General features: G+C 38.6%; 1 long non-coding RNA gene across 1 annotated transcript; it reads right to left on the bottom strand.

Moving 5' to 3' along the window:
* Positions 1 to 37,305: 37,305 nt before the first annotated feature.
* On the bottom strand, positions 37,306 to 108,756 carry LOC311602888. The gene is made up of 3 exons (XR_014780886.1): positions 108,616 to 108,756; positions 42,773 to 42,837; positions 37,306 to 37,374 (listed from the first exon to the last, which is right to left on the bottom strand). It is a non-coding gene; the product is annotated as an uncharacterized lncRNA (long non-coding RNA).
* Positions 108,757 to 144,179: the final 35,423 nt, after the last annotated feature.

The following is a 144,179-nucleotide window of genomic DNA, read 5'->3' as shown; positions in this document are numbered from 1 at the left end:
TACCTGCTTTCGATCACTTTGCCCTAACTGGGCTGCCTTGTCTGGCCTCAGTGGGTGAGGATGAGCTCAGTTCTGATGCAACTTAATGAGCTGTGGGTGAGTAGGTGGGATGCTCCTCTTTTATGAGGACAAGGAGAGGGGGGATAGAGGGACGAGCGTAGAAGGGAGTGACCAGAAGGAGAGGGGGATAGAATTGGGATGTAAAATGAACAAATAAAAGAAAAATAAATGTTAAAAAAAATGACTGTTGTTACAGTAGAAGACACTCAAAGTCTTAGAGTTGTAACACTGTCTTAGTCCAGCTGTTATCAATTACAGGCCCTTCTACGAGGCATTGGTCTTGGGTATGGGGACATTAAGAGTCACAGCCCAAAGCAAGATGCCTCTGTTTTTTAAGTTAATATTTTTTATTTTTATATATACATTTGTATTATTACACACATATAAAATAAGGTACATAAGCAAGAAGAAGCACAAAACAATCAGGAATTATATTAATGTTACATTCACAGTGCTTTGGCTATTTGTATTTGGCAATCTTGAAGAAAACATCTTTCCTATCATGGTGAGTCTGAAATTCTGAATATAAATAAATATCTATCATATCTCATCTCTGTTAACTTAAAACATATATCCAGACCTAAAAACATCTTAACCCTTAAACAACTAATCTTTTTGTTTGTTTGTTTGTTTGTTTCGTTTTTCCAGACAGGGTTTCTCTGTGTAGCCTTGGCTGTCCTGGACTCACTTTGTAGACCATGCTGGCCTCGAACTCACAGTGATCCTCCTGCCTCTACCTCCCGAGTGCTGGGATTAAAGGCGTGGACCACCGCCACCACTACCCGGCTTAAACAACTAATCTTAATTGTAGAACTAAACTATCTCATCTTCAGCTCCATCAGAGACTTAAGGAGGAATAAAAACTAATTACCTAGTAAAAAGAAAATACAGGTTAGGAGCTTCCAAAGTGAAAAAATGACAGAGACAGTTTGCTGCTGGACCAGTCATCCAAATCTCTCAGTAACATTGGAGCATCATCTTCAGCTCAGTATATCTGACAGACATATTTGTGAGGCAGGAACTGAACAGACAATGATATGTATCTGGCCTCTAATGCTTGAAGAAATAAGCCTCCAATTCTCACAACCTAGAGTTGCAGGTACAAACGTTAGTTCATCTTGTAGGTTCTTGACAATCAAGGGCCCAGGAGTACCAACAGTGAGGCAGGCACCCTTTGTGTGACAAATGAAGCAACTGAACTCCGAATGAATTCCCAAAGGTTCCTAGTTTTCAGGAGTTATGTTACTATGTTGGCAGGTAGGGTGGGATTTTAAATGGCGTGAGACTTTGTTGGAGGTCTTTAGGTAGTAGAGGGTGCTGTCCTTGGAAATTGGGGAGGAGACTGGTTTTTACCACCCTACTGTTGTCTCCCTTACGTGAAGTTTGGTCCTTAGACCTCATGAACTCCTTTAATGATGTCATTCTGCCTTGGTGCCTTCACTAGAACTCAGCTAGGGTCTGTGTCATGCCCTTGAAAGTTTGTAACTGGGAGATAAATAAATCTCTTTTTCCCCCAAAGTTAATCTGAATTGGATGTTTTGTTACAGTGACCGAATACAGAATAATCCAGAATTCAAAACTGAGAAAAGTTTTAGCAAAAGATCTCAGGAGTCCATGGAGGACGGCTGCTGAGTTAGAGTCCCTGATGAGAGCCCACAGTGTGGGCTGAGTCCTGGAGGGCCTGTGGGACAGGAGCCTCAGCAAGAGCATCAGAAATGGACTCACATTTGACCATCAGATGACACTTTGGAACCTGGGCTTTTGACTTAGTTATGTCTGGTAGACTATTGGGAACAGTGAAAAAGATAGGGATCATAAGGTTCCAAAGCAGAGTGTGACTGTTTGGATTTGGCTAGTTCCCCCAAGGGTTATGTGTTGATACTTAATTCCCATTGTGAGATTTTAGGGAGATGGAAGCTTAAATCTGACTGACTATCTTGTTTAGAAGTGAGATCTTTAGAAGGGATTAATATTAAAACAGGTCTTCAGTATGGAAGCCCTTGACTTAATGCTAGGGCCTTTGTAAGAAAAGGAACAGAGCAGAGGGTACGTGCACTTGTGTTGTCTCTTGCCATTCCATGTCCCGTGTCATCTCAGGACTCTGGCAACAAGTGAGATATCAGTGACGTAGACCCTTTGACCTCTAAAAAGATGAACTAGACAGCCTCTTGCTTCTATAAGGCTACACAGTCTTGAGTATTTTGATATGGTAACACAAAAAGAGATTCATCCAATAACCAAACCAAAATTGTTGTTGTTGTTTTTACTTTTTCTAGTTTTTGAGTTAATGTTTAAAATAAACAGCAAGTGCTCAATACTTGCTGCCTCACAAATGTGTCTATCAGATATATTGGACCAGAGGCTGAAGATGATGTGTCAATATTATTGAGAGTTTTGGGTGACTATTCAGGTAGCAAACTGTCTCTGTCATCTTCGCAGCTTTGGAAAGCTACTAACCTTGAACTCCCAGCATACTCAGGTAATCCAGTTTATTCCCTCTGAAGTCTCTGATTGGGTTGAAGACCAGGCAGTTTAGTTTTACACTAAAGTTTAGATATTTAATGGGTAAGATGTTTTTAGGTCTAGATGGATGTTTCACATTGATAATGACAAGATGTAATGGAGATTGATTTACATTCAGAATTTTAGATGCACCAAAATAAGAAAGAGGTTTTCTTCAAGGGTGTCAAATACAAATAGCAAAAACACTAAGAATGTAACATTTATATAGTTCCTGATTGTGTCATGGCTCTTATTTCTATAGGTAGTCTATTGTATATATGTGTAATAATATAAATATATATGTAAAATATAAAAAAATATTTAAGAAAAAATTGTAAATAAAATAAAATAAACTTTTTAGAGTGTCCCAAATTAATAATTTCATGTTTTTCTGTTTATCAACCTTGCTCTTTATCTTAATCAAGCAGGCTTCACAAGCACACTTCTGCTTAGTATAGATTCTATATAAGCAGTAATTCTTGATGCTGGGAGTCCCTATAGTTCTAGTATTGAGCCAACTAATCATTATTTTTTGTTCATAGAGAAAATTGCCAGATTTGAAGCAATGTAATTAAAATTAGCATACACTTTGGGAGTTGGGTACCTAAACCTAAATTTATTGCTGGTGCAATACAAATATTAATAAGTCTTAGAACTTATTTTCAATGTATTGATTGTGGATGTGTAGAAACAGGTGTATAATTGATACAGACAGAATAACATTTGCTCTTTAGGAGAGGGATACATGATAGATTGGGGTAACTTCCAATTGGAAACTCTTTGGTGGGCCAGGGTTGTCTGAAGATCTTCATGAAGCCTCTCTGTGTCTTATAAAAATTTAGGATTAGGCAAATATTTTGGTTAAAGAATTGCAACATTGTAAGACATGGGAATAATAAAGGAAGAACCTGTTCATATGAAAGGACATAGGGAAAACACAAAGCACTAGTCAAGTATCTAACACTGTTTGTAGAGTCTACACACTTGTGTCACACAAACGTGACAGGTACATTTATATCTCCTGCATAAGCTTATCATTTTTGTAAATTGCCACAAATACACTATTGGTGGTCAGATGAAGACAAACTTTTTGTGTAATGAGCAATTATCATCCAAATTGAGAATGTGCTCATCTTGCTTTCAGTATAATAGCTTGTTCTTTGCCCCAGTGTGACACAGTTATATCCTGGGGCTGCAATTCAGTGGTAGCTAATGGAAAAGAGGCTTATATTACCTCAGCAACATGTCCTCAGGTAGCCATGTTATCTTTATTATTTTAAATGGATGGATAAATATAGCAAGGACCTATAATTTAAGTGACTGGCAATTTGCTAACTGTTTAAGTGTATTTGGCAGAAAGCATATTTGTTTTCTGGCTGCAGACTGCAATAGAGCCTTTGTAATTCACACCAAATTTGGAACCTATTCAGAAACACTTAGTTAAATTAATGAGATATTACCTACATCTGTTTTTAAGTAGCTTCATTCGTGTTAACCAGTGGATGTTGATTTCCTCAGACTTTGTTAACTCAGAACCAAGTTCAGGGACACATTTTTTAATCAGTAAAGTTGGCACAATATTACTCTGGGGCATTTCTTTTGACATCTCTGTAAAATGCATTCCGGTTATTTTTATATTTTGTTGGAGTCTTGTGCTTAACTATGGTACCAAATTTTCTCATAGTCATTGGCATTTTCTTATATTCATTCCTGGCTTGCTTGCCGTCCTCCTCTTTTACATTTGGAAGCTCAGTGATATCTGTTGTCACATTAAACAAAGAAGAACAGTTATGTAATCACTGCCCAGGAGTTCAGATTCTTTGTTGTTTGGGGAAAGGTTTATATGTTTCTTCTAAAAAACAAAATGCATCTTCCAAACAGTTAGTAACCATATAACTTACTTAGTTATGTCTACGAATGGCAGGTGATGAAAGCTTTCCCATTCAGTTCAGTCCTCCTCCATATGAATCACAACTTCTGCAATATTTCACTTAAAGTTATCATATCATATGTAAATATCATCTTCAAAAGACTCAAAAGCATGAATAAGATGTTGTTATAGTGGAGAAGTAATAGTACTTAATGGTCATCTTCATTTACCATTAAGATATTGGTCATGAAATCTGGAACAAGTGATTGCTCTGAAGAGAGCATTTTATATTAAGCTTTTTCTTATAAAAGAGCTTGTGAAGAAGAATGCCGTACCCCAGGGTTTGAGACAGCACTGGAAGGAATGAGAAGCATCATGGAATTGTCATCAGTACCTGTGTTAGTATAGGATCTTCCTTGGGATACCTTGGCTGACAACAACTCGTGACTACATCTTACATCCAGGGAAAATAACGTCATTAAATTGAGTGATAGAAAAGTGGGAACAGAGACAATAAAGCTTTGAGAGGTAGGTAAAACAGTCATACATGAAAAGTGATATTCTGGTCTCACCATTTTCTGCCTCAAAGTGTATATCAAGTCTTTGGCCCTCTTAGGTACTAATGGAAAATTTCATGGTTCATGAAGAGATCAATAGCTGGTCTCTTCTGTTTTTTAGCCTTGAGCTGCTGGCTAGTCAAGTATAGGGATGGAAGACAGTTAGATCATATGGTCCAGTGCAGGTTTTCTGAGTATAACAGAAAAGAAGAACACGGCTTCTGGCATCTGTTTAATGAGGGAGTGGTTTCTAACAGCTCCCACGGGAGTAGTAAAAAAGCCAATGCACACTTCTGATTCAAGACTGGATGGAAGACTGTCATTTTCCCTGTAAGTCTCTTCCCACCCACACTCTCCCAGCTCTGCAGCAGACATCTCTACTTTAAATGGAATGCAAGAAGGCAAGCATTATGTAATCATTATGAGGGAAATCTGAATTGAGCTTTTATTCTGTTGTCTTTTCCTCTCAAAACCAAAATTCAACTCAACTTGTCAATTCCAAAGAAAAAGACAACTAATCCTTCTAACTGAAATCATCAGGATTTCTTAAGCATAAAGACAGAATAAAAGAGGAAGAAAAGGGATTTCTGCCTGAAAGTTAATTTTATGATATTGCCGCATAAATTGTGACCTGGCAGTTCCCTCTGCAGTTTAATAGAACTGGCAGCAGGCGTCACGACTTAAGCAGACTCTGTATAATGAGAAGCAAAGACAAATCGGTGTGAGGGACAGGGGAAGGACAGTACACTTCCCAAGTGGAAGATTAAAAATAGTAAAATGTTGCAACTAGAATTTATATAACAGGAGATGACATCTAAGAGAGGGATAATGACTTCAAGGGAAGACTGTAGCCTGGTGTCTGATGAGCAGAGCCAGAAAGTCTAGGGCTGGTATTGGAAGGAAAGCAAGTGGCCTACAAGGTTGACCAGTTCTCTCACTAAAGACCTTGTGGCAGATAATTTTGGACATTATAATTTTTAAGTGGGCTAGTTTTCTCAAGTATAATTAGAAAAAAGCTAACATATTATACTCCTTTTTTTCATTGTTAAACATAGGCAAGAGACACAAATTCACTGCATATATGAGAGAATTTATTATGAAAGATGAGAGCCAGCCTAGGCTGACAACCAGGCAGATGCCTCTCCCAAAGAGTACCATCCTGAGGAGAACAGCCTTTATGTGACTGCACATGTGACAGGCCCACTCTGAGCTCTGTATCCACAGGAGCAATATCAGAGCAATTTCCAAAATTACACAGGGCACACAGCTTCTAAATCTCCTAGGAGAACAGCCATATTATCCTGAGGACCTGCAATAACAGGAATTATATGCAATTTTCTGATAATGACTCCATTAATGTGAGTCACTGCTGACAATACAATTTGTTAAACATTGCTGGATTCTAAATCTTGCAGTCTATCACTGTGACATCCATCATTACCACCATCACCATCAGGAGAGTGGTCACCATTGCCACTGTCCTTGTCATCATCATCATCATCATCAATGAAGATTACCTTTTCTGTACTTCCAGTAACACATCAGGGAGGGGGTGAGTTGGCATGCTTTCATATGCTTAAGTATTAGTTTTGCTCTCATTGCATTTGATTCCTTCTTTTGGGAATCTGGGACCCCAAAATAATTAAATTTGGGCCAAGTCTAGCTTAACCTGAAATTGTCTTCTATAAAAAAAAGAAAAGAAAAGAAAAGAAAAGAAACTGCTTTGGTAATTAGATACTTCAAAGTGAGTGGCTGCGTGTGTCCAATATTGTGCATTCTAATACACCTGGACATAGAATGGAACCCACAGCTCCTGGTCTTGCTGATCTACTAATTAGGAGCAACAACTACACCTTGTGGTTTGAACCTGGATTAATGAACCACAACAGATTAAATTGTCTTTGAGCTATTCAAAAGAGTGACACTAAAGGCAAACTTGAATTGGGAATGTACTATTTAACATGAAGGTTAGCTTTTTAATTTTTGTCTTTCATGGAAGATCATTAGAAAGTCTTCAGAAGTGAAAAGTAAAGGGGAAACAGTCTCAGCTTCCTGCATAAACATTTCTTTGGGTGATAATAGAGTCTTCTAAAGCACCCGACTCTGCTTAAACATTTACTTATCACATTTTCCTACTCAACAGAGTATTTTGTTATGGACAAAAGATTAGTATTGCTCAGGAATCTATGCAAAATTCTGGTCCTTGTCAGGGTTCTGGTTTGCTCTTTTTGACTGTGTAGTCACATGACTTCTACACCCTCTTTTCTAGCTCAAAGGAATTTACCCAAAGCGTTTTTACCCCATTGTCCTTCTCCTTATTGCTAAGGGAATGGAGTCACAACCTTTCTCCATCCTGTAGGATTTGCTGGGGTTATGAGCCTAGGTATCTTTATAGTGATATTTCTCATACATGGTGGTGGGAACACACTGATTGTGCTCACTGTAGAGTAGGCTCTTTGTTTCTATCCTCTCATTCTTTTACATCTCAGACTTCCCTTCCCATGTATTATCATCTCTCCAAAATAAAATACAATGAGAAATTAAATATTCCTACGCTATATTATCTGTATGGAAGAGCTACGTTTTTAAAGAAGAGAGGGTCTTAGAAATTCTGTATCATTTCTTCCTTAGGAATTAGTCCCTCTTTCTTGATTCAAATCATTGGACTGCATCTCTGACAGATAACTGTAGGAGATAGAACACAGAAGTGTATTCAGAAGTGTAAGTTAAAAGTCTGTCTTCAATTTTTATCTGAAATTAGCTTTGAGAAATAGCCATGTAAGGATTACATCAGTATTTCATAAGACTTTGTGAAAGATACTGTCTACTCTGTTCTTCAATATCATTTGTAGATCTAAAACCATGTTATAATTAATGATGACATTAATTTCAAGAATCTCTTTAAAGACATTGCCCTTTATTGTATTAAATTTTCCTTGTGCTTTGAAGTCTAGGAGTTTAGCTCAAAATTTTCTCGGTTTTTAGTAGCTTCTGAGAGGCTACCTTCATGGAAAAAAATTATCTCCAACCATCCCCTCACCTCAGGTGACCAGACTGTTCTACTGTGGCCTGGGTTAAGAATTGTACATGTTGTCTGTGTCCTTGTAAACAATGATAAAGCCTTCCCAGAAGTCTTTATGAAGAATCTGAAAGATAAACAAATCCTCCTGCCAATGTTATTATATTTTTTTCTTCTCTTTTTTGAGAGAAGGTCAATTTTCTCTTGTTTTTATGATTTCATCTGAAAAGCCATTATAGGCTCACTGAAAAACATTGTAAACAATAGGTGTTTGTATATTCTATACAGAATTATGCTCTCCAAGTCCCCCAACTTCTAAAGAGTTGGCTTTGTGGGTCGGCCTTCCTTTCTCCTGACAAATGTCTCTTTTAGCTTCTGCAGAACCTTGATGTATAATTCTTCTGACTGTCCCTTGCTATCCCTTCATTCTCTGTCCCTTCATCTTCATATTTTTCATGCTGCTTTTGCTCATTTAAATAGAAGTCTTGTATGTATCCGCCGTTTAAGGTGAGACATTTCAAATTTGTTTCTCCATCCCAGACCGCAACCCTGTGCTACTGAGATATGCATTTCACTATTTTGGATCTCTTCTTCTTCAAAGTCGGGTAGGTATTTAAAAATCTGTATATCCAAAATAAACTCACGGATTGCAGAGCACCTCACAAGGATTTCTCTGAAGATTTAATTCATTTCAACAATTTCAGATTTCCATGATATGTTCAAGACGTAAGAGTGGGAATTTGGCTTGATCTCTCTTCCTTTCTTCAGCATCACTTATATTCAGTCCATGACTGATCCCTAACAATTCTCTTTATTTGTATCTTGGATGTGCTTACAGTCTGTGTTTTCACTTCCCCCTGCTGAACATCAGCATGCCATTCAGATGATGTATATTTCTTTCTTTTATGTATCTACCGGAATTGCATGTAATCTCTTAGATGACACAGACCATAGTCTACATTTTCACATCAATCATTGCACTCACTCTTAACCCATTATTGTTTTGAAACCTGTGTTTCCCCATCAAAATATAAACCATACCATTTTATACCTTTGCCTGGAATTCTGCAGTGGTTTTATAGTGTAGATAAGGTAAAACAAAATACACTTTGGCATTCTGCAAGAATATTACATGAACTTTGCTTATGCTATGAGCCTAATTAGTGCCAGTCTTTCCTCTGCCCCCTTTTGTCTCTCTCATCAATCAGGGAGTCATTAGTTCAGTATTAAAAAGATCTCCCTTTTCTTTTATTTTTGTATTTAGCATGTGTTCAGTGTGTATGGGAGTTGAGGGTGTGTGAGTGTGTGCACATGTGTGTGTGTGCGAATGTGTGTGTGTGTTGTGGTGCATACATGTAAGTATGGAATGAATTCACCTGTGATTCCCAAAGCAGAGGTTGGAGAAAAATATCAGGCGTCTTCTTCTAGTGTTGTCCATTCCCTACTTTATTTTCCTGAGACAAAGTCTCCCATGGGACTAAAAGCTAGCCCCACCCCCTTTTTTTTTGCCAGGCTAGCCAGACACAGAGATCTCAGTGTCTGTCTGTCTTCTTTCCCACTAGTGGTATTAAAAGCTTGCACAGCCATGACCAGCTTTTCACATGCATGAAAGTTTTTTAGGCTCAATCATCATGCTTGTGGAGATAATGTCCTTGTCCACTGAGACAACTCTCCAGTGCCCGGAATTTTACCTAATCATGAAAACCAGATATGGTGAGAAACCAAATGGAGTCTCACTCTGATGCAAATTCCCTTCATAGCTTTGACTCTGAAATAGAAAAGTTTATATGTTTCTGTAATGCAGCAATGGGCCCAGCATGGGCTAGACACTTTCATTCATGGGTATAAATAAGCAAGAAGAAAGGAAGAAATAGTTCATGCTTAATATTATTAACTTGGCTATATCCAGTATCACAAAAGAGACAAACCATGAGATTATTTGTGAGAGTTACCTATATTAATTAGTGTCTGTGTACCTCAATGAGAGATTAATTTGACTAGTTTAATTGAGTTGGAAAAAACCCTACCTATTAGTGAGTGGTTCCATTCTCTGTACTTCGGTCCTAGACTGCATCAAAAGCAGAAAGTTACCTGGACCATGTATCTTTCTTGACTTCCTAACTGGGAATGAAAGGTGACCAGTTCCTTCAAGCTCCTGCTGAGACTCTCCTGCCATGATGATCCTTACTGGGAAATTGTGAGCCAAAATCAACTCTCTCTTAAGAAGATTTGTTTCAAGATAGTTTATCATAAAACAGGAAAATTAGCTAATTAAAAGGGTCTAAGCAGGTATAAAACATAACAAGTAACATTAAATTTCAAGGCAAAAGAATAGTAACCTTGGTGCCTGGCTTCTGGACACACAGGGATGGAAGCTGAGTAGCTAAGGTATATGTGGCTCTACACCAAAAATATTGCTATGTATAGCCAGGGCTATGGCTCTTATGGATTCAAATACCATGCCCGTAATTTCTTGGACTTGAGTTGTATGCTGGTGGATGTACTAGTCTGGAGTCTTGGGACTTTATTACCCAGTAACTTTATTTATGGGTGAGAATAATGTACTAAACTCAAAAAACCTAATACTACCTGGGAATAAAAAGGAAATAAATACTAATTCATATAATAACATTAGTAAAATCCCCAAATCATATTCATCAGAAGTCTGCTGTTTAATACTATTTAAAAGAATTCCAGAATATGTTTTATAGAGATACTCTGACAGGCAGTAATCTATAGTTAATGAAAGCAGATTAGTGGTTTCATGAAGCCAATGTTGGAACAAAAGATTGATTGAAAAAGAACACAAGGAAATTGGGCTAGACCGATGATGATATTCTATATATGGATTTTGACATTGGCTTTATTGGATGTGTATTTCACTGGTTGAATAGATATACAGATCTGTCAAAATTCATCAAATATTACACCTGTAATGAATAAAGCCTGTGATACATAAATCATTTGTCAATAAAGTTGTTTAAAAGAAACCTTGAAGCTCTGAAAGTCTGTGTAAGCAGATTAAGCTTTCATGGCTTCATAACAAAACCTCCAAACTCATACTCTTAGCTCCTTTGGGGTACTTCCTTGAAGTCATATATGTCATAATTTTTCTTTAAGTTTTGTTGACTGGTTGACATGAGGGAAACAAAAAATTGAATTACAACTTTTATCAAGGACTGTGTACATGAATCATATTCAGGAACAACCCACATTAAGTTAACTATGCAGTAAAAGTGTTTGTTTACATATATACATGGGTCCTATGAGTAAACTAATTGCTCATCTGTAAACTACACCAAGCTACTGAAGAGTGCTTGCTTATGCTTCTAAATAAATCACAATAGCATCTTCCAGTCTACTTGCCAGCTTAATATTTGTGTCCTTCCCAGCATTCATAGATTAAAACTTAACTTTTAGCATAGGAGACTGTAAAGTCCAGAGGACTTAATGATAATGTTGCTTTTTATTGGTTTACGGGAGGCCCAAGCACTTGCTTCCTCTCTCTCCATGTCATCATATGAGCATGCAGTGAGAAGATTGCTGTAAACTAGGAATCCTGGTCTTTCTAGATATGCCAGTGGGGTGAACTTGGTTTTTCCAGGTTCCAGAATTATATGTAAAATATTTCTTTTGTTCAGCCCCATTCATTGTATTTTGTGTTATTGCCTCAAGGCACTGTCCTGCAAAATCTGTGATCATAATAGAACAATTATTTTCAGTTAAGAAGTTACTGAAAAAATAACGAGAAAATGACTTAAGGACAGCAGAGGTGAGGTCCTCATTTATAAAAACCCTAAAGCAACTATTTGGGAACTTGCATAAGCTTGAGATCCTTAAGGCTTACTTCTACAAGTTTTTTGTGGGTTAAATCAAGAAGTAATTTGATGGGGTTGTTTGTGATATCTCAAAGGCTCCCAGCAAGACTTCTGGCCAAGACTATCGGAATATGTAGTAACTTGTTAGAGTGGCAAATAGGTGACCTTTTTATGTACTGGCAGGAAGTATAGCAGCACTGTCATTTGTGCTGAAGTGAAAAATATAATATTTGCCTAATTAACATATGAATTTAATGAAGGTAAATTTCACAGACTTGTGGTTTAGTTTGTCTCTGTGTTAGAAGATATGAAAAAAGTAGGTGAGCAAGAATTGAAACTCTATTGTTTTTAAACGAAGTTTTACAGTAACCTAGGAGCCAGGGGTTGTTGGGTTAACAAAACAAACAAATGAACAAACAAAGATGTTTTTCACTACATCTCTATCAGTAAAAGATAATTTTCCATAAGAAAAGACTTTTTGGTAAAACAAAATATAACATCAAACTTTTTAGAATAGGAATGAAGCAAATGACATAACTATAAAACCCTGAATTAAAACTAGAGAAAGTTAAAAGACGTATGTCACAACCCTTTTGCTAAAAAATGACCATTGTAGGGCATTCTTGCTTAATATTTCCAGTAAGGAGTAGGCTTTCAAAGCACTTTGAATATATTTTATCATAGCTACCTCCAAAAAAGAAAAGAACTTATCTGAAAGGGTGTGAAGAAATGACTTATTTGATGATATAGATTGATACCCAGAAAGTCCACAAATGTTGAAGTTTGGTATGTATGTATGTATGTATGTATGTATGTATGTATGGTATTGTAATCACAATCACTTTGGAGGAAAAGAGGCAAAGACAGTATAAAGGAAAAGAACACCTTCTACTCCAACTGTTTTCAGGAAATAAGAAGGCAGATAATTTTTCATAGGCAGGTATAAGCAGGTGTCTGTCTGTCTATGTGTACCTGTACATGTACATCCATACTTATGTATTTGCCTTTGTGTATGCAACTTATGGCTCAAGTTAAAACAGGGAAATTGTCAGTATATGGGATAGAGAGATGGCTCAGAAGACCTGAGTTTTGAGTTTTGTTTCTAGGCCCCACATAATGGCTCACAACCATCCATAAATTCCAGTTCCAGGGGATTTGATGCAGTATCTTTTTTTTTTTTGAATGCAATGATTCTTTGTTTATTTTCTTTTTAAAAATTTTTTTATTAATTTATTCTTGTTACATCTCAATGGTTATCCCATCCCTTGTATCCTCCCATTCTTCCCTCCCTCCCATTTTTCCCTTATTCTCCTCCCCTACTGCAGACACTAGGCTTTCATGTGGTGTACATGAGGCAAAAAACTCATGCACATAACAACAATCTATCTATCTATTTATCTATCTATCATCTATCTAATATATATATATATATATATATATATATATATATATATGAAATTGAACTTATAGATGTCTGATATATGATATGCTTGGAGTTTGAGATCTCATCTTTCCAATGAAACCTCTTTCTGATGTTTAAATTTTAATGAATGACTTTCCAGTCCTTGAGGAAGGTACTCTAGTGTAAGATATAAATATATATTTAAAAGTGATTGAGGAAGGATTTGAATAATTTTCCAAAGATGGGAAGCCATGATCCCCCCAAAAGAAACTCTTTTTTTTTTTTGAGACAAGGTTTCTCTCTTAATTTGAGTTTTTCTTTTAAGTCAGACATTTTAAATGTGACCTGAGACATTCTAGGAGAAAGGAACTTCATATTGCTCCTGCAAGTCAGTGATCACTTAGGCCAGAGATTATTATCTGTTGAGATTTCTACAGATTTCAGAGGGCTGATCATATACAATGTGTGTGCGAGAAATAGACATGCTTTATGGCCAGAGGTCATGTGACACCGATTTTAAAACATACCCTACAAATCATCTGGTATTTCAACCATCAAGAGAATAACTGTCCTTTTCTTGAATCTCATCAAACATGTGATATTCAACAACAGGGTATGACAGAAAGTGATGTCTTGGATTTAGTGGTAGTTAGCATTAATAGTCTATTTGATAAAACCTATAATCACCAAAAGAAAGTCTCAGTGAAGAATTATCTCAATTAAGTTACCCCCCAATGGGTACGTCTGTGGAGAATTTTCCTAATTGAGTTAATTTAGGTGAGAAGACCTACCCTAGATGTGGGCAGCACCATCCCGTATGCAGTGCTCTGGACGGAATGAAAGGCAGAGAAGGAATTAAGCATTCTTGATCCATTCCTCTGTCAGTGTCTTGACTACACACGCAATGTGACAAGCAATTTCATTGGTGGCAATGTGCTTTTGCCCAATAATGACCTGTAATCTGAATTGTGAGCTCAAACAATCAATTTATCCACTAGTTTGCTTTGATCTGGATATTTAGTTATTCTACCACCAAAGCAATCACTTTTAGTATCAGCCTTCCACATAAGAACAACATACATGACCACTTCCAAAGGAAAAGTAGACGGCATAGGTGAGACTGTAGGTATCAGCAAGTCATCTTAGATATAGGTCCTTGGATACAGTATTAATAGGATGAATAAAAACCAACTGAATATATGAAATAATGTAATGAAATATTTAACTGAACCTACACTGCATAATGGATAATAGTTTACTTGAATTAGAACAGAAGATGTGAAAATGAAAGGGAATTTAAATAATCAAAAACTCCTAAATAACACATATTAAAATGGCAAGAAAGACATTGTAGGTTGCATAAAAGTTATGCTAGGAATCTGGCAATTTGAAGTTGTTTAAATGATTTTTATTATTACTTTGAATTTTTTTTACATTGTGTTTTGATAATATCTCTCTCCTCCTAAAGTCACCAACCTCCCTCATGTAAACTATGTGTCTGTAAAAGAAAAGAAAACATATATTCTAGCATGTGTGGCCTTTTACTAAAAATTGGTCAACTTAGCAGGGACAATGTTCCTTATAATACTGATTCTCCCTCCTCCAGAGGCTATCAGTTATCAACAGCTCCTGGATAGACATGGGACTTCAAATTGCCTCACTTACTCATGGTGGAATTTGGTCAGGATTGAGCTTCTCTGGGGTTTGTGCCTGTTGTCATAATCCCTGCAGTAGTTTGTATGTCTAGAGGACAATGTTTCTTACTTATTTACTACCTCTGGCTGTTGCAGTTTTTCCACTCTTTTCCCCCAAGCTTTGGAGGAGTGGGTACGATGTAGATGTCCCTTTTAGGACTGAGCATTCAGAAATCTCTTGTTCTCTCACCTTGGGCAGTTGTGTGTCTCTGCTAGCCACCAAATACTGCAAATTGGAGGTTCTCTGATAGGGATTTAAAGAGACATTATTTATGGATAGAAAGATATTTCATTAGAAGGTAGTTTAACATTGTGTTTGTATACCAGAATAATCACAGTAGACTGTCCCCCCGGGCCTTAGGATCTGTCCAAACATAAGTTCATGACCCAACAATGGTGCTAGGCATAGGTTCCATCTCGTCCTTTGATAGTAGTTGGTTCCTCACATGTTGTTAGTGCCAGGTCATGCTTGCCAGGTCAGGCATTATTGTAGCTTGTGGGTTTACACCTGGTAAAACTGTTGATTCTTTTTCTCTTCCAATAGGATATAAGATAACATCAAGCTCCATAATAGCTATCCAATAGGGATAAAGCTTCCAGGTGAGTTGCAGCATAAAGTCTCTATGTTATATTAATCAAGAAAATCTTAATTTTAGGTGCTAAAGAGTAAATGATAGCATTGGCAATATCCTGTATTAATTTATTTTTAAAGAGTAATTTGCCATAAATATGAGAGATGGTTTGATTCAGAATCATTATTCTACAAATATTTTTCCGTAAGTGAATAACTCACTTTAAAAATATTTTATTTTGGTTAAAATATAATTACATAATTTGTACTCTCCCCTTCTCCTCCCTACAACTTTTCCCATGCAACCTAATCCCTACTCTCTCTAAAATCAATGGCCTCTTTTTCTTTAATTATTATTCTATATATCTATATTTTCATTATAATTATATGTTTCATATGTAGCTATAGATGTACAAATACATAATTCAATTTGTTTTTCTGCCTAGTGGCACTCATTACTTTCATGTGTATATTTCCAGGGCTGACCACTTGGTATTCGATAACCAATTAGGGAGCTGATCCCTGGGGAAAACTAATTCTCCCTCTCTCAGAAGTCCTTAATTGCCTGCAGCTCTTCAGCTATCTGTGCAAGTCCTCTGAGATTTCCTAATCCACATGACATGTCAACCAGTGTTGTCATCATTTAGGACTTGTTTAGGCAGCCATATTGCTGGGACTTCATGTGCACAGCTTGCCTGCCACATCTAGAAAACAATCCCATATCAGATGTGCTGGTTCTCTGGCTTTTACAATCTTTTACTGCCCCCTTCTTCTGAGCTGTTATCATAGTCACGGTTGCAGAGGATGTGTTGTAGATATAAGGACTGCATGGAGTGCCCCATATCAGTTACCCTACGCAGCTTATCCAGTTGTGACTTTCTATAATGGTCTCTCTTTGTTCTAAAAAGAAGGTTCTCTAGTGAAGAGTGGGAGGTAGAGCTTTTTGTGTGTATTAGGATATTTAGAATGCAGGTAAGAAGAAAACTGGTTTAGGACAGTGATAAAAGTCTCTTCTAAGATCCAAACCCTCACTATCCCTAGACACTTGTCTAGGTTTCTAGTACTAGGGGTGATCTCTCTCCTGTTGGGTGGACCTTAAGTCTTATTACACAGCTCTTGGTTACCACCAAGGTACAAGTGCCAAGACTGTGCCCTCAGAGATATCTTACTATTCTGGTCATTGTTTTGGTTCTTAGGCACTACATTTGGGTAAGACAATTAATTGTGTTCCTCCTTTGGCAGCTTGCATAGCACATCCTATTACTATGAAAGGTAGTTCTTGGGTTTCAAGTAAAATCTGGCTTGATTTCTCCCAGTCTTCTGTCTGAAGTGTATAGTGTCTTTATAAATAGAGATTTGCCTATAACGTCTTCAACAATGGCCTATATAATTTTTGTGAGTCTCTTGAATTCTCCTGGTCAGTCATTGAAAATTACATTTCTTGTAACTGGTACTGAGGTTTTAGTTAGATAGTCTATGACTCTTTAGGGAAGCATTATCACCCCAAGTGTTTTAGCTTCACTTAAACTACATATGCATCTATATACACATATACTTATATGTATTATATGTAGTTTGTGGTAAGTCTACAATATAATTCCCTATGGCTTTTAAAATATCTGTCATGTTATTTTCCCTCTTTCTCCCCTCTCCTTCCTTCTTGCACTTCATTCTGTCTCCCCAACTAAACGCTAATCCCTCCTCCTATCACCTGTCTCTTACTGACCCATTCCACAGATCTCCCTTACCCACCCGGTGGGCTTTTTTTCTTTCTTGGTTTCTGTGATTTCTCCCTGTTGTCTACAACATCTGAGGATTTGAACCTAGGAGCCGTGGGTGAGAGGCAACGTGCAGTTAGTGTCTCTCTGAGTCTAGGTTCCTGCAGTATAATTTATTGAATATGTGCTCCAAGCCATGCTTAATGAAAAGAGTATTTTTCCTTACTCTTCTAGCTTATGAAAGATATTATTTAAAAGCCTCTTACGCAGATAAGAAAATTAGAGTTAAAGCATCATATTTGTTTTTCTAGAGGAAAAAAATGGCTCAACTTTAAGAAAGTGTTGGTATGCTTTTGTAAGATTTTAAAATTGTGATATCTTTTTAAGTCACTCTGTATTCTGGTTCTTAAGTATAGCAGTTATTTTAAAAATCAATAAGCTTAACTTTGAAAAATACATCCTAAAAAGGCAGTCTTTTATTTATAATTCCCTTTCCTCAGATCAAGGCTTTGTGATAATTCTACATTCCCAACAGTTTTCCCTGAGTCTCTCTCTTACCTTCACTCCTAATTCTTGACTTGATCATCTCCTTTAAGCTGATAATATTTTTTCATATTAACGATCACCATTTCACTTGCTTTATAATTTCCTTATGTTTATCATGTGCCTTTTGGTTCTAGAATTGATTGGTAAACATTAGGTTTGCCCCGTCAAACATCCATGGCTATTCTACTCATTAAAGTGAAAGAATTAGAATCATGCCTAGGATATGGCTGGCATTCAGCTCCAATCCTAGGGTGGTGAAACGCACTTAGAAGTCTTGTGTGCTGTGACCGTATCGTAGAACAGCAAGGCAAGAGTCTAGATCCTGGGTAATTTCCTCTTCAGCAAATCATAAGCAAGGGAAGCTTTGCCCTAATTTTTAGTAGGTCAGTCCTTTACTCCTCTAATACCTCAAATGTTTCTCTTTCTGTGGTTATTCTTTATTCTGCAATCCTCTATGGTATCCTTTCGAAAGAATTATTTTGCTTACTTGTACGCATATGTGTGTTTCGGTGTGTCTGTGTGCACGCATGTGTTCAGGTACACGCTGAGGCCAGAAGAGGGCACCAGATCCTCAGTAGTTAGTTATAATTAGTTGTGAGCCACCTGATGTGGGTGCTGGGAATCAAACACGGGCCTTCTGGAAGAGCAGCAAGCACTCTTAACCACTGAACAACTGGAGAGATTCCAGTCCCTTCTATATTATCTATTAAAATATAAAACAATTATAATTGAAAAGAAAAAAAAACCACACTGTCTCAGTGAAAGTTGTATGTGTACTAAGGAGACTTTTGAGGTCTTTTTGTCTGTTTTGTCAATACTTCATTTACTTTGTGCCTGCTAGTGTGGTTTACAGCCACATTTACTGGACCCATCATTACTCTTTCAGCACATTCATGACTGATGGTTATTCATGGGACATTTGTCTGTCTGATGCTCCTTTCTACACTATAGCAACTTTTAGTGGTTGGGAATACTTTAGATCTTTAATCTCTTGATCTTGTTACAAACAATGTAAGTAGTATCTAAAAATAAAATGGTGCCTTACTCTAAGTTATAAATGATAGTTTTCTTTCAGAAGAAGCTGCTAATATGGACATTTCAAAGTGTGTAAAGTCAGTAGAAAAGTGTGCTTGGGAAGTGAAATGGTTAGTTTGAGGTGCCAACTTGCTACAACATAAGAGTCAGTTAAGGAATTATCTAGATCGGGTTAGCTTGAGGGATAGGAGGTGTGTGTAGGAGGGTGTTTTGACTGTTAATTGACTCATCCTACTGTAAACAGCACCGCTCCCTTGCCTGGGACCTGAACTGTTTAGAGTAAAGAAAGGCAGCACACAGGCCAGTAAGTGGACAGCCAATGGGGGTCATTAGTTTTTCTATCTTCTTGACTTCAATACATCATGAGGGCTACCTGAGTCCCTGCCTTAACTTCCTATCTACGACCCAAAATGACCTGAAATTGTAAGCCAAATAAGCCCCTCCTCTCTAAAGTTGCATTTGGAATGGCGTTTAATCTGAGTAACAGAAACAGAACTAGGGCATGAAGATGAAAGTAGGACAGGAGAGAAAGATAAATTGCAGTAAGAGGACAATGAAAGAACAAATAGGATTTTAGTATAAATTATGACCTTTGTTTTCACTGTCATTCAGAAACACCAAAGCTGAGTAAGAAGTGCTGCTGGTTAAGCACAGTTCCATGTGTGTTCTGAACCCTGAACTCTCTCTTTCTCTCCTAACCACTCACACCAGTCCAGATATACATCTTGAAGAAAAATCAAATGCACATACAATATTGCACCCTTGAGCATTTTATTTATATTTTAGATTCTTTTATGGTACTCTTAATAAGGACATCATATACTGTCAGAGAAAGAAAGAGTTCTCAGACACTGGGGTATTCCTTTGATGATAGTTAATCAGTGATATATTTTATTCTGTAGAAATTATATCAGATCTTATTAATATACTTTGCTTTGTTTTGTGTTATTCTGCATATTTTGTTTTCAATTTCCTTGCCTTTACTAATTTAGGTTTATGTAATTTATTTTTTCTTTTACTTTCATTTTTATTAAAATATAATTACATAATTTCTCCTATTCCCTTTGCTTCCTCAATTCCTTCTGCATCCTTATCCCATTCCCTCCTAAACTCCATGGCTCCGCTTGCTGATTTGGTACTGTTACACACACACATATATTTATGCATAAATATGTAGACACAACCTGCTATGTCTATTTACATGGTGTTGCATTAGCAGTGTTGCATTCACATGATGTCAGACCTCATTGCTTGATATAACCAATTAAGGCTCTCCTCCTAGGGAGATACTGCCCTCAGCATCCCTAAGTTGCCTGTGGTTCTTTGTCTGGGGATGGGGCTCTGTGAGTTTTGCCCCTTCCATGTTAGCATGTCTATTTATTTTATGTATGTCTAGGTCTTTTTTATGTGACCATATTGCTGAGATATAATGGGTGAAGTTGGCCTCTTCTTCAGTGTTCCTTGAGTCTTAGATGTAGGAGTTGTGCTCAAGATGTGTTTGCGGGGAGGGTGGGTACCCTATGGTCAATTGTTCTGCACATTTTGACCAGTTGTGGTTGTCTGTAGCTGTCTCTATTGAAAAGAGAAACCTGCTTTGGTTAGAGTTCAGATCTACACTTTTCTGTCACTATAAGGGTGTGTATTAAAGATCTAATTAGAAATTATGCTGGTTTAACAAAGTGGAAGCAGTAGACTTATCCACTAAGACGTGATCTCTCTAGCCCTGGGTACTTAGCTGGGTTTCAGTACCAGGCATGATTTCCCGTTTGCTTAGCTGAACCTTAAATCCAACCAGAAAGGTGTTCGTTACTGCTAAGATGTCAGTGACGACGTTACTGCACTTCAGGGATATCTTTCCCTGCTGGTCCTTGTTGTGATTCCTAAGCACCTCAGCTAGGTAAAACTCTTGGTTACTTTTTTCTCTTAGTTGCTTGCATAGCATGTTTTAGGTGTAGAATAGTTAAATAAAAATTGCTAACTTTCTAATACTAATAATTAATACAACTAAAGAAAAAACATGTTTTATTGTTAAAAACTGATAAAATTGAATGTTACTGACAATAAAATACATCTTTAAAGTTAAAATATAAGTTAACTATGTACAAAGAGACAAGGATAATCTATGTTTACTCACATATACAATTTTTATATGTTGAAGAAAATGTTATACACACCTGAACTAGATGCAGAAATATCATTTCTGGACTTCTTATTCTTATTTATTTAAAAAATCTCATAATTTGACAAGACATGTAAAAAGCACTATAGTGAAATATTAAAATGTGGATTCAAATAGTATAATATATCCCAAGTAAAAAAAGAATAATTTACAATGTGTTGAATTATTGTACTAAGATGTTTATAAGAAGCATGCTTCGTAGAAATCTGATAGGAAAACAAGTAAGATACCTAATATTTCATTCAGGTTAGTAGTAAAATACATGAAATTCAGCTTAAAAAGAGAGATGAGAACTGCATTCATGCAAACTATCCAAGACTTAAAAATTAGAGCAATGTTGTTTTTAATGTAAAAATGGAATATACAATACCACCTTGTTTTGGCTGAAATCCTCAATGTGTATATATAATAGAGAACACTTTAAAATGCTTGCAGTTATGATGACCAACTTCACAGCCTTTGTTCTGTTTACTTTAAGAATCGGTGTTATGTACAATGTAGACACCCACAGTCTTTTTTCTCTGACCTGTTTGCCATTATCCTTTCTTTAGTCTTTCCATTGTTTTTCTGAATTTCTTTTTTTTCCATTTTTTAAATTAATTTATTCTTGTTACATCTCAATGGTTATCCCATCCCTTGTATTCTCCCATTCTTCCCTCCCTCCCATTTTCCCCTTATTCCCCTCCCCTATGACTGTTCCTGAGGGGGATTACCTCCCCCTGTATATGTTCATAGGGTATCAAGTCTCTTCTTGGTAACCTACTGTCCTTCCTCTGAGTGCCACCAGGTCTCCCCCTCCAGGGGACATGGTCAGAGCTTAATTTCTTATTGTACTTTAAGAGTTTACAGTAATTACTCTAATTGTTCCGTTGCATGTTTCTCATGTGTTAAAATGCATTACTATCTCTTGTTTAATAATGCCAATATCATTCCTTACTTATTTAAAATAGATTTCTGGGGAATTCCAAGCCTTTTAATATATAATGTAGAAAATATTTGCAAGTCTTTTATTTTCAACTATTCTTAAATTGTTAGTCTTATGCTATAGAATGTTTTCTTGTTTCTAAATTGACATCTGCTTTAAACTTGAATTTGAGCAAACGTCTGGGTAAATTCTATTTACTTTCAGTGTCTTCATTTCTTTAGGTGATGCTGTCTCTAATGTTGTTTAATAACAGTAAGATATTGATATTTAAAACATCCTTTATAATCTTTTCCAATTTGTATTCAGCATTGTTTTAACCGATGTTTCAGACTAGTTAGTGAGGCACTCAAACTCACTGCTAAAAATTTCAAACCTACTAGAGCAATTCTACCTACAAAATGATAAATCCACCACTGGGTTGATCAAGAAATATGTGGACAGTACAGGGAAAAATGCAGCTTTCAGCAAAGAAATAGGCAATAAATAATTCATTCACCAGATAGACTTTAAAAATTTATAGAAGTTAAAATTCAGGAATATTTGAATGATAATACAAGCAGGGAAAATTCAGTGACAATTGTTTTGATAAAAATATGAAGGCACATAAAGAAGAAAAATAAGAGAGATTGGAAGAATAAGATTAAAACACAAGGTTTAGAGAAGCCTAACTGAACACACGGTACAAATAATAAGGAAACACAAAATCGGTTATCAGATCTGATGAATACAAAAATAGAAGTCTCAGATATGAAAAACAAATATGGCTTTCAATGCAGGCAGGGATGGAGACAGGAGGACGCTGATGCTAGCATACCAATTAAGAAAACAATGTTTTCTGGGAATCTGATGAAAATGAGATATGTGAACACAAATGGCTTTAAGAAAGAAGTAAGACATTATGTCATAGCCTTCTGCATTCCCATTGCATTTCACAGTTGGATTTAAAGTTTAAAAAAAAAATCCAATAATTTGTGGGCCATACACAAAGTATAGAAACAAGAAATCAGGTGATCAAATGGCTTTTAAATTTCATAAAAAATAATTACACTTTTGCCCTAATAAAAGTGTATACTTAGTTCAAGTGACATTCTTAGGTATATGAGGAAAATGATAACAAAGAGTAAAAATTTTAGAATCTTTGTATCAATTAATTAAGAAGATAAATAAATTGAAAGTTAATTACATGCACATGAATTGATGGTAACAATATCTAAACTGTATTTTACTTAGACACAAATATATACATCATTAGATAATGTTACTTTCAACGTATCTTTATTATTATTTTTAAAATTTTATATATTCACTTGACATCCCAGTAGCAGCCCCCTCTCTTCTTTTTGGTCCCTCCCTCCCACCCTCTTCCTGTTATCCTCCCTTCCCTTTTCCTCAGACAAGGGGAGCCCCAACAACAACAACAACCCACCCAGAACATCAAGTTGTCTCAGGACTGAGCTCATCCTCATCCACTGAGTTCAGGCAAGGCAGCCTAGTCAGGACACCAGAGTCCATGTCACAGGCAGCACCCACTCAACTCACAAGGGGAGCCACATGAAGATCAAACTGCCCATCAGTCATATGTGTGCAGAGGATCTCGGTCCAGAACACGCATGCTCTTTGGTTGGTGCTTCCATCTCTGTAAGGCCCCAGGGCTTAGGTTAGTCTTCTGTTGGTCTTTTTGTGGTGTTCTTGTCCCTTCTGGGTCCTTCTATCTTTTCCCCACTACAACTTCATTTCTTACGTCAGTGGTTCTCAACCTTCCTCATGATGCAACCCCTTAATACAGTTCTTAATGATGTAATGACATGCCAATCATTAAATCATTTCATTGGTGCTTCATAACTGTAATTTTGTTACTGTTATAAACTGTAATGCAAAGATCGGATAGGCAGGATGACATCTGATATGGGACCCTGAAGGGGTCTCGACCCACAGGTTGAGAACCACTGCCTTATATGATCATTATTACACAAGCATTTACAGCACCATCGAAATTATTATTTTCTTCTCCATGTGTTTTAATTATTTGTTATTCAGTCATTACATTTGAGGCATTTCATATGTGAGGTAATATATTTACATTATTTCCATCCTTCCTTCTCTCCCACAATTCTTCAGCTTCACAACCCACACAACTCAACAGCCTTCTTTGTCTCCCCAACTCCTTCAACTCACGACATTTCCTTCGGTTATGTACATGTACATCATATACACACATGTATACATATTTACACGTAAGTATACACACACAAATTTATGCACACACATGTATCTCAATATATACGTGTGTGTGTGTGTGTTGTGTCTATATAGAGTCACTCATATGTATAAGTGTTTAGGCATAACCACTTGGGCCTGGATAACCTAACAGAAACCTCATCCCCTGCGAAGAGTAAGTTTACGTCTTAGTAGCTGGCAGTTTATTGTAGATTTCCTCATGGAGTGGGCCGTCATGAGAGTCCCCAGTTCACCATGTGGCGTGAGCCAGTGCCGTCTCTGCTCCTCTTTAGACCAACACATTGTTAGGATTTACTAATTTGTATGAGAATCTTGAACTGTCTCAGAAAAAAATATTCCATGTAAGTCCATTTTCCTTGGCCTATTGTTTTTTTTAATTTGTTTGTTTCTGTTTCTTGTTTCTGTTTTTGGTATGGTCTGTTTCATTTGTGAAGAAGCATGGGAGAATCCATGCTTTACAGTGTAGGATAAAATGCCCGTTGACTAAGTGGTCATAGGATCACTGGAAAATACAGTGCAAAATTAAGTTTTTGTGGCATTCATAAAATATCCCTACATCAGTAGATGGTCTACTTTTGAAATTTTACTTGTGTCATTTAATAAATTGGTTCCTATGATAGCACCATTTCTAACTGCACAGTATCACTTAACCTAGTGTTGAACCCTACAATTGACACATCTGACTGAAGTATCTAGAGTTTTGATGTAGTAAATACATAGTGTAGATTCTCCAGTGTCTAAGATGCTTGATCTTATGCAGATACCCAACAGCTGCTCTTTGGAGTCTCCTGAAAACCTAGTAGAAAAGATAAACAATAATACAATCATTGATTATAATGTTTCTTCTCAAAGCCTCTTAGGAGGAGATATTTTCATTAACATTGAGTTGATATTTTTTCTGGGATAAGAAAGGCCAATTATTTTCCAAACATCTTTTCTTCCTTCCTTCTGATACCTTACATTTGAATATTAAATGTTTTGTCAACTGTTTAATCTTCACTAAATATGACACTGAATTTAATTTTCTTTCAAGTACCAGGTCCTTCTTCCTCCACAGAACCCCTGGCCTCTCACTCAGAACCCTTTCCTAGCTTTCACTTTTCTCCTTCCTTTCCAATGGGAATGATTTTGCAAGTCAGTTGCTTTTTCTCTAACATGGAACAGGACACTGAATATCTCTAGCATATAAAGAAGTATGCTAAGGAGAAATAGAAGGTGACAACTAACTGAGCAACAGGTTTCCAGACACCGGGTTTCCCAGGACACACTGTAACTGGTACAGCTCAGTGTCCTTTTTTCAAAAAAAAAATCTGCCTGTTCCTGCTTTAATCCTTCTTGCACTTTACAGATCCAAGGTGAGTGTGATGCTCCATTTCCAATTCTTCCCCGTCCCACCTTCCTATAATCCTTCCGGCAAAGTACCGAGTGTGATGGAAGGTACTTCAAAATCAGGAGCAGTCACTGTCATAGAGATGGTAGTTACTTCATTATGCTGTGTATGCTCGGACTTCTTCAACTTAAACAGAGTGGAAGAAGACTCAGCTCACATTCAATTCCTATTTTATTCCAGGCTCCATACCTGTCATGCATATTTGTCCTAAGGGAGCCTGAGAATTCAGCTTAGGGCTCTATTACATTTTATACTACACAATACTCCCTTTATACTAATTTGTAAAAGATACGTGTCTTCGAAGATAATTTCAGATTTTTTTAAAACATAAAACAATTGTGCATTTATATTGCACGCATGTTTATGTGGAATGCTCAATTTGGGGTAGTTATCATGCCTATCTTCGTAATTGCTTACCGTTTCTTTGTGTTGGGAACTTTTGAGCTCCCCCGTAACTCTCCTTTTTCTGTAAATTTGTGTGCCTTTACAAATTTATCGTGTTCTTTATAATTAGCATTCCCTACTGTAGTGAAAAATAACATTTCCCCTTTTCTCATTTTTAATAGATTATTTGTTTTACTTTTTGAGCTCATAATTACACCGTGTCTCTTTCCCTGTCCTCCTTCCAAATGATCTCATATACCCTTCCTTGATATTTTCCATATTCATGGCCTCTGTTTTCATTAACTGATGGTATACATATGTACATATATACATATATACACATATAAAATAAATTGATGTTCACTGTAATTAACCATTGTCATGTACAACAATACAAGTTATTCTGCCTTTGTTACCCTGTCCTCTCTTTTCATCCTTCCTAACTGCCTTAGTTTAAATTTCAATTACTGTTATGAGACACCATGACCAAAAGGAACATGGGAAGGAAAGGGTTTTATTTGTCTTACACTTCCATGTTGTAGTCCATCAATAAAGGAAGTCCGGACAGGAACATAAACAGGACAATAATGTGGAGGCAGGAGCTAATGCAGAGGCCATGCAGGTGTTCTGCTTACTGATTTGTCTCCTGGCTTGCCCAGCCTGCTTTCTTATCAAACCCAGGACCACCAGCCCAGGAATGGCAGCAGCAACCATGCCTTGGGCCCTCTCCATCGATCACTAATTAAAAATTACCTTACAGGCTTGGCTGCTACTGGATCATATGGAAGCATTTTTCTCAGTTGAGGCTCTCTTCCCTCAGATGACTCTCGGTTGTATCAAACTGACATAAAGTAGGCAGACCACAAACCTTTAGTGATCTCTGGTTTATGCTCCTTATCTATGGAATCTGGGTTGGAGGCTATTTTAAATGGCTGTATTCTCTGATAAGCCGCAGGAACGTGTCTATGCTCTCTTGATTATCTTTAAATACCCAGCTCAGTGCCAGTGCATACTAGCCAATGCATAAATAACTTGTGAATGGATACATAGCTTTACAAAAAGTGTTTTGTGTCTATAAGCAAAGAAACCTATATCTGATACTCATTCACTCAAGGTCACTGTCCTGATGACATTTTATTATCAACCTGACACTAACTACCTAGAATCGTCTATGTGGGAACCTCCGCTGTGGAATTACCTTCATCAGATTAGCCTATGGCCATGTCTGTGAAATGTCATTTTACTGATGACTGATCTGAGAAGACCTAGACCACTGTGTGCAGCACCAACCCTGGGTGCTGTAGAAAGCTAGCAGAACATGACTCAGTAAGAAAGTCAAGAAGCAATATTCTTCTATGATGTAAGCCATTGTTTTGTAGAGATTACTTATTTGTATCCAGATGTAATGTTAGCTGATACCTATTCAGAAAACCGTAAGCATGGGCAAATGTTAGCCATCATCTGTTCTCAGGAGACAACACAAGAGGAAGAAAATATGGAATAAAATAAGGCTTTAATTGGATTAAATTGGAGTTTTAGGTAACTAATCAGGTAGAAAACTGTCTCTGTCATCTTCTCATTTGGAAAGCTCCTAACCTGCACTCCCAGCATACTCAGGTAATCAATTTTATTCCTTCTCAAGTATCTGATGGAGTTGAAGATCATGTAGTTTAGTTTTACAATAAAGCTTAGTTGTTTAGGGGTTAAGATGCTTTAGGTCTAGATAGATGTAAATTGATAATGACAAGAGGTGATGGAGATTGATCTACATTCAGAAATTTAGAACAAGATAGGAAGGATGTTCTCATCAAGGCTAAACACTAAGAATGTAACATTTATAGAATTTCTGATTGTGTCATGGTTCTTCTTGCTGTACATAGTTTATTGTATATATGTGTAACAATAGAAATGTATATGTAAAAAATATTTAAAAACAAAAAAGAAAGAAAGAAAGGTTAACTTAAAATAAATATGACATAGTGCTGGGCAGGTGGCTCAAAGGACAAAGTGCTGCACCGGCAAGCAAAAGAAGCAAACTTTGGACCCAAACTCCGATTCCAAATAAAAAGACCAGTCAAATACCTGTAATCCTAGCTCACGGGAGGCAAGGACAGGAGACTTACATGTAAGAGAGTTCCATAGGCAAGTGAATTGACAGGCCCTGGAGTTCAGTGAGATACCCTGCCTCAGTAAATAGAGAACAATTGAGATAAAACACCCACATCCACTTTCAGTTCCCATTCATGCACAGATGTGCACAGACACACAGCATACACATACAAACCACAGAAGGAGTATAAATCCTGAAATAAAGGATCCATAATGAAAGTATCAAGCCAGCTGAATTTAAAATATGGCATGTTTTCATTTCCATTTGGTACCAATTATCCAATATTTTGGTGTATCATGGCTCATGTACTATAAACATGAGTTCCCGAGTAAATATGAAAAGAGTAAAGATAAATCAAGCTTCAAAAGTTGGAGCCATGAAAAATTTTATTAGATGACTCTAAAGCAATAGAGTGAATATATTTTAATATAGTTTTTATTGAATTAGAATGACATCACTTTCCTCTCTCCCTTTCCTCCCTCCAGCTCCTCTGAGGTACCCACCTTCCAAACCTCCTCATGTTCCCACTCTTATATTAGTATATAGGTTTGTTTTCTTTGATTTATTGTTATACACATATATTAAATACATATATGTATGCACAAATACATAACTACAGCCTGCTGAGTCCATTTTTGGTGTTTTTATGTCTATAGTTTCAGGACTAACCATTCTGTATTGGACAACCAGTAAAGGGGTTTATCCCAGGAAGAGGCTAATTTTCCTTCCAGCACTCAATAGTCTAGGAGTGGGACTGTGTGAAATTTTACCCTTTCCGTGTGAGCATGTCTATTGACATTGTTCCAGTCTTGTTTATGTAGCCATTTCTAGGTGATACTATTTCAGAGCAGACTCCCTGTATTCTGGCTCTAAGAATATTTCTGCCCCCTCCCCCTCTCCTGCAATGTTCCAATAACCAGAGCGGTGGAGCTGTGGTGCAGATGTATCCATTGGAGCTAGCCTTAACCACAATTTGATGATCTCTGCATGGTATTCAGTTGTAGTTTCCTATGATGGTCTCCACTGATATAAACTGAGGAGTCTTTAACAGAAGGTGGTAGCTTCATTTTAGGGGAGGTGTATAAGGGTAGCATGTAAAAAGTAGTAAAAGATTATGCTGGTAAAGTGACAGTAGTAGATTTTTTAAAAAGTACTATGACCTCATTAGGTGCAGGAAGGTGCTTAGGTTTCCAGAACCAGGCACAAATTCCTTCCTGCAAGTGGGATTGAAGCTGTTGGTTCCTACCGAAATGTGAGTGTCAGTTGATGTACCTTCATGGTATCTTGGCATGCAAGTCATTGTCATGGTTGCTAAGTGTTGTGGCTGAGCAGGACTGTTTAATTACCTCCCCTCTTTGCAGCTGACACAGTATTTTCTGGTACTGTGGTGCTAGACAACAAGAGAGAGGCTTTCAGGTCACATCCAGCTTGGGTGGTCTAAGTTCTGTGTCTTAAGTATGTGTGGTGTCATTAACAAATGGGGCCTGCCACATAGGCAATCAAACAACCTAGTACCAAACACCAGAAACTTTCTTTCAAATGGTTGGTCAGGACAGTCTAAGTGACTACCTAAATGCTATAGACTGTTGATGTATCCTGTGGTTGCCTCTCAGAGCTCGAGGATGGGTCCCATTTGTCAGACCAAGTGGCATACATTTCCTTTAAGATATATGTATGTATATATGTAGTTACTTAGAGATGTAATATATATATACACATACATACACTTATATTATTGTATATAATTTTAGGTAACATTTTAATTATGCAAGAGGATGCTAACTCTTATTCTGAAGAACCAAAGAAGAATAACCTTTTGAAAGAGATCAACCAGTTTGATGATTGGATCATATTTATATTTTCTGCTTTTGTTGCTTTCCACCACCAAAATACTAATACTATGGAATCCCCTTTAGTAAATGCCACCAGTTTACCACAAGTAGATGCAAAACAGTTCTCTTAGGCTGAGTTGAAGTAGCCATAGATAACAGTCAATGGCATCTTTTGAAGATGGTTTGAATTGAATATAATTTGTCACTTGTGATAATAAGACTGATTCTCCAGACTTTGGGTGCCCACCATGACAAACAGGCAAAAAACAAACAAACAAACAAACAAAAACAACAAACAAACAAACAAACAAACAAACAAAAACAACAAACAAACAAACAAACAAAACAAAACAAGAAAAGCAACCATTTCCCTTTAACTGTGAAAAAGATTACTTTGCATATCTGCGGCCAAACCTCATTTTGTGCAATGTTGTCTTTTACTCTTTCCAGGGTAACTCAATGTGTTGCTCATATTTCACATCCATTTTAATAGTTCAGAATAGATATGAATTTAACCTTGCCACTGACACACTTTATTGACTTCTTAGAGTGACTCCTTGTTAATAGTAGCTAAATTAATTTAAAAACATTTATCAAGAGCTTATTGTGCATTAGATGCTGAGTTGAGATATGTCTATGTTTTATCAGATCTGTACAATTCTGAATCGAAAGAAAGGATTCAATTCTTTTTTTTTTTTGAGAAATAATCAACTTGGTCTTAAATTTTGTTTTAATTTAATTTGGGGGTGGGGTCGGAAATTACATCTAAGTGGCAAAATGTGGTTGCATCATCGAACTAACAAAGAAAATATCTGCCAGTGTTTCTGAACTTTGTTGTTGTAAAACCTCTCATGAAAATAAAGAAAATGGGGAACCTAGGGAAGGAGAGCGACAGGTGTCAGTGTCAGGAAGCGATGCCTGTGCTCACCCTACCTGTCAGGAGGACCCCAGAGGATAAAAGGAGAAGCATCCATCAGACCTGACCCTAATCCTCTCACTAGTGACCTTGGCTTTGCTTTAATAGGAGTCATCTTTGGAATCAGTGATCTCCTTTAACCTGAGGCCAAGAACTTTTACTTCTGTTTTAATACATATATATTTGATAAAGTAAAACAATAACAAAAGGATTAAACTCACAGCCTTCCTAATCACAAGGGGGGCGGAGAAGGTACTTCCCCCTCTTGTGTGTATCAGGCTGCCTATTTTCAAAATGTTAATTTGCTACTTCAGCACACTTAGTAATTAGTGAGCAAGACTATAATGTACTGTGGATATGATTTGTAAAGGCTTAAATGGTAGACTGTAACTAGGATAATTTCAGTCCTGATGTGTTGTTAAATAACAATAGATTCTAAATGAATAAACTTCAAATAAGTTATTGGGGGCTATTGGCCACCTGATAATTAAACTTGGTCTAACATGATATCAAAACCAATTATACGTACTGAACAGGAAGATGAGTCAACTCCTCAGAGAGATGAAGTGAACTTGGACAGATGGACAGAATGCTACTCATGAAGGGGTTCTTAATGAGAGCAAAAAGAAATGCAATTTGAGTGCTTATGTAAACCCTGAATGGCTATTCTCAGCATACAAATTACTGAAAAAGATTACATTGAAACAAAATGGATTGCCACATTTTCATCTACCAGGAAAGCCATTCCTCTAGAGAATTTAGATTTTCAAGTCTCTCAGGCAAATGGGCTATGGGCAAGAAAATGACTTTTATACTGTGCTTGAATTAATGTGCTAAGAATTTCATAACAAAAGTACAGACTGGGGAGGCTTTTAAGAGCAGAATTTGATTTCCCTTCATATTCTGGATTCTGGAAGCTCAAGTGTAATCTACCAACATGTGAACTTCTGAGTCTACTCTGTCTCTGGCATGTGGTGGCAATTGTCTTCCATTATGTTTGCATGACCTTTCTTTGTGCATGCTCTTCCTGTTTTTATCAGCGTAGATGTCATATTGGAAAAAGACCTATGCCAGTGATCTAATCCAAAATTTATCCTTCCATATTCCTTGACAAATAGTCACATGTTGAAATACTGACACATAGTCTCCAACACATGGACTTTTTAAAAGGTGGGTACAATTATACCCAATTTAGACAACGAAAAGTGAAAATATAGAAATGAGTAAAGGGGAAAGGGAATGATACCCTGGTGGGCAGACTTGTCACCTTGGTTTTCCATTTTTTCAGCATATTGGCCACTCAGGTTCATATGTTGGATACTCTCCTTATACTTTTTAAGTGTTGGGATGTCTTCAGTCACCACAGAAATGCAGTGGTGGTTTGGTAAATAAGGTTATTCCTTGGTTCTTAACATCACCTAGAGTATAAATTATGATCCAAACTATAGGACTTATATTGATCTTAATTTCTATTCTCTGAGCCCATCCCACTTTGCATGTTGTCCAAGAATAAATATTAATACAACTCATATTTTCAACAAAGCCAAATCATCTGACTGGGGCTCTGTCCCAGACGCCCCCCCTCTCTCTCCCTCTCTCTCTCTCTCTCTCTCTCCTTTCTTCTTCAGCTAACCAGTCACAGCTACATGGATGCCTGTTGTTCCGTGTGACTCTTCATAATTTTTGTCAAGAGCAATCATAAGAACTAATAATAAGAACTAATTGTTTCTCTAATTTAGTCAAATATAGAGTAGTGTATTTTGATAATAAGTTAAAAAAAAAACCTTTTTTCTGTCATCTAAAAATCAGGGTATGGAATCTTCTAGTTTATGGATAAAATGAAAAATTTTTAAATAATATGATATATAAGTGTACAGAATGTGTTTTTAATAATCATTTACATGTCTATGACACACACAGTACCCATCCAGAAAGGAAATTCTCAATAGTCCTTGTGAATTCAATTGTCAGCCTTCTGGTTTTTTGCACCTTCTTAGCATTTTAGGAAACTTGTTGCATGTGGCCACTCAGGAAGTCTATGCCGACTTACACACCTTCAACACTGGAAAGCTGTGCCTGCTTTCTTCCGACCCACGTCCTCACTGGTTGTTCCTTTCTGTAGTCTTTGCTAGCTAGGTAGAAAAAATGGTGTACTTAGACTGCAACGTGCATTTTCTTCATAATAATTATTTTTGTGTAATTTTTTGTGTTTCAAGATTCATAAATTCATAAAATTATAGGATACTAATGGAGATAGAAAAAAACCTGCATTATTGTGAACTTAAATGTACACGAATACATCTTTTAATGGGTTTTTAAATGGACCTCCAGGTTCCAACATAGAGTTTTCATACACATTGCATTTTGGTTGATTTCCCCCCTCTCCAATTTCACTCAGTCTCTTTGTTCTTCTCCTCGCTTGTGCTCTCTCATTACCAGAGTTCCCTCTTCCACTTTGTCCCCTTATCCTCCTCACCTCCACCCATACTGCATCTGTCTGTAGTCGCGAGGACTCATTTCTAGTTTCCTGGATTTTGCCTATGATTACCCCCCATCTTGATACACAAATTTAAGAGGTAGAAGGTAGGGTATTTATGCGAAGGAGAACATACGGCACATTTATTTCTGAGCCTGGATCCCCTCACTTAATTTAATAGTCTGCAGTTCGATTCACTTTCATGAAAATGCCATCATTTCATTTGTTCTGGAAAATTCCGTTCTGTATATTTATCATATTTCCATTGTCCATCCCTCTGCTAATAAGTGCCTAGGCTGATTCCATTTGCTAGCGATTCTGACTAGAGCAGAATGTATCTGAAGACGTCCGTTATGCCACTGGCTTCTGAGATCACTTATATAGTCTTGGTAGACTTGGAGGACTTTCTAATCTTCTAATAATTTTCAGTGTTTTTCAAGTATCCTTCAGTTATCTTTATATATTAGTGCTATTGTTGAAAATAAGAGTGAGGGTCTAGAGAGATGGCTTAGTGGTTAAGAACGGTTCCAGGGGCCCTGACACCCTCTTTTGGTCTCTATTGACACTGGGCACACATGTGGCATACACATCTACATTTAGGAAAAATACTCATACATGTAAAACAAAAATTAATAAATATTTTTAAAAATTAAAATAAAACATTGGATACATATTTATATAATTTTATGCAAACCTTTCTACGGTCAATAAATGTTTCACAGTTCTCAGTTATAATCCCTTAAATATTTGTGAAAATAAGTCTATATTATAGGTATTAACCTTATGAATACAGTTATTTTATAAACACACACACACACATGTACTCACATACATGCACTCTGTAAGAATTTTGTAACTTCTAAAATTGATTGGAATATTTTCCCAAACCTAGTAATTTTAATTTGCATCAAATCTGCTAGGTCTTAGCCCAGGATGTAGCATCTGATTAGACAATTTTGTATCTATTTGCTTGGTAGTGGTCTTAGAAGTTTTCCATCTTAGAGAGGCGGTACAATAGAGTCAGGTACGACCACCGTTCAGCTCCCTGTTGTTATGTTAGGCTGGGCACAGTCTACTCGACTTATTAATTCTGAGTTCTATGTTCCTCCCATGTTGTGGATTTGCATGTCTGGAAGTCCTGGGAATTTACTGCCCTGACTTAATATGTTGGAAAAGAGAGGAACAGGAGAGGTTCCCAAAGGCCATACTGAAAGTGATTCACACACTTCCAGGGAGTTTGTATCTGTGGAATCAGAAAAAATAGGAAAGACACTTGTAAAACCAATATTCTATTTTAGATGGGCTAATTTTAATCTTTTGTACTTTTCCAAGAAAAAAAATTGTGATACTTTAAAACATTTAGAGGTATTAGCATACAGTTGTATGGATTTTTTAAAGTGATTTTCCTTCTACAGTTTGATTCTTTTCTTGCCTTCCTCAGTCCAATCTCCCCACCCTCACCCTCCATTTTTCTCCCCCTCTTTGCTTCCTTCTCTTTTCTCCCTTCACTCCTGGTTGATTTCTCGTTTTCTCTAAATTCTCACTAGTTATATACTTATATACCGTGACTTCAGAAGCAAAAAGGAATCACCTACCTCTGCTGACTCACTGCCTGGCGTTGTCTCTTCCATTTTGCCACTCCCTATCCAATGACATCAGACTTAGACGGAATGGACTGTTTCCTAGGTTTCTCTGACAGGCTTGCGGTTGTTTGCACCACCTCTTATAATAACTTCTGTGTCCTCTACACTGCCAGCCTCGCTTTCCCAGGACATAATCTCTATCCTCCTGCCCATAAATATACAGTGCTGCTTACTCTGTCAAATTCAGCAGACACAGCCACACTTCTCTCCTGTACCTGGCTCCTGTATCTTCTGATGATAAACATCACTGTGCACTGGCTGTACGCTCTGCTTTGTGTTTAGCTAAGTTCAATCCCCCATCATAATGCTGTATTCATTTTGTGTTCTTTTATAAACATGAAACATATTTTCATCTTCCTTCAGGAAATTGCTTATTCTCTTCACCTGAAAAACCATTCCATGTCTACATCTGTTCCTTATCGACTCCTTTTCTGTATCTTTCCCGAGACCCAGGGCTCCTCTTTCAAGCAATTGTACATGTCACAGGGGAGAAGATTCTAATCAGTGATAAAATTTATACTAATATCCTCTGTGTCCTCTGATCCTTCAACAACAACAAAGAGAGAGAGAGAGAGAGAGAGAGAGAGAGAGAGAGAGAGAGAGAGAGAGAGAGAGAGAGAGAGAGAGAGAAATATTTCGGTAGAGTTCTCTAGTATTTTTCTGATTTTTATAAGTGTAGATGGAGCTTAGAGACCAAACTGATCCATTCAATTTGGGAATCCTACTTTAAGACCAAATGATGGACAAGTGGTTTTTCCAAACACAAAATACCGCTGAGTCGTCTAGAGAAATACTAAGAATAAAGTGATAGGCCCTCATAATTATTCCTGTGCATCTGGCTCTTAATTCCTAATATAAGGGAAAAGAGTTTAAACTAACTTCTGATAAAGGATATCTACTTAGCCCTGAAAAAAATATGGTGAGCGAAGCAACATGGCCATAGAGTTCCTGACTAAATTAAATGGTAATGTTCATTTCTATAAAAAAGTTTATATTTTATTTATACTTGATATTTCAGTAGATCTAACATAATTTCCAATTTAGATATGGAAAAGTAAAAATGTGCAGAAATTACAGCTTACTGCCTGGGGTAAAAAAAGAAAGAATTTACCTTTTTACAATTCAATCAAATGCAGAATAGGAGCAGTTAATAATTGTAGAATATGAATAATCAGATAAGACATTTTCTCATGAAAACTCATAAATTTTATTTTGGGAGTACATTAAAATTCAGTTAAAATTAAAAAAAATTATAGCATATATGGAGCCCCAAAATAGCTGCTATATCTATAGAAATCTATTTTAGAGGTATAAAAGTGCAAATTATAGAATGTCAGCATGTGATTTGATTTTATGTGCTTTTCCACTAATATAAATAATGAAACATGCTGAGAACATTGGGATACATTCAGCTGAGTATAATTAAAATACTGAGGTGTAACACACTGAAAAAGTAAAAGTAACAAATTAAGTACTAAAATGAAGTAGGCAGAAATACCAAGCAATTCAAAATGCTAACTCGGTTGTGATTACAGTGTTGTGAATACAGTAAATCTCATATTTTGTTGTAAATGAAACCAGTGAGAGCCAGGACGTTAGTGCAAGCAGTGTCTGTACAGTGTCTGTGAGTAATGGGAGATTTGATTTTAGGAGCACATTTCTGTGTCCAATCCCTTCTGTCAGGTTGGCTTTGTGAGACTAAGCCAGTGCTGGTCATCACTATCCTGTAGGTGTTGGTTCACACCTACTCCTTGCTACTCGAGGCTGAGGAAAACTCCCAGCAAATGACCGATGATCCAAGACACTTGCCAGGGCCATTGTGGATGGAGAAGAGTGGTACTATAATTTATACGGACTATGATACCTTCTGCCAAATGGAACAGTCATCTGGTCATGCCCTGTTGCCACGAGGTACCAGGGGTTATTTAAATTTTTATTTTATTTAATTTTTTTATTTAAAATTTTAAATTATTCAGTTTACATCTCAATTGTAAGCCCCTCTTTCATCACCTCCCAGTCACATCTTCCCTTCCTAGTCCTCAGAAAGGGGGAGCCGTCCTCCCCTATCGTCTGACCTCAGCGGATCAGCTCTCATCTGGAATGCCTGTGTCCTCTTCCTCTGTCCTGGAAAGGCCACCCTGCCAGGGAGAAGTAGCTGACAAGTGGGCACCAGAGTCCATGTAGGAGGTAGACCCCACTCCCCATATTATGGGACCAACAAGGAGACTGTGCTGCCTATCAACTACGTTTCTGTTTTCTGGTGGCTTTAGGTGACCTCTGTGAAAGGATCATTTGACCCTCCCAAAGGGGTCACGACCCACAGTTTGAGAAGAGCTGTTTTAGAAGTTCCATCCCTGGTAATTCATACAACAAGCTGGATAATGATGACATATGTGATTTATGCCTTGTACCTTGTAGAGGTGGCTAACAACGAGAAATCACGTAACCCTCTCCCAAGTCTTCAGTACTGGGAATCTTAGGGTTTCCTCCTAAGAACAGGAACAGCAATAGATAATTTAGAAAATTATGTATAGAAATAGAGAGAGTGCTTGCCAGGTGCCTCTGTGATGCAGAGGCTGCAGTCTGCAGTTAGTAAGTTACAGCAGCACAACTTACCATGTTGTGGTGATTAGGGTTTGACAATAAAGGACATCGCACTTCCATTTTATCATAAACCACTTACTACTGTTTTCTCTTATGTAACCTTTTCCTTAAAAGGATCTATGTGTAAATTTAAAAAAAAAATCAGATGACGTATTAGGTTGAAATTTTTTTTTTTTTTTAATACATTTTTATTAAATTATACATATTACATCTCAGTTGTTAGCCCATCCCATGTATCCTCCCATCCCTCCCTTCCTCCCACTTCCCCCCCCTACTCCCCTCCCCTATGTCTGTGTCTGAGGGGGATCTCCTCCCCCTGAATATGCTCATACGGTATCAAGTCTCTCCTTGGTGACCTATTATCTTTCCTCTGAGTGCCACCAGGCATCTCCATCCAAGGGACATGATCAAATATGGGGCACCAGAGTTTGTGTGAGAGTTAGATCTTCTTCTCCACTCAACAGTGGAGAATGTCCATCGGCTAGTCCGGGTAGGGGTTCAAGGTTTTTACTGCCTATTTTTTCCTTGGCTGTTGCCACAGTTTGCGGAGGACCCCAGGGCCCAGACTCGCCTGTAGTTTTCCAGGACCCACTGGATCCTTCCATTTCCTCTTTCTCCCAGGCTTCTCACACCTAAAGATTCAATAGGATGTCCTCCCCTCTTACCCATTATTCTGGTAGGTACAGTTTTTCATGGGGACGTACACCTTGGGCTAGTGTCTCGATATAAGTGAGTATATACCATTTAGCTCTTTTTGCTTCTGTGTGAACTCACTCATTATGACAATTTCTAGATCAATCCATTTGTCCACAAATTTTGGAAATTCCTTGTTTTTAATAGCTGAGTAGTATTCCATAGTGTAAATGTACCACAGTTTCTTTATCCATTCTTCTGTTGAGGGACACGTAGGTTGTTTCCAAGTTCTGGCTATTATGAATAAGGCAGCTATGAACATGGTTGAGCATATGTCCCTGTTGTGTGGTAGTACATCCTCTGGGTATATTCCAAGGAGTGGAATAGCTGGGTCTTGAGGGAACCCTATTCCCATTTTTCTGAGAAAGCACCAGATAGCTTTCCAAAGTGGTTGTACTAGTTTGCATTCCCACCAGCAATGCAGGAGTGTTCCTCTTTCTCCACACCCTCGCCAGCATGAGGTGTCAGTTGAGTTATTGATCTTAGCCATTCTGATGGGTGTAAGATGGAATCTCAGTGTCGTTTTGATTTGCATTTCTCTGATGACTAAGGAGGTCGAGCATTTCTTTAAGTGTTTCTCAGCCATTTGAAATTCCTCTGTTGAGAATTCTCTGTTTAGCTCTGCGCTCCATTTCTCTATTGGGTTATTTGGTTTGGTGGTGTTTAATTTCTTAAGTTCTTTATATATTTTGGATATTAGACCTTTGTCAGATGAAGAGTCGGTGATGATCTTTTCCCAGTCTGTAGGCTGTCGCTTTGTTCTCTTGACAGTGTCACCAGCCTTACAGAAGCTTCTCAGCCTCATGAGGTCCCATTTATTAATTGTTGATGTTAAGGCCTGGGCTGTTGGTGTTCTGTTCAGGAAGTTGTCTCCTGTGCCTATGAGTTCCAGACTCTTCCCCACTTTTTCCTCTAACTGGGTTAATGTCTGTGGTTTTAAGTTGAGGTCTTTAATCCACTTGGACTTGAGTTTTGTGCATGGTGACAAATAGGGGTCTAATTGCATTTTTCTACATGTAGACATCCAGTTAGACCAGCACCATTTGTTGAAGATGCTGTCGTTTTTCCATTGAATGGATTTGGCTTCTTTGTCGAAAATCAGGTGAGCAAATGTGTGTGGATTCATCTCTGGGTCTTCAGTTCGATTCCATTGATCCACTAGCCTATTGCTGTGCCAGTACCATGCTGTTTTAATTACTGTTGCTCTATAGTACAGCTTGAGATCAGGTATGGAGATTCCTCCAGCGGATCTTTTATTGTAAAGGATTGTTTTTGCTATTCTGGGCTTTTTGTTTCTCCATATGAAGTTGAGAATTGTTCTTTCAATATCTACAAAATATTTAGTAGGTATTCTGATAGGGATTGCATTGAATCTGTAAATTGCTTTTGGTAAGATGGCCATTTTTACTATGTTGATTCTTCCAATCCACGAACATGGTAGATCCCGCCATCTTCTGATGTCATTTTCAATCTCTTTCTTCAGAGGTTTAAAGTTTTTTTCAAATAAATCCTTCACTTGCTTGGTTAGGGTTATTCCTAGATATTTTATATTGCTTGTGGCTATCGTGAAGGGAGTAATTTTTCTAATTTCTTCCTCTGCCTGTTTGTCATTTGTATATAGGAAAGCTACTGACTTTTTTGAGTTTATTTTGTATCCTGCCAATTTGCTGAAGGTGTTTATCAGCTGTAGGAGTTCTCTGGTGGAATTTTGGGGGTCACTTATATACACTATCATATCATCTGCAAATAGGGATAATTTTACTTCTTCCTTTCCCATTTGGATCCCCTTGATCTCCTTTTGATGTCTTATTGCTCTGGCTAGAACTTCAAGAACTATATTAAAGAGGTATGGGGAAAGTGGGCAGCCTTGTCTGGTCCCTGATTTTAGAGGGATTTCCTTGAGTATCTCTCCATTTAATTTAATGTTGGCTATTGGTTTGCTAACCGACTCCACAGCTTAGGTTGAAATTTCAAACAAGATGTCTTTCATTTTAAAAATCTGGGAAGCACTAAATACTAAAAAAAAAATCTAAAAATAATGATGTTTAATTTTCTTTTTTTATTTTAATTTTTTTCCTTTTTTTATTAATTTATTCTTGTTACATCTCAATGGTTATCCCATCCCTTGTATCCTCCCATTCTTCCCTCCCTCCCATTTTCTCCTTATTCCCCTCCCCTATGACTGTTCCTGAGGGGGATTACCTCCCCCTGCATATGCTCATAGGATATCAAGTCTCTTCTTGGTAACCTGCTGTCCTTCCTCTGAGTGCCACCAGGTCTCCCCCTCCAGGGGACATGGTCAAATGTGAGGCACCAGAGTATATGAGAAAGTCATATCCCACTCTCCACTCTACTGTGAAGAATGTTCTGTCCATTGGCTAGATCTGGGTAGGGGTTTAAAGTTTTATGGCCTGTATTGTCCTTGGCTGGTGCCGTAGTTTGAGCAGGACCCCTGGGCCCAAATCTGCCTATCATAATGTTCTACTTGTAGGCTTCTAGGACCCTCTGGATCCTTCTACTTTGCCATTCTCCCATGCTTCTCTCATCTAGAGTCCCAATAGAATGTCCTCCCCTCTGTCTCAGTTTCCTGGTAAGTGAAGGCTTTCGTGGGACATGCCCCTTGGGCTAATATGCAGATATAAGTGAGTATATACCATTTGAGTCTTTCTGCTTCTGGGTTAACTCACTCATTATGATCATTTCTAGCTCAATCCATTTATCCACAAATTTCGGGAATTCCTTGTTTTTAATAGCTGAATAGTAATTTTCTTATTTAATGGTTACCAAGTCTACTTGACAAAGGATCACTGTGTGTCTTTTGTGTCACATATTTCTTAGAAGTCTACATATAAGATCATAAAGATGACACATGACTTACAGAATCCTTGCTGCTCACATGTCATAAATGTACATAGAAAATAAATGAGTTTGTGTATGAATGAATGGTATGCTTTTGCCTCTATCACACAAACATGTAGTATCTCTTCTATAAGCAACCTGTCCATACTTTACCTATCACCTGTTGTAGATTTTCTATTAATCTTTCTTCCTTGGAATCACAGACCACAGTGCTGGTCAGTTGCCATTTGCATTCGGATGTCCTCTGGCTTGTTTTATTCCATAATTGTCCTCTGGATAAGTCATGATAATCATAGCTCCACAGAATAAAGGGGCATGGTTGTCATTGATTTATTTTATCCCATTCTAACAACTCCTGGCATGGACTGGAGGAAATGTGCCAGAGTGGATTTCCACCTTTTTATCCTGTTCTTCTGTGGGCATCGTGCTTTCCTCTGAGCATCCAGGGACTTATTACCAAAAATGATGCCCGAGACCCCTCACATCAGCAGAACAAAACAGTGAGGGAAATTACCCAATTTCTGCAGAACTCATAAACACCCGGAATGTAGGTCACACTCATTGCCTGATGTGCTGCGGTTGTCATGTTCTAACAAAGCAGCTGCCGCTAGTGGCCAAACTCCCGGAAAGCAGAGCAGCCCCAAAAAGAGCAGCCATTTGGAAACACATTTTCATTGACAATTTGGGGAAGTTGGGCATTCACTTAAGAAAAAGCCATAATTCTGTGAGAAATGAGCAATTTATGCACATTATAATCAAATTTATTTTTATATCCAGCTACTCCTACATGTGGGATAATTCAGTCTGGGAAATCATGCTAATTAGTTAGAAATCCATTATATTGTGAGCCTTACAGCAGATGCAAATGCTGTTTGGGGTGTTGTCACCTCCACAGAGCATGCGCCTCTGTGAATGTGTCCTCCCAGGATGTGCAGTTTGTGGTGAACCAGGGTTTGAAGGGGATTTGAGATAAAAGACTCTCGCAAGCACCAGTCACAGCAGTTATTTTACCACATTTTATAAACACACACTCTGCTTTTAAAATACAAAGCAAATCCCACTTGCCAGAAGAAAGATCAGAGTGGTACAACTTTCAAGTCTAATATAATCATGGTACCAGTAATGACCAATGAGATGTGAATATTTTTGAAACCCCACAAAAGTGGGGAAGATGACCCCTAACCTTGGAGAAATACTGAGGCATAGGGAGCTACTTCTCAATCAATCCCTTATTGCTGGACACCATAAATAGCCAGGCTCATTTTCTCTTCATCCCAGAGGGAAGGGAGTCATTGTGAATTTAAATGAAGATTAGCATCTCTCTCTCTCTCTCTCTCTCTCTCTCTCTCTCTCTCTCTCTCTCTCTCTCTCTCTGTGTGTGTGTGTGTGTGTGTGTGTGTGTGTGTTTGTGTATGTGTGTGTTCTCAAATGCTTTGACAAATTACTTTAGGATTATTGAAAAATTCCAAGCGCCGTTCAAAAGGAATGATTGGTCCTAACCATTTAAATGTCATTATGAACATCATAAACTGCACAGTTATTGTTAAAGATAGCTGGTGAATATAAGATCTAACTAAGGAAGTCCATGGATGTGATATTCGTGGTGCCTTAGGGCTTTGGATATCCAGGAGCTAGTAGGCTGAAATGGTGCTGGAAGTCACATTTGACTGAATTCTTTAAAGCACAGATGTAAAAGAACATAGACAAGGACGTCCCTTAATCAGAAATTACCTGAGGTCCCATGAAGTTTCTCTGCTCTTCTCCTATGCCAGGCAGTTAGTGATGATCTCAACCACCTAGAGGAAACAGTAAATCAGCAGTCTAGACTAATCACTGCTGGCTACAGCTGCTACATTTTCTAGTCTTTTAGGAAATATCATTAACTCTTTACCCTAAAGATCTTTATTGTGTGTTTTTAATCCTGCCTCCTGGGTCACCTTCACATAGTCCTGTATTTCTTCCTCTCTACCCTACTTCCTGACTGGGCTCTGCGCCATATTAACTCTCTTCACAGAGCCAGAATTGGACATCTAGATGAAATGTACTTTTAAACTTTAACTTAAAAACTTTTGAGTATTCAAGTGACTCAATGGAGCCTCAAGAATGCATGTAGGGTACCCTTGTGAATGCTTGCTGTTTGCTTTTCCCATCTTCTCTCTCTGCTCCAGCTAAGAATGTGCGGTTAGAGTTCCCAGGGTGGCAGGTGAGCCTTCTCATTTCAGGAATGGAATATAGTTTCATTGTGACTTCTGTAGTTTCAAATCTACTGACTACATCACGCCTTTCCATCAGTTTCCAGTTGAAGAATCTGCATAATTGTAGTTTGTCCTTCATGCATCTCTTTTCCTGTTCATTTGTCTTAGTATTTTTAAGGAACAAGGTCTATATGAAACACTCTGTCTTCTTTGTTGTCCCTTTCCTAGAGTTTGGAATAAGTAGGTATTTAATTTTCTTAAATAAAATTTATTTCTTTACTTGCAAAAGACCAATGAACCATGAAAAACATCTCAACGTATTGTACATTTAAATACTCTTGATAACAATACTTTAGTCTGACCAGAAACCTCAGAGTCATCAGTAAGAAGTTTCAAAGTAAAAGTAAGACAAGGAGTCTTTAAGACATGCTGTTGAGACTTTAGGGTAGACATCGTTGTTGTTTTGTTAGTGGGGTCTCCTGGCCAGTCTGTAGAATAGTAGGGAAAAGTTAAAAGGTCCCTTGTCCTACAGATTTATCCACACTGACCTCCACAGTCTTCAAAACCAAATGCAAACAACAAACAAAGAAACATAAAACATCCCCACCACTCACTCATAATACATTCCTTGAATTAAACCTTGCAACGACTGTCAGTTAATTCTAGCATTTTAATAATGAAACAACCGAGACTTAGAGTATTGCTAGTGTCCTTCTGATCCAGTCAAGACATGTATTGTAAGTTATTACTCCTTTCCATCTTCATAATCTTTGACCTTTGAGATTATACACAATCTGAACATCACAAAGAACCCCTCCTGCAGGAGTTAATTAAGTCTTGCAAAGCCCATTAGCACTAAGTATTTGCTGGACTCGTGTCCTGGCTTCACTGTGGAGTCTTGAAAGCGTGTATGCTCTTGCTGTCAGACACTCAGGATGGGTCCTGGCTTGGTCGAAAGAAACAAAACAAAACAAAGGGAAACACTGTTGCCAGTGTCTGCCTACATTATCATCATTAATTCTAGCCAGCACTAGGTGATAAAGTGTTTCAGTTAATTCAATCAATTATTGTGGGTGGGTATAACCAGTAGTCCGTGATTTGCACAGAACAAAAAAATTGTGCATGTGATTACATATGAGAGACACTTTTTATTAGAAAACAGTTAGCATTGATGCTCACAAGGTGAAATTCCTATTTTTTTTTATACCTTTTAGCTTTCTTTCTTTCTTTCTTTCTTTCTTTCTTTCTTTCTTTCTTTCTTCATTTTACATCCTGGTCATAGCTTCCTCCTTCTTGTCCTCCCAGTTCCACCTTCCCTTCTTCCTCTCCCTCTCCTGTTCTTCAGAGAAGGGGAGCCCCTCTATCCACCCACCCAAGCTCATCAAGTCTCATTAGGACTGAATTCGTCCTCTTCCCTTATGGCCGGGCAAGACAGTCCCATCAAGGAGCAGTGATTGAAAATCAGGCAACAGAGTCCATGTTAGAGACAGCCCCCACTGCCCTTACTGGTATACCCACATGAAGCCTGAGCTGCCCATGTGCTACATCCATGTAGAGGACCTAGGTCCAGTCCATGCCTTGTCCTTGTTTGATGCTTCAAACTCCAAAGGCCCCTCTGGGTCCTTGTTAGCTGTCTCTGTTGGTCTCCTTGTGGAGCTTTTGTCATCTCTAGGTCCTTTTATCCTTTCCTCCACGTTTCCATTAGACTCCCTATGCTTTGCCCAATGCTTCACTATGAGTCTCAGCATCTGTTTTGAACTACTGCTGAGTGAAGCTTCTCAGAAGACAACTCTGATAAGCTCATGTCTGCAAGCATTGCAGATTGTCATTAATAATTGGTGCTCTTGCAAGGGGTGGTTCTTGGATTGGGCCAGGCATTGGTTGGACATTCATTCCCTCAATCTCTTCCTTCTTTGTTCTATCTTTATCCCCACACATCTTTTAGACAAGGCAAATTTTGAATTGAAGCTTTTTGTTCACGAGTTGGTTTCCCCTTCCTCCACTAGGAGTCCTGTCTAGCGACAAGTTAAAATTCTTTCTGTAAGAGATCTTGCACATAAGAGTTAACTATTCTATTTCAGGACCATAGGAAAAGGCTGTTTAACTAGCCTTCTATCATGGCATGAAAGTTTCTTTACTTGTGGAATAGAGTCTAAAGCTCTATATAGATGAAAAGGAGGTTCTTCCATGTAGACCGTAGCTTTAGAGACTCTACTCAACGTCATTCTTCCCAACAGCAGCATTTGACACAGCAAGTGGTCAGGAACATGATCAGACCTCTGGAATTGTCAGACGCGTGATAAAGGATCAGATGAACATCCTCACTGAAAAATTCCCAACTGTGGTTCTCTAGTTGTTATGCCATAGAGCAGTGGTTTTCAACCATCCTAATGCTGTGATCCTTTAATACAGTTCCTCAGTTCCTCATAAAATCATTTTCCTTGCTACTTCATAACTGTAATTTTGCTACTATCATGAATCATAATGTAAATATATGATATTAAGAGTATCTGATATGTGAGCTCTTTGAAGGATCCATTTGACTTCCAAAGGCATCATGACCTACAGGTTGAGAGCTGCTGCTGTAGATTCTGACTACTAAGCAGCACACTCTAACTTTAGCTATTGAATAGCCAGCACTCCATGACTATGCTTTACTCAGTTCTGAGCTAGCTGTAAAGAACTTAAAAAGTGATGTCTGAGCCACAAGACTACTGCCCCTTGAAGTCTGCTGAATCGGTGCACTCATGCTACTGTAAGGCATTAGGAAGAATGAAAAGAATGAGGAATATCCTGTCATCTTGCATATTTGTTCATAAGGAGAGAGAGGCAGAGATAGGTTGATAATAGATAGATAGATAGATAGATAGATAGATAGATAGATAGACAGACAGATAGATACAGTTCCCTGAGTAGAAAACAACTTACTGGAACATAATGTGAAAAGTCAACACCTGCACAAATAAGGCATTTTCTCTTTGAAATTATCATTAAGTTTAAGATGCATCAAGGCTAAATGCACAAGCACAGAGAAGTGGGTAGCTCAAGTCAATGCTGCTGGCTGAAGGAAGGAAGGAAGGCATAAACAAAACAAAAGTTAAGATTGTGAGAGGGTTCCTGTGCATCCTGTCACGGCATCTATAAAATGCCAGGATTCTTTTTTAGAATCATGGAAAGAGAGTTGAACAGGATGACAGTGTTTTCTCAATGAAACCACATCATAGGCATATATTTCCCTTGAAATTCAATATAGTAATTTAAAATCCTGTTTTGGAGTGCTTTCTTGGAAAATAGCTGATGAGTTTGCCATCCACTCATTCACCTATTCACTTATTTTTCATCTTGTTCTGAGCTTAGGAAAATCAAGGATTTGACAAACACATTTTAAATATGTTTTGTCATCTAAATGTGAAAATATGTCCTAATGATTCCTCTGAAAATGCAAAAAAAAAAAAAAGTATATTTTCGATGCCCGAAAACATCAAATGAGCTAATGTATTGTTTAAAGCAATAATTGTGCTCCTGGTACATAATTTGGGCTCTGAAAATTGTAGCTATGTCTGAATCTTTCTATGTGAGGCTTTATAATCTATTTAGGACAATGAGATGATTACTTAAAAGTGTGGGAGTTGGATGACGGGGCTGGACAAAGGCCTCCTAATCAAGGATGATGTTCATAGATGCTTAGTTCATGTTACCACCAATGGTTTGGCCTCCCTGCATGAAGACAAGAAAGGGAAAGTAGGGAAACCCTGGGCTCTGCACCCTGCAGACAGGGCTTTTTATTAATTAAATAATTTCTTACATATACTTTACATTATTAGACTTATGTACAATAAACTACCTGTAGCAGAAAGAACCATGAAACATCAGGAATTATATAAATGTTACATTCTTAGTGTGTTGGCTGTTTGTACTTGGCAGCCTTGAAGAAAACATGTTTGCTATCTTAGTGAGTCTAAAATTTTTTTTAACATTTATTACATGGGTTTATTTTTGTTTTTTTTTTATATCAGTAATTGTGTTTTATTTTTTTTCTCCTTTATTAATTTATTCTTGTTACATCTCAATGGTTATCCCATCCCTTGTATCCTCCCATTCCTCCCTCCCTCCCATTTTCCCCTTATTCCTCTCCCCTATGACTGTTCCTGAGGGGGATTACCTCCCCCTGTATATGCTCATAGGGTATCAAGTCTCTTCTTGGTAACCTGCTGTCCTTCCTCTGAGTGCCACCAGGTCTCCCCCTCCAGGGCACATGGTCAAACGTGAGGCACCAGAATACGTGAGAATATAAGTCAGTATCTATTATATCTCATCATTATCAACTTAAAACATCTATCTAGACCTAAAAAACACCTTAACCCCTAAACAACTAGGCTTAATTGTAAAACTAAACCATCTGACTGACAAAATGGATGCGAAAATAGGCAGACAGGTTTTACAGTCTCCTAACTGGGGCTTCTTCCCACCGTTGTGGCCATGTCTCCCTCCTGTCACCTTGGCCTAGTCCAAAAGGCCTATGTGGGAAGCTGAGCACTAAATTCATGCTCGATACTTTTAATACGAACTTGCTCCATTGCAAAGTTGACAGCATGGGGAAAGAATTGACGACAACAGACTAGAGATACAGGTGTTCTTAGACCTCAGAGCCGCAGCAGCAGCCACTTTAAAATACAGGAGGTGGATGGACCGGTCCCAGCCACCTCCCGACATTTCCTCTTATTCTCCTCCTCACGCCACTTTTTGTGCTTCATTTCAACTTTCCTCCATTCTTTAGTAAATTTTTTTTTTCTTTTTCTTGAAATCTATAGGTAATAAGGCTGGAGAGGCAGCTCAGAGATTAAGAGCACCGATTGCTTTTCCAGAGGATCTAGGTTTAATTTCAAGCACCCACAAGGCTGCTTACAAACCCCTGCGACTGTGTAACTGCAGATCTAGGGAATATGATGCCCTCTTCTAGCTTCTGCAGGCACCAGACAGACAAGGAGTACACTGCAGACAGAACTGCTGTATGCATGACACATAAGATACAAAATTTAAAATAAAATAAAAAGCTAGGTATTGTTCCTATACCAAACATATTTGTCTCGGACAATATGTTCCATATTGACTGGGCCTAGTTTAAACAAACAGGTCTATAAATATCAATTTATAAATTAAATAATATTTGAGATTTATTTTCATAAGAATATACTTGCACTTGTGGAGTTGAGCCTCGGGATGTTTCTTTTTATGGGACGCCTCCTCAGCAAATACATAAGTTATTTCTCAGTAATGCCTATCCGTCTCTTTCAGAATATATCTGTTATATGAAATAAGATATACCCGCATATACTATTCTAAGTGTCAGTGTAGAAAACACTTACACACTACTGATAAAAAAAATGTATTCTCAGCAATTCTGTTCTGATATTTCATTCTTGCTTTCAGAAGGATTTGAAATAAAATGCCTTCTCTCTGGTCCCACTTCTCCAACTCTTCGCCTTTGTTTTGACATGCAGGACAGCTTTCTAGGTCTGAGCTCAGGAGGAAAGGATTCAATATGACTTCTGCTCACCACAAGTGTACATTATCATAAAACTATTATTCAAATGCCAGAACAAAGGTACCTAATCTTCAACAAAAGGCATAGAGTTAATTGCCATTTTTGACATCTTAAGGAATTAATCACGATTCTGTAAGAACCCAAGGAAGCATAGGTGGAATGGGTTTTCAAAGTTCCCTTTATAGTCAGTGAAGTAAAGTGCTGACTCTTCACTTTCAACTTGCAAGAAAATCTGCAAACTGAACAGTTAGTACGTGTCTTAAAGTCTAAAGACTTATCTTGGAATATGAAATGGTTGCGGAGGAGAAAAAGTAATTACTTCATGTAGATAACTCCATGGGATAATCCTAGGTGGTTGATCTGGAGTTATGCTAAGATAGGAGAATTGGGCTCTGTTAGGGAAATTATAAAACAAATTTAAAAAGGAATAATAAGAGAGGGTATTTTAGAGTTTAAAAATAATGAGTTTGATCTGAACATAAAGTTTTAGAAGTTGGAACTTGAATCCTTGAGGAATGGATCAAGCCAATTCAAATATGCATATGATGGAGAAATGTGAGGGAGAGATGGTGAAAGAATCCAACGTTTCCTTTGGGGCCGGAAGCACAGCATCCCTGAAGCTCCCCGGTGAAGCTGAACTTTTTCTTTGTCCTCTGGCCCTTGAGGTGAGCTGTTTCTCCATGCTGGGATTACTATTCCCCCTCGTCTGCCTCTTCCTCAGTTGTCCATTTGAATGCCTATGACTAGGTTCTTGCCACATGACACCTCTAACTATGATTCATTAAGATTCACAGGATTCCTTTTCTCAAGACTTTGTTCACCTAAAACTACCTGAAATATTGTTCACTTAACTAATGTCTTTATTTTAAATATATCTTTTTAGTGCACCCAATGACTATACTTTTCCTGCATATCAGCATGTGCTTAATGACAGATTCTTAATGGCATGGTACCAAGATGTTACAGAGAGACACAGAAAATTTTGCACACTTCAACCACTTAGCTGAAAGTATAGATTACTCAGTAAATTATCATCAAAACCTCTTTTATACACACACACACACACACACACACACACACACACACACACGCACTTGAAGAGTTTCTATGTCAAGGTTCAGTGATCTTTGACCTCTGATTACTCTTCTATTGTCATGTTGTCAATAATAGCCATTTGACTAATGGAAAGAAAAAATTTAAATACTTAAATCATTTTTCAGAATGTCAAGTTTTATGGTTAAAAGATGAAATCTGATTCTCAAATTAAAACTTCATTCTCTTTGTAATGGAGATGATCGAACAAAAAGGAACTATTCTGCAGCTCACTTGAGCATCTGTGTTTCAAGATGACTCAGGCAGCTGAGACACGCATGGAGACACTTGAACTTATGCACAAGGGTCAAGCCATCCTTTCTCAGGCTTTGTGTATGTTTTTCTGTACATAAGTGTGATAGTCATAAAAGTAGTAAGCAAAGACAATATTCCCCTAGAAGCCTCATCACTTGGGGATAACATTCTCTTGAGGCTGCCCATCTTTTCTCAGAATAGAAAATGTTCCAATGTTATAGAGAGTTTTTGCATGACTGTTCAGGAGGCAGCAAACTGTCTTTGTCATTTTTTTTTTGTCTTGGAAGCTGCTAACCTGCACTTCTGGCTTACTCAGGTAAATAAGTTTTATTCCTTCTCATGTCTCTGATGGGCTTGAAGACCAGATAATTTAGTCTTACAATTGAGCTTAGTTGTTTAGAGGTTAAGATGTTTTTAGGTCTAGATAGATGTTTTAAGTTGATAGAGATGAGTTATGGTAGATATTGATTTACATTCAGAATTTTAAACTCACCAAGATAGGAAAGATGTTTTCTTCAAGACTGTCAAATACAAATAGCTAAAACATTATTAATGTAACATTTATATTATTCCTGATTTTTTGTAGTTCTTCTTGTTATGTGTAGTTCATTTAATTTATATGTAATAATATGAATTTATATGTAAAAATATAACACACACACACACACACACACACACACACACACACACACACACAAGATCCTCTTGGCTCTTAGACCATTCCTTCTTTTGCTGTACTTGCTAACTGATGAGCACAGCGCTTGGACCCATGGTTAGTTTGGCTCTACTTTAGAAAAGATGATGTTTCCCCTTAATGGCTCTATTTCATTTCCTTATTAATTACCTTGAGGGTTTTTCTTTTCTGTGGATCTGCCAGGGTGCCTGAGTTCCATTTTGTGGGTGATATCACTTTAGAAACTAAAACTTAATACATGGTTCGTTTCACAAGTTTCTCCAGAGATATGCCACATTTTTGCTTTAGTTTTTTTGGGTTTGGTTTTGCTTAAAAGGTCTTGTAAGGTTTGCAGCTCTATACAGAGATCTCTTTAAGGCCATCTGTCCTCTCTGAAGATGATGACATCATTAGCCAAATAATCTAGTGACAACCTGCACAAATGTAATTAAATTCTGAAATGTAAGAGATACTTCCCTGAATCTAAAGGAAAATGGGATAGAAAAGTTTTGATCTTTCCTTGAGAAAACTGGAAAACAAAACTAAACAAAAGCTCTAAAAACCCCTTTAAAAAGTGTTCAGTGGCCCTGAGCAAGTCACTTGGGGAACTAGGTTATATTTCCACCTGCTCCTACTCCTCAGGAAATACAGTGAGATAACAAAGGGCCTAAAGATAAGTATAAAGAATGTAGCCACCATAAACTAACACCTAGGGCAGTTTGAAACCTGATGTTCCCTGGGGCCACAACTGATATATACAGTCTACCAGCATGCCGTCCTACATCTTTCTTATGCCCCACGTCTTGCTGTTCAGGAATAGGACGAGAGTAACAACTGGGGAACTGGTGGTGGAGTTCAGTTGGTTAAGTGCTTGCCTAGCATACAGGAAGTCCTGGGTTTGATCTCCAGGACACATAAATTGAGTATAATGGTGCACATTTGCAATCTCTGCACTTAAGAGGTGACTCAGAAGTTAAAGATCAGAACAAAGAAAGAAAGAAAGAAAGAAAGAAAGAAAGAAAGAAAGAAAGAAAATGTTCAGCAACCCAGACCCCAAAAGACAAATGTATATATATTTGCTTATATGTTGACTTTAGCTGTTAATTCTTCTATAAGACAGCTACAATCCTTATAATCACAGAATTTAAGTAGAGAACAAGAGACTAGTGGGGAAGGAAGGAACCGTCTAGGAAGGGTAGACAGAATAGATAGTTATAGATGGCTAGAGGGACCAGAATGGGAGCATCAAACAAGGAGATGAAGGGAAGAGAGGAGGAAAGGAAGGATGGGATAGAGGAAGGGGCAGATAAAGCTAAGGGCTATTTCAAGAGTCATATGGAAGCAATATTGTAGAAACTTGCTAACAATTTATACATATATATATATATATATATATATATATATATATATATATATAGATGTTCTAAAAGGAATTGACAAGTAATAAAAGAGACGGAGCCCCAACTGGATGATTTTATTGCAAAATGAAGTCCATATTTCTGAGAATAGGTTACATATTAATTATGTTGGCCAAAGGGACCACATGGGAAGCCCCCAAACAACACAGATTATTGCCAAAGCTATTGATTTCTTTAAACAAACTAAATACAGCCCTATTGCTGGAAGACAACAGTACACAACTCAGTAAACATAAATAAGTTGAGCTGGTCTCTACCTAGCGTCTTCACCTCTACTGACTAGTGTTCATAGTATTGGAAGGTACTCTGCACTTAGCAAAGGAGAAAGGTGAACACCAACACAGCTGAAAACACTTCAGTCTACAATGGTGATCTGCTTTCAAGATACACTCGTGTAATATAGCACAAATCTTGTGGGAGTAACTAACAAACGGTATTTGATTGGATTTAAGGTCTACTCTATGTGATAGAGAACATTTATAACACTGCTCAGGTTGCCAAGAATCTAAGACTAGATAAGCCAGTGACCAAGGGGGAAACTAAATATTACTGTTCTACTAAGGACTATATCAGGACGATGACTCCTCCATGCTGCTAAACTCACAGATTAGCATCCAGGACACTCAGAGCGTAACAATAAATAAAGAAAAAGAGCCCATGAATTTGAAGGAAGGCAAGGGGTTTGGCTTCATGGAGGGATTTGATGGGAGTAAAGGGCAGTAAAAGATGATGTAATCATATTAGAATGAGGACTTTCATGGGGCATGCCTTTTGGGCTAGTTCCCAATTATAAGTGAGTATATAACAGGTGAGTCTTTCTGCTTCTGGGTTAACTCACTCATTGTGATCATTTCTAGTCCTGTCCATTTGCTTCACTTACCAGGAGACTGGGATAGATGTGAGGACATCCTACTGGGACTCTGGGTAAGAGAAATATAGGCTATGTGGAAATAGAAGGACCCAAAGGGTCCTAGAAACCTACAAGAAGAACATCAGGATGGGTGTATCAGGGCCGAAAGGGTCTGCTCAAACTATTGCACTAACCAAGGACAATACAATAGTAAACATCGAACCCCTACTCTGATCTACCCAATAGACAGGACACTCTCCACAGTTATGTGGAGAGCAGGGACTGACTTTGACATGAACTCTGGTGCCCCATATTTGACCACCTCCCCTTGGTGGGGAAGCCTGGTAGCACTCAAAGAAAGAATAAACAGGCTACCAAGATGAGACTTGATAGCCTATGACCATACAGTGGGGGAGGAGGCCCCCCTCGGTCATAGACCTAGGAGAGGGGAATAGGGTGGGGAGATACATGTGATGGGATAACAATTGAGATGTAATCTGAATAAATCAATAAAATTAAAACTAAAAATTAAAAAATATAAAAAATAATATTTACAGGATAAAATCCTTATGGCTGTGTTTATCTAACACAAACAATGTCTCTGTCTCACTGTCCTGGGCAAGTGGGTCTAACATCACATCATTCTCTAGATGATTTGAAAATGACCTGTCACAAAGAGAAATTAGTGAACATCCTTAGCTTGCCTTGCAGCAGGAGAATTCTAGTTTGACTCTTAAGATGAAGCTGCCCATTGGCTAGATCTGGGTAGGGGTTTAAGGTTTACCGCCTGTATTGTCCTTGGCTGGTGCCTAAGTTTGAGCGGGACCCCTGAGCCCAAATCTGCCTATCATAATGTTCTAATTGTAGGCTTCTAGGACCCTCTGGATCCTTCTACTTTGCCATTCTCCTATGCTTCTCTCAGGAACAGTCATAGGGGAGGGGAATAAGGGGAAAATGGGAGGGAGGGAAGAATAGGAGGATACAAGGGATGGGATAACCATTGAGATGTAACAAGAATAAATTAATAAAGGAGAAAAAATTAAAAAAAAAAGATGAAGCTGCCGTTTGCTGGGTCAAACCACACCCATTTTCTCCCAATAGCAATGTGTGTTACTCTCTGTGTCCTTTCTTTGCATCTCTGGTCCCTTCATACACACAAAGATCCTCATTCTCCAAACCGTCAGATGTCCCCTCCTGCAAGGCCAGCTCATCATGAGCATTGCTCATAACAAGACAGGGAGGTTCAGGATAAGACTTGAGCTGAGTCAGAAGAAAAATATAAATTCCTAATAAGACAGTAGCACACGGCAGTGGGAGAGCTGTCAAGTCAAGTGGTCAGAGGTGAACTTAGTGAACTCTAGGCGATTAGTTAAAGTGCTTAAAATGGGTGTTGACAGATATCTTTGCTAAAGGACTTATAAGTAATTTATGGCCATTTGCCTTAATATAAATATACCTGTTTTCCTTTTTGCCAACTGAAATTGCGGTGTATACTAATTTAAAGCATCCCAAATATATTGGATTAAAAAGTACATATCATCGTAGTACAAATTTTAATTTGATTCCTCAGGACAGAAAAGATCTTTATGTTTGTTGAAATATTCTATCTCTATTTGGTACAAATTATATTCCCATATTCTTTGTTCATTTATGTACTGATGTCTTTACATGTTTACTTCCATGTCAGTGCCCCCTTCTATCCTGAGTACATTCTTGGTATATTCCAATGACTGGATCATTGATTTTAAAGATACATTTTCCAGAGAGTAGTTAAGCACTCTAAGAACTCTCCCTAAGGATACTGGTTCATTTCCCAAGAGCCTTGTGGTGGCCCACAACTATTTGTAGCTAGTTCTAGGGAATTCTAATGCTCTTCCCTTTTCTGTGTGTCCACAGACACCAGAAACATAAGTGGTCCATAGACATACATGTAGGCAAAATACACAAAATAAATGTAAAAGATATATTTTATATCACCCCTTTCTCTTTCTATGGTTTTTATCTTTTTTAGACTGACTATGACTGGGTTATTAATTGCATAGTAACTAACATAATTTCTTTTTCTCTCTTCACATAAAATAGTTTTATTAAGATTGTGAATGTTAGAGAATGGAGGTGAAAGGACATTTAGCTATTAAGACCCTGTTTATACTAACTGAAATAAAGAACATTTGGCCTATCACTTACATGCAGAAATATACTTTGCCAATAAGTATCACGCTTATTTTCATAATTTTTAAAGCAATTATTGGGGAATATAATCAAATCAAAATATTTTAAGACTTTTTTCACATCAGGGTTTACTTTTGGCTTTTTGGATATTTTTTTATATGGAGAAAGAAATTAAAGAAGTGGTCTGCCAATTTCTATAAAACCACAGTGAAATTTTGAAATACATTTTAGATGAAAGGACAGAAAAATTAATGTTCTGAGCTATTCTTGAGGTAAATAATGTAATAACTAAATTCAATATCTGACTTTTTGTTGCAGATTGAATTGTATTTCCTAGATGAGGACCCTCATATATGTGTTCTTTCACTTATACATTCATTCACTCACTTGTTAACTCTTCATTCAGTCATTTGCTCATTTTTAGATAAATTTTAATTTATTTGAGAATTTCATACCTGAGTACATAAACATCATTTCCTTCCCCCTCTCTAACTTATTTACTAAGTGCCAATGAAACGATGTCTTGGATTTTTATTTAGGCCTTCATGAGTTACAATACACATTATACCATATTTTTCATATGTTACATATAAACATACCACAATTCATTTATAAGAAAATGTCATGGCTATTTTAAAATGTAAAGTATTTAGTAGTCAAGTACATTTCTTAGCCAACATTAAGAAGCTTGTAGGGGATCAGTAAGCAACAACTAGAGCTTTGCAGCAAAGAATCTTGTGTGTTTCTGTAGCACAAGCATCCAGCAGTAGGAAAATACTTCAGAAAGCTAAATATCAGCTAAATAAAGAAAATAAAGCACGTTGTAGTGAAAACTGTATAAAAACAGAGAACAACTGAGCTTCTTATCAATACTTCTCTCACAGAAAACTATGAAAAGCATTTGGTTAAGATGACGACAAGTAAGTTTGAGAGGGATTTGAGCATGGAATGAATTATTCATTCCTTTACTCCTTCCTTCCAAAGACAGTAAATGAACAACCACTACGCTGGGGATTGTTTTTAAGGCCCAGATTGAGAGTGGAGAATGAACAGCCTAGATCTCTCTTTTACCAGATTTCTTTCTGGTTGCAGGAGGTATACAGTAAGTAAGAAAACAAACACCAAGTGACTATATGTCGTTTATCGTGCTGGCTAATTTTAAGTCACCTTGACACAGCCTAGAGTCATCTGAGAGGAGGGGACCCCATTTGAATAAATGCTTCCATAAGATGGGGCTGCAGGAAAGCCTGTAGAGCATTTACTTAATTAGTGATTGATTGTGGCTGGCACCAACCTTGAGCTGGCATCCTGTGTTATAGAAGAATGCAGGCTCTGCACCCAGGGGGTGGGGGTTCTGCTCAAACTACTGTACCAACCAAGGACAATGCATGCAGCAAACCTAGAACCCCTATTCAGAGCTAGACAATTGACAGCACATTGTCCACAGTTGTGTGGAGAGCAGGGGCCTGCCTCTGACATGAACTCTGATGCCCCCTATTTGACCACTTCTCCTTGCTGGAGAGGCCTGGAGGACCTCAGAGGAAGGGTAAACAGGCTGCTGGGATGAGACCTGAAAGGCTGTGATCATATGGTTGGGGAGGAGGTCCCCTTTTGTCACAGACCTAAGGGAGAGGAATAGGGTGAAAGAGGGAGGGGGGAAATGGGAAGACACAAGTGAGGGGATATTCCTCTTTCTCCACGTCCTCGCCAGCGTGTGGTGTCACTTGAATTTTTGATCTTAGCCATTCTGATGGGTGTAAGATGGAATCACAGAGTAGTTTTGATTTGCATTTCTCTGATGACTAAAGACATTGAGAATTTCTTTAAGTGTTTCTCAGCCATTTGATATTCCTCTGTTGAGAGTTCTCTGTTTACTTCTGAGGCCTATCTCTTAATTGGGCTATTTGGTTTAATTTCTTGAGTTCTTTATATATTTTGGATAGTAGACCTTTGTCAGGTGTAGGGTTGGTGAAGATCTTTTCCTAGTCTGTAGGCTGTAGCTTTGTTCAGTTGACAGTATCTTCTGCTTTACAGAAGCTTCTCAGCCTCATGAGGTCCCATTTATTAATTGTTGACCTTAAGGTCTGGGCTGTTGGTGTTCTGTACAGGAAGTTGTCTTCTGTGCTAATGTGTTCTAGGCTCTTCCTCACTTTTTCTTCTAACCGATTTAGTGACTCTGGTTTTATGTTGAGGTAATGGGAATTCAAACTTGTACAACCACTTTGGAAATCTATCTGGTGCTTTCTTAGAAAACTGGGAATAGGGCTTCCTCAAGACTCAGCTATTCCACTCCTTGGAATGTACCCAGAAGATGCTCCACCACACAACAAGGACACATGCTCAACCATATTCATACCAGCCTTATCCATAATAGCCAGAACCTGGAAAACAGCCTAAATGTCCCTCAGTTGAAGAATGGATAAAGAAACTGTGGTATACTTAAACTATGGAATACTACTCAGCTTTTAAAAACAAGGAAATCCCAACATTTGTGGACAATGGATGGAACTAGAAATGATTATACTGAGTGAGTTAACCCAGAAGCAGAAAGACTCACATGGTATATGCTCAATTATAATTGGGCACTAGCCCAAAAAGGATGTCCCATGAAAGTCTCCACTTGCCAGCAGAATGGGATAAATATGAGGACATCTTACTGAGGCTCTAGGTAGGAGAAATATAGGATATGGGGAAATAGAAGCATCCAGAGGGTCTTAGAAACCTACAAGAAGAACATTGTAACAGGTGTATCAAGGCCCAGGAGTTCTGTTCAAACTATTGCACTAACAAAGGACAATACAAGTAGTAAATATCAAACCCCTACTCTGATTTTGCCAATGGTCAAGACATTCTCCACAGTTCTGTGAAGAGTGGGGACTGACTCTGACATGAACTCTGGTGCCCATATTTGACCACCTCCTCTGGGTTGGGCACCCTGAGGGCACTCAAAGAAAGAATAAGCAGGCTACCAAAAGGAGACTTGATAGCCTATGACCATAAAGTGGGGGAGAAGGTCCCCCTCAGTCTTAGACCTAGGGGAGGGGATAGAGGGAAAGCAGGAGGGAGGGAGAAATGGGGGGATTCAAGTGATGGGATAACAATTGCGTTATGATCTGAATAAATTAATTAAATATAATAAAGAATGAGAAGAAAAAACAAGTGAGGGGATAACAATTGGGATGTAATCTGAATAAAATTTAAGTAAAAAATGTGAAGAAAAAAAAAAGAATGCAGGCTAAGCAAATCTAGAGGAACAAGGCTATAAGCAGCACTCCTGCATGGCTTCTTTATCAGCTCCTGCCTCCGGGCTCCTCACTTATTTGAGTTCCTGTCTGGCCTTCCATTGATGAGGAACAGTGGTGTGGAAGATAAACCAAAGAAATTAACCCTTTCCTTCCCAACTTGCTTTTGGTCATGGTGTTTTATCACAGCAATAGTAAGTCTAACTGGGATAGATAGTGATACCAGGATAATGAAGTATTGCTGCGGCAGAATTGTCCATGTTGTCTTGGGGAGTAATGTGAAAAGACTTTTGAACTTTGGGCAAGAAAAGCCACGGAGTGTTTAAAGCTCGGTGAGTGGCTCTCTGAAGTTTGGAAGATGAAGAGTATTGAGAGAAATGCAGGCAATGGAGGGCTGCCTTGTGAAATTCTAGAGGGAGGTTTGAAAGTTACTTAAAGACTATTGAGGCTGTTGCATGTTTTTTATTTTTAATTAAGATTCTGTGGTTCAGGTCAGGCAAGCACGATGCACCAACCTTTATTAACAAAAGACCAGCACTGCTAAAATAAGATCTTTGCTTTCTTGGGACAAGTGATGCTGGCTGTCTAGAGCTGCAAAATTATCACTAAGTAGAGACCGGCTACATTGAGGTGAGATTTTTCTAGGAAGTGTTTCCTAAGAATCAGACACAGTGATTGTGTTCAGGGGCAACTTAGGTGGTACCTTACCACCTGGCAGCTGAACTTGGTCACCCAGCTGGTACTGGTTTTGAAGGCATGAGGGGTCATGCAAAGCAGCTGAGCTTTGGCACTGTGAGAGGCCAAGGGAGGCTGTTGGTGAAGGAGCAGCCTCAGTGGAAGTTGAAGCTACAGCACTAAAGGGGCCATGAAGAGAACTAGAGGCTTGACCCTATGAAGAGAGCCCAGGAGTGCAGCCCCATTGCAGCAGAGACCCCAGCACTTTGGAAATGCTGGTACCATGGACTCACTACCAGGAAGAGCAGCCGTGGAGTGGAGCCCGTGGGAGCCTAGAAGACAAGCTGTCTGTGCTGCAAAGGGTGAGGCCTAAGGAGTGACACCGCTGCCCCTGGGAGGAGCCTTGAAAATGGTGAGTAAATTCCAGCTAACTGGACATCGAGTTATTTGCACTGTCAGAGTTTGGTTTTGCTCTTCTCAGATTTTGATGGTATCCTGGTTCTTTCCTCTTGGAATAAGAAGGCATTTAACTTATTTTCAACTTCACACGTGTCTGTAGTTAAAAGGTTTTGGACTTTTAAAAAAAGAGTGTACATTTTTATTTATTTACCTTGAGATTTTTAGATTTTAAAAGAGACTTTGGGTTCTTAAAGACACTGAACTTTTAAAAATTTTAGAATTAGTGAAGGTTGAGGACTTTTTAGTTTGTAATTTGTTTTATATTTGTGATATTTCTTAACCTGAGGTCTTGTGGGTGAACCTAAAAAGGAAACGTATGCCTTAATAGAAGTGTTTGTGTGTCCAAGTTGACAAGGGGTCAATTGTACTGGCTAATTTGATGTCAAATTGATACAGTCTAAAGTCAACTGGGAGAGAGAACAGCCACTGATAAAATGCCTCCATAACATTGGGCTGTCGGCAAGCATGTAGAGCATTTTCTTAATTAGTGATTAATGTGGTAGGGCTCAGCTCACTGTGGCTTGGGCCACCTCCTGCTCGTGGTCCTGGGTTTCCTAAGACAATGCAAGTCATGAGTATCAAGCCACTAAGCAGTACTCCTCCATGGCATCTGCATCAACTCTGCCTCCAGGTTCCTGCCCTGTTTGAGTCCCTGTCCTGACTTCCCACAGTGATTAGCAGTGGGTGTAGAAGCCTAAGCCTAATAAGCTCTTTCCTCTCCAACTTGCTTTGGGTTATTGTGTTTCATCACAGTCATAGTAACTGTAACTAGGCCACTTCTATAAAATGAGCTATGTTAAAGAGTGGGCTGAGATGATCAGGGGAGACATTCCTGGGAGGTGAAGAGGAAGACTGGGTCTCTATGGCTGAAGAATACAGTCCCGTGTATTTATGCAGAAGCTTCAGATCGAGGGGAGCATGCAAGGTCTTCTGGCTCATTTACATGTAGCATGATCTATCTGCAGGGAGATGGCTCTTCTTACTCATCCTTCCCTAATGAGTCTGAAGAAGGTGGGAAGAAGTTACCATCAGGTCATATGTACATTGCTTGTAAACCTAGTAGTAGGCTCAGATTTATTTGGGCCAATTCAAGAAAGTATATAGATTTTGATCAGAGCATGGTGATAAGTCTGATTTATATTTTCTTTGTGTATAGAATAGCTAAATTAAAGGTAACAATTAGGTGAAAATAGAATAATTATGAAGCACTATTCTTTCAATTTGTATGTGCAGAAGTGCTATTAAATTACTTGTTGGCATATTTTCCAGACTCAACTTTGCTTATTTCAGAGCCAAAAATACAACCTTTAAGGAATACACATCATACTGAAGGTTAGCTATATATACCGCTGTGATACAGCTCTGGGGCTGATGGTGAGATCCTGATACTGTTGTAGAAGCAGCAACAAAGAAGGAATGAATTAGAGGGTACCATGCAGGACACAGTGGCCTGAAATCTACACAGATAACCTTTGAGAGCCATCCCGAATATCACATCATAAGACTCTACTAAGCCCTCAAAAGACTTTTCACTACTTTTGACTTTGACAGGGTAGGTTTGTCAGACTTGCCTTCTGCAAGGCCCAGGAGAGTGGGGAATCTGATATATTTTGAATGCTTAAGAAGCAGTGATTTTTTTTCTTCCCCTCACTTTGACCCTGATAGTTAAGCCCTGGAGTAAGAGGAGGCTACTTTCAAACTCCTTAGGAAAAAGTCCCTAATACACTAACTGTGTTTCTGGAATCAAGTATAAGACCAGCACTCCCGAGACTGTGCTCATCTAATACCTTTAATGCCTTTGATTTTCAGGTTTTGTTTTTTTCTCACTTCAAAAATGAATTTAGGTCTGGAGAGCTGATTTGGGAGTTCAGAGTGCTTTCTAACAGAGGGCCCAAGTTCAAGTCTTAGCAACTATGTTGGGAGCCAAACACTTGCATGTAAAGCCAGTTCAGTTGCAGGGGACTTGATATTCTCTTTGGACACTAAGGGCACCTACACACACACACACACACACACACACACACACACACACACACATGTATGCACACATGCACACCTTGTATATATATACATAATTATAATAAATCATAATTATCTTTTAAAAATAAATGTATAAATAATTACACTTGTACTGCTGGCTCACCCCATTTCACAGAGGAATTGAGATAATAAAATTGTTAAAATTGCGGTCAGACTTTAAAATCTCTCTGAAAGATTTAGAAAAATCAATAGCTACCCTAAAGACCTTGCTTTCACCTAATATTTTCAGTTAGGCTAGCACAGAGTTCTTGCTGAGTATTGCATTTGGTTTTTGATATACAAAGGCAAGAGTTTTCTTCAGTGCAGTGAAAAGCATACAGAGCTTTCCTTAATGGGTAAGAAAGCAGCAACGGAGCATGAAGTGAGAAATGGTCATTTTAGCACAGACCACTAGGATTTCAGTTTTGTTAAGACTTTGAAATCATTCATGTTCCTTTTCTACTCATGCCGACTTATAAAGAAGAAAACTAAGGATAGTAAAATCAGGGAACTTGTACTTGGCTTATAGGAGAGACATCAGAGAGATGGGCAGAGAATTCATGGGTCACACTGTGTTCATAGACCCCTGAGCTCACTAGTGACTGAGGAGGTGAGCTCAGTATTCTCTTTGTGGTCCCATGCTGGTGGTTGAGACAATGCCAGGCTTTCTAGCTCTTCATAGACTCTCTAATGCAATTGATTTCTCTTCCTTCTTGACACTAATATTTCTCCATTCTTTTATGCACATTATCCACATATTTATTTCATGGAATTGTATTTAAATGATAACCATATTAGCTCACAAGACCACTGCACTCTGAGCAATGCAGAGGCACTGGAAAGAATAGTCACCAAGTGCTATATTTCAGAAGGGCAGATATCAGCTCACAGAATGTCATTGCATCAGATCCAACACTGAGTCTAAGGAATGGATTTCATTTGTAGCCCAAAGTATGTTGCAAAGAACCCTGGCCAATTTTAGTAATGAAAAAGGTAAAAACTTAATTGATAAGATGGTAAATTTGCAGTCATATAAGTTTGGTCTTTGTGTAAGTCATATAGGAATTTTTTATAGCTATACAAAAGGAAGATAGTATGCAATATCTCTTAAGCTTCTGAGTCTCTTTCTCTCCCCACTCCCTTTTCCCTTTCTTCCTCTTTTTTCCATTTCTCTTTAATGCACAAAATTCAGACTTATGTTTCATAGCTCATTTAGAAAATATTGATGTGTGATTTCTCTTCTCTTGGCTGTTTACTGATTTTTACCAGTCGTGTATTTAGACTTTGTCCTCAAATTTGGATGTTTAAGCTTGTTTTTGAGGTTCCATGTCCATCTGTGGTAACGTGTTATAACACCCATTGTTCACTAAACTCAGTCCAAGCATGAGATGCGGTACTGTTTCATGTTACCTTGTTGTCTCTTTGCTCACATATATTCAGAGATTGACTTTTCTTTTCTTCCTGCTGAGAATGTCATTGATTTACCTGGTAACTGGTAGATGTATGACAATTTCCTCCCAGGGTGTGTTGACATATGTAGAGAAAAGCTCTGTCCCATGAGGTTGTGCATTTGTAATGGGGAAGGATGCACATACAAACAGTGTATCTTATTGGAGGGATAGAGAAGCAGGATATGAAAAGAAATCTGGGGACCTGCACTCATAGAATCAAAAAATGATTCTATAAAGTCATAACTAATTGTATAGTAAAAAGGAAGGTAGAGGCTAGGCAGAGTAGCCAAGGGAGGGAAGGGGCAGGTGGAAATGTGAGAAGAACTGAAATCATAATTATGTTATCTTCTCGTTCATGGGGCCTATAATTTGTATGAAGGAAAAAGGTAGATACTCTACATTGCCAAAGGGTAGTTTGTCCTTCTCTGCTGCAAGTCATACATTAAATACATGAGACAGGACATGTGGAAAATGGAGCTCAGATTGCTGAAACTTTTTGGACGTGAAAATTCTTTCAGGTAGACTGAACTGAGTAATTACGTAAAATTTCCCAAAGTTTTTGTTTCTAATCTTAACCAAGGGCGTTGGAGTTACACCTTTTGCAAGACCAGGAAAGCTGAAAGCATCTGAGGAGGCACACATGGACATCTCCTGCTTCATGATCCCTTGGTCCTTTCCTCCTGCTTCCTTTGTTAATACCAAAGGTGGGAAGAGAAGGACCACTGGCCCAAATCATTGTAACCAAATTAATATAAAGAGAAATTAATTAAAACAAAACTTTTTAAAAATCTGTGTACATGAGTTCCCTCCTCTCATTCAGGGTTCAAGAGGTCAGCACTGGATGTGAGGGGAGGCCAGGGTTTTGCAGCAAAGGAGTTAAATGGGGGAATTTGGTGGGCAAATTAGGCAGGGTTACAGGAGCAGAATCTAAGTACAGCAACTTAGTCCTAAAAACCTCCTGAGACAAAGACATGGGTGCAAGATGAGCATAACAACTGAAAGTTATATCAATGTAGCCAGAACAACTTTTCTGAAACAGGAGTAAGATGGTTATTAACTTTTGGAAACAAAGACATGATAGCCATTTCTGGAACAGGCAGTACAGAACCATTTTTAGTTAAGGTAATGGGGGAGGGGGGATAGCCCAGTCCTTGAGTAACTAAGGTTTAATCCCAAACAGGAGTGAACCTAGTTTGCCTTTACTATAAGGTGGCTTTTAAGCCTTAGATGTATACAGGTGTTTCTTTACCACTCAGCACTGGTACAGAAGACGGGAAATGTGTTTTCCACATGGGAATGTATATTGGTCTTAAATTCATTTTCCAGACATGATAGAGTTGGTGGCTTTGTGCGGTTCTGCTCACAGGATGAGACAAGAAAGCTATTTGGCTTTAGGGCTATGCAGAAATTAGCTTCTGTAACAGGCCTCATAATGCCTATTCTTTGCAAAGTCTGATACCAAAGGTCATTGTCATTGGTGGTGTTTGAGAACTTTGCTGGTACACAGTACCCTACATTGATAACAGTTTATCTATATGGTAAGAGTGGCTCACAGGGCAAAGACTGTGTGAGTCATTTCTTCACAGTGTTCTGCTTCAGGGTACCTGGAACATAGAATAGAGAGACATGCTCACATGACCAGCTTTCCATAAAGACATGGCTAGTATGTATACATACCATGGACATAGTACTTCCTTCATGTTATCTCCCATGAATGCTAGGAAATGAAATCCCGAGTGAGAGCATCCAGAAGACTGCTGGGCCACTGAACCTGGCTTAAGACTTTCCTACAGATATCTTTCCCTGAGGCTGTCTTTTGCTATGGATTCTCTTAATGTAATAAATCTTAACTCTGAATAAAATTAGAAGGGATGCCTGTGAGTCTTGTTGAGTCAAGAGGCCTAGATCTTGGAGCTCTATTGTATAGAGCCCCTTCTGTTCATTTAAAACAGCATCATTCATTTTTCTTATCCTCATTTTTCCTACCATCATTTTCCACAAGTGTAGTTTCCTTGTCAAAGTCAACAGACAGTGTGCTTGCAAAACCTGATGTCTTATGTAAATAGTTTCAAAATTTCTGGACTCCTCTATATTTCTGTTCTTCGATTTTCCTATCTCGCCCTGCAGCACGCATTTTGTCTTTCATGTTAACCTGTAATTGACATGAAAGAAGTGTAAAATACGTCACATATTCACACACGCCACGTGGCATGAGAAAGAAAGAGAGAGAGGTTCCTATGTTCATAGATTTTTTTTTTCATCTCTCTTTCATATGAAGTGAGGATGCTGGCTGTCCTGGGGTTGTTTGCTTCCTGGAGAAATTTACATATGAGGACAATGGCTTTTTCAACCTCTGATGCTTTCAGTCAGTTTCAATGTGAATTACAAAGAGTTACAGCACCCCACCCATGGGGCCGGAAGGCACACAAAAACATGAGAGGCTTAAGACAGACAGCCTCACATACCTACAAATGTTACACAGAGGGTAAGCTCTTGTATACTTCGAAAGGATGACACTGTGCAGGACAGAGGTTGAGATACAAGACACCAGGCAGGTGGTTCTCAGCCTGTGGATCACAACCCCACAGGAACTGCATATCAGGTACTTACATTATGATTCATAACAGTCGCAAAATTACAGATCTGAAGTAGCAATGAAATAAATTCATGGTTGAGGTCATCACGTCAAAGGTTAGAGCCTTTGGAAGATTGAGAACCACCACCCGAAGCCAAAGACGTTTTGTCCTCTCTCCTCTCTAGATTTATAGGTCTTTTCTGTCATTGGTGATTTTGTCTTTGTATTATGGTTATTATTTAGAAATGATGTGTGGGTACAGTGGGATCCTCTATGTACAGTGGGGATAGGGGCTAAGGTGTGGAGAGTAGAGGCTTTTCTGAAATTGGTAATGATGGGAGCATCTTGATGATACTCTGGATGCTAATTCTTTGTTCTTGTCCATCAAGATAGAGATCTCAGATCCTATCTCAGAGTGATTCAGTTCATTTAGGGTCATGATACATAGAGTAGTCCACACCCCAACCTAAACCGCTGTGAGTTTTGTTGCCTGTGACTCTGGTTGCCCTATGGAAGCTCATCTACTTCTATTACAAGGTGAGACTAGTTATATGATGTGTAAGTACAAAAGAAGAGGAAGTAATATAAACTACATATGTATGTATTATAGCTAAATATGCTCTCTGAGATATACTATACAGTGCTATATAAAATAAACTACAAAAGCTTATCAAGTTATAAAATTTGATCTCATTACAAAAAGGAAATAACTTTGGCTTTTAAAGAAATGAGAACATTCACCCAGAAGTGATCTTCCATGATCTGTTTAGAAGTCTTATCAGTACTTCTGACAATTGTGTAAAATGATATCTCTAGGTATGCCACTGAAACAACAATAGAGATAATTATTTTTTAGTTCCATTAGCTCCTGTAATGAGCAGCTTTCTATGGAAACCAAAAAATATATTAAACTCTACACTGGCCTGGAATTTTAAGAAGCTAAATATGACTTCATTTATACTAAAAGTCTTTAATTTTCACCTATGATAAAAACAGAATAAATAAAATTGAGTGCTTAAAAAAAGGTATTTTCTTTCTAGCTATTGTAATTTCTGCTCAGGGTATAATAGCTCTGAACTTTGTTAGTTAATCAAGAGTATTAGATCTGTTTTGTCTAGGTTCTTTTGAGATTAAAATTTCTTGCTTATTTAAAAATATTTTTGTTTAATTATTTGCATAAAATATAAGGCATGCCTAGATATGCCACTCTGTGGTGTATTTTGCTAGCATCCCCACAGTTTACTTAGCTTATCTTTAATGCCTCATTACAAATCTCATCAAGACTAATTTATTGGGTGTCTTGATGGATTTATTTTTGTAAATATGATGAATTGCAAAAACATTTCAATATTCCAGTTCTTTTCCATTTTATTTAGTAAGTTAACACTCATAATTTATATCCTTGTAGGACCTTGGGTAGGCAGGAGCCCTCCCTCCTATGTAGTTGTTATGGAAATTAATATGTGCTGGTGGAAGGACCAGGGTTGATTTTTTTGTTACATACTCACTCTGTTTCCCTTTGGCTTCTTTTATTACAAATGCCTATTATGCACAGACAGATGTATTTGGGATGAACTATTGCAGAGTCTCTTTATTTAGTGAAATGATTCTTTATGAAGTCACTCATGATTAAGAATTAATCCCCAAGAACACTTCTGTGGTGGGAGTCTATGGTATGGCACAGTCAAGTTGAAACTAATAAAGGCAACTTTAACAAACAGAACTTCTAGAATAACTTCTGAGAGGTTGGAGCTGATCACCTTTGAGGACATGGGAAATATGGTGTGAATAAGAATGAACAAGGTGGTTGGTTACCCTACTTCATAAGATGATGGCTGCATATTGCATATCCCAAAGCAATTTCACAGGTATCGTGTGTTTGATAGTGGTAGCCAGAGACGCTAGCATGCTGAACAATAACTTCCCAGAAGGTTCAATATTTTCTGTCTTTCTCTTTTTATTAGTTTGACAAATGTTGTATGGTAAAGCTTAAGAAATCCAGATTTTTAATAAATCCAATTGTCGTTGACTATGGGAGTGCTGGTTTTGGAGAGAGATGACATTTATGATACCTTTACCAAACAACATGAAAACCTTTAAACTTCAAATTCAAACTATGACCTTTGAGCAAAGTTCTATTTCCTTAATAGTGTGTTTAAATGTCAGTAAAATCATTCTGATGGTGAATCTTTGGAAAACTCTATCACAATAATCAAATAGTCAAGTAATCCTAACAAGGGCAAGAAAGAGAGAAAGAAAGAAGAAATATGGGAGAAGTAAAGAGAAGAAAAAAAGGCAGAAAAAGTCAATATACTGAAAAATGGAAATGGTAGTGTTTTATCTCTAAGAATTCCATAGGTTTCTATATCTATGACGGTGTAAAATGCTGCCATATCTTGAGGAATATAAACTATAAACAGTAAAAATAAAACCACTAAAATAATTATGCTACTTAAAATATTATTGTATGAAAAGCCACATATCTGTTAGCATGGGTTCACAGACCTTCTTAGTCATGGATTATTTAAAAGGCCTAGTTCTCAAAGGCAAGGGAGCAAGAATGATTGACTGATGAGTACCAAGTTAAGAGACTTTAATGTCCTGGTTAACATTTATTATTATATTTCTTTGCCATTCTACATCTTTTCAAACTTGCATAATGATGTAGCTATAGTGCCACACTCATGGTGGTCATTAGACATAGAAGGGCCTAGCTCCTTTTTTGTTTTGTTTTTTGTTTTTTTGTTGTTGTTGTTTGTTTGTTTGTTTGTTTTTTGCTACAGTGTTTCTCTGTGGAATAGCCCTGGCTGTCCTGGAATTGTCTCTGTAGAACTGGTTGGCCTCAAACTCACAGAGATCAGCCTGCCTCTACCTCCCAAGTGCTGGGATTACAGGTGTGCACCACCACACCCAGTTTTTTTTTTAATGGAACAATTGATGACCACTGTTTAGAACAGTATCTGTTTTCTGTGTCATAGCAACTCTGCCTCTCATATCCAACCATCAAGGAACAATTCTGACTCCTTACTTTCTTAATTAATTTATTTTGTTTCATAAAACAGAGTAACACGGCTTGTCACATAAGGAAGGCATCAGATGGCAGACAGGGATTATTTTGTTTGGCATTATGAAGTAGAGGGTAGAAGGAGAGTTTGTAATCACTCAAAATGTGAGGTAAGCATTCAAAAATATATGAACCAAACTATAGGTATAATTGTGAATTTTAGTCCAAAATGTAGATCTAAGATAATATTGAAGAAGAGAGAATGGTATATCATTTATAGGCTAAAGTCTATTCTTTCTGACAAGATAATTCTTCTAGGACAGAGGTGAATATTAGGATACGTTTTACTAACCCTGAAAAATAAGTAGCACCAGAGTATTTATGGTACAAATAGAATGAGTAAAGCAGACGGGTTCTTTTTTCAAGTCTATTGTTATTGTTACAATCTGCCTTGGGTTGTGACTTTTTTCTTTATTGTCACATTTTCTGATGAAATGCTAAAACTCTGCATGCAAGAGGTTAGTTAATTTTATACGTATTTTTTCTTCATTTCCTCATACTCTTTCAGACAGTACCATGACAACAGAAATTATAATGCCATCCATTTAAATTGAGAGATTAGTGAGATGCAGATGCACAAATCAGAGAAGACTCTGGACAGGGGAGACTGAGATCAGAAGAATCAGTGAGAAAGCCAGTTTGTAGAACTTGAGCATAAAGGCTGAGAATGTTCAATAATTGCTCAAGCAGGGTGGGCCTTCAGAACATGGCAACAGCTGGATTAGCGGGTCAAGTCAGTGATGCCTGGTATAATGAGCAGGGCATCAATCCAGGCCAAGTGAAACATGGAAAGGCATAGTACTCACTAAAGAAGCCTGGGGTAGACTCCAGAGGCAGGGTTGCAAAGCACAGAGGCACTCTCTGTAGTTAAAATGCTAGTAGCAAGATTTCACTAACTTGAGAAAATCTAAGACACGTGGCCCACATAACTGAAAGTCAAACGAAATGAGATAGGGAGACATTGTCCCATAAGGAATAGCAAGCTTGCCACCCAGCTAACTTGATGTTTGGCTGCCCAACTTCTACACCTGGGCCACCTCAGAGCTCCCAGCCATAGGGTAATATTAGTTCTCAGGCCTAGTATAGTCCTTAGCAAGAATATGTGATGTAAGAGCTGACAAAAGGAGGGTATGGAAGGAGCCTATTCAGTAGAGTCCTGATACACGTCTGGTAAGGATAGTAAAAGTGGCTTAGTTCAATTCTCCGACAGTAAAATCTAATTTGACTCACTTAGAGGAAGAACACAAAAAGAACTGTGGTCAGAATATCTTCCCTAAAATTTATATTTGGAAATTTAACCCAAAAAGCAGTAGTACTGGGAGGTGGCAGGGATAAGTTTTGAAGGTTTTTGCTCTTCTGGATGGATTAATGGCTCTAGTGCAGGAGAAGGTTGGCTAAGAATGTGGGTGTTATAGCAAGTTAAGCTCTCTCTTCTGTACATGCTTTCTGTCTTTTGCTCCTCCACATTCCTGCATGAAGTCAAACAAAGCATGGAGGCTTTTGCTGTGGTGCCATACTCTTGGAGGTCCCAATTTCCAGAACCAGGATAAAAAAAAAATTGTGTTCTTTTTAGAAATGACCCAGCCTCAGATATGCCTTTTCAGCTGTAGAACATGCACTAAGTCATAGGAAAATTTCGAACAAGGCAGCTTTATACTTTAGCAATAGTAAAGATCATCTCTATACATCCTAATTATAGCTGGAGCTGGAGTGGCCAGCAGGCTCGGGCAGGGCAGTTAGTGACAAAAGATGTAGTCTCACCGTAGGCAACTGGTCCATGCACACATGACACCAATTTACCCTGCCGGTTTATCATATCTTTCAGTATTATCTTAAATTGTAACACTTCACCCGAGTTCTCGTTCCCCATGTTACTTCTGTTTAAAATATATAGTTTCCTGCTTCAGGTTAGCCTTGTTTTGAGCCCTACATTTTCAGCATTTCACACTGAGAGGCATGTTGGCTAGGACTCAGCTGTGCCTTAGTGCTTGACCATGTTGAGAGAATATTTGGAGGAACTTCCATAGGCCTTTGGAATGGTGCAATGGGCTGATATATGGTAGATCTGTAGATAGATCTTAAGTTACCAGGGATCTTGCTTTTCTCTTTGGTTCTTTGCTGCATTCTACTTTTCCCTCCATTAGATTCAATGAAATACAACACTGGAGGGACCTGTGGTCTCCTCTTAATGCTCTGTACAGAAAATGATACTCATCTTCATCAACCACCCAAAATCCTACCTCATTAGCCACTCAAATTCCATACTCTGGGCTCCACTCCTTACTCTGTTTTGGACACAAATTATAATGCTGAGCAAGCCACCTTACCTCAATTCACAAAAGACTGATGATTCGTTTATTTCAGTTCTATTTATAGAAGAACGAAGTCTAAGAAAAACAATAGAATTAACAAGATTGACACAAACAAAATATTTCTAGTAGACGAATGTTTAGTTATTTCTAAAGAGAGTGTTAGGTCATATGGTGACTTAATTTTTAATACGATATGCTTAGTCTACAAAAGCTGAGATATATTGCACACATATATAATATAATTTCATCTTTACGTGATCCAGATAATGCTGAAGTAGGGATTGAATGGACAAAGAGAAGATTGATTATGGTCTAGGGTCAAAGTCATGTAGAGAGAATAGAAGACACCAGGTATCTGAGGATGCTCTAGTTTCTATATCATACAGTCCTTGAATTCTGTGACACACACCTGACTAAGGCATTAAACTGACCCAGGTTTTATGCAGAGGCTGAATCAGGAAAACTAAATAAAAAAGATACTATACCATGCAAAGTTCAGTATTTGGAGGTAATCATGGTACAATAAATGAAAGAAAACTTATGGGGGTCCAGTATCTTTCTGTTGAATATATTGATTCCTGAAGTGGAGTTCAGAAAATGTATTTACTTAGTAGGTTTTGATGGTGTGGAGCTGGGATTTATTACTTAGACCAGTGAAGGAATGATGAAAACATAACACTGTAGTTTGAGTTCTGCTGGCATCATGGGCCTTGCCCACTGATCTGCATAAGATAAGAACTTCATCCATAACTATGGGTTAGGGAATCTCCCTTTAGTCTCATGATAACAAGATAATGAGAAGATCAAGCCTTGGCTAAGTAATGCTGAGATCTGTCAAAATACTGGTCATAAGTTGAATCTCAGTTTCTAGGGATGGAAGTAGTCTGATAGATGACAAGTGACAGGAGTGTCCAGAGAGCCCCTAAAAATATCATACACCAAGAAAATCTTATCTGGGAGCTATTGGCCGGTCCTAATATTATATAAGCCTTACTCAAGCTACCAAAGGAAGACAGAGATTTATGAGTTTGGATAGTTTCTTTCATAGAACTAGTCAACTTACAATAACAACCAAATTCATGAGCATGGATTTGTTCATGATATATTGCTTTATTGTATTTTATTGATAATGGGGTGAGTGTGAATAACTTTGTTTTCAGACCTGATTCTATTTAGTTGTGTTTTGTCTCTCAGTTTTCTGCTTGTGCAAAGTAGACAGAGGCCATGGACAATGCTTCCAAAGGCATTTTGATAGGCTAGAGTTGTCATATAATAAGAACATTCATTCATTCTTCGTTGGTCACAAGATGTTATGAACTTGACATATGGAAATGCAAAGAAATGTTACCCAGTGAGAATACAGTGGTGGTGCAATAAAATGAGAATACAGTAAATTCAACATAAGTGACACACCAAATTGTAACCATCATCCTTACAAACTCTAGACTAGAGGGGATGCTAAGTAACTCTGAAGGACTCTAAGGTACCTCACTTCTCTCATTCCCATTGATTGAACATGCATTTTTTAAACATAGAATTTTATATGTAACATATATAGAACTCATTATTCTCATTATTGTCATATGGTTCTCCCTGCTGTATGTAGTTTGTTTTATCCATGTGTAATAAAATAAAAGTATTAAAAAAAGAATTCTATATGTTTGTTTATAAAAATTGAGTAATACTTGCTTTTATAATTTAAGTGCTGATAAGTCTGGCAAAAATATAGTTGTATTCTAACATTCATTTTGCTCTTCAAAGAGATCGAAAAATGTGAGTGATGTGTGATGATGATTATTTAGGATTAGAAGGGGGCATATGCTAGGATGTTGTTCTATTTTACAGATAAACTGACTTGAAGTCCAGAAATGTCACCTGGACTACACAGAAGGAAACATTAAATGCTTGTCTTTTAGACTTCACTTTGTGTTCTTCACAGAAAACACTATTCTCTCACAAATTTGCATTCTTGAACACATGCTTTTGCTTCCATCAAATGCACATACATGGATTCTTGTTCAACCATCCAATTATCCAATCTTTTCCTTTACTCAAGATAAAGGCATGCTGGCAGAGGCTATGAGGGGTTGCCCAATGCCCATGTCAGTCATATTAAGGTAATGCCAGGTGTCTCAAACCTGCAAGTGACAAATCTTTAATATAGCATCTTTCAGTCCCACTGGGGAAATGATGCGTTAATGATGCAAACCCAAATGACAACCTGAAATTAAGGTTAACTTTGAGTATATGTATTACTATAACTTGAAGCTTTACACATTCTTATTTATCTGATGTTTCTGTTATGTTAATAACCAATTTCCCAAAGAATGTCCATTTATCTTTTTACTGAATACTCAGTGTAATGATTTTCTTAATTTTTATGATACTGTTTTAGTCTTAATAATATATTGATCACATAAAAATGGTGGCCTCCTGTGACCCATATGGTCTAAATGTAAAACACAGATACTTTACAAATGTATATGTATATGTATAATAGATATGTAAATACATACATGCATATAAGATCATTTACTCATTTTTGGAGTTCTCTTTGAGCATTTGCTATTTGTCAGGTATTGCATACTCATTAAGTTGATATCTTGGGAAGTTTTAAGGTAAATAAGCCACAAAATGAAAAAGAGTTAGAAAATTATTTAGCATAATTAACCGATAATGTATTTATTTTATGTATTTAATTAAATAATTATGTTTAATTATGATGAAATACAAAGTTACTATGAAGCAGAAAGATCAGTTGTATAAAATAATCTGCTAATAATTCAAATTCAATGATATATTTTTGACAAATTGGTGGTGGTAAAACAAAAGCATTATTTCAACGGCCAAGGAATGTGAGAGTGCCTACATGAAGGAAAGAAAATAATACCAGCTACTCTTGTCATGGTTCTGCTGCTTCTCACGCACTGATGCACAGGGCATTGAGGCAATTGTATGTATCAAGGTGCACTTAAGGCCACCACTCCCAATGGGCAAAAAGAAAGTACAAGTGTATGCTATGATGGAACATGTGAAGTCTGTAGATTGGTGTGTATATTAATTAAAAAAAAAACTAGTGAGAATTTCAAGCCACAAAACTTCTGTCTTTAAGTTCCAAGTCTTAGAATGTATACTCCCCAGCACTGCAAACTGTGTACTAAAAAACTTTTAGCTTACAGTGTTTCTAAATTTGTAGTGATTCAAAAACTAATCAAGAGCAAGGCACTATCCTCTCCAGGCTTATGTATTTTAAATCTAGGTCTCATCTTAACAAATTTCCCCATAAGGGTAACAAGGGACATATATTAACAACACACAGTTATTAAATAATGAAACTAACCACCATTATTAGATAGCAAGAGTAACACTTTACAGAGTCATAACATTAAAGACTAGTTTTCAAGTTATTGGAACATTTGATATTTTTCAAGAAATAACGGAAAAAAGTAAAAAGTATTGTGAATGGACTGGGCCCTTTAGAATTGAGAGAGGGTATTTGAAAATGAACTAATTATTAGTATACATTACAGTGATTATAAGTGCAACAGAAATATTGAATTAGACATAACTGAAAAGGAAATTAGCAAAGTGAACGATAACTCTCACAACACATAAAATGAAATATGAGGAGATAGAAAATTTGAAGGATTTTAAAAAAGAGAATTATATGAATTGCTTCTAATTATGCTTAATAGTTATGGTGCAGGCAAAGATGCTAAAAAAAAAACTTTAAACAGGCTGGCATTACTATTGAGTCTATATCTCCCTCCAATAAGTGCCTATAAGTAAATGTATTGAAATTGATGAGCAGTTTCTATCACACTTGAGACATGTTTTTTGAGATTGTTAACTCTTATTATATCTTACATATAATGATATTTGAAGTTCATCCAGGAACTTCTTTCTCTCATACTAAACCAGGAATTCATAACTTGATCAAATGGACACACGTAGCTACCATGGTGAATTCTTTAAGGCATATCACCTCTCCCCCCATTCTTCTAATTACTATCTCTTCAGCTATCAGGTACAGAAAGCCAGTCTTTTAAATGATCTAGTAGTATTGCAATATATTCTGTGTAATATAAGACAATGACCTTAACTTATACTCATGTAGCATAACATAATGATGAGACAGTTAGCTAAGAAGAGATGGTTTCTAGAGACTAGGGCATGTGACCATATTTAGAGTTCTACTGACCACATAAAGTCAAAACTTCTATTAAGAATGTGACTTAACTGTGGTACATTCACACTATGGAATACTACTCAGCTATTAAAAACAAGGAATTCCTGAAATTTGTGGGCAAATGATTGGAACTAGAAATGATCATACTGAGTGAGTGAGTTAACCCAGAAGCAGAAAGACTCACATGGTATACACTCATAAGTGGGCACTAGCCCAAAAGGCGTGTCTCATGAAAGTCTTCACTTACCAGAGAATTGGGAAAGGTGTGAGGACATCCCACTGGGACTCTAGATAAGACAAATATAGGAGACAGGGAAATAGAAGGACCCAGAGGCTCTAGCCAATGGTCAAGACATTCTCCACAGTTATGTCAAGAGCGGGGACTGACTCTGACATGAAATCTGGTGCCCATATTTGACCACCTCCTCTGGGTGGGGCGGCCTGAGGGCACTCAAAGAAAGAATAAGCAGGCTACCAAAATGAGACTTGATAGCCTATGACCATATAGAGAGGGAGGAGGTTCCCCTCAGTCTTAGACCTAGGGGAGGGGAATAGGGTGAAAGTGGAAAGGAGGGAGGAACAGGGGGATACAAGTGATAGGATAATAATTTAGTTATAATCTGAATAAATTAATAAAATAAAATTTAAAAAAAAGATTGTGACTTGAAACTACTGCTGAGAGAGTTCCAAGATGGCGGCACCTATCGCGGAGTGTATCCAATCTACCGCACTGAGACCAGGGATGGGACTGGGAGCCACAGACTGAAAGAACTGGAGAACACTAGGTGAGTGGGGTCTCACACAGTGCAGACCACAAGTGGGTCTTACCCCGCATCACCCAACAGGCCACAGAGGGCCTGAACCCACTTCCCAGACTTTGGAACAGAACCCACCTGTGGACTCCAGCCAGCCTCTATAGCCTGAACACAATGTGTGGGATGATGGAAGATCAGAGCTCCTGTCCCGGGGAAGTCTCAGTGAAACAGGTGAATCTGTCCTCGGACACCCCCACCGGCCCCATGCCAGTAGGCTATGAACTCGGTGCCTAGTGACAGCATGCCTGGTCTGAATGGATCTAGACTGGAGCCAGGTAGCGAGCTCAGCGGACAGAGTCTACAAAATTGGGCTAATAGAACCTGGCCTGGCCAGTCCCCGTGGCCCAACAAGCCTCCTATGCTCTTGGGAGAACAGTACAGCCCTGAGAGGTCTGGAAGAGGGTCTAAACTGTGGACAAAACTCCAGTGGGACTGAACTGCCAAAGGTACACTATCTAGACTGGTCTGCTACCTAGATTGGTCTAGGCAAGAACCTGAGTGTGGGCCACAGCAGTCAAGGCCTAGACAATAGGGCAAATAAAGCCTGGTCCAGCCAGTCCCCCTGGCCTGGCGGAGTCTCCCATGCTCTTGGGAAAAGCTGGACAGCTCTGAAGGTTCTGGAAGGGGGTCTGAACTGTGGCCACAACTCAGTAGGACAGAACCATCACAGTCCTGCTGTCTGAACAGGTCCAGGCAGGAACCAATCTACCTGCCATAGCAGTCCCTGTCTGCACTATTGGGCAGATAAAACCTGGCCTGGCCAGTTCCCATGGCTCAGCAGGTTCTCCCAAATGCTTAGGAGAGGCTGAACTGCCCTGAGAGGTCAGGGTAGAAAAGTAAACAGTGGCCCCCCCAACACAGCTGGTCTTAATCCCCTCAGTAGCTTGAACGGGATCAGACAGAATCCCATCTCTGCTGACCAAGTCGGGAGCTTAAGGTGTAGAGCAAAGTCTTATAGAGCAGAAACCAGGTCACTTGCCAGTTCCAGGGAAGAACTCCGTGATCCCCACAGGAAAGGGCACATGACCTATAATCACTTACCAACTATTCACTCTCAATGACCAGTGAAGGACACTAGAAGCTACCACCCAACATCAGAGACAGCAAGACGACTAAAGGACAGTGTAAGAACACAAACAACAAAAAACAAAACAACTCGGCATATCCAGATCCCAGCTATGCCAAAATAAAGCAACCCTGAGAACTCAAACACAATCAAAATACAAGAAAATGACCTCACATCCTTAGTAACGAAGATGATAATGGAGGAAATGAATAAAATCCCTAATCAAATGCAGAAAGATGCAGCCAAACAGGTGGAAGACATAAAAGAGGCCTATAGAGAGGCACTGGAAAAATTCAGGAAAATATCAACAACCATATGAAGGAAATCAATAAAACAGTTCAAGATCTGAAGATGAAAATGGAAACAGTGATAAAAGCACAGACAGAAGAAAATATGGAAAGATCTCCATTGTTTGTGGATAGGGAGAATTAACATAGTAAAAATGGCCATCTTACCAAAAGCAGTTTTCAGATTCAATGCAATCCCTATCAAAATATCTACACAATTTTAAAAATGATATTGAAAGATCAATTCTCAACCTCATATGGAAAAAAAAAAACCAGAATAGCTAAAACAATCCTATACAATAAAAGAGCCTCCGGAGTAATCTCTATACCTGATCTCAAGCTGTACTGTAGAGCAAGAATAATTAAAACAGCATGGTACTGTCACAGCAATAGGCTGGTTGATCAATGGAATAGAATCAAAGACCTAGAAATGAATCCACACACGTATAATCACTTGAGTTTTACAGAACAGTCAAATGTATTCAGTGGAAAAAGGATAACTTCTTCAACAAGTGGTGTGGTCTAACTGGATGTCTACATGTAGAAAAATGCATAATTTTTACCATGCACAATACCAAAGTCCAAGTGGATTAAAGACATAAAACCAGAGACACTAAATGGGTTAGAAGACAATGTAGGGAAGAGCCTGGAACACACTGGCACAGGAGACAACTTCCTGAGCAGAATACCAACACTCAGTTCTTAAGGTCATCAATTAATAAATGGGACCTCACTGAGATGAGAAGCTTCTGTAAGGCAAAAGACATTGTCAATAGAACAAAGCAACCACCTACAGACTGGGAAAACATCTTCACCAACTCTACATCTGACGAAGGCCTAATATCCAATATATATAATGAACTCAATAAAGTAAACACCACTAAGCCAAATAACCCAATTGAGAAATGGGGCTCAGAACTAAACAGAGAATTCTCAACAGAGGAATATCAAATGGCTGAGAAACACTTAAAGAAATGCTCAATGTCTTTAGTCATCAGAGAAATGTAAATCAAAACGACTCTGAGATTCCACCTTACACTCATAAGAATGGCTAAAATCAAAAACTCAAGTGAAACCACATGCTGGCAAGGATGTAGAGGAGGAGGAATACTCCTTCATTGCTGGTGGAAATGCAAACTTGTACATTCCCTTTGGAAATCTATCTGGTGCTTTCTTAGAAAACTGGGAATAGGGATTCCTTAAGACTCAGCTCTTCTACTCCTTTGAATATACCCAGAAGATGCTCTAGCACACAGCAAGGCCATATGCCCAACGATGTTTATAGCAGCCTTATTCATAAAAGCCAGAACCTGGAAACAGCCTAAATGTCCCTCAGTTGGAGAATGGATAAAGAAACTATGGTACATTTACACTATGGAGTACTACTCAGCTTTTAAAAACAAGGAAATCCCAGCATTTGTGGACAAATGGATGGAACTAGAAATGATCATATTGAGTGAGTTAACCCAGAAGCAGAAAGACTCACATGGGTTATACTCACTTATGATTGGGCATTAGCCCAAAAGGCATATCTCATAAAAGTCTTCACTTACCAGAAGATTGGGATAGATGTGAGGACATCCTATTGGGACTCTAGGTAAGAGCAATATAGGAGAATGGCATAATAAAAGGATCCAGAGGTTCCTAGAAACATACAAGAAGAACATCATGACATGTGGATTGAGGCCCAGGATGGTCTGCTCAAACTACTGCAGTAAGCAAGGACAATACAAGAAGTAAACATCGAACCCCTGCTCTGATATAGCCAATGGATATGACAATCTCCACAGTTATTTGGAGAGTGGGAACTGACTCTGACATGAACTCTGGTGCCCCTTATTTGACCATTTCCCCTTGGTGGGGAGGCCTGGTGGCACTCAAAGAAAGAATAAGCAGGCTACCAAGATGAGACTTAATAGCCTATGACCATAGTGGGGGAGGAGGTCCCCTCAGTCATAGACCTGGGGGGGGGGGATAGGGTGAAAGCAGGAAGGAGGGAGGAACAGAAGGGTACTAGTTATAGGATAACAATTGAGATGTAATATGAATAAATTAAGAAAAAATAAAAAAGAAACCCTAATTAAAAAAAAAGAATGTGGCTCAATGGTAGAGCATTTGTCTAGCCTGGACAAAGATTTGGGATTGGGCAAGATATGCACTGAAAAACTAAAGAAAGGAAGAAAGAACTAGAGAAAGATGAAATAATAAAAAAACTAAGGTTAATTGGAAAAATAGTAAAACATACTGTTAATAAGGACAAAAGAATAATGTATGTGGGGAATCAAAACTGTGAAGCAGTACATTTGAAAAGATTAACAATATTTTAATTTGTCTGATAAGGAAAACTTAAAACTTAGCATGGAAATTATTCTCTACCTACAGATATATCACAGTCTTAAGCAATGCCATATTAATAATTTCAAAGCATTTTTTAAAATTTTGGGACAGGGTCTGTCTATGTAGCTTTGGATGTCCTAGAACTTGCTTTGTAGACCTGGCTGGCTTCCAACTCATAGATATGCCTGCCTCTGCCTCCCAAGTGATGGGATTACTTGAAAATATAAATAGAAAATATGGAATGTCCATGAAATCTACAAAGGTGCCTCTGGCAAAGACTCTTACTAATAGGTGATACAGACCTGAATCAGCCACCTTCTCTGTAACCAGGCAAGGCTCCCAGTAGAGGGACTGGGACACCAACTCAGCCACAAAACTTTCCATCTACAATTTATCCTGCCTGCTAGATGTGCTGTGGTAAAGGTGGCTCAGTACTTGTGGGAGTGGCCAACTATTGACTACTTCAACTTGAGACACCTGCCAAAAGAAGGGAGCCCATGCCTGACACTGCCTTGAGGGCTAGAAAACAGAGTCTGGATAGACTAGAAACTTAGGATAGAACCAAGTATAACTAGGAAAAAGATGTCAATGAAATTATTCTTAATGCAATTCTGCTATACTTTTAGACAGGAGTCCAGCATAATTATCATCAGAGAGGCTCCTTCCAGCAACTGATAGGAACAGATGCACAGACTCACAACCAAATATTAGGCAGAACTTAGGGAATCCTGTGGTAGAGGGGTAGGAAGGACAACTGTTAGAGCCAGAAGAGTCATGGATACCACAAGAACATGTCCCACCCACACAATCAACAAACTAGGGCTTGTAGAGCCTCACAGAGACTGAGCTGATTATTAGGGAGCCTATACAGGTCTGACCTAGGCCCTCTGCATATTTGTTATGGCTATGTAGCTTGGTCTTCTTATGGACTCCTAACATTGGATGCTGAGGCTATCACTGACTCTTTTGCTTGCTTTTAAGATGCTTTCCCTCTTACTAGGTTGCCTCATCTATTCTTGATATGAGAGTATGTGCCTATTCTCCTAATAACTTACTGTCCCATGTTTGGTTGATATCCCTGGTAAGCCTGCTTTTCTCTGAAGGGAAATGGAGGAGGAGTGTAACTGGGGAGAGAGGAGGTCAGGGGGAGAACTGAAAGGAGAAGAGGAAGGCAAACTACTGATGTGGTATACTATATAAGCAAAAAGGAGTTTAAAAAGGAAATAGGTATTTAAAAGCAATGGCATTTTTATTGGTGCTATATGGTCATTCAGAAAAAAAATGTTATAATACCAGACCAATGGAAACACTTTTAGCATTTTAAATCAAGTCAATGACATGCTCATGATTTAAGACTCACAATCTTATGGAAAACTGCAATCTATAATGTATGAAGCATTGAGTTTGGAAAATCAACTGATACTGTGAGACATACATGCAACTATATATGGTTGGAATCAGGCAAAGGAAATAGGCCCATGTTATTACAAGGAGACATGAGAATGTGCTGTGCCCCTGACCTTCAAAGGTGGCCACTGGCTTTATGCACACCCTCTGGGAAAGGAATAGGGTGTAAAATTTACAATTCTAAGGGAATAAGCAGTGAGGGCCTATCTTTGTAGGATTGTTGGGTAGATTTACTTACCCCTGATTTTTGCACAAGGTGGAATCTTACATTTATTGATAGACAATAGACTCCATGCCAAATTTTTTCAAATTATTTTTATGTTGTTTTGGTAGTTTATTTATTTCTGTAGTTTGTTTCTTATAATATTAATTATTGCAGAAAAATTATTTTCTTTCTTTATGATGTTTGTATATATATATTCTGTTCTTGGGATAAAATACGACAAATTATAGAGGGTTAATAGCCATTACTTTGTAAAAATAATTAACCTCAGATAGAAAATATTATCAAACCTAATTGTTTCAGTTTATCCTCATCAAGTTAGTTATGACTATATAGTTGTATCCAATAACCTGAACTAGATCAAGTGCTATTATTTTGCCAACAAAGGAACCAATGACTCCTTACCAACTAATTAATTTTTAAAGGAGAGGCTCCTCCATTAACAGGGAGACTTTCAACATGCATGATCAGAATTTTTTTGAGAGATACCAAAATCCCCACCCAGGTCATCTTAAAAGCTACATCTAAATAATGACAAAAACCACTGGAACCCAGTTGGCATAGTCTATGTACAAGGGCTGTGTAGTTAAGAGTAGAGCAAAGTTAAACTCATTCTGTCAAATGGCATCTTTCATGAGCAGGACCATTTAAATTAGGTCACACGCAAGGTATAAGTCATATTTTGCCTGCAGAATATTGGTGATGTGAAGTGGATGTTGCAAGTAAATACACCAAGTTATATTCTGTTTTAGTCTTCTCACCATCACTCTGTAATAGACAGATGACTTAAAAAATAATCTACAAGCACCCAAATGTGCATGTTGTAAATCTCGATTGCCAGAAAGAGAGAGCTTTCTAGAGGAGCCTACAAATGAGAAAAACCTATTTTTTAGGGGACAAAAAATCAATCTTCACTCCTGATCATGGAAAAAGATCTTATTAATGATGCCTTCAGAATTCTACTTTGTCCGAACATTCTGGAGATTAGGAGCCAGGTAATATTTTTCCATCTTGTCTGAATGACCTGGGGCAGCTCCTCAATCTCTTTTTACTAAATTTCAGTTCCCTCCTGTACTGAGAATATGCTTATTCACTTTCATAGCTGTTTCATATAAATTAAATTAATTATTAAACATAAAATGTCGACGAAGGTTCCTGATGAGTTATAAATGCTATTTAAATGATATTATTTTTATCACCACCATCATCATCTTACTCAGTAATTAGTCATTTCATAAACCTGTTAAATTAATTAGCAAACAATTATGAATGCCTGGAAAGATGTAAATTAGATGTGATGACTGGCCTGGAAAATATTTTTGAACAAGTTCATGCCTTAGTTCACTTGGAATTTGAGGAGTTACAAATCACAATTTGTCACAATCACAATTACACATGTTAGCAGGTCTCAGGGCAAAAAGGGCCAAAGAGCAGCATAGAAAGAACAGTTCAGGCTCATCTTGTGATGGCAGGTGAAGGGAGTATAAGGAGGAACTTACTATCAGTTGAGACAGGTTCTGAAGTCCTGAACAAATTCATTGACGGTTTGTTGTAAAGATTTAGCTTTGATTGACGTGTGTGTGTGTGTGTGTGTGTGTGTGTGTGTGTGTGTGTGTGTGTGTGTGTGTGTTGGTGGTGGTGGTGGTATGTGCATATGAAAGCAAATGTCCTTTGAAGCCAGAAGAGGGTGAGATGCCCTGAAGCTGGAGTTAGAGGCAATTGTGAGGTGCTTAATTTGATGACTGGAAACTGAAGATGGGTGTCCTGAAAGAGCAATATGAGCCCATATCCATGATCACTGCAGTCCTCATATGATGTTTGTTAAGGCGCACTATGGTTATTGGTAGAGAAGGATTGAGGTAGCTCTGTTGGCCTGTCTTCATGCTGATTTATTTGACAAGCCCTGTGCTTTATAATTTTCATTATTTCATATCATAGAATAGGCAATATATATTTTTTTCTCATTTTTTTTTCACTTTGCACATGGTTCCTAGAACTCTTGGGGTTTCCTGAATCACAGAGTTTTGTATGTTAATAGAAGGACCAGTAGCAGGAATTCACATGGTTCCTAGAACTCTTGGGGTTTCCTGAATCACAGAGTTTTGTATGTTAATAGAAGGACCAGTAGCAGGAATTCCCTAAACAGCTTGGACATAGGAGTTTCTTCTTGTGGTTAGAAAGCTGGAACTTTGATTTGCAATGAACAGCTTCTGGGGAAAGGTGGAGACTGGAGATCTATGGCCAACTGATGGTCATTGAGTTCACCATCACAACCAATAAAATTGCCACCAAAACATGATGCATGAGGTTTGGGAACACATTATGGTACTGCTTGGGCATGGGAATTTGGATTCCTGCTCTTGGTATAGCAATTGTCCTTTGGACCTTTTCCATTGTGTTGCTTCTGGGGTATATCCATAAACCAGGATTAGTGAGCACTCTCCTCTGTTTTGTTAACTATCCTGGCTAATTAGTACTACTAAGGAGGAGTTTTCTTTTATGCTGTTGGTGGAAAGTCGTGGCAACAACCTGGGACATGGAACTGGTATCTGAAGTGGGGACAAAGTTGTAGAATTGAGTCCTTGAGTCATAAAATTTGGCACTATATAGTGACAGAATTGAATTGAATTGTAGGCTAGTGTCTGGAGACTAAAGAATTTATTGTCACACAGCGATGAACTCTGTGTTCATTAATTTTGGTGACACTTGCTTCAAAAACTATGTCATTTCCCTGCTGGAAAGGAAGTTCACAACCGTATCCCAGAGCTCAAGGAGCATCTCTGTTGTTTTAACTTTGCTTAGAAAAAGGCGAGCTCATTGAAGATTGGATTACCAGATTCTTTCAGAGGATTAGAAACTTATTTAAAGAACTGAAGGATGCGTTTTACAGAGAACCCAGGCCAGAAATGGGTGGTAACCCGGAGGTAGCTTGGGTGCAACAAAGTTAACAGTTTACTCACTAGAATGCACCAGGTCTACACATCAAACTACCCTTCAGTATGGAATCATGTTTTACAATTAAGGAGCTTCCAACTGAACCTTGGGAGATCCACCATGTGACCTGGTTAGTAGGGCACTGGTAACCTTTATAATGCTTTTAGGATGTATGAAGGTGAAGACGTCATTGCTTACCTACTTCAGCCAGGAATAGTGAGTGCAGCATCTTGAATTGTTAATGCAAAATTACATATGTGTATGCATTTTTATTGAACCTTGTCAGACGATGTATATTATCTGAAAGAGAGAAGAGGCTTTTGTACATGCAGAGGGATAGGTGGGGGATGGAAGGTAGAAAGAGACAGACCAAAGGGAGAAGGAGGAGGTCAGTGGGAGGGAACACATTTATTCCAAAGTCAATTTACTCAGCCAGTCATTTTCAGTATTCTTCTTGCTATTACCTAGGCAGAGAAAGAAATATGATGCTGGAAGAGGGCTCCTTTTATCTCTCTCCCTCGGCCGGCCCTCCTGCCGACACATTCTGTCCAGAGACCATATTTCTTCAGCGATGGTCTGCACAATGCTAGCTGAGGGGATGGCCGCTGGGCTGAGCACCAAAGCAGTGAGATAGAGGCAGGATGCCCATCCCTGTCCAAGTCCCCTTCTGTCCTGAACCCGCACACGTGGTCAGACAGCAAACACAAGGAAGGGCACCCACCCCACATCATCCTCAGCCTTTGGTACGAGACATGGATATGTGAGAATAGCTAGTGTCTGTGGCCACCTTCTCACAGAGCTTTGGGAGGTTTTATTGGTGGCAGTCACGTTATTTGCCTAGCCTCTGTGCTTTGAAGACTCCACCTATACAAACATATCTAGAGCAAACACCCTGCTTTTGCTCATAAAATTCTCTCAAGCCCATATCTGTAGCATGTGGCAGATGAGTATTGGCTTTGGTGTTTGTTTGTCTGTTATGATTTTTGTTTATTTGCTTATTTTTCAAAAACAAATGTGGAATCAGAATATGAAGGGGGAAAAATCAACGTAAGGCACCTGCTTTCTGGCCAGTTTTTCTGGCTCATGTGCTAACAGATGAGCAATAATTTAATGTCAACATTTCCTTTCTCTGGTGTACATAGTAGCATCTCAAAAATGCCACTTTCCAAGCAAGGAGAAGGGGAAAGCACACTGAGCTATAGGCTCAGTTTTGCCTGTTCTTTCAAGTTCTCAGTCAACAGTTAACTTTTTGATTATGTTTTATGTTTTGGCTTATGATTTAATATAAAAACAAAAGAAAGAAGGAAGGGATGGATGAAGTGGGGATCCAATTTCATCTTGTCTTTCTGGGGTGTTAGGGATACAATGAGATGGGAAGTTTTCCTGTTCTTCGGACTCTTTGATGGATTGTGGTTGAATAAATAAAATGGCTTTGACTGTGAAATGTGACTTCTCCCATTTGAAAGCCATTTACAAATTCTAGGTGATTCTGTTTATAAACAATATTCTTTAAAATATACTTTATGAACAGAATTTCCAAGGAAAGCAGGGACTGGTGCTATGGATGTTAGTGACTAGGGAAGAGACACATCACTCCCTTCTGTAGTTGCTATTAAACTTTAGATTTCATAATGAGTTATAATTGAGTGCTATTTATATATAAAAAAAGAGTCCAGTTATTTTAACCTTTAGCATATATAATTTTTAGAATTACCAGTATTTTCTAGAAAGTAATGACTGTGTGACTCTCTTAAGGGTTATTCCCAGTGTCTGGCACATGATGGTGTTGAGGAAACACTGAAGGTTCCTGTGTGTGTGTGCACATGGCTGCTTACTCTTCCATGAAGGCATAACACAGTCCGAACCACACACTGCTCAGTCCATGACCTAAAAAACACTGTAATTTAATCTGAGTCAGCCATTTCTCAAACACTAGTTTCTCACTACATTCAACAATTCCATTGAGGGAAGCTTTACTGAAAGTTTGTTTTTAGTTATTGTTCTGTGGTGTGTGTGTGTGTGTGTGTGTGTGTGTATGTGTGTGTGTCTGTCTGTCTGTCTGTCTGTCTGTCTGTCTGTGTCTCTGTGTGTGTGTCTGTGTGTTTAATCTTCATTACATTGGTGTTCTGGTTGCATGTATGCATATATGCATGTATGCATGTGTGATGGTGTCAGATTCCCTGGACTGGAATTACAGATGTTAGTTGCCATGTGGATGCTGCTAATTGAACCTAGTCCTTTGTAAGAACAGCTAGTGTTCTTAACTGCTGAGCTAGCCATCTCTACAGCCCCTGTGTCGTGTTTTTATTTTTAAGGCAGCCCATAGTTTTGTAATCAGACTTTGTCTCATAGATTTTGCTTTAAAAAATCTACCCACTCTCTCAGCATCCCTTGCAAGTTTACAGCCTACCTGGCAAAATGTCAGGAATGATTCACGAAAGATGCCAGTAGAGTACATTCCTTAGCAGGAGTGCTGCTTTGGCGATTGCCCCATCTGGGTTAACTCCTGTTCGGCCTGAATCTTTTGCAGAAGTATCTTAGAGCTACTGTATTAGTGGGTTTTAGCCAGAACATAGTCTCCACCAGGCTTAAGTCTGACCTCAATACAGTGGTGTCCACTCTGACAGTTCTTGTCCCTTGACTGCAAAGGACTTCCGGAAGTCTCCTTGTTAGCTGCTGTTCTGGGAATTGGCTCCTCAGCATAGCGTTTCATCTTGGATAGGATGTTTTCTTCCTTCCTTCCTTCCTTCCTTCCTTCCTTCCTTTCCTTCTTTCTTTCTTTCTTTCTTTCTTTCTTTCTTTCTTTCTTTCTTTCCGTCTTTCCCCTGGCAGTAGGATATAGATGGCATTGCAGGAGTGTGGGTGTGCCTGCTATTATCTGAGATCAGATGGAACACCAGCACTGAATTCCACCCTGAGAAAGGCTTCCGTCTGGGCTCGTCTATCTGTACTGCCTCCCTCGAACCTTATTATGTAAAAATATTTCCTTTTCTTTTTCTTCTTTTAAATGTAAACTTGTCGTTTGTTAAAAAAATAATTGTAACTTTAAAGTACTTTAGTTTATATTATTTCAGATTGATAATGTTGCCATTTTACTTCATAGAGCATATATATATATATATATATATATATATATATATATATATATATATATATATTCTTAGAAGCAGGAGAATCTCTGAGTTTGTGGCTAGCCTTGTCTACAGAATGAGTTCTAGGATAGCTAGTGCACAAAAACTGTCTCAAAACAACAACAACAATTTATTCTTTGAGAGTTTTAAATATTACAATGTGTATTGATCCTATCATCCTCTATGGATCTTCTCCAAGGTTTGGGGAACTTTGGAGAAAAGGGGGTAGAAAGAACTAACAACAGAGTGGAGCAGAGAGGAGTGGGAGGGGAGCTATTAAATGCAGACTTCTGAGCATGAGGTGACTGGTGCCGGCACCAACTCACAGCAGTTGGGGTTACATACACAGGACCTGCAGATGACCTAAGTCAGGCAAAATTCCAGCAGCCCCCAGATCCCATCCCCAAGTGGAAGAGCTATTGGCAGTTGATGGCTGCTCAGAGAGGGGAGATACTCTCTTTGACAAGAGGGTCTTTATAATCAGCATGAACTCTCTGCCTTGTCAACATATATCAGCTGGAACCCCAAAGGTCAAGTGAAGCCAACATGCTGTGAAAAAATAGATCCTGTGGAGATGCCCGTCTGTGGCTGATGGTCTGATTTTCCTACTTTTCTGTGTCTACATCCATTCTTTGATAGGAGTTGTAGGTGAGAGAAGATGGAAGGCATTGTGTGTGGAGGAGCAGTTCTTCTGCAATTATATATTGTGTTTGAAATCATGTTTGACCAACTGAGGCGAACTAAAAATAGCTTTTTTTCTATCTTGCAGTTTTAATCTCCCCTTGCCCTAAGAGACACAAGTGATATTTACTTTCTAAATTATAATCTGTAGATTTATTACATTTTCTTTTAATAATTACAGAGCATATTTGTGCAACTATTCTTTCCCTCAAAACATATTTTCAAACATTATTTTATTTAATATAGCAGGGCAGGTAGAGGAGAGGAGATAGCCGATAGAACCAGTTTTGCATTGGACAGTACTAAGGACTAGCAAAAGACATTTTATAAAGCCCAGAAGGGACAGGAAAGTAACAAATGTAGTGTATTATATTGCAAAGATGAGGAAACAGTTTGCCCTATATATACATGGATATGATTGTGGTGTCTGTAGACCTGAGTTATTGAGCCCCTGTTTCATTCCATCTCAAAGGAGATGTCACAGAACTGGAAAAAAAATGTCCTATGAGCAAAACAGGATCAAACTCATGTGTTAGGGAATGGATGGTGGTGTAGGATGTTGCTATAGTTTTTCAATTTTTAATCATCATATAATATTTGAGCTTTAAAGAAACAAATCCTTAATCTGTTTAGTTAATACCATGAACATTCACTGAGAATATGTGATAAATCAGAATTTTCTTTGGAGTAATGTATGTCAACAGGTATGGGAAAAGCACACATGTAATTATTTAGTGGAAGATGGCAATTTAAGTGCTATGCATTTGATATTCTTCCTTCCCTCATTCTACCCTGTCCTACCAGGTTAAATGGAATAAAATGGGTATACCCAAGCATATATATGAATGTTGTGCATATACATTGATGATAGATATCAAATGAATATATATGCATATATATATCATCTACTCTTTCTCTCCCCATGTGTGTGTTTTATTATCATGTAAAATAGGAAAATTTTGCATTGACACACACATAAGGAAGCATGCGTATTGACATATTGACAGTATGTCAAGTTCTAAGCTATTCTTGCTTATAATCCAATATCCAGTAGCCATGAAGCCATATTAGAGAAGGTGAGAATATGGACTCTTACAATTTGGGAAAGACAGAGTGGAAACCTGAGAACAATAAGCAAATCTGTCACACAACTGCCAAGTACATTTTGGAATAGATTTTGGAATACATTTTTCTATTTTTAAAAGCATTGATAAGGTTAGGACATTACCTCACAAAACACAGCCAACAATTATCCTTACCTCTTAACTTTACTTGTTTCTCATCCAACCTCCTTTAGGTGGGCTTCATCACCAATGGCAAGTAGACAGTGTGCCCATTTCAACTTTGGGCATTAGAAAGAATTCTTTCCATGTTTCTGTTTCCGTCTTGTGTTTCTGCTTACCATCCCAGGCTTTTGTGATCCAGTAAGGGAAGCATATTCCGTAGGTACTCACTGTCTCCAATAGAAATGGTTAGGATGGTCTGACTCTGACCCATAGCCACGACAACATTATCCTAGAGAAGCCAAAGGTGACTGGCAGATGCAAGGAAAGTCAATGCTGGCCATCGTATCCCAGCAAGATTAGGTTGCTCCTTATCACCCAAAATTAATATGACAGTATTTATTGATTCATCATACTTGACTCATACTGTGCATGGAAATTTGAGTTAGGGGCATAGCTGATTAATAATGTTATTGACAGGTATGCAAGTGGCTATTGATTCAATCATGTGTACCACACATAGAAAATATACACATGTATACACAAACAAACAAGTGAAGTAGAAACTTTGTTCTCAAAATTACCAAATAAAGGGTTCATGTGTCTTAGTTCATATTTTTAAGAGGGTGAAAAGTACAAAATCAGCTCTCAGATAAAGTCAAAATCTGGTGAGGTCTGGCTTTCTCATTCATAAGGACAACTCCTGCTCATGTCCTCACATGGTGGTAAGGACAGGGCAGTGCTCCAAGGCCTGCTTCAAAAGGGTACTAGCCCCATTGGTCAGGATTTTGCCTTTATGAGCTAATCACCTGCCACAGACCCTGCATTCTAATAACTTCTTATTGGCAGCTATATTTCAAGAATTCACCCTGAAAGCTGGGAGTCAGAAGCATTTGGTTCTGCTTTTCACATTAGTAAAAAGCAACAGTAAGGTGAGCTGACTTAGATGTGCCTCAACAAACTTGATGGAAGTGTGCATGACTTAATGAATGAATAATAAAGGAGCTATATTTGCAAACACCAACACTATCGTTATCTTATTTTGCTGTTTCCAATTGCCATGGCGTAACTGGTACACTAAGGAGTCATTGGGTAAGATGACGGTGATTGGAGGTGTAGAGCAGGGTGTAGTAAGATTATGTTTATCATTTTATGAATGAATGGGCGAGAGTGAATTTCTGGTAGAGGGGCAGAGGTTCTATTCTTGTAGTGGGCTGGCCCAAAGAGGCATGCTGGTGATAACCTTAAACCACAGACTATTGTATTATCTGGACAACAAGATCCATGTTTCTGCTAAGTGTATGCTACTGTAACATACACAATTATAAACACTTGCAAACACACAGTGACCACGCACAAGAGCTACACCTTTCTTATGGATGAATGCCTGTAAGCCAATGCCCTCAACCCTTCAATTACAACTAGCATTATTAACTGGCTAAAGAGAGTTACAGAAAATACTGAAGTAGGAGAATTTTCTCAATATCTTATTAAATACATGTTCCAGTTTTGTTTGGTATTCATTGAGAAATTGCCTGTGGCCCCAAAGGCCAAGACTGGGAACATAAGCTTGGGCACTGCAAGGGATCTTAGAAATGATTTGCACTGTAATATTTGGACTTCCTTGATTACTGGAACCTTTCCCATTGTCTAATCCTATTTAATGCATGTTTGAGTAAATTGGGGAATTGCCTTCCCACATATTGAGATATAGCCTAGTAAATATTTTTTCCATCTAGTATTTTAAGGCTTGTATTATGCTTTGGAAAACATCCATACAATACTGAATATGAGAATGTCATCTTTTTCCATTTGGTCATACTAATACAATTTTCAAATATAGACATATATATGTATAGATATCATTGTGAATATAGATGAAAATTTACTATGACATACTTAAATATATGGATTCTGTTTACTACATTGGATGGAAACTGGGAGCATTCCCAAGTCTCATAGACAGAAAACACATTATATAGATTCCAATAATATGGCTCTATTTTATTTGTGAATCTGTGAGATGAAATTACATTAGAAAAGTACATATAGAGAAAATAAAAATCAATGTAGCTTTAATATTTTACACCAAATAATAGGGAAAAACTTTATCCCAGGACATTTTGACGGAATGTTTAAGACTGACCATACAAAGAGAATTCAACATAAGACAGTCTTGAGAAACAATGAAAATAATTAGTGGCTGACACAAAGTGACAAATGTTGGAAAATGGTATCCTGAAGATTGAATGGTCACCAAACACAATGGTTTAATAGTCCATTCATCCTAGGAAGATGAAAATCCTATAAAGCCCTGGACCATTCTGTAGAGGCTCATGGTGAGCAAGAATGAGAGAGGGGACAGCCCAATTAACTCACCTTTTCTTTCTGGACTCCAGTTGTCTGTCCATTGAAACCTACTCTACTCACTTGTTTGCTTGCTTGACTTTTCCCCCATAGGGTCATGATATTTTGTGGACAAGCATCTTAATAACGGCAGCCTTGGTTGCCAATTTACTCAAACATGCATTAAATAGGATTAGACAATGGGAAAGGTTCCAGTAATCAAGGGAGTCCAAATATTACAGTGCAAATCATTTCTAAGATTCTTGCAGAATCTAAGAAGGCTATCGTGTAGTACACATTCACCAGTTATTTCTCAGCAGAGGAATAGTCAGCTGTGGTGACTGGTAAGCGCACTACCTTGACTTGAATCCAGATCTGCTTCGACTTTGTACCCCCCTCCCCCGGGATGAAAAGGCTCCCTAAAAGCCTTATCACAACTTTTAGAAGTGACCTGGGACAGAGGCACTGCCACAGCTCTGAGCTGCAGAAACGGCAAGAATAATTTTAGGTCATCAGAATGTCATTTCCCTAAATGGAATAACTAGTCTCTTGCTGGTTGGGAATCAAGTGTATTCTTGTCAGAGAGCTTTCGGCGCATACTGGCGAAGGCCTTGCCGGTTTGAACCGAAGCTTTTAGCTCCTCGTTCTCTAAGCACTGGATTTGGATCCACATTTAAAATGGAAAATGCTATTTAAAAATATCTGATAGCCCATTAAAGTTCATCGCTCTGTCATCTCACCGTCTCCTCTCAAAAGCAAGTGCTGGGCTGCTCTACTCTCGGCTGGAAGCAGCTTTTACCCTGACATAGCACACAAAGGCTGATTGTCTCTCCTTGAAGGGCTATGATCTTCCCATCTCAGAATAGGTCACTTTTTAGAAAGCATTGTTCCAAGCCAGCTAATTTCAGTCTGATCATTTCCTTCTGTTCAATCTTCTAAAAAAGCATCCATTTTCTAACTCTAAATTCCATTATGTTTTTTTTTTCCCTTTTACACTTCCTCCTTCTCCGGAGTTACATCAGTCTTTGCTTCTTTCCAACAGAGACGGGTGGAGTCTGTACCTCTGCACGTGCAGTCTAGTGTGTGTTTTCATCTATAGAGATAATACATTTTACATTTGTGGGCTAGTTATGGTCCTCATTGCCATGACAAAATATCTAACCAGATCGGTGTAGGAAAGGAGGGATTCATGTTGGCTTCCAGTGAGAAGGGAATTCCAATGTAGTGGAACACAAATGGTAGTGGACACACGAAGCTGCTGGTGACATGGCGTCAGGGTCATAAAGAAAAGAGCCATGATAGACAACTCTGCCCGGTTCTGTTCTTTGTTTTATTGTTTAAATTAACAAATTTATTTTTTTAATTTGTTTGGCAGTTAGGGTGGGTTTTCCTGCTTTAAATGACTTACCCTAGACCAGTGGTTCCCAGCCTTCCTCACGCTGGGACCCTTTAGTACGCTTCCTCATGTTGTGATGACGCCCAACCATAGAATTATTCTCATTATTACTTCATAGTTATAATTCTGCTACTTTTATGAATCATAATGTAAATATCCGTGTTTTCCAATGGTCTTAGGCTACCCTTGTGAAAGGGTCATTCAACCCCTGAAAGGGTCATGAGGCACAGGTTGAGAACCTCAGGTGTAGGTAATCCTCCCTTGCCTAGAGACTAGACTCATGGCTTTTATCAAGGTGACAATAGTAGCCATCACAATGAGCATATCTTTGTAAGTGAAAGAAGTAGATGGGCAGAGCTGGCCTTCCATGGTGAGTACGCAGCCCACATACCCATGGCACCTTGGGAGGAAGTTGGTTCTATTTACTTTAGTGTGAGAAAAGACCAGAAAATGCATTTTTTCTCTCATAAGGTTTCTCTGGTGTTATGCATAATCAGCTACATAGCATGGCGATGCTTTCTGAACTAAGACAGAAGCAGCTTTCTTCACCTCCCTTATCATCACATTCGATCTTCCACTCTACCCCATATTTTTCTTTGAATTTTATTTTATTAATTTATTCATAGTACATCTCAATGGTTATCCATCCCATCCCTTGTATCCTCCCATTCCTCCCTCCCTCCCATTTTCCTCTTATTCCCCTCCCCTATGACTGTGACTGAGGAGGACTTCCTAGCCCTGTCTTTCCCTTTACTATAAAAGTGCAAAATGCTACCCATGGTATCATTGTATCTTTGGCTTTATTAATATAACTTACTTTTATTTTATGTTCCTTGGTGTTTTGACTGCATGGTTACTAGCATGAGGGAGTCAGATGCCCCAGAACTGAAATTACAGACAGGTGGGAGCTGCCATTTGGGTGCTGGGAGTTAAACCTGGGTTTGCTGGAAGAATAGTCAGTGCTCTTAATCAATGAGCCATTTCTCCAAGTCCATCTTCTGCATTTTAATTAATCATCTTTTCCACTCTGTTGTTTATATAGCCACTATATTCTCTAAACACCACATTCACATTATGTAAATCACCCAGTTCCCCTTAATTCCTGCTTACGCCCCATATGCTGTGACATTTGACTTACTATTTAATAAAGTTTGACTGTATTGAAATCTTTGTCGGGTCAGTGCTATTGGTTTTTCTTCTCTCTTCTCTCTCTCTGTCTCTCTCTGTGCATCTCTGTCTCTGTCTCTGTCTCTGTCTCTCTGTCTCTCTCTCTGTCTCTCTCTCTGTCTCTCTGTCTCTCTGTCTCTCTCTCTGTCTCTGTCTCTGTCTCTGTCTCTGTCTCTGTCTCTGTCTCTGTCTCTCTCTCTCTCTCTCTCTCTCTCTCTCTCTCTCTCTCTCTCTCTCTCTCTCTCATCTTATGAAATACGTACTAGGTGCTCAAATACATGGTTATTTGTCCAATATCTTCATCACCCTTTAAACAATTATTTCTTAATGTCTGAGGACAGTTTTATATACAGTTTTCTTCAGTGCCTTTTCTAGGAATCGAGCTTAGGTTTATGTCTCAGTGTCAGACTCAACAATAAGCCTGTTTATTTCAAAACATTGGATAGTATCTGGTCACAGTAAAGTTTTAGGTAAGTGCTATCTACAGGTATTGAGAGCACTATACACAAACATATGTGGCATGATTTCTCATTGCATTTTACTTTTAAGATTTCAGTTCACAAAACAATCATTTACTATGGGTTGCTCAATTACTGCAAAGCAGAGATGGGAAACATGTTTATTTTTACTGAATACTATAAATCCAGCAAAAAGGAAACTATAACCAGAGAGTAAAGTTTTGTGACTCAAAGATCAGTTAGTGTTTCTTGTTTCTGGATTGCATATTTTCCCTCTGCTTTAGAGTTCTGGATATTTATATTTCTGCATGTGTGAGCTCCTTTGTTTCTCCAGAACTGCACAGACTTCACATTGTTTTTGTTTAGTATTGCATTCTGAAGTAGTATCTACCTTTGCTGGCTATATTGAAATATTTCTACGAATAACTTTAAATTTTTTAGTTTTGTTTTTAGCAAATTTGTGGCATGTTATTTTAAATGCAGTCCTACCAATGAAATTTTAAAAGCTTGGTATGTTAGGGGTGACCTTTACACAAGAATAAACCCAACTTGACATTTCTCATGCTTTGAGGTGAGACTTCTATGGGATAGTTTCTTCTTTCCACCCTCCCACTCTTAATTATTCCTGATTCTACATGAAGGCTTTGTGTAAGTGGGCTCCAGAGTGCCTGGCAGTGACCTCAAAAAGAGCAGGTCAAATGCAATTACCATAACAAAGCTAAAACTGACTTTCAGTAGAAAAGGGACTTCTAGGAAGGCAACCTTAGTGCCTTTCTGTGCCCCATGCAAAGGCAGAGACACACCATCTCACACAAACAAGCTTTACAGACACAGTATCCTCTTTAGTGTTTGAATTATTAACCCTTCCTAGATAAAGGAAGACAGTGAGCATCAAAAGGATGGAGGCAGCAGGATAGTGGGGTTAATAGTGCCTCACCCCAATTTGATGCCTATTTAAACCCTGAAAGTATGGTTTTATTTGGATGGAGTCTTTATAGATGTAATTAGTTATGGTTGGAGAAGATCACATTGTACAAGAGGAGCCATACTCAGTATGAGTGATATTCTTATCTCTCAAGTTTTTTAAAATTTATACATTCAGTGTACATCTCAATCATAGCCTCCTCCCTGGGCTCCTCCAAGCCTGTACTTCCTACCCTCTTTTCCCTATCCTCCTTCCCTTGTCCTCAGAAAAGAGGAGCCCACCCCCCCCACAAACCCACCCCATCACATCAAGTTGCTTCAGGACTGAACTCTTCCTCATCCACTGAGGCCATCCATTAGGAGGAAGTGATCAAAATGCAGGCAACAGAGTCCATGTCATAGATAGTTCCCACTCAACTTATTAGAAGACCCACATGAAGATGAAACTGCTCATTGGTTACATATGTGTGGAGGGCTTAGGCCTAGTCCATGCATGCTCTTTGGTTGGTGCTTCCATCTCTGTAATCCCTCTTAGGTCTAGGTTAGTTGACTCTGTTGATCTTCTTGCAGCATTCTTGTCACCTCTGGTCCTTTTATCCTTCCCTCCAACCCTCACAGGACTCCCCAAGCTCTGCCTAATGCTTGGCTGTGAGTTTCAGCATCTGATTTGATCAGCTGCTTGGTCAGCTTCTCAGAGAGCAGTTATGTTAAGCTCCTGTCTTTAAACATAGCCTAATATATTTAATGGTATCAGGGGTTGGCTCTCTCCTATAGGGTGGGTCTCAAGTTGGGCCAGGAGTTGGTTGGTCATTCCCTCAGTCTCTATGCACACCTTGTAAGTAGGGTAAATTTTGGTTTGATGGTTTTGTAGGTGGACTGGTGTTTCCCTTCCACCATTATAGGTCTTGCCTTGATATAAGGTGGCCTCCTAAGTTTCGTGTCCCACACTGCTAGGTCGCTCAGCTAGAGACATCCCCATATCTTCCCTGTAGCCTATCCTGCCATAGATCTCCAGCTTGTGTCAGTGATGCCCCTGACTTTGGTTTCTCTTTTCTTTCCAGGCCCTCAAACCTCCCCATCCCACTCTCCACACTTCTGAGACCCCCATCTGATATCCTCCCTATACCCTTTCCTATCCAGTTCCTACCCTATTTAATCTGTCTATTCTACTATCCCATCTGAGTGAGATTAATGTAGGACCTCCCTTGGGCTGTCTTTGTACTTGGATTCTTTGAGTCAATGATTTGTCATATAGTTATCCTGATATATCCATATATAGTTATGCATATATTACAGATATGGCTAATATCCACTTATAAGTGAATATATACCATGTGTGCTTTTCTGGGTCTAGGTTACCTCCCTCAGGATGAGTCTTTCAAATTCCATCTACTTCCCTGCAAATTTCATGAATTCCATGTGTTGAGTGACATTTTTATATGGAAAGAAACATAGAGTATTCACAACGATAAAGGGGCACTTGGGAGGGATGGCCTAAGCAGGTCTAAGACAAGGAATGAAGGGATTGCATAAGGACTAGAAGTATGAGAAATATGTGAAATGTACCCTCCCTCATGGCTCTAGAGAGAGTATAACTTCATTACTAACCTTAACTTTAGCCTTCCAGCCTCCAACACTACAAGACAACAATTGAAGACACTTGGTAGTATCTTTCCTAGTAGCACCAGAAAATGAGCATGAAAGTCCATTCTTGAAAGGCTTGTTCATGCTCTGAGGAGACCATGCCATACAACAAGGCTTAACATTGGACAATGAGCATCTGCTTTAGGTGTGAACTAGGCAATGCCATCCTCAGTTATCAGTGAAATAATGTGCTATGCATAGTGAGCCTGAGGATATATACCCTGAGATGGGGTTTAATGTTAAACATAACATGAACACTGCTTTTAAAAAAGTAAAGCAGTATTATTGGATGTAGATGTGTGTGTGTGTGTGTGTGTGTTTGTGTGTTTGTGTGTTTGTGCGTGTGTGTATGTGTTAGATTGCTTTAAGTGCCTGCATTTCTCTTTGTGTTAATTTTCAAGGTAGCGTCAAAACAGTTTGCTATATTATGGTATTTCCATACATTACTTTCTTTTTGTAGACCACAGCAGTCTTGAACTTTGGGAGCCACCTACCAATGCTTCCTCACCACTAGCATTAAAGGTGTGGACCACCGCACTTGGCCATACATTGTTCTTATTTGCCTTGCTTTTCCATTGGCCTCCCTGGCCTACCTTCTTCTTCATCTGTTCTTCCTGCACCACAAACTGGCTCACTTCTTTCATACATGTATTCCTTTAGTGCTATCCCCTTACTAATGTTTCTTCCCTTATCATGTTGTCCCTTCAATTTCCCTGACCTGTACACACACACCAGAGACAAACACACACACACACTGCAGATACACACAAACAGATTAGACAAATAGGCTCTGCATCTGAGAAAAACACATAAAATTTATCTTGATGAAGTGGTTTCTAGAGGCCTCTACTTCTCTGTAATTGTTACTAGTCTTTATGACTAAGTGATGCTCCGCTGTGTAGATGTATAATGTGTTATTTCTCAGTTTATATGTTGATGGACTCCTAGGCTATTTCTATTTCTTGACCAAGAAGAGCACTAACATCCCAAGGAACACAGAGAAACTAGCTATAGAAACAGAGGTCCTTCCTCTTCAGACTAATAACTAGTCCACGTAACTAGTCCACATAACCAGTCCAGCTGGTCAGTTATTGGGGGGCCGAGGGGGGTCGCAACCTGTGGTTAAAGATATGGGCGAGAGAGACGCAGGGCTCAAGCGAACAGTAGCTTGTCAAGAGCCGTTTATTGAGGGTGGGGGCAGGCTTTTTAAAACCTGCTTTAGGGAGGGCGGGGTAAGCGGGGAGGGTAAATGGAAAAGTACAAAATCTTCTGGGGTTGAGCCCCGGGAACATTTGCAAGGGGAGGGGTTTTCCTAGGTGAGACAAAGCAGGATGTCTCTGTGGTTATCTCAGGATCGGATTGCTCTCTTCTCAGGGCTAAGCCGGATGCCTTGCATGCCTAATGAGTGGCCCAGCAGGATGTTTGCTGCAGATGCTGAATGGGTGGGGGTCGGCCACAGGCCGTTTGGTCCCTGGCAGACTAAGTGTGGGGGAGTATTTAGAATGATGGAGAACCATAGATACTAAATACAAGGTTGAAGGTTGTGCCATGTAGGTAGCAGTAGTGTTGGTGACATGGAAGCCCTAAGGGAAGGCACCCATCCATCATTCATTCACAATGTTACCTTTCTTTCCATTTATAGTATATTCAAAACCATAGAGATGTCTGTGTTACTTATAGGAGGAAACAGGAAGTCCCAGTTTGGACTTTTCTTGGTAACTGTTCTGAATGAATCCATGATGTTTATCTTGTTTCAGTTGGCCAGCAATCAATTAAACACTATTAGTGTATGAAATAAGTCCCTAATCCTGGTCTATGATTTTCCTAGTCCAGTAGTACTCCCAAGAGTAAGCCATTCATTGAGAGGTCTGCGCACTGGTTCCAATTACTTAGAGTCAAGGTGTGTCCTGTGCAGTTGAAGTCTACCTTTTACTCCAAAACTTGTGCTGGGCTGAAGCCAAGATTTCTCTAATAGTAAACACAAAGGCTGGTGCTTTTCTCCGACTGTGGTACAGATTCTTCCTGTAGTAACAATACATTCCCACAGCAATGACTTCAGAGCAGCAGTTGATTTACCTGTGAGCTGTGACCATTCAATACCAGCAGAATGGTTTTCCTAAAAACAAACAAACAAACAAACAAAAAACCATGTAAAAGGACTCCCTAAGATGGTCTTCTTGTTTCTGATCTTGAGTTTAACAGATAATTGATATGTTTGTCATCAAAAGCTAGGTGTTTTTAAACATTCAACATCTTATTTCTGTTTAAAATTTGATTTTGTGTGCATGTATACAGGAAGTACATAATAATAATCCTGGGAAGTCCAGAAGGGAGGAGACGGATTCAAATCTGGTGCAGTACCATGTCCGGCATGTGTCTATTATGCATCTTGATAATTATGTGTGAGGCAGATTAATCGCTGAATAAAGTGATATTTCTAATTTTCATCTTGACGGAGTGAATTTTTAAAGTATATGTTTTCAAATGTCGTTTTGCTAGATGAGCTAGGAGTATATTATGTGTTGATATGAGTTTGAAGAGAGAATGATGATATCTAATTTCTTTTCTCAGTTGGTTCCAAGCCTTGTGGCTAATTGGGGTGAAATAAATGAAAGTTATGATGCCATAGTGTATGCTAGAGAGTATTACATCTGAGAAACAACCTGAGGCATAGGAAAGAAATAAAGAGGAACCATTTTTTTCCTAGGGCAACTCATATACCACTTTTACTGTAGAAAGAAGTTCAAGACAAACACACACACACACACACACACACACACACACACACACACACACACACAGCATGCTGTGATCTATGGGGGAGAGAAGGTCAGGAAGCCAGGATTCTAGAGGTGGTGTGCAGTGAAGGAGCCTGAGTTTCTATATGGATTAGACACAAATATTTGCTGTGAATAGTTACCAGACTGATTCCATGGTAAACATCCAGGCCAGACTCTCAACAAGTGGGCCATAATGTACCAAGTACTAGAGTATTGGGCTGAAGGTCTTTAATTGGCAGGAGTAAAATTAACTTACAACAAACATAATATTAGCTTTATGATAGCAAAGTTATTGAAGACTTCTGTAAATATGGCCTTTTGATTCTGTCTGGAATACCCCAAGGGAATGCTTGGGGTGACTCTGAATATGGCTTTAAATGCTATTTCTTCTCTATTAATCTTTTGCGATCTCCTACTTTGTATCTGCTAACAGTCTCAAACACAAATTTATACTCTCTCTCTCTCTCTCTCTCTCTCTCTCTCTCTCTCTCTCTCTCGTGTGTGTGTGTGTGTGTGTGTGTGTGTGTGTGTGTGTATGTGTATAAGGGGATCCTCATACCCTTTCAGAGTGAAAATTTAATACACAAGGTTAAATAATTTTTTCTTTTGTACAGAAAAGGCATGAAAATTTTTCAGACAGACTTTTATCTTCAATGTAACAGTAGCTCTGTGGTGAAAAAAGAGGAGTTTGCCATTTGGAGAAGAAAAGTGTGAGGATATTTGTATAGAAGGCGTGGATCCCAGGGTAGAGAAATCATTAGCAGTCAGGTGGTCAATGACTGCAATCTTATAGTTAACACACACATGCACACACACACACACACACACACACATACACACACACACACACACACACACACACACACACACACACACACACAGAAAGACAACTTCTGGGCATCCAAGTCTAGAAAAGCTCTTTCCTCTCTGATTTCACTGCAGAGCTCTGAGAGGATATCTTTTTAGTCCTCACATTTTATATTATGGAGGCATTTAAACTTTGTCAATTTGACCTCTTTTCCACATTTGCAAGAAATTGGCATCTGTTCCCCTTGAAGACTGTCTGGCAAGTACTTCATGGTGCAGCCAGGAAGGATTGCAGTTCCATATTAAGAGGCATGATTTTTGCTTAAAAAGTAGAAAGCCTCCTCAGACCAAAGTAAGTGATCATTAAGTGTGTGTGAAGAAGATATAGCACCATCAACTCACTTGCCACATGATTTTGCAGAGTGAAGCCGTTAAAAAGCTGTGTAGTGAGCTGCTTTAGTCTGGAGTGGATAATTATGTATTAGGAAAGGCATGTAGTTGTGAGTGTGGCTAACTCCCCCAAGGCTGTGGCGATAAGAACACTGTGCATTTACAACATCACAGAGGAAATGGGCAAGCAAGACCTAAGCAAACCCCGCGCATCCGGCCACCACAACATCAGGTTAGTTCTTTCCATTTCATCTTCTCTCCCTGGTGAGAGGTTTCCAAGGTAACTTCAGTCTCAACCTCACTGACCTTTGCAATCAGAGTCAATGGCTGGAATTTGGAGAGAGAACAGACTAGAAACCAATTCAGTACACTGGTGCAGACTGCAAGGTGATTGGAAAGCCACAGCTGCATGGGGGTGTGGGGAGGGCGGTGTGAGGAGCTCAGCATGGCACAGGACTTAGGTACAAAGGAAAGAGGATCTGGGTGGGAAGTCAGACCCTCATCTCCGTGTCATTCTGGGCAAAACATGGTCTCAAAGCCCCACAGAGAACCTTGGGACCAATGTAGAGGGAGGGAACTCTCAATCCCTCTCAAAGTACTCATCCCATGGCTGGGGAGATGGCTTGGTAGGCAAAGTGCTTGCTGGGCAGGGGTGAGGACCAGAGTTCTGAACTCTAGGACCCACTGAAAGCCTGTGGCAGTGACATACCTCTTTGCAAACCCTAAGCTTCTACTGGAAGATAGGAGGCACACAGGAGAATCTAGGGATGCAAAGCTGACTAGCTGCATGCACACACACACACACACACACACAGAGAGAGAGAGAGAGAGAGAGAGAGAGAGAGAGAGAGAGAGAGAGAAAGAGAGAGAGAGAGAGCATTTCCCTAGACAAAAATATTATAAGCTTTTTAGCCTCAGTCCCTGGGGTTCAATTGCTTACAGACACCTAACAATGACTATTGGGACAGTGTGTACATACAGCAGTGTAATGGCAACTCTTCATTGTCCCCAAAAGTCTCCCTGGAGCATGGTGGGTGTGGCTTTGCCTTTCTCAACTCAGAAACTCCTCTTCTTATGTGGCACAGCTAGTTTGACGAGGCTTTCCTAATGTTTGAATACATTGTTGGTTTTTTTTTTTTTATAAATTGAACCGTGAAAATTCTTTTAAATTGCCCTTGGTTAGGAATTGCAGAAGATGTTAACTCTCATTAAATCACTACTATTTTTTCAGACTGGCCTTTGCTTTTAATAAACTTTTATTTATTTATTTTTTAAAGAAATCTTTTCCTTTCACGTGAGAATGTACTCAGTAGAGGAGCGATGAGAAAATTTTATGAGCATCAGAAAAAGCAAATGCAGAGCCATTTCTTTGTTGTTTTATGCCTCAAAGTAATCTGTCTTCCCCCAGAGCATGGAAGAGTAACAGGTGAGAAAGCTGGGCGCCTGAGGCATCAAGGTCTTGCTCTAATGCTTGTAGAAGTCAGGATGCGAATTCTCAGGCCCCGGGGATTACTTCTGAATCACCTCATATTCACTATTAGTTCTGGAGCTCCACAACATCAACAAGGGACTTGCCTGTACGTGCAAACACCTTCCTACCTCTTGGTCTCTCTAAGAAACTGACACCAGTCTCAGACTCTTAGAAAGATGAAAAAGAACATTTGTAAATTCCCACCCATCCATCACCATCTCAATCCCAACTGAGTGTTCAGTATTTGTTAGACACAAATTTGGTTTTGATGGAATGGGAATTTAGATCAGTTGGTAAAGTACATTAGCATGCACAAAATTTTGGGTTCAATCATAGGACTGAATTAAATGGGTCTTGTGGTACACAGCTATGATCTCAGGATTCAGGAGGTACAGGAAAGGAGATCCTAAGTTGAAGGTCATCCTTTGTTGTATATAAAGTTGAATGCCAGCCTGGCACATGAGCGACCCTATGTTAAGGGGGAAAATTAAATATATATATATATAAAACATGTAGATATTAAATGTACATTGATTAAATAACTACAGAAAGAATCTAATCCATAGAAAGAAAAATAACAGAGTAAGCCATGTAAATATGTGAAAATTTTAATATTATTCATTATTAGTTATTATTAATTTTTAATATGGAATAAGAAGATGTACATGTGCGTTAAACGAAAACTAATTCTGAACATTAGAGTGAAGCAAACTGCTGTATTTTAATCTTATTTTTATATCTCTCTAGAAGATATTTTTTTATACCTGGTAATTATGACATGTTATTTGTCATTGGGAAAGTAATTTTCTTTCTGTTTAACATGTAATACGATCATTAATAAGTGTCTTAATGAAGCTCAGCTGGTTACTGAGCGTTGGCACTCAGTCTGGAGTTGTTCGTCATCCCTGAAGCTAGGCATGGAGTGAGTCCAGACCCTTCCAGATGTAGTGTACCCATCCCTTCAAGGAGCCGTCAAATCAGATTTTGTTAATGGCAAGACTCAGCATTCCAACTTATTAGACTACATGTATAAGCACGCTATCCATCAACAGCTTCAAGACTTGGCTAGTACTGTGGCCTTTTCAAATGGTTGTGTTTGAATTACTTTTTAATTAACCATCATGGGAAAAAGACTGTTAAACAAACACATTGGTCTACATTGTTTTGTTTTCTTCCAACACAATCAGTATGAAGAATGAAGTATTGTCTTAGTTCTAGAAAGGTTATAAGTGAAAGATGCACACATACATACATATATACAAACTATATGGAAGTTTTACTATGGGAAGGCATGCTGGGGTGCTTTCTGTGTACCCCAACACTGTACAACCAAGTGGTGCCTGAATTTCCCGTTCCATCTTCCACACTGACTTGCTTCTATTCCTCTCTCCAGATCTTTCTTTATTTTGAACATAATTGCTGCAGTGAAGACAAAAAATTCAGAAAGGACAATCCTCCTTACCTCACTTAATATTAAAAGAAAGATGGGCTTTAAACCCTTCCTATAAGTCTTTTGACTCTATCTTGAGTTTATGAAATTGCAAGTCCATCATGTTTTAAGGTATATTGTTTGTCACTAAAACCCATGATCATCATTTTCTTCTGGGCTTTTATATTTCCCAAGAAACTTCCCTGTAGGCTGTTGTGAGGTGCAATTTTGGAATAGAGACCCATATTCAAGAATAACAGGGAATTTAGATATATCTTACTTTCCAAGATATCCCTGACCTTTTCATTTCTTCTTTTGGGGTCTACATTCTTTATCTTCAACATAAACACATAGTACTGCTTCTGCCTTTGTCATAGTTGTGTTCTGAGGATCAAGTCAGATAGCAGATATAAAAAAAATTACCTGGTTAAAGGACACTTAATGAAAAATGACAGACCTGTAGCCATGATTTTCTTTTCTGTATTGGAGATTGAACATATGGTATCGGGCATGCCAGGCCTTCACTGTAAAACACACACACACACACACACACACACACACACACACACACACACACACACACAGGGACTTATATTCCCAATGATCTTTGACAACTCCTTAGTGGTTTTCCCTATGTCTTATGAAGGACGGTATTTTTAAATAAAATTAAAATATGTTTAAGAAATGCTTTAAAACCCTTCTTATTTTATGGTTTTAGATAAAGGGCTATCCAAATGGTGACTAAATACACAAAAATGAGCTGTCAAAAAACCCGAGAATTTATGAAAGGTTCAGCATGTGGGGAAAAGAAGGAGATTTTAAAAAAAGATAAAGAGAGCAAAGGAGAGGAGAAGTGGGAAGTAGGAGAGGTGAAAGGGAGAAGAGGACAGAGGAGAGGAGAACCATGCAGGGGCTGTGTTGGCAAATATGCTGGACTTATTGGGACATCTATGTAATTATGATGATGTAGGAAATTCTTTCAAATACTTGAAAGTATCTCTTATAGTTTATATTATGCATAGTCTATGACTCAGTAATTCCACTTCTAGAATTTTTCTATAGTAATATATATTCACCAAAAGGCATGCACAAAAATGTTCACAGCACAAGTATTAATAATACCATAAAACAAGTAATTACTCAAATGTCCGCCAACAGAGAGATAAATTGTCTTTCTTTTACTTACAAGAGGAAACTCTACCGGTTGAGGAAATTAATGACCTGCAACTGGGTGAAACAATACAATTGACTTTCAAAGGTAGCATTGACCAAAGGAATAAAGACAGGACAGAATGAATAACACATGATTTTATTACTATCAGATCCAAGGTTAAGCAAAGTAACTGTTCTAATGGGAAGAAGGACAGCATTATACTCCCTTTTAGAGTAGCAATGGACATGGGGGATGGTCATGAAGGAGCTTCTACTGTGTTAGTAATATTCAGTCTCTCAATAGATGGACAAAGCATGGGTGTATTCAAATTATGAAAAAATAGGTAACAAAATACGTATTATCTGGGTACCATTCTGTATATAAACATATCCCTATATTCAGTGTTTAAATGTTCTATAAGTTAGGTGGGATTCAGACATCATTATGACTTTTTCTAGTGGTTTTCCTCCTACTTGTAATAAGTAATTAACCTAATAGAAATTGTATTCCTAGAAAAAGGACATTATGACCTTTTCCCAGTCAAGTAATAAATTCAGACTAAGAAAAGATGATACACATTTGAGCTCAGTGGAGAAGAAGCAGGGACTCAACCAAAGTCTATAACATGACCTTAGACTGAGGTATATGCAAGTGGTTGGGGAATTGAAGAGAACATTAGCTGATATAAAGTACTATGGAAAATGTAACTTAAAGAGTTTCTTTTGGATTTTGTATGTCACATTATAGAAACATTGGAAGAGTTTGATCAAGTACTATAGCGAAGAGACTCAAAAGAGGGTAGAATGACAGCAGAGCAGAATGTGGGCATTATGGTTTGAATGTGAAATGCTCCCTCGAAGTTCTCATATTTGAGGTGATTTGCAGTAAATGGTGCTACTTATAAATGTTGTGGAACATTTAGCAGGTGGAACCTTGCAGGTGTGTGTGTGTATGTGTGTGTGTGCTCTGCTTCCTGTGTGTATGAATGTAATGTGACCAGCCAGCAATAGCCTGCTCATCTTGCTATCATACCTTCTTATGTTCTGTCATACCTTTTTTTCTATAATGGAATATAAACCTCTGTATTTCTTAGCCAAAATAAACCCCCTTTCTATTAAGTTGCTGTTAAGAACTCTTTTATTACAGCAACAAGAGTGTAACTAAGCTATCAGGGTCTTGAAATCCAACACTGGATGAAAGACAGAATAAAGTGGAGTAAAATACAGTGGGTGCAAGGAATTTTTTTTCTTATGCACTAATGCTCCTGAAGCTGGTCAGTTTTCTTCCCTTCCCTCTCCTACCCCAGTTATTTCAAATTAAGACAAGCTATCATATGTGAAGGCAAACGAAACAGTCTAAAAGTTCTTGCTGAATTCTGATTTTAATGCAAGAATAGATAACTATCCACATACAACATGTGTATGAACAGTGAGGAATATCAACTCGTCTCACATTAATATATGGAAAATTAAGCTTTTTTATTGTTACAACATTGTATAAAACATAATAGTGCACTCCACCCCCCCATCAAAATGGAGTCATTGCACTTTGTTTATGAACCAGCAGTACATTAACTTGAGCGTGCGTAGGATTACCATACATTAAGGCAAAACTATAACTTTAAGTAAAAGAACAGAATGTGTTTGCCAATGGGCTAGCCATGATTTTGTAAGCATTTGTTTTACTTCTGATCCGTACACACCAGTAATCTGCCAGCTAGCGTGGCTTGTGAATTAGCAAGGTTTAGCTGTTTATAAGACACATGCACAAATCCATGTGAGGACTGTATTTGAATCCATGGAGGGTATTTATGCGAATCGGCATCTGCTTGGGGATGGGCAGAGTTTCAGCCATCTTGGGTGGTAATAGAAATGTGTGGTTCTCTCTACTGTCAACTGAGTCTCTGTGTGAGAAGGACATGCTATGTTTGAAGCTGTACTGTCAAAAATTAGCCAGATTCAATACAAAATCAAGCAAGCATGTGGACTTACTGCCTACTCTATTTAATCAAAACCTGTGCAAGTATAAATCTTGGGAGTTCTTTGTAAAATAAATCAAACTGGGAACTGTGATATGTTCCATCTCATATTGATGAGGGGGCCAGGGTACAGACTTCTCCTGACGATAGCTACAGACTAACCGAATGCGTAGCCCCATCAAGTTATACCAGTTCTGGGTGTCGTAATCAAAATGGGCTGTTTAACATGAAGACACAGGCAGTTTCCACCCAGGATGTACTCTTTGTCATTTGCTTGCTTTGTTGTGGAAAAAAAATGGCAGCTATCATCCCACTAACTGGAGCCACTGGGAACTAAGGAACTGAAAAAGGTACAGTGCGCAAGGAAACATTTGGGGTCTTCACTGAAAATTCCTGACTTTAGTGAGCTATGCACTCACTGGCACACTTGCACACATATATGTACATAGAAACCACACCATGGCCTTTGGATTATGAGGTCAATAGACAGCCTTTTCTTCCATGCTTACCCATGCATTAAATTCTTAAGAAGAGGAAATGCCTTTTTTTCTTCAATCCTGTGACAAGGATTAGCAATTAGATTCTCAAGAAGCTTAGAGCTTTCCAGAAGGATAAGAACTTGATGTAAGAACACTTCCCCAAGGGGCGAAGATGAGAGAAACAAGGGGGTATGAAGACATCAGAAATAGAGGAAGCAGCAGAAGAGGAGCAGAACCCGTATGCTAAGTGTTGCTGATGCAGCTTGAAAGGCTCGGCTGTGTGTGGATGTTGGGCATGTACACACGAACACATATTGAATATAGAAATTAGCAGCATATTTTTCTCTGTTGTAAAGTATTTAAGTGCCAAGATATAGGTGATTCTTGGAAATAGTTACAGAGCATATGCTGTGCTATTCGACCATCTGTAGCCCAACCCTTTGGGCCAGATTCTGCTGCTTTCCTTTGGGGCAAAAAAAAAAAAAAAAAAAAAAAAAAAGAAGAAGAAGAAGAAGAAGAAGAAGAAGAAGAAGAAAATGAATGGGTTCTTTCTCTTTCTCTTTCCCTTATTTGGGTCTCCTCTGGCCCCACCATCATATCATAAGCCTATGGCTATACCGCTAGTGGGCCCGGTCCACGCTGTCCTTAGAGTAAACTTGTTATTTACTCATTTACAGCTAAACAAACAATGGCTCCAGCTATTCTCAACAATGCAGTTTGTTCTTTCTCAAAGATCAAATGCCCAGTTGAAGTAAATGATGCAAGACTAAATCTGACAAATTCCTGCTCTTTCTAAAAACAAAATAAAAGCTTTTTATGTTGCTAGATAAAACTACCCATGACCAGACTCTGCTCTACCCACCTGGCCCTTTGCTGCTTGTATATATTCATTTTTTGTCATCTTTACCACTTAGATGAATGTGACATTGGACTACATTTCTACTTCTTCTCCGGAAGAGTGTCAGTAAGTTCTTTTTATCACATTGGAACAGTGAGATGTGCTGAGTATCTCTGCTCTAACCCCTTACCCAGAATGCTCTCTGTCTATGATGCAATAATACCTGACCTTTATAAACATCATGATTTTTTTCAAGTTTTTTTCTGGATGAGTCATAGGAAGACAGATTGTTCTGCTTGCCCTCTAAAAATAAGTAGTTCTTCTTTTTAAGTCATAAGAATAGGAAGGAAAAATAGGAAGAAAAATGCACACAACATGATCTAGAACTTTATTACAATATTCAAAATAGATTTTATATTAAAATAACTTGACCCCTAAGGATTATCTATCCCAGTTTCCCATTCTGATGCTCTAGTGGCTGAAGCAGGGAAAACAGATTTTCTGAGGCCTTGGCTAGGCTCCTGCTGTTGTTTTAGGGGCTTTTTCTACTACTCTCCAGGGGACATGGCTGATTCCTAGTGTCTTGTTTGGGGAATTTGAAAAGGAGGATCATATGTTCCACTCCGTGGCTTCTCATCTTCACGCTCATACCAGGGCTGAACAAGTGCAGTAAGTGAGATGACCTCCAGGCCTCATCCTCCCCAGGAACCTCCTCTGCATCCTGATTTGAATTTTTTAGACCAAGCATGCAGCTAAAACTTGTTTCCCCAGCATCATCAAAATGGTTCTGGCATGCCCATATTTAGAGATGGAGGGAAACACACTTGGCAATTAATTACTCTCTGGAACTTCTTAATGATGTAGTTTGTCACATGGAAAGAGCGATGAGATGGAAAACTTGAAGCACCACTTGTAGGGTGATAAGATCCATTCTGCTCCTGCTGGTCTCTTGGTTGCCATGACAACAGTATTACTATAGGGCTCTGTGACTGACTGTATGAGGGTTTGCAGGGGCGAATCTTTGCCAGCCTTTGGGAGTCAGTCCTAATTTGTAAAAGACCCCCACACTGAGGTTGTGAGTTCCCTCTTCTCATCAGTAAAGAGAGAGAATATAAAATTGACATTTTGAAGCTATGGGTTTGTGCGGTTCAAAGGCACACTTTCGTGCTGTGCTAAGGGGAGTTGGGGAGTAGAATTGTACAGTAGAATTCTCTGCTGAGGACTAGTATGAGTGACAGAGCAGACTGAGATTGGACCTCAGAGAGTAAATGTCTTGGGAAGTCCTGGTGCGCAGCAGCTCCATTGCTGGAGTCCTCGGTGATGGAACAGAGCTGGCTCTTTATTGCCCTGATTTCCCTGTGCTGGTCTCAGAATGAACCCTGAACATTTCCCACGTTTCTATATCTGTATGAGCCATGTGCCCATTCTGGTTCAAAGAAATATCCAATTTCCTTTAGGCACGCCTTACCTAACTTTTTATATTCAATGTTAACCCCATAATTTTAAGGCATGGACAACATCAAGTGTGAGTAGCATGTCCAACTGAGAGAGAGTCGCTCCACCTTGCTCAACTGTTGTACCCCCTTCAGTATGTACAGTGTCTCCAACTTAAAATACTTAACACTACATTTACTTGATTCCTCTTCAGAATAGCTCTGTAATAATTTGGAAATGACACACATCCTGAAATAGGGGTGATACCTCACGAAGAAGGTGCAGGTCATGATGGGGATTCTGGAACTGGTTTGTAGGAACACATCTGAGATACCCGGAAGCATGAGTTTTCTTGTTCCCAGGGCAGAAGAAAATCACAGGGCAGAGTTTGGACAGAAATTAATGATCTCATGTTCAAAAGAGAGTAGAATTTAAAAAGTCAGAGAAATTCTAGGATAATTAAGAGAATTCACAAATAGAAATTGAGATGGTATAAGAGGAGAAACCCATAAAAGAGATGGAGTGACATATTTTTTTTTCACTGCTGTTAAGCCAAAGGGTGAGATCTCATGTTAGATATGTGACATGAACAAAGAGTGGTTGGCAAAGGCCCCTCGGAGGATGCCATGGGTTGAGGTACTACCCAACAGTGTGCCTGGGTTTCTCTAGAACAATTGCTGAAGATCTGAGTTTTGGCCCATAGTTTATGTGGATGTCATGTCATACATAAGATGCAAACTGATAGCCAGCACATTCACTTGCTAAGGATTGTGGAAGCCTCTATTTCTTCCCCAAATCTCTTTTGAATGTATGGCCTAATGGTGGGTGTATAATTATTACTTTTCCTATTAATGCTGCCAAGAAAAAGGATGCTTTTACTTATCCTGGCATGCCACAGATAGACATTGCCTATCATTATGGAACTGCTACCCTAGGTCACAGAGTTGGCTTGTGAGTCACAGTCCCACCCAATTCTGCCTTAAGACTCATTCTTTGTTCTTTTCCTAATTGATCCTTGATACATTGCCAATTGACTTTTCATAATCCAAGCTGGCAATTGTACCTTTAAAGTTTACAGAAAGCAAGCTAGAGCTCTAACTGTATCTAGACTTCATGAAGCTGGTCAAAATGTTTTAGATTGCTTTCTAGATTGGAACATGTTGAACATACTTTCTGAATAAAGTTAGATGAGTTTACCAAGTATTGTTTCTTAGTGCAGTACTCTATGTGAAAAATCTCTGTCATATAATATAAATGGAATGCACACATATGTTTGTTTAACCAGCAACAAACTCTTAAAGGAAGCCAGGGACAGTGCATAAGACGAAGATCACACAGGAAGATTCAGGTTATTGAATTGCTATATCTATCAAACAAGAACCAATTTACTGTCCAGTGCAGAAGTTAGATGAATTGTTCTCTAGAACTATGATTTCTTCAATTTGGATATAAAAGGGTAAGATTATATGAACTGTAGTTTGAAGATCTTAATTAGCTTTGTAAGTCAAGGACTTACAGGATGCAACCTGGCTGACTTGCAGGCTTCCATTTCTCTTGTCTTGAGGACTAAAATGGAGATGGGTTATTGTCATGATGATTTATTATCATTTTTCCCTCCTGCTTTCCTAGGTCAGGTAACTTAGTTTGAATATAATGTCAGAATTTGAATATGGGTGACTCAATTTTGATATTTAGTCAGATCTGTTGAGGCCCAAAGTATGACCTCAGTCAAAACAATGACCTTCTATCATGGTTATTAACACTGACCACTGACATCCATTCCCTGCAATCTGTATTCCCGGCCTGGTCTGTTCAATTCCCAGTCAGCATTTTCCTATCTTACATTAGAAGAAAATGATATGTAGATTTTTTTACTTCTGGGAAATAGCACAGATTCCCAATCTCATAAATTAATTTATTATCCTTTTCAGCCTACATATTTACATTTTGAAAGCGACTTTGTGGGAAGTCACATTGGAGTTAGTTTGCTTGTGAGGGAATGGAAGGTAAAGCCTAGAAGAGTGCTTTTGATGACCAGGTGGTACCCATAGCATCAGTGGAGCTTGCCTTCAGCATCTTCTCATGGTGTTACTACTATCATTTGAAGACCACTCTGCTTGCTGTACATTTTGAATTTGCAGATGATCTTTTTATTTTGAATATTTCCAAACAATACTTTCACTTTCATACCTGTGTTGATTGGGTTGCAGGATGAAATTCATATCAAGGACCACAAAATACTCAGTTTTAGGGTCCCCTCAGACCCATCAAGAGAAAAGGGGTAGTGAGGGCCAAGAGGAGTAAAGTCAGTGAAAGTACACATAACCCACATGGAGGCACTTAAGCTTTTACATGTTAGTATATTCTAACAAGACATTATATCATCCACACAAAAACTTTCAGGAAATATTTGAAAATGACATAGAGTGGAAAATTAGAAGTTGCAAGTGACAAAAAATAATAATAAAAAGCTACCTATGACTCCCTTAACAGTGGTTTTTCAGTATAATGAGTCCTATGGATTGATAGATTGTAATTCTGATGAAAGAGTACCATCCACAAAGATCGTGATGAGCGCCTCCAGTCACTTCCAGTGCAGAGCAAAGGATGAGAAATAGGCACTACAAAAGACAATGAAGTTTCTGACCCTGTGGTCACCAGGAAGCAAGGTAGCCTTGGATAAGAGTGATGAGGACCCAATGCCAGTACAGAATCCATTCCTTGGTCTGTCATGAAGCCCCAAAACAAACATGGGTTAAGACTCTTGAAAGACTGTCTGAGGATAAACTGTTTTGTATCTGACTCCTGCTTTATTATATTTTATTTTAAATTTTTCAATGATTTGTCATTTTGGGCCACTTGGGTTTATTTATATTGTTGTTGTTATTATTATTATTTAGATTTGTATCTCCAGTGTGGCTCATTACAGTTTCTCTCTAACCACTACAAGGTTCTGCCTTGGGATTCCAGTTGAGATAAGAGGTTGTCAAGCAAATGATTAGAACCAAAAGGGAGTAAAGGAGACGTGTTTCTGCAGGGGATATGTTTGTTGGTACTTGGCTTTATGAAAAAGTACATAATAAATGTGGGAGATCTTGGAAAGCTTTTTAATGTTTAATTACTGCAAACCTCTTGTTAGCATGCTTTCCTGTGAGATTTACATAGCCTTGAATCTTTTCCAGTTCGAAAACTACTTCCCCTCACATTGTTTTACCTGAAGGAGTAGGGTGTGATCAAATTAAAGAACATCCCTCATTCCGTCCCAGAGTGAGGAAGAAAGGTTGTACTAGTTTTCCGGTGTTGCCTCAAAAAAATAGTACAGGCTGAGTGACTTAACTAATAGAAACGCATCTGCTCACAGGTCTGGGGGTGTTGGCAGGCATGGTAGATTCTCCCGAGGCCTCTCCCATGGCTTACAGATGGCTATCTTTTCATTGTGTATCACATGGCATTGCATGAAACATAGAATCATGCTCATTCTTTCATGATTTTGTAAGTGTTTTTAAATTTGTCAGTATTTTTGTAAAAATATTTATTATTTTGTAAGTAGTTATCATCCTTGGGAATCCAAAGTTCTTCTTTTAGTAAAGACACCAGGGATGTTGCAGTAGGGCCCACCTCCCCAGCTTCTTCCTGTGATCGCGTCTTTCAGAGACCCAGCTCTGGACAATCCCATTCTGGTCTACTGAAAGTCAGGGCTGGAACATGTGACTTGCAGAGATAGATGGAACTCAGCCTGAAAGAGTATAGCACTCCTTCAGCACTAGATTCATGAGAACTTATTTTGTCCATGACATAATAATCAGGTTTCGGTAGAAAGCTTGATTTGCTCATGTCTTTTTTTTTTCCCTCCTTTATTAATTTATTCTTGTTACATCTCAATGGTTATCCCATCCCTTGTATCCTCCCATTCTTCCCTCCCTCCCAATTTCCCCTTATTCCCCTCCCCTATGATTGTTCCTGAGGGGGATTACCTCCCCCTCTATATGATCATAGGGTATCAAGTCTCTTCTTGGTAACTTGCTGTCCTTCCTCTGAGTGCCACCAGGTCTCCCCCTCCAGGGGACATGGTCAAATGTGAGGCACCAGAGTATGTGAGAAAGTCATATCCCACTCTCCACTCTACTGTGGGGAGTGTTCTGTCCATTGGCTAGATCTGGGTAGGGGCTTAAGGTTTACCGCCTGTATTGTCCTTGGCTGGTGCCTTAGTTTGAGCGGAACCCCTGGGCCCAAATCTGCCTATCATAATGTTCTACTTGTAGGCTTCTAGGACCCTCTGGATCCTTCTACTTTGCCTTTCTCCCATGATTCTCTTATCTAGAGTCCCACTAGAATGTCCTCTCCTCTGTCTCAGTTTCCTGGTAAGTGAAGGCTTTCGTGGGACATGCCCCTTGGGCTAATATGCAGATATAAGGGAGTATATACCATTCGATGGAAAAGGATAGCATCTTCAACAAATGGTGCTGGTCTAACTGGATGTCTATGTGTAAAAAAATGCAACTGGACCCATATTTGTCACCTTGTACAAAACTCAAATCTAAGTGGATTAAAGACCTCAACATAAAACCAGAGACACTAAATCACTTAGAAGAAAAAGTGGGGAAGAGCCTGGAACATATTGGCACAGGAGACAACTTCCTGAACAGAACACCAACAGCCCAGGCATTAATGTCAACAATTAATAAATGGGACCTCATGAGGCTGAGAAGCTTCTGTAAGGCAGGTGACACGGTAAAGAGAACAAAGCAACAGCCTACAGACTGGGAAAAGATCTTCACCAACCCCACATCTGACAAAGGTCTAATATCCAAAATATATAAAGAACTCAAGAAATTAAATACCACCAAACCAAATAACCCAATCGAGAAATGGAGCATGGAACTAAACAGAGAATTCTCAACAGAGGAATATCAAATGGCTGAGAAACACTTAAAGAAATGCTCAACCTCCTTAATCATCAGGGAAATGCAAATCAAAACAACGCTGAGATTCCATCTTACACCCATCAGGATGGCTAAGATCAAAAATTCAAGCGACACCACATGCTGGCGAGGATGTGGGGAGAGAGGAACACTCCTTCATTGCTGGTGGGAATGCAAAGTAGTACAACCACTTTGGAAATCTATCTGGTGCTATCTCAGAAAAGTGGGAATAGGGCTTCCTCAAGACCCAGCTATTCCACTCCTTGGAATATACCCAGAAGATGCTCCAGCACACAGCAAGAAAATTTGCTCAACCATGTTCATAGCAGCCTTATTCATAATAGCCAGAACATGGAAACAGCCTAAGTGTCCCTCAATAGAAGAATGGATAAAGAAACTGTGGTACATATACACTATGGAATACTATTCAGCTATTAAAAACAAGGAATTCCCAAAATTTGTGGATAAATGGATTGAGCTAGAAATGATCATAATGAGTGAGTTAACCCAGAAGCAGAATGCTCATGTCTTTTGTGTAGTATGTTTTCCAGATACAGCTGGAGGCAGCTTTAGGACAGATCTGAAACATCACCGCTGGTTCCACATAGCGAGGGCTTCTCACTCCTGTCATCATCCTCATTTCAGCCTCATCTAATTCTTCCTATGTTAATAGAAACATATTAAATAGGAACCATAAGACATATATTATAAAGAAAGAAGGGAATGTATGTATGGGGTTTCTCTAAGAAAAAATAAAAATTGTGAGAAGATTTGCATGAGGAAAATATAACACCAGATTAAAAGCTAGGGAGATAGAGAGTAGGATGGAAATGTGAGAGGCATCTCAGAAGTAAAGTCTTAGTGACATGAAGACCTATTAAAAATGGTACATGAAAGAAAGAGGTTTAGCTGTTATGCTAGAGGTATATCTGCTTCTTTGTAGGGTAGAAATATAAAGGATGATGAATCAAAAGGGAGAAAGAAAGGAAGGAAGGAATGAAGGAAAGAAGGAAGGAAGGAAGAAGTACATGTTAAAAGCTTACTTGAGTATGAGCCCATATATAAATCTACATAGAAGCAAATGCACTGTCCTGTATACTTGTTTTTGTTTACACACACACACACACACACACACACACACACACACACACACACACACACACACACACCTTTAAACTATGCCACTGTATAGAACTTCTGCAGTGTTTGAAGTTTGAAAGAGATGCTAAAGTTCTTGAATTCTTGAGTGTTTACAGAGACATAGTCCCACACTGAGGGTGCCTAAATCATTATTGCTTTCAATAAATAATAGACAAATATAAGAAATGAACCATGTGTAAAAAAGAAAGAAGTGGAATACAGTATATTAAGAATGTAATAATATTGCTATGGTTCTAGGCACATGGGCTTGGGAAATGAATGCAAGATCATCAATAGTGTAATTCTTTGGCTCTTTGATAGCAGCCCTTGACCAAAAGATAATGATTGCTATTCCTTAGTAACGAATTGACAGTAAATAATGTGGTGAAGCTGTAGAGTAAAACATTCATTGTGAACACTCTGTTTTACAATTGAGGGTTATTAGGTGCGTTAATGCCCTTATTAATGAAAACATCATTGAGGACTGGTTAGCACTTTGGCCATGCATATTGCTGCTTACTCCTGAGAAGATATGTTGGTAATAAAGTGTAAAAACTTTAGAACTTTGGGGTAAACATAGACCTGAGATCAGGACATCAACATATATCAATGTTTCCTCCCTGGCTTTTTATGTGCTCTCTGTCTCTGTCTGTCTCTGTCTGTCCCTGTCTCTGTCTCTGTCTCTGTCTCTGTCTCTGTCTCTGTCTCTGTCTCTGTCTCTGTCTCTGTCTGTCTCTGTCTCTCTCTGTCTCTGTCTCTCTCTCTCCATTCTGGGGTATCAAACAAAGGTTGTCAGATTCAGCATCAGATATCTTTAAGCATTGAACTTAAGCAATGATTTTAAGCAAAATCCATGTTGATGGTGGACCACTGTACATTCTGATGGTGTAGAAGCAGGAGAGTTGGTTTCAGTGCAGGTGTGGAGGGAGACAGTCATCTTTTGCCATAAAGGCAAATCACTGCTTTGCTACAAACCATAGCATTAACTCTACCCTTCACTCTGAAAGATCAAGCTTACAGATAAATGCTGATAGGTTTATTAGAACAATCATTTAAAGGCACAATTGTACCACTTTAGAGGTATTTTGGGCATGAATGGAGAATCAGCTGTCTTTTCTGACACCTATATCACATTTCCTTTTAGTTAAATGCCAGAGAACATACTCATTCTTAAACCACGATGAAGCTAACAATTACAGGTGATACTTCAACCAGGTTCTGTGTGACCCAGTCACAAGGATTACCCAGGTACGCTACCCATAGACACACCTAGAACTGTCCATGGACCCTATACTCCCCCTCTGAAAATAGCCTTGGTATAAGTCAGTAAATACTTTTAGGCCAGTCATTTTTTGCCATTCTAATTGGAAGGCTCAGTTAAATATTGTGTAAACCAATAAGCTGTCAGTGCAGAGAAAAGCATTCCAGATATTTTTCCTAGGGACATAGCTTCTAAACAAAAAGCCACAATATGTGTGGTTAGAGCATAAAAATGGAGGAGACAGTGCCAAGTTCCAGTGTTCTGGGCTAATATTGTCTCTCTGTAACTTCTGTATTTTCTTTCTCATTTAAAGACATTTTTAAGAAAAAGAAAATGCAGCATTATATATCACATGCAGAATGATCTTTTCTGAGAACTGAGTGCTGAGAGAAAGCTTCAGCTTTGCGTGATGAGCAAAGCTAATGAATGCACATTGATATGTCTTAAGTGAAAATAAAGTATTTGAGGAATGAGTGCATTTTCAAATGCTTCTCTGTTTTACCACTTTGCCTGATTAATTGGCCAGCTACTGGCTGTGAATGTGAGAGATGGGAAAGCATCTATTGTATTTGGGGAATGAAAAAAAGCAATGTGCAAATATTTATAGGCTAATCCTACTTTAAAATATATACATGCAATTTATATGTGCATATCGGTAGAATATGAGTATTTAATATTGAGTCATATGTTAATGACAGGTCTTTATTTTGTTTTATTTTTCTATATTAAAGTTTCATATAATTCATTCCTATTTCTTGTAAAATGAAACAGTAAACTGGAACATGGTATTTTAATGTACTGAATTTTTAACCACGCCAATTTGGCCTCTATTCTCCACTCTTTTCTGAATCATCCAGTTTCCTGGAGACAGAATTTTCCAGAAGCTTAGATGATAGAGTTATTGTGGGAAGCTTATTTTTTAAAATTTATTTATTTATGTATATAAGAACTCTATTACATATATGCCTGCATGGTAGCAGAGGGGATCAGATAGAAGAGGGTATCAGATTCCATTAGAGATGGTTATGAGCCACCATGTGGTTCCTGGGAATTAAACTCAGGACCTTTGGTTGAGCAGCCAGTGCTCTTAACCACTGAGCCAACTCTCCAACCCCTGTGGGAAGCTTCTTAGATGCCACCATGGGGCTCCATTCATCATGGGAATTTATAGTGTGATTTCATTCACGAAGTACCCCTAAAATAACAATAAATTTAGAAAGACTGTGTCATCGACTGAATCACAAACAGTAGCATGGTTTGGTTACATGGCTGAGGATGCAGAGCATCTCAGCCCCTTGAATCCCAGAAGCATTTGTAAACATTTTAAGTTGCTCATATTTCATGTACCATTTCTTCTAGACTTTCTCTTATCTGTTTTAAACATGAGCTGAACTTTTCATTTGGAACTAACTATGTGAATGGCTTCTTCAGTCATGCTTGAATAAACATGGAGGAATAGACATACTGATAAGAGGTAAACAACTGTAGCTGATGCTGTGTAACCTCAGAGGAAGACAGAGCCTTCCTGTGACTCATAGGGCTTTAGCTCCTTGGCTCTGTAGTCAGGGCCTTGAATCTTCTGCACCACACACAATGCTGTGGAAGCAGAGCACCAAAGGCAGAAAGCTCAGCCTCTCAAGGCTTTCAATAGTTCTGGAGCTGATAGAGCCCACAGGTGGTTACTTTATCAATGCCTTGTCTGATCATGTTTACATCCAAGCTGTTTTTTTTTTCTCAAATAAAATTTAATTTCATGTTGGCTATCCTATCATGTGTTGATATTTTTTTTTCTTCAGGGCTCTGGTAACATCAGATGTTTATGTATTTAATTTATCATGTTCCAATGTCATCGTGTCTTATGTCGTGTTGTCTTACACTCAACAGATCAGAGGAAATAAGAATATTTTGGATACTGTCTCACTCACAGTCATTTGGTCTATTCTCCTTAGAGTCAAAACACTCCCCCCCCCACACACACACCCTTAACCATAGGCTGCTTCCTCTCTGAGTCTAGGTTGTTCTCTACCCCTCAGGGTAGATAAGTAGGTCTTAATGGTGTTGAGTACATGAGTAATTTATAACTGTTGTTTTAGCATCACATCATTACAATTCCCAACGTTCTATTTCACAACTGAGAAAACATTTTTACTGTTATACTGATCAAAGTGAGGTGATCTGTGCAGCTTTCACCTTCAAAATAATTCATATTGCCATTAGAATATGTAGAATACACTGCCATTCCCATTGTCAGGCTAAAGCGGTAGTAATCCCGATGTGTTCACGGATACCGACAGTCTCCAGACTTCTTTGTGCATCTTCCCACTGCCAAAATCCATAGGAAAATTGGATTAGTTCCTACATGGGTATCTGGATCTAAAAGACCAGTGTTAGTGATGGGGGCAATCACATACAACCTGATCTAAGTCATTGCTGAGGCCTTATGGCATCAATAACACAATGCTAGCTTATCCGTTCAGAGTCTAGACTACTAATATAGGCTTACTGCGACTCAGTGACTACATAAGGCACAGAAAATTTTACATTATCTTTATGGATAAATCAAGCTAACCTGGGGGAAAACAGGAAGGGCTTTTTCACATTCCTGGGGGATGTGTGCTCTACATTCAGTGGAGGGGTGTTAGAACGAGGTGAAGTTATGATGTATAAAACACCAAGGATATTTTTGATGTCTTTAGGCAAGGGTAACCTTGTTCTCTCTATCCTTGATCTATGTAATCTAAATTCCTTTATTAGACAAATGAAATATAAAGCTCCCTTAAAAAACAATGCAAGAGTTGATTTATATCCCACCTGCTTCGGATTGGACACTTCTCAGTTTGAAAAGTTATAAAGCATTCTGAAATTGTGAACACCAAAAATCATTAGTCCTAATTGTTATATTTCATACACAGAAGTGCCAGGGAATCATGCTGCAGACAGTGATGGATTATTGCAACACAGAGCAGCAAAATTCTAGCTCTCACCTGAATCCAAAAAACATTAATGCTTCTGTTTACAGTGTGCCTGCATGTGCATGAAGAATGGCCCTTTCCCAGCAACCCTGGCGTCTGCACTTGCAGAGAGGCAGCATCTATTATACATCCTACATTTCTTTCTTGACTGATGCCTTCAATCCTTTTGTCGCCGAGACAGAACGCCACATTAACCTTCTGTTTCACTATGATAACTGTGTTTCATTCGAAATTCAGTGTGGTTACATAAAACCAACACTCTATCCTCAAGATTTTTTCGGGGAGGTGGTCATTAGTAGCTTTGACTGCTGTAATTATTGGATGATCCATCATCTTGAAATCCATATCATTTGGATTCTCCTTTTATGTAAACACTCATATGTGAGATACATTTTTTATTAAAATATAGAACTGAAGCATTATGGCAGTAGCTGCTCTGACACTGTGTATGGAGAATGGATATTTCGAATGAGCTGGGTATCAGAAGTAATATCCAGAGTGGAAGCTGGGCTTCTAGCCTATGGAATAAAAAAGGACTGTTCAGGAAAGCAGATGAATGCAGAATTTTTTTTCTACCTAAGATATAGGAGGCTTAGTAATTAGTTATGGGCCAGAGGCATTTGAAAGGCAGAAGTTTGCTGATAACCCCACTCCCTCTGCCATTTCCTGAAGATACAAAGGGGGAGGGCCAATAGATCTGGTCCTCTGTGTGGCCCCAGTCATGGAAAAGGAGGACTATAGTCTTTTTTCTCTGTTATTTCCCAGCTTATGTATATGGTTCTTTTGCCTGAACACAGGGCCGTGACCTAGATGAGTGCCTGGTTTTTTAAAAGGCCAGAAGAGTGTCAGATCCCCTGGAAGTGGGTTTACAGGTAGTTGTGAGCCACACTGTGCATGCTTGGAATTGAACTTGAGTCCTCTAGAAGAGCAGCTCTTAGCCTCTGAACAAGTTCTCCATACCCCTAGTACAGTTTCTTAGGGAAGGGTTCAAAGTCCATTCAAACCAAAGATGCATGGAGCAGAAGAGGTAAAACTTGAAATATTTTAATAGAAGACAATATTCATTGCCTTGACTTAACAAAGCAGGATTCTAGACCTCCAGAAGTTTTCAAATAAATGTCCTCGCATTCATACTTAGTGTGCCTTCTAAAAGAAGTTAATTATGTCTCTGAGAGGACAGAGTTATCTCATCACAAACTGTGTTACACTCTCCATATCGTCTAGCTCGTCTGTCAGTTCTATTAGGAAGGAAACATTATTGTAACCTTCTAGTTAAATTAAAGCTCATCTTTTTAATAATTAAACTTTCTTAAATTTTTAAAAACTTTTATTTTAGGAAGCCAAGAACATCAAAAGCAACGGGCTACCTGTAGAGAAAAGCCTGCCTATTAAACCTGGCTTAGTCACATGTGAGGTAGGGAAGGTGAGTTCCTGATCACGGGAAGGAGCCAAGAGACTGTGCTGCTGGATACTCCAAGAAGAGGCTCCATGTGGCTGAGTCAGACAATGGAGAAGATGATCAAGAGTAACAATGCAACAAACAAACAAATGAAAAACAACAACAACAACAACAACAAGGGGCCAGGCTGATATGCATAGTAGTACTTGTGTCTTTTGAGGACACCAAGCAGGCTGAATCAGGTTGCAAAACATCCAGACTATCATCTCAAAAGGAGGAAAGTTTTATTTTGATATAACCTTTCAGAGAATTTCATTCATGGACACTTGGCCTTGCAACTTTGGGCCCCTGTTGGAGTAGAACATGACGGTGTGGAGTGCACGGCAAAGCAAATGAGTTCCAGCCAATAGTGACAGGGAAGAATAAGAGAAAGCAGTCCAGGCAAGACTTTCAATGTCCTCACTCCAAGCTCCCAAAACACCTTTTTCCCTTCCTCACCATCCCCCACATACCTCTCCTAACAGAACTCCTGGTAGGAAAAGAAGCTGGTGACCAAGCACAAGGGCTTCCGGAGTGCATCCAAATCTAAGAAAGGCTAACTCTGATTTTGTGAAATCACCTTCAGTCAGAAAATGTGCCTATGCCACAATTCATGCCAGGTATTTGAGATGTAAATATAGATTAAATATGAATTTTCTATCAAGCTGCTCAGAGAATGACAAGGGGTAAAAAGTATGCCACCTTCATATTTTAATTGTATTTTCTTGAGCTATTATTTATCTTGAAACACTGTTATTTTAATTCACAGCTATTAGAACATTTTATAAAAAACCTAATTTGTTTTCCTCTGCTCCCTGATTGCAAGGTTGCTGTACATTTTGAGTCACTAAATTTGTTGAAATTGTGGTGGTGATTTTTCTCATTACTCATCTCTTAATGAGGACAGATTTTGAATTCCTCTGTGTTCTGTCTAGTGAGGCATATGTCTCCAAGGTGAAAGAGACTTTCTTACTCAGAGACTAAGATAGAGGGCTGGCTGAAATTCATAGCCAATGGTCAAAGTGAAGTCTCTTTCTCATTCATCTTCCACTAGACACCACTGAGTCAAACACATCCATGCTCTTAGAAGGGGAAGGATGTTTTCAGCTGGGTACAAGTCTGCATATTCACACAGGGAGGATTCTGTACAAGAAATATCTCTGTTTATAAAACCATGGGAGAGCACTTTAAGTCATTGGCTTTATGAGAATCAGGAAGTGCAGGAATTAGAGGAATTTCTATGGATATTCTCAAATACTCCCAGTGTTCATGGGACCATGGCCAAAGAGTTCTCTGAACTCTAACAATGACTATTTCATGCTGATCTGCCCTCCACTGAAGACTGACCAAAAAATCCCTGATTTTGCCTTCCCTATTTCAACTAGGAGACTTTCATAAAGAGAGTCTAAACCAAAAGCCAAAGAAATATCAAAATATACTTTCCAGGATTCTAGACACTGTAAGGCTTAAAAAGGAGAGAGAAAGGAGAGAGAGAGAGAGAGAGAGAGAGAGAGAGAGAGAGAGAGAGAGAGAGAGAGAGAGAGAGAGTTGTGTTTTACAGGACTGAGAGTTAATAATCAACACACCTTCTCCAGTATGTGACAATGACCATATACATAAGAGCTAACATGTACTGTCTGCATCTTTTTCTACTGCCTATGCTAAGGACTTCGGATGTATTTTAATAGCATCTGTACAAAAGAGACATAAGATTATCCTTGTCTTAAAGATATAACTAGTAAACTTAGAAATACCTAGTAAATATAACCAAGCCTCATGCTAATAATAGAGGGTTGATATACAAACATGTGTCTCTCTTATTTCCATGATGGATATGTACTGGATTCTTGTCTTCTAGTGGTTGGTCCACATGTGGCACAGGAAACACTGCTTCAATTCTGGATAATTAGATGCATCCTATAGTAGCTTTCTAGGTATGAAACATGTATCAAAACCACAACTCAGAAAGCTCATCAGTTTTCCTGATCTTCAGATTCTGCCATTTCATGTAGACATTGTTATTTCCTTGAGACTTTATCTGAGCTTTTGGGTAATAGAAATTCCTCCAGGGTTCTGGCAGTGCATTGAGAAATTCAAGTTTCCAGTAATGCTGTTTCAACTTGGTAACATTTGTATGTGTATGTTTTCATAAATGTTATATCAAGTCTGTAGCTGAGAGGCCTTCATGGATCTTTTCAATAAAATATAATAAGTCCATCAATAGAGATAAGCATCGTGTGCTTCAGAAAATGAAGGATCATGATCATATGTGTCTGTGTGTGTGTGCCACTATTTTTAAATAAATAATCCATGACATTAGAACAAGCAGACAAAATATGAAACAGATGTGTGCATGTGCACAGGAACACACATACACAAATATAGGCAAAGGGAAGTCAGACACTACTATTAAAATTAATGCTGTCTACTAAGTTTTCAGGTCTTGACGTTGCCTCTCTAATAGTTTGGTTCTTCAAAATAAAATCTTCATTATATAGTTATTAATATTGTACTTAGGTAACAAGATAATTGAAAGAGAATAATCCCATATATTTATAAAAGATTTAAGAATAACGATGAGTTTTAGATACATTATCTCATTTGATACTTGGCAATTTGAAAGGTCAGTAAATTCTCTTTTATGTCCTTAGTGTCAAATGAAAATCTCCAAGTCAAAAAGATCAAATGTGAAATTGTGTCCAGAGGGGGCTTAGTCATATTTGCCTCCTGTGGAGTTGTAACAGAGTGACAATGAAGCCTGTTTGGAATCTCATAGTTTCAGCTTGTAGACATAGTATTGGTATATACAATCTCAGAAATAAGAGCTCAGTCAATAATACGTGATAAGATAGGCACCGTGTATTCATCATCCATTAATTTGCTGAAGGACATTTGGGCTGCTTTCTTCTCCTGGATATTGTGAGTAGAGCAGCAGCAAACCAGTTTGTACTTCCAGGCTATTCTTGGGAGTGGAGTCTACCCTACCGTGTGGTAGACCTACCAAGGGTCACATCATCAAAGAAAACTGACTGTAGCTCTCACAGCAGCTATCAAATGCCAATAATTCCCCAGTGCAGGGTGTGATCTCATTCCCACCTTCCCACTTGCATGCTGAGATTTTGTTTCAGTCATTTGTGAAAGTCTTGCTCACGTTGTCACAATTGCAGTGAGTTCATGCGGTCTTCTGCCCTCTTGAGTCTGGAAAACATTTCCCTGGTGTTACCAAGCACCTCTGGCTCTTATGATTCTTCTGCCCCCTATTCTTCAAAGATCCCTTAGAGTTTCAGAGATGGGTATGCTAGGAATGTCCCACTTAGGCTTGAGGACGCCACCATCTTTCATTCTCTGCTTTCTGCATTACCTGCCAACTACTGCAAGGAGAAGCGTCTCATATGAAACTTTATATCATGCCTAAGATAAAACGTACATGCAGTGCTGGTAAAGAGACAAAGAACCTGAGACTATGTGTGTGTGTGCAGTTTTCAACCTGCCGGTCATGGGGGATTGAACGACCCTTTTACAAGGGTCACATATCAGATAACATACATATCAACTATCTCTACTACAATTCACAACAGTAGGAAAGTTAAAGTTATGAAGTAGCAACAAAATAATTTTTGGTAGGGGGGATCACCACAACCTGAGGTATTAAAGGGTCGAATCATTAGGGTTGCAAACCACTGATGTGACTGATAAGCCTTAGGGCGAACACAGTATTGTTATTCTGCCAAATATACATAGTGTAAAGATGAATCCTGGTGACTCCTTGCTGTACTCAGAGCATCTTCCAAACCTTTTATTATTTATAAAGTCTTCAGAATCAGGTAATCTATTGTCACAGCATGGATGAAGATGGGACATACAAACAGCAGAGTGATGACTTGATTCTGTCCGTGTCACTTACAGAGTATAGCAGCCTATTTGAGTTCCATTTGAGAATGTCATTGCCAAAACACAGTCCTGGTAGGTTCACCAAGGACATCAACTTTTATTGCGTAGAAACATGTAACCTATCAAATCACCATCACCACTCCTCTATGAAACCCAACACAGTTTTGCACACTTCACGACGTGAACGTGCTTTTTCCTCTCCGACCTCAAGTCCCAAATCACAGGGCAGCGATAGTTGAAATGAGTTGGACATAAATTTAAGGTATAAAGTACCATCTGTTTCAAGCAGTTAGAAAAAGATAATGGGAGAGACTGTTTCCCTGATAGATGGTTATCGGGAAACAGCATTTGGTTGAGAAATTGCTAAGACATACCTGGGTCACTTACAGTCCACCCAGTATCCAATGACAAACGGAGATAAAAATACAGTGGAATTTGGGAAATGGTGTTATTTTCCTGCTCTGTAGGTTCAGCTCTGGAATTGAGGTCTGCTGCATTTCACAGAGAATGGACACCACACGACATGCCCAGGTTTCATTCATGACTGATCATCAAGTAAGAATGGCCAGTTAGGCAGGAATGCACCTTGGAGGCACAGAGAGCTATCTTTCAACAGCACAGACTCTGCTTCCATGGTGGCAGTACTGGGCCTCAGTCCCAGGGCGTCATTGTTTTAAGAGACCCATTTCTTAATGAGAACAGAGGCTGAGAACATGATGATAGGTGCCCAAGGGCCCTGTATTGTACTGGCACGAGCCACATTAACCCATCGCTTGTCCACGTTTGAGCACTTTCTTTTCATCCTTTTCTGCCGTTACAGTTTCAGAACTGCAGCAACGTAAGAAGATCTTATTTGCTTGTGTGTTTGTTCTTCTTGAGTTCATCCCCTCGGTATTAAATTATGTGTGTCATTCTCTCTCCCTGAATTCTCCAGCCCTAGCTGGCCTCTGTTTAAAATGCAGAGACTCAAAGTGAAAATGCCTTTGCAGATCTCAAACATCAGACATGCACAAGCTGGTTTTTTTTTTTTTTTTTTTTTTTTTTTTTTTTTTTTTGTCTCTTGTCCTTTTTACATCTGTAGCTCAGATGAGTCCTACTCATTTGATTCCGTCTCTCTCTCTCTCTCTCTCTCTCTCTCTCTCTCTCTCTCTCTCTCTCTTGGCAATGTCTTCATGATAAAATGTCCACTTCCTTCAAACTCTCATAGTCCCTGCTGCTCTGCTTGCCATTTGCTATGCCTGATACTGCTTGTTTGTCTCCAGATGTATTCGTTAGCATTTTTCCAGTTGAATCTCATCCTCTTATTTCTTGCTTAGATTGCTAACCTCTCCAGGGGCCCATATGTTTCCACAGCTCTTGTGCCAAAAATCACAGAGCATCTTAATACAAACCTTTTTTTTCAATGTCCTCACACTAGCCCAAAACACAAGCTCAGTGGGCTGCCAGTCTGATTTATAACCAGCTCGGTCCCAGCATTGTGAGATGAGCACTGGATTTAAGCAGAACCTAAACCCCTTGTTTCCCACTGCCATGACAGGATGGATGGTGGCTTCCCTCCTGTGCCTCAGTTTCCTTGTTGTGATAAATGACCAATGGCAATGCCTATGCACATTAAGAATATGTTATAATTGTTCCTAAGTACCTTATATGTCCCATGAAATATTAGAAGCATCCTCTTCCTTGAGAGATAAGAGAGAATTAAAAGTATTGGTTAGCACCTAAACAATAGAACACTTTGCAACATCCAAAAGATGCTAAAATATTAAAGAAATAACTATCTTCAACTATATTTATATTATTAAGGAAAATGGGATAAAAATGGCAGCTGCAGTAACAGGCATTAGAGTGGGTGAATTTTAACTATGTATAGGGCTTCAAGTTTGCCAAACATTGTGCTTACTCACAGTCGTGTGCGTTACATATCTACAAAGCCCAGACCTTGTCATTTCTTCACATTCCTAGCCCACGTCTATTTAGCTTTCCAGGCACATGCCAAGCAAACATCACCTTATGAATGAATTAGGCTTGACCTTCTGAAAATGAATTATGTACTCACACTGTGGTCTTTCCCAAGTAAATTCAGGGGACCTCAGAGGTAACAGAACATGGTACAGTGATGTGAGCTTCCCTACCCAACTGTCTCCAAGGTTGTCTTTGTATCTCTGCAGGACAAGGGCTGCTCCACTCAGCTTATCTATGCATTTTCAATGTTAAAATTTTTATTCAGTCCACTAAATACATGCCAAGGAAGATATGTTGACTGGCTATGGAGAAGTGTTATTTTATTTCGACTTTAGCTAACAGCGAATGCAAAGAATGATTTTCTGGTTTCCAGGGGTACACGTGGAATATAGCCCACTGAAATAACCAAATACTCTCCACAATGGCTCTCTACCCTGTGAGTTAGTCAGAAATGTTGCTTTTTTCCAATGATAGAGACAAATCAAATGTGCTTTTCCTGAATAACTTTAAAATCTCTGGCTATGAAGAAACCTGGCAACCAGGCAAAGCCTGTGGTTTCCCTAGAAATATGTAGAAAGGAAGCCTAGTCACAGATAATAGGGTCGGGGTCAGGCTCAGATTCTGGCAGAGGCTGTTGGACATATGCCACAAGTCTAAGCTCATTTGTTCTTTTGGAGACTTGCTACTTTTTGGCCTTTTATTTTGAGTGTTCTTCTTATGATCACCTCAGAGGAAAGGGGACTTCATTGACTATCCTATACGCAGCTGGCCCCATCTTTCTGGCCTCTTGTTCTTACATCATTAAATTCATTGTGGGTGCTGTACAGAAGGTTGACTGAGTAAAATTGAAGTACAATTTACCAGTGTATTATGTGAAGATGTGCTTTATACACAAATACACACAATTCTGTCAGACTGACTTTTATCCCTGGAATCCATGTAAAGGAGGAAGAAGAGAAGTTCACAGTGTTGTCCTCTCCTGCACCAGTCAGCTCTACCACCCCAAACTCTGTTATATGTGAGTGTGTACACATACACACATTCATAAACACACACACATGTGTGCATGCACACGCACACATACCAGTAATAACTGAACATACTAAAAACTTCATACTGTTTGGTTATTTGTAACTTGAAGTTAGCTTGCCTATGTGTTTATCTAACTATGATGTTGTCTGTTCTCCCTCTCTCATCCCAAGATCTAAGGTTAACAATGTCAGAGATCATCTTGGAATACTGACAAATTCAGTAGATCAGTGATTCTTACCCTATAGGTCACAATGCCTTCGGGGGTCAACTGATCCTTTCACAGGGATCACATAAGACCATAAGAAATACAGATATTTGCATTATGATTCATAACAGTAACAAAATTACAGTTATGAAGTAGGAATGAAAATAATTTCATGATTGTGGGTCACTACAACATGGGGAACTGTATTAAAGAAACAACATTAGGAAGGTTGAGAATTGTTGCAGCAGGTATTTAAGGACTAATTCATATTTCACGCTAGGGCAGTGATTTTCTTCATTTGCTTATTGCTCTAACAATGATGAAGTACTTATTATGTACAATATACTGGGGTGTTAGATGAAGATATGATTTCACTGAGAGAAGTTAGAGGGGTCACTGAGGGAATGGATTGATTTGGTCATCGATGGTCTCTGATAGAAGGGAGGTAGGGCAGGAACTTATGGTCTGCCTGAAATGCACTCTTTTCAAGATGTGGGGTAATAATAGAGGTCAAGAAGACCACACTATACTTACAGCCAGACCTTCCTTACGGGACAAAGGTGGCCTGCAGCATGTATGGATCCACTTCTTCAGGATGCCATTACTATCTAGACACATGTGTAATCTGCCCAGTGATGAACTTAGATCAGAACTTAAACTACATATTCCTAATACCTTAAGTCTACCCATCTTGAACTATTGGGTCATGAAGAACCAATTTACTACAATTGGCAAGATCAAGGTTTTAAATTACACAAATACAGCATGTAGCCGTAAAATGAAGCACTAATTATTCTTTCCACATCTGTTACCTAAAACGCCTTTGCCCCCTTTAGAGTTTGGAAACATATAAATGAAATTTTGAAGTCAGTGGCTTGAGTAAGACACAGTATTATGTTTTCAAATGGAATCTTAAGGCAGGAGGCCATGCATATGAATGAAGAATATAAAAATCAGATTAGATGCACTTGAACTTGGGTAATGTTCCATTATCAGAAGCTTCTTAAACATCTGATGGGACGAATGCGTAGGACTGACAACCAGGGGTTATCCAGATCAGCCAGCATCACACAGGGCTCTGGTAAGAAAATAAAGAGAGTGGATGGGCTCTGCATTCCCTGTAGTTTCTTGGGAAGTAAAGGGGAACCAAGGTCCTATAGAGGCCATTGTATTGTATGAAATATTTCTTGTTTTCTACTTAAGCACACCTAAGCACAAGCATATAAGTATGCGTATACATGGCAACATATTTAAAAATGGATTGATGAGATGCAAGAACATCTTTCATAGACTTTTTTCTATTGACGTTGCAGACAGAATTGTTTATGTGCTAGTAGAGTATTGAAACTCAGAACCACATCAGGACCAGCACCTTAGGGAGAGAGTACTTTTTGAGACAAATCTTGCTGTATCCTCACCCAGGGTGACCTCCAGCTCATACTCCCCCTGCCTCAGCCTCCTGAGTATTGACATTATAAGTAGGCATGAGCTGCCATGCCCAGTTTGAGAATAGTATTGAAGCAAAAGTATTTTTTTTTGTCTATTCCCAAGTCTATATATGTCACCTCTATGTGATCCTGGCATTGGTACAGGAAAGGACAACTATGGAATCAGAGGTCAATGTTCATAGGACCTGTTGTATCTGACAGACAGGAATAACACTGTGAATCTATTCTTTTTATAAAAAAAAACTTGGTCAACCATGTGTGGAGTTGGGTGATGGACAACTTGCATCTTCGGTGAGGCTCGTCTTCTCCCCTCCTCGCTGTAGTTACTGCCTTCTCCCAGAGCTTTGTCCTCTGTACCATTTCTCCTCCATGTCCCCCTCCCAACATATTTGCCTCCCAACTCAGAACTGTATGTGCCAAAAGGACAAGGAGAGGATAGATGCCTCCAGAAGACATAAGGCCAAGGATTGGCTCTGCTTTACATAGTGCTCCACCTACTCCACAGACATCCCCAAATCCCTGCTCTGTATCAGGTACTGGCTCACAAGAGGGTCACTTGTGTCTTGGTTCTTGGATTCAGTTTAGAAAATAGCTTGGAAAAAAGTGAGCCTTCTATATTTAACCGTTTCTGTATGGCTCTCAAATGTGCTTCTGAATTAGCCCTACTCAAGGTAGCTGATATAAACTAAGGGTTTTTTTTCTCTCTTCTAGATATAGAAGAAGCTCCCAGGGTGGGACCCATTATCCTATATTAAAAGCCTAACATCTTCTTCAGGAGATTCTGTTAACCTGGTTTCCAGACCTCTATTGGAAATCACTGGTCTGGTACATGCACGCACAGTGGACAGCAGATAAAACAGAGAGGCACTTTCCCAGCCTACTGCTTCTGCAGAGGTCATCCCAACATCTTTCACACTGGGTATATTTGTTTCGAACAATGTCTGCTTAGGGGAATTAGCTTACCCATAATTGCCATCTCATCATCTAACATTCGCAGATTACCTTGGGACGATGGTTGCTTTTCCCTGTGTGGTATTAGAAAAATAAAATTACATCATGTATTACGCAGCTATAGAAAAAGTCTCTGACTTTAATGTGTTCTGATTTTGGCTCATGCTTTCAGCTTAATGGCAATGCGCTTTAACACCTGGTCTGTGATAGATTTTGGAATGTGTTCAGGAGCCTCCTGTCTACTGTGCATAACTTAAAAAAAAATATAGGTGCCACGTGCCATTTAGTAGAGGATAAAACCAACTGTAGACTGACCTTGCTTGCTCTTTCATTAACACACTCTTCTAAGAGGTTGTCACTATGAACAAAATAACATTTGTTATAAAGGACCATTCCCCAGAACCACTCCAAAAAGTCTTGATCTCAGGCCCTGATGTTAATTAACTTTAGCTAAAACCATTTTGATGACAATGTTGTGTAACTCTGGCCAGGGTTATTTCTTTTGTGAGCCCTGTCTGATTCTCAGACTGAAAGTTGCAAGAGGAAGAAGTTAATTGTGTTCCTCTTTTCTTTCTGTTAAAAAGCATTCTATACAGAAAGGACAGGGAATGCACTTCCGTGATGGTAAAGGAGGAAGATGGTCAATGCGTTGACTCAGAAGTTCTGACAACTGCCTCACACTTTGTGTGTCTTGTCATTCTGACTGTGGTTACTTTCGGTAATTTGTGAGTCAGGCAGCGGGTAATTTATTCTGAGACTCCTGCCTAACACGGAAGCTATTATAAACCTTTTTGAAAAATTCCTTACGCTACTCCTATTTTCTTCTTTGTAACATGGAGCTGTCATCTGCTTTGCACATGGCATCTATGCAGGAACTCTTATTCATGCTGCTTGCCAAGGATTTTAGCTTTTAAAGATATCCTATTGCTGATGACTCTTACATTTCTACCCAAGTTTTTATGTAGTGAGATGACACAGATTCCCACCTCAGGCTGCGAGTTGTGACACAAGCCTGAAATCCAAGGCCTTTAGAGACAGAAATGGAAGGGTCTCCATAAAACTGAGGCAAGCCGGGCCGTACAACAAGACAATATTTTCCAGAACAGTAAGTAAATAAACCCTCAAACTTAGGAAATTGGACTTCAGAGTTGCCCCTCCACAGTGTGCCCTCTGAACTGCAAGTGCAATGCTGCCCATTTGCCTCCTTAACATTCACCAAACGACCCTTGCACCGAACCATTCTAGACTCATTAGTTTTATGTACTAGATTTTTACTGATATTTAAATTGAGAAAATTGTTTATTATATTAGCCACTGAAATATATGAATGCAAATTGCATGCAATATGTTCATTAAAATGACTTGCAGAGCTTTTCTTAGCTACATGTAGCAACATACCATAAAACTGTTTATTTTTATTTAAAATGATGTCATTCAGAACAAAATGCAAAAAATGCAAATACAGCTGCATACAATGGATTTTGTTGATCATTTAGTGTAAACTAAACAATGTCTAAGCTGCACGGCATATACTCTTAACTTAATGCTCTTTACTTAATGCGGCTGATGCTGAATATATTGACACCGTAAGTTTACTAAGTGGCAGAAGATGACCCTGTCGTGTTATGGAATTTAAGATGCCGTAGATAGCAAGGTGCAGCATTGCTTTTGTGTTTTCATGAACTTGAAGGCACTACTGTGTTATAACATGCCAACATACACAAGATAAATTTAATTTCAGGTATGTTGCAACATAAGTAATAACATTTATGAATTGATTTCAAAGTGTTATCTTGATTTCTTCTGTTAGATTACCAATCTTAAAATTTTATCTTACTAAGCTGAGATACAATTCAACCTCACTATATAGAGCTCTGGTTAAAAATATGACTCATGGCTTAGGGTAGTTCCTACTGTAAACAAGGTATATGATATTAGACAATATTTTCTCTATCTTTTAGCTTAACAGTTTATATTTATCTTTTAGTATCTGATTGTGAAAATGACAGAGGGTCATGTGCATAAACTTGTTTGATGCATAAGACAAAAAATTCTATTTACAAAGCAATGTTAATGTTTTTTTTTTTTACTGTCTGACAGGAAAATAAAGTATAAAGGCTATGAATATTCTTTCCAAATGTAGGAAGTGCACAATGGTTTGATGCTTGTCTATCAGAAGAAACTCTGCTAATTACCCCTTGCATATAATCTCAATCCATGAACTATTTCAAGCAATGAAAAATTAACAAACAAGCTCTGAGCCAAAACTTAAAGCATTTTGCCAGATTCATGTGCGTGAATCCTTAGGTCCCTAAAGATATTCCCGTAGTTAACATGAAACCATCAGATGAGGAAGAGAGTGGCTGCCGCCATGTGAAAGTCTTGCCAAATGTCATTAATGTTTGTGATCCCATCAAAACTAGCTAGTGGTGCGGCTGCAAACCATCCCACTGAAATTGTGTTGATCTGCCTAAGAAACCATGGATGTTCTGACTAGTTGAGTCTTGCACAAGTTTCTGATCCATGTAATCAACTTGCTGTCTTAAAACTCAAGATTTCGGCCTAGTGACAACTTTTACTTGTTATGCAGAAAAGCTAACTGATATAACCTTGGATGTATGCTATTAATCAAACCATGGATGTATACTTTTCCTTGAGGCTGTTTCGACTGATTATTTTTGCAAGTATGAAGAAAGCCTTATCTCTATTTATTGGTTTTGTTTTTATTCTCATTAAAGCTGAACATGTGTAAAATCCTAATTTAAGTGTATTAAATGCTTTAGTAAGATTTGAGAGCTTTTCAAACTTTTCTCCTTTGAGGGATTAACACATTATAATTCCTGCTGAGCTATAACTTTAAAGTTAGAAATGTTTCCACCAGTAAAAGTACTTTCTACGAGGTAGCTTTTAATAATATCACAAAACTTTGACTATACTTTTGTAAAGAATATCAGTCACATTGGTCATAGAAAGAATTAGTTGATATATCAGAACTTAAATGTTGTCTTGGATAACCTGCTTAGCTGAATTTTTAAAAATAATAATTAAGGTCATTTAATCCTGGTGTCAGTAAGAACAAATGATTTGTGAACCTGGAAGAAGAGTGTCAAATGTCTGATCACATCAAAGAACAGAGATAGGAACTTGCTGTAAACACAGATACCAGAAGGATATTTACTTGTGCACAGTCAGTTCTCAGAAGGCACCGCCCTTTTAACACCAGGGTAAAGAGTTCAAATCTTGATGAACCACGAGAGCTCAAATCAATGTTTTCCTGAAGATCCTTGAAGCCCATAGAGAGTTGAAGAATTGTGTGATGCCCTTTCTGGCAAGCTGGACATCAAGAGGTTACAGGATGATACTCATTAAAAGTGTTGCTTTCAAAAAAGAATATTAACCTCCTGCCCTTCCGTGGGAAGTGCATCTCCTTTGTTATGTGTTAGTGACTAATGTGAATCTCTCATATTTACTTAAAAGTACATAGTTCAGCATTTGCAGAAGTTTGTCGATGTGCAAACATGTTTCCACAATTACAGTTAGCTTTCTCTCTGCCTGGATATAAATTGTGTGTGCTACAGAGTTGACTGCAGTGTTCACTCTGATTTAAAGTGTAAAATACATTTACAGGGTCCTATTCTTATTGTCCTGGGGTTATTTTTTACTGTTACTGGTAATAGTAGCACATGGAATTAGTGGATGTGCATATCATTTTTTTCCCCATTGAAGGATAACTTCAGGGAGGAACAATCCTGTGTCTAAACTTTGGGATTCTATAAAACTAACTTTTTTTTTCTGTGAAAAAAATACCATGACAAAAGGAAATTTATAGAAGAAGTAGTTTAACTGGGCTTAGAGTTCCAGGGCTAGGCAAAATGGCAAAGAAGCCATGGCAGCAGGTGCCAGACATGGTGATTGGAGCTGGAAGACCAGGGCCAACATCTGTAACTACAAGAAGTAGAGACAGATAGAGATGAAGTGAGAGATGGAGAGAGACAGACAGACAGAGATGGGGAGATAAAAACAGGGAGACAGAGAGAGAAACCCAAAGAGAGACGGAGACATAGAAGAGACAGAAAAGTGAGAGAGACAGAAACAGAAAGAGACAGAGACAAAGAACATGTCAGAGATAGAAAGACAGAGAAAGATACAGAGAGGCAGAATCAGAGAGAGAGACAGAGACAGAGAGAGAGAGAGAGAGAGAGAGAGAGAGAGAGAGAGAGAGACAGAGACAGAGACAGAGAGAGAGACATAGACAGAGAGAGACACAGAGAAACAAAGAGAACAAATTAGAGAGAGACAAACACACATACAGAGACAGAGGGAGAGAAAGAATCAGAGGGGGGCTATGGATGACATGTGACTTTGAAACCATAAGGACCACCCCACCAGTGACATATTTCCTTCAGAAATGATATCTACTAAATTTACTGAAACAGAGCCACCAGCTGGGACCAAGTATTTAAACACATGAGCTATCGGACACGGTCTTACTGAAGCCCCCACAGCTTCCCTTCTCTCATCAAAACTGTGTCTTTAAGAAGCAAATATGTTCTTCTTATAGATTTCTAGGACCTTCTGGATCCTTCTGTTTACCTAGTCTCCCTTGCTTCTCTCGCCTAAAGTCCCAATAGGATGTCCTCCCATCTGTCTCACTTTCTGGATAAGTGAAGACTTTGATGGGACATGCCGCATGGGCTAGTGTCCAGAATTAAGTGAGTATATACCATTTGACTCTTTCTGCTTCTGGGATAACTCACTCATTATGATCATTTCTAGTTCCATCCATTTGTCCACAAATTTCAGGAATTCCTTGTTTTTAATAACTAAGTAGTATTCCATAGTGTAAATGTACCACAGTTTCTTTATCCATTCTTCTACTGAGGGACATTTAGGCTGTTTCCATGTTCTGGCTATTATGAATAAGGCTGCTATGAACATGGTAGAGCATATGTCCCTGTTGTGTGCTCGAACTCCTTCTGGGTATATTCCAAGGAGTGGAATAGTTGGGTCTTGAGGAAGCCCTATTCCTACAAGAAGAACATTATGATGGGTGGATCTGGGCCCGGGGGTCCTGCTCAAACTATGGCACCAGCAAAGGAATATATGTGCAGTAACATTGAACCCAGACCCAGACCTAGCCAATGGACAGGACATTCTCCACAGTTGAGTGGAGAGTGGGGACTGACTTTCACACGAACTCTGGTGCCCCATATTTGACCACGTCCCCTGGATGGGGAGGCCTGGTGGCACTCAGAGTAAGGATAGAAGGCTATCAAGAAGAGACTTTATACCCTATGAGCATATATAGGAGGAGCAAGGGGAGGAGGTGCCCCTCAGACATAGTCATAGGGGAGTGGAGTAGGGGGAAAGCGGGAGGGAGGGAGGAATGGCAGGATACAAGGGATGGGATAAATATTGAGATGTAAAATAAATGAATTACACACACACACACACACACACACACACACACACACATACATACACACACACAAAGAACCAACTATGGCCCATCACAATGTAGAAGAAGCATTTCTGTCAGGTAAGTCAACTTCTCAGCCACCTACCTGTTGACTTAAATACATGTACATATGTTATTTCTAGCTTCTCTGTCTTCCCTCTTACTCCTTGTTAATGACAAACACATACTAAGACTGAAGAATGTGCTTAATGCAAACGTCCTGACAACAGCATTCCCTGGGGAGGGTAATTCTATCTAAGAAATGATTATTTTTTTAATATAGAAAAACATCTAGATTCTAGATTTCTAATTCTAGATTTTCACATATCTATATAATTTTTTTCTCTGGTTCTGGAGGCCTGTACTGGAAATATTAATAATTGTTGAATGAAACGGTAAATTGGATGATTCTGTAAAATCTGGGAGACAAAATATGAAAATAAAAAGATGAATTCCATCACACTTCTTTTTCACCTTCTCAGATTGTCAAGTGGGATTTCAGATTAAGTAATTAAGGTAAATACTGAGCTGAAAAATCAATGAATCTGTGTGATTCCAATAAGAAATTTCTAGACTATCCTTCATTTTACTCCTTTTTTGTTTAACTCTTTATCATTTTGCAAGGGAAGGTCGTGTTAATATTTTACACTAAAAATATGTTAGTAATACAATCGTTTCCATCACACTGATGCATGTTTGGTGTATTTCATTAAATATTCATGTTCCCATCTCTTTACTAGTTATGAACTTATTCGAATATACATACTTATACCTTTAGCTTTAGTGGCTGGCATATCATCAGTTGGCGTTCCAATAGATAAATGTTCCAATTATCTATTACTGCGTGACAAAATATCCCCAAATCTAGGAGCTTAAAAAATGTCTCATTTCTCATAATTTTCTGAGTTGATGGGCAGTCTCCTTCTGTTCTGTACCATAAGCTGGGCCAGGCCTTGAGAGTCCAAGAAGGCCTCATTCACAGATATGTCAGACAGTGTTGGCTGTTGGCTGGGCACCTCGGTCCTCCACATGCTCTCTCTCCTGCCAGTAGTGTAGACAGGCTTCCCTAGAGTAAGAAGGCTGCTTTCCAAGAGCATGACACACAAGCTGCCAGGATTTTCAATGGCTGGGCCCAGACCCTGGCACAATGTCACATTTGCTGCTTCTGTTCATCAGAACAAGTCACCAAGCTAGCACGATCCAAGTGGAGGGAAGGAGAGTCCATCTCTGGAAGGAAGAAATGTCAAGCCATTTCAGTGTGGGAGGAACTTTTAGTATACTTGTCTTTAAAGCAATCTTATATAGTTACTTTTGAAAGATATTTTCAGTTATAATGAGGGAATGGACAATGGGATGCCCATTGTCTGGCTGAAAACTAAAACTCTAAAAGTATTTTTTTTTAAAAACAACCTACATTCCTCTACTGAGGGGCATTTAGGCTGTTTCCATGTTCTGGCTATTATGAATAAGGCTGCTATGAACATGGTTGAGTATATGTCCCTGTTGTATACTGGAGCATCTTCTGGGTATAATCCAAGGAGTGGAATAGCTGGGTCTTGAGGAAGCCCTATTCTCAGTTTTCTAAGATAGTGCTAGATAGCTTTCCAAAGTGGCTGCACTAGACTGCATTCCCACCAGCAATGAAGGAGTGTTCCTCTTTCTCCACATCCGCGTCAGCATGTGGTATCGCTTGAATTTTCGATCTTAGCCATTACTACTCAGCTATTAAAAACAAGGAATTTCTGATATTTGTGGACAAATGGATTGAACTAGAAATGATCATAATGAGTGAGCTAACCCAGAAGCAGAGAGATTCAAATAGTATATACTCACTTACATCTGGACAGTAGGCCAAGGGGTATGTCTCACGAAAGTCTTCACTTACCAGCAAAATAAAATAGTGGTGAGGACATCCTAAGGTGAGAGAAATATAAGAGATAGGGAAATAGATGGATCCAGAGGGTCCTAGAAACCTACAAGAAGGACACTATGATGGACAAATCTGGGCCCAGGGGTCTGCTCAGTCTATGACACCAACCAAGGACAATATGTGCAGTCATCATCAAACCCCTACCCAGACCTAGCTAAGGGACAGAATATTCTCCACAGTTAAGTGGAGACTGGGGACCGACTTTCATATGAACTCTGGTGCCCCTTATTTGGCCATGTCCCCTTGATAGGGAGGCCCGATGGCACTCAGAGGAAGGACAGCAGACTACCAAGAGGAAACTTGATACCCTAGCATCATATTCAAGGGGAGGAGGTCCCCATCAGTCACAGTCATAGGGAAGGGGAATGGGGTGAAAGCAGGAGGGAGGGAGGAATGGGAGGATGCACAGGATTGGATAGCAATTGAGATGTGATATGAATGATTTTATATTTCAATTAAAAAAGAATAGAAGAAAAAACAACAACATACACATTTCCATCTCTATTTCTCTTCTCTGGTTGATTCTACCCATATCAGTTATTAAGAAGTTTTTAATAATGAATTAGCACTTTCCAGAAGTCAAATGAAATAACTGTCATTCCAGACAGAACTGATACCGGATACTTTCTTCCAAGATATAAGTAATGAACTTACATGACGGGTTTTCAGAACAGGTAGTAAATGACTGTGGCTGATGGTACATGATACACATAGTATACTGTGAGGAATGAAGCTGAAAATATGTAGGGAGGAGTCTGATATCAAAGTAAGGACTAGCATGGTTCTTTAGGCAATGAAGAGTTCCTATAGTACCTGAAAAATGTTTGCATTGGGTTGAGATTTTCATGTTATTCTGTTCGTTTCTTTTTTAATCTTTTTTACATATATATTTATATTATTGCACATATATAAAAGAAACTATTAACAGCAAGAAGAACCATTAAACAATCAGGAACTATATAAATGTTACATTCATAGTGTTTTGGCTATTTGTATTTGGCAATCTTGAGGAAAACATCTTTCCTATATTGGTACATCTAAAATTCTAAATGTAAATTACTATCTATATTATCTTGTCATTATCAAAACAAAACATGTATCTAGACCTAAAAACATCTTAACCCCTAAACAAGTAAGCTTAATTGTAAAACTAAACTATTTGGTCTTCAACCCCATCAGAGACTTGAGAAGGAATAAAATTAATTACCTAAGTAAACAGGGAGGACAGTTAGCAGCTTCCTAAATGAGAAGATGACAAACAGTTTACTGCCTGAATGGTCAACCAAAACTCTCTAAATGTTTCAGTCTTTAGGCTCAATGTATTTGATAGACATATTTGTGAGGCAGGAACTATTGAGGACTTGGCAGAGTTTGGCCATTGACTCTGCCTGCATCCAAGCTTGCCTGTTTAAGGTAGAATTTTGTCTATGGTAGAAATGAGGACATTTTGCCTAGTGGCTTGTTTGCCACATTTGAAACTTTTTCCATAAGGAGGTTCTTTGATGCTCATCATTATCTTTGAGGTAGGCTGGGTGTTGCCAGGAGTTACCCTGTTTCGTTGTCAATGAATCTTTAAAATAATAAAAACATCTTTAAGTGCCATATTCTGCAGCTCTATTTTACCTTATCTTTCTTTAGAATCATATCTCTCTGTTACACCTAGGATGTATATTCTTGGGGAAAATGGTTAAACAAGCTAGGAATAGCATTTGTGGTCCAGCTTCTAAATGTTGAGAAACTCCAGGCTTAATTAGAGTCCTGTGTGAGATAGTGTGAAGTTCTGGACCAATTGGGATGGAAAGCTTTTTTCCAAAGCTCTCCTGGGAGCTGTTCTATTCTGATGAGGAACAGCAACTGAAGTACTTTGTGCTGGAACAAGAAGGATATAGGATGTCAGTGTCCATCATGCTGAGAGGAATAAATCCTGTCGTGTCTGATCCAGCGCCAATGTCTGGTTATTTTGTTCTGAAAACATATACTTTCTGAGAAGCATTATACAATCCTAATATATAAATGTATGAGGGGTGTGTGTGTGTGTGTGTGTGTGTGTGTGTGTGTGTGTGTGTGTGATGCACAGAACAATTAAGGCTGTTTTTTTCCCTCTTTGTATGAGTAGAAGAAAGATATTTGTAAATCTTCATTCATGCCATAAGAAGAATGGCATCTAATAATAAGTCACAGGGATTCTGTAAGCAACAGGAAGCATTACCTATACATAGACATTCATGTCTTAACCAGTCTCAGAGCTATTCCCATGTAGTGGGATTAGCAATATAAGTTACCTGTTTGTTCTGAAGTTTGAATTCTTCGCATCCTGATTATAGCCCCCTCCCTCATCGCCTCCCAATGCCCCTCCCTTCCTCATCCCCCGACTCCCTCCCTCAGCGGAGCCTCCTCCTCTAACATCTGACCTCAGCCTATAAAGTCTCATCTGTACTACCTGTATCCTCTTCCTCTGTGGCCTAGCAAGGCTGCTCTTCCAGGGGGAAGTGATCAAAGTTGGTAGGCCAGAGTCCATCTCAGAAGTAGTCTCTACTTCTCATATTGTGAGACTCACTAGGAGACTGTGCTGTCTATCTACTACACCTGAGCAAATGGTGCAGGTACACATCACACATGGTCCTTGGTTGGTGCATCAGTCTCTGTATTGTAGTGTGGCTATCCGGTATTATGTGGCTAATATCTGCTTATGAGTGAGTATAAAACATGTGTGTCTTTCTGTATCTGGGTTACCTCACTCAGGCTGATCTTTTCTAGTTCCATCAATTTGGCTGTGTTTCAAGATTTCCTTGTTTTTAATAGCTGAGTAGTATTCCGTTGTGTAAACGTACCACAGTTTCTTTATCCAACCTTTGGTTGAGAGACATCTAGGATGTTTCCAGATTCTGGATATTATGAATAAAGCTGCTATGAACTTAGTTGAGCAAATGACCTTGTTTTATGGTGGAGCATGTTTCAGGTATATGTCCAGGAATAGTATGGCTGAGTCTTGATGTAGAATTACTCCCAATTTCTTGAGAAAGCACAATATTGGTTTTGAAAGTGGTTGTACAAGTGGCACCCCCACCAGCAATGGAGGAGTGTTCCCCTTTCTCTACATCCCAGCTAGCATGTGCTGTCATTTGAGTATTTTATCTTAGCTATTCTGATAGGTCAAAGATGGAATCTCAGAGTTGTTTTGATTTGCATTTCTCTGATGACTAGGGATGCTGAGCATTTCTTTAATTGTTTCTCAGGCATTCGATATTCCTCTGTTGAGAATTATCTGTTTAGTTCTGTAACCCATTTTTTTAATTGGGATATTTGGCTTGGTGGTGTTTAATTTCTTGAGTTGTTTATATATTTTTTTATATTAGTCCTTTTCTGGTTGTAGGATTGGTGAAGATCTTCTCCCAGTGTGTAGGATGGATTTTTATTCTGTTGACAGTATCATTTGCCTTACAGAAGCTTTTAAATTTCTTGAGGTCCCATTTACTTATTGTTGATCTTAGTGCCTGGGCTCTAGGTGTTCTGCTTAGGAAGTTGTCTCCTGTGCCAACGAGTTCAAAGCTTTTCTCCACTCTTTCTCCTAACAGATTTAGTGTATCTGATTTTAAGTTGAGATCTTTGACCCATTTGGACTTTAGTTTTGTACACAGTGATAAATATGGTTCTATTTTAATTTTTCTAGATGTAGCCATCTAGTTAGACTAGCACCATTTGTAAAAAAATGCTATCTTTCTTTCTGTTGTATGGATTTGACCTCTTTGTCAAAAATCAGATGCCCATAGGAGTGTGGGTTTATTTCAGGGTCTTCTTTTCAATTCCACTGATCAACCAGACTATTTCCATGCCAGTATCATTCTGTTTTTATTACTGTTGCTCTATAGTACAGCTTGCGATCCAGGATAGAGATGCTTCCAGAAGGTCTTTTAATCTACAGGATTGTTTCAGCCATTCTGGATTTTTTGTTTTTCCATATGAAATTAAGAATTGATCTTTCAAGGTTGGTAAAGATTGTGTAGTTATTTTGTTGAGAATTGCATTGAATCCGTAAGTTGCTTTTGGTAAGATGGCCATTTGTACTATGTTGATTCTCCTGATTCACTAGCATGCGAAACCTTTCCATCTTCTGAAATCTTCTTCAATTTCTTTCTTCAGATATTTGAAGTTTGTTTCATATAAGTCTTTCACTTTCTTAGTGAGAGTTACAGCAAGATACTTTATATTATTTATGGCTATTGTGAATGATGCAGTTTCCTCACTTCTTTCTCAGCGTGTTTGTCATTTGTATGTAGGAGGACTACTGATTTTTTTTTTTTACTTGATTTTGTATCCAGCCACTTTGCTGAAGGTGTTTATCAGCTGTAGGAGTTCCTTGATAGAATTTTTGGGGTCAGTTATGTATACTATCATATGATCTGTGAATAGTGATAGTTTGACTTCTTCCTTTCAAATTTGTATCCTTTTGATCTCCTTTATTCTACTTATCCTTAAACGCTCTTCTTAAAATTATGGCTAGGACATCCACCAAGTGATCACCTTCAAACTGTGTGCTGAAATTGATTGCAGAAAAGACTTACACCAAACTGCCTTTTAAATAACTGTATTTATATCCAAAGTTTTGAGGTTTTCTCAGCCTTGGTCAGAGAAAATTCTCTTTGTATTGGGCAGCAGTTAGTAGAAAGATTATAACTGGTAAAAGTAAAAGATTCCAATTTCAGCCCTAAATAGGTCATTAGCTCGCTGTCAGTTAAGATTTAGGAAATGTTGAAGATGAAGTTAAAAAATATCAGTGATGGAGAGTGGGGAGGGGTGCTGTGAAATGCTGTCTTAGGGACATGACATGGATGTTGATCATGGTCCATGAACAAGACCCATACAAGTTCAAGCCAGCTTAATTTGTAGCCTAGATGGTGTAGATGATCTCTGGTCCCCACTCAATACTAAGGATCCATGACAGTGGGTAGCTGCTGAGAGACAGAGAGTCACTATTGAGGATATAGCTGCTGACAGGGTCCCATGATGCAGCCAATAGCCCTAGCCCCCTGGACCTGTTGGGAGCTCTTATTAGACTTATGTTATCACTCATGACATACAGAGAGAGCTGTAGAAAGATGGAAGAGAAAAATGGGAAATGGAGATAAATATGATCATATTTACTTGTATAAATTAGTGAAATAAAAACAATAAAGGAATTTTATTTAATGAATGAGGTTGTTCATATAAGGCAGATGATTTGGAAAGCTAGGTGTGAAAGAGATAATTGACTCTTTGAGGTAACTCTGCTTGCTAAACTGTGACAGAGATAAATCAATAAACATAAAATTTGTCTAAATCATGGTTCACATAGAAAAGTCTTTGTTGCTAAGATTATATAACTTGTGTATTTTTGTCCTCAAAGACATACTCTAAAAATATTTTCTCATTCATATGTTTATATAATTAAATGTAAGCTGCCTTCATGAATTATTCCTACTGTGTTATAAATATTTAACTTTTGTCACTTTACTTCTTCAGTTTCTCTCTCTGAATTTTGGTCTACTTGAACATTTCTTGTATATT

Source organism: Acomys minous, assembly GCF_964271855.1.
Source record: "Acomys minous genome assembly, chromosome: 8".
In the NCBI taxonomy this organism is placed as follows: Eukaryota; Metazoa; Chordata; class Mammalia; order Rodentia; family Muridae; genus Acomys; species Acomys minous.
The sequence above is the reverse complement of the archived record's forward strand: the minus strand, read 5'-3'. Positions and strand labels throughout refer to the sequence as shown.